This window comes from Dermacentor variabilis, chromosome 2 (assembly GCF_050947875.1).
Source record: "Dermacentor variabilis isolate Ectoservices chromosome 2, ASM5094787v1, whole genome shotgun sequence".
Lineage (NCBI taxonomy): Eukaryota > Metazoa > Arthropoda > Arachnida > Ixodida > Ixodidae > Dermacentor > Dermacentor variabilis.
The window spans coordinates 51,694,173-51,838,351 of NC_134569.1; the positions used below are offsets into that span (position 1 = coordinate 51,694,173).

At 44.3% G+C, this 144,179-nt stretch overlaps 1 protein-coding gene across 1 annotated transcript; it reads left to right on the plus strand.

Moving 5' to 3' along the window:
• The first annotated feature begins 15,665 nt into the window (after positions 1–15,665).
• Positions 15,666–75,314, plus strand: LOC142571834 (oxytocin receptor-like). The gene is made up of 2 exons (XM_075680477.1): positions 15,666–15,838; positions 70,596–75,314. Exon 2 carries the CDS (start codon positions 70,944–70,946, stop codon positions 72,147–72,149), a length of 1,206 nt encoding a protein of 401 aa, XP_075536592.1. The 5' UTR covers positions 15,666–15,838; positions 70,596–70,943; the 3' UTR covers positions 72,150–75,314.
• Positions 75,315–144,179: the final 68,865 nt, after the last annotated feature.

Genomic DNA, 144,179 nt, shown 5'->3' on the forward strand with positions numbered 1-144,179 from the left:
CACGACCAAAATACCTACTCTGAAAACCTCTTTAATGAAAGACTTGGTAATAGCGACCTTAGTCTGGCGCAAAATCAATAAACTCTTGAACAACGGCTCTCCTAGGAAAGATGAGCTTGAATTCAATATGGATAACACAATAATAGAGGGCAAAGAATTAGCGCATAGGTTTAATACATATTTTATAACACTAATCCCACCTAAATCTAATATACTGCATGATGCATGAAAACCATTCTTGGACACTTCAAACTCGCAAACGGCATTCCAAGAACCAACAACTCCCGAATAAATATACTCAACTTTCACATCCCTAAAAAACAGCAGAGCTCATGATATTGATGTAATAGAAATGAGGCCCATTAAATGTATGATTTACATCTTGTTACCAGTACTTTCATTTCTCCTTAACATTTGTTTATCCACGGGTACTTTCCCTGAAAGTATGCAATGCGCCAGAGTAACTGTAATATTTAAATCCGGTGACAGGAATAGTTTTTCAAATTACAGGCCGGTTTCTATATTAGCTGTCATTTCCAAAAGTTCAGAAAAAAATATAAGCAAACGAGTTTCATGTTTTTGTGCAAAACAGTGTTTACTATCTCCACAGAAGTTTGGTTTTCCTCGCTGTATGCCAACCGAACTAGCGTTATTAACTCAGAAGGAACTTATTCTTAACGGTTGCGAAAATAAACTTCCGACCCTGCGCATATATATTGATTTTTCTAATGCATTCGATAGAATAAATAATCAAATATTAGCCGTTAAACTTTAACATTATGGATTCCGTGGTGCTTCGCTGCACCTTTTAAACTCGTACTTAAAACATAGAAAGCAGTGCGTTGTAATAGATGGAAATAGTTCGTCGTTATCAGAAATAATGACTGGAGTTCTGCAGGAAAACATACTGGGGCCACTACTATTCAATATTTACGTAAATGAAATATTCAGGCTGAATAAAGGTGCCGATTCCGCCATGTATGCAGATTACACTGCCCTCCTTTTCCAGTCTACTAACGTCAACGAACTAACTTGCTTAGCGAATATTACATTACAAACCTTATTAGAATGGAGTAACATAAATTGCTTAGAAATTAATGCCTCCCAAACTAAGGCTCTTTTGTTTACACCTGCGCAATACCCAGCAAATCGTAACCTCAGTCTACAATTAGAATCAGAAAATGTAGAACTTGTACAGGAGGTCAAGACATTGTGTGTGATTTTTAATCAGGACATGAACTGGAAAACTTAAATCGATCATGTGGCAAAATGTCTGTGTGAATTTCGGCAAGTACTTCCACCCAAAGTAAAATTGTTACTTTATAATTGTATATTTCCCCCTCATATATACTAATGTAACCTTGTATGGGGATTCACATCAAAAACAACTTTAAGAAATTTCTTTTATTACAAAAGAAGGCCATTCGGCTGATTGCAAATGCTTCTTATGACGCGCGCACGGCCGAGCTGTTTGCCCCGCTGAACGTGTTTCCTCTACAACCGATTTTCTAGTTTAATCTTATTATGAAATATCAGCACAGTTTAAAATTCAACAACAAACTTTTCTTAGTGTTATGTAACCTCAGAAAACATCAGACATGCCAATAGAATATTCCGAACAGAGACCAATGGGTAATACCTTTCTCACGCACAAACCATGGATTAAATATACTAGAACACTGCATGCTTATTTACTTAAGGCACCGACATGGCCAAGGAATTGATTTGTACCACGTTACTAGGAAAGAGTTTAAGAGATTTCTTATTCTGAACATAAATTGATTACACCCAGTTTTACATCTCAAATGAGCACTTATTTAATTGTTATGGTTTGTTCAACCAATATTCCCATATGTTTGACCCTAGTACACCTAATATATGTTTATTAAATATTTCCTTAAACGTACGAATGTATTTGAGTTTAACGTTATAACGCTTTCCACTATGTACTCCTTTACTGTGTATGTGAAATAATTAAATCATGAATATGTCGTTTTGATGTAATGTCCCTTGTAGGAATGCATACCACTACATCTTTATATGCGTTGCTCACCTGTATTCATTACGTTCATTGTATACGTTGTATGATTTGCTTGTTATCCTCTACGCCATGACATGGGCAGGAGCCTCATCAAGCTACTTTGATGTAGCTTTTTGTTCCTGCCCAAACATTTCCCCCCTGTTTTTGTAAGAGAAACAAATATGAAACAAAGTTGATTGATTGACTGATGATTGATTTTATTTCAAGCTATGCGATCCTCTATTTTCAGCCGTGAACGTCGTAAACTTGCGCGGCGTTCCTTTGGCGACATGCTAGTGGTACGCCTGTTTCCTCGTGGCGCAGCATTTTTACTTAAATGATATTGCGCGACACTAAAGAACGACACGGACGTGAGAGAAGACGACACAGCAAGCGCAAGCGTATGGGGATATGGGGATTTGTATGGCGCTTGGTGTGTCGTCTTCTCTCACGTCCGTGTCGTTTTTTAGTGTCGCGCAATATCATTTAAGTAATGGATTACCAACTTGCCCGGAATGCTGCTCTCATTAAGCAGCATTTTTGTTTTCCTTTGCTTCTTATTCCGAGGCGTACTTACGTGGGCGAACACATTTCACAGCTGCCGCCGACGTAGTCGCTTTAGAGTCCATCGCAATAGCGACAAGGAGCAAGTGACGAAGGGCGAGTGACGCGTGGTAGGCAATACGCCCGGTTTATACACTCATCACGTGACAATCCCTCCTCCCCATTGGCTGCGCCGTCACGTGTCCAATGACGCACGCACTGGGGCACATCTGTAGTCAGCCAGAACCGTGAAGCTGCCGTTTCGTCGGGAAATCGTTCTCCCGTAGCTCCCCGCAGGCCCGGGGTTGATTCCCACCCTGACCGAAATGTACAAATTTTCATTTCAGAACCATTAGTATACGCGTGCTTTGTTTAAAGGAGCCTCCCTGAGAAATTTCACGTCGTTCCGAGCTTTTTGGCATGTCTTTTTACCCTTTGCGCCGTCAGCCATTTTTCGCACCATCGCTCGGTCACACCGCGGATGACGCTGGATTTTCGCGTAATGGGGCATATAATGCTTTCGCATTGGAAAGCGGCAGAGCCGAAATCAGAAAAGCATTGAGGAAAACTATCAAGGGAGGCGCAGTTATTTCGGTCGATGAAAATAACTGATGATTGATTGTCAAATACCTTTATTTTATTGTGGGAGGAATGTTTAGAACGAAGAATATGACTTTACGAGCCTTTTCAATGTCCGACAAGCTGTGGCGTGTACATGATTAAAATCTGGCACGTTTCTTTAGCAGCGTTCACATTTGGCAGCGTTCATATATAATGAAAGCTTCCGACAACAAGAAAGACTAGTTTACGATGACCCTTTCTGGTGCGTCAGTGTTTATCAAGGGCACATCCGGTTTAATTTATTTTGACAACGGCGTCAGTACGTTTAAATTGCCCAAAGGCAGCAGTTTTAGACGTCGACAGGCATGCAGCAGCCAAATTAAGACATGCTTTTCTTCATGTTTGCTTCTGGGCGTGTCACTGTGAGCCCTTTCGGTGAAAGTATGGGTTAGCCATGTCCTAAATAATGCACGATCTCAGACATGTAAGCAATATAGACGTCATCTCCAGTCAAAGTTAGTAGAACGCCTGCGATTTCAGCCGGGAACTCATATTGCTTTTATCGGCCATCCCCCATTTTATTGCCTTCTTGGCACTGTGCGCACACCAACAGAACAACACACACCTAACTGCTATTACAGGAGCCAATTTAAATCCTTCAGGAATAAATCAGTATCTCTTATGGGGAAGCGAAAAAAAACAATATTACTCCTCGATGGTACAGCAGGCCGACGGAAACATGCACAAAATATGGACTATTGTAAATGATTTAATCGGAAATCACTCAAATCAGTTTGTATTGCCCGAACTAGTCGATCAAGCTATCGTATACATGCTTTTTGATGACTACTTTTCTAACATAGGACCGTCATTAGCATGGAAGTTTCGTCCCGCTTATAACCCTTCCGTACCAATACAACCTGTTAGTGATAGCTTTGCGATGGATGATATAGAGTTGGTGGATATTATAACGGTAGTGAAAAACCTTTCTGTAATTTAGGTGGCGGGACTAGATGGACTTCCCTTCAGGTTAATGAAAAATAATGTGCATATATTAGGTATTCATCTGTTGCATATGTTCAATCACTCCTCGGAAGCGTGAAAATACCCTGACGCCCTCAAAGTAGCAAACATAGTACCAATTTTTAAGGAAGGAGATCTTTGTGCCCTCCGCTACTATAGACCAGTCCAAGCATATTTAATACTTTGTCTGAGAAAATAATTTGTACACGTATGCAGAAATTTTTGGGTAAACATAACATTATTTGTCCTAAGCAGCATGGGTTCCGTCTTCATAGATCCACATCATCTGCAGTCCTTGCACTAGCACAATTGATTAATACAGCACTGCGTGGCAATAAGATTGTTGTATTTTTAGAGTTGCAAAAAGCGTTTGATAAGGTTAAAACGTATATTATTGCATAAACTGTGTACTTACGAATTTAGGGGGACAATATCGGACCTGCTAAATAGTTATCTCTCGTAGCGGAAGCACAATATTGTAATTAATATCTTCATGTCAGCCTCACCTAGTGTTTCGATGGGCGTTCCACAAGACTACGTCCTTGGGCCCGTCTTCTTCTCCCTGTAAGTCAGGGATCTTCCGTCGGTGTTAACGTTCTCCGAAGTTTTATTATACGCGGATGATAGGGGCTTTATTTTTTGTTGGGGACACCATTGAAGAACTGCAGGGCAAAATAAATTAAGAACCCGGTCGTGTCACGAAATAGTTCACGCAGAATCAGCTGACACTTAACATTGACAAAGCTAGTTTTGTAGACTTCCATTCCAGGAGGAAAGAAACGAATTGTGACTCCCTATCTATATTTTTGAATAATGTCCGCTTGAACAGAGCATGCCGCTACAAATATCAAGGTGTTTGGTTTGAATCGGATATGCATTGGAAATATCAAATTGGTAAGGTATGTTCCACATTGGCGTATGGTTGTCAGGCATTGTTAAAAGCCCGTCAATGTTCTGACCCTCAAGTTTTACGGATACGTTAATTTGCTTTTGTACAGAGTCACCTTTATTATTGTTTAGAGTCTTGGGGCAGTACGTACAAAACCTATGTAGAACCTGTCGTCGGTCTTAAAAAACGGGCGCTGCGAATAGTTAATTTTCCTAAACATACTTATCCAAGTGAACCTCTGTTTCAATTGCTTCGTGTTCTGCCATTCAGTGAGGCGTATGAAGTAAAAGTTGCTCAGGTAGTTAATGCAATATTAGGTTTTAGCAATCCACTACCCATTACAATTTTTAATTTTCCGGCACGACATACGAGGGCAGCTACTAACAACTGCATTAATTTACCACCATTTCACAATGTATATAGACAGACTTGTGGAGTTCAACGGTGCTATAATATGGAACGCCCTTCCACTCTGTAAAGATTAGCCAAAACTTTGTATAATGCTTAAAAAACTTCTGTAATGAATGCTGACAGTATCCTTCTGTTTGTATCCCCCTGATGTCATGACATAGTATTTTGTTTATCCAATATTTTCCCTTTAAAAATGCTTTAATAACGTGTGCTTAAGTTGTCTCGTACAATAAGTACGCTGTTCTGCTTATGTCTATTTTGTTATTGGACCCCAAACTAGCCGTCAAGGCTATGGGTCCGAACAGTATTGTGTATTTTGTGTATGCAATGAAATAAATAAATAAATAAATAAATAAATAAATAAATAAATAAATAAATAAAATTTAGGGAACGTACTTTCAATGATCCCAAAGTGAAAATTTCAAACAATTGACAGCACGTGTAAAACCCAGGCATGTTCGCAGGGAAAGTTGCAGGCGCCGTATTCATCATAAACATCTATCAGGCTAGAATATTACCTTACAAACAATTCTATCGTAAGAGCTTTTTGTGAATACGGCTCCTATGATTTCGAACATTTTAATCCTTAATTGCACACTTTTCAGCCATAGTGGATGCGTGTTTTCAATATTAGAACCAGCGAAGAAGCTGAGACAGAGGAGGATGAAGCCACACAAAGAAAAGTTTCTTGAAACGACACAATAGTTGAAGACACAGGTACTCGAGTACAACAAAGAAAAATCAGGCCATCGATGGAAAATTTCACGAAATTATTTAGCACCAAGCCGTGACATTACGTACGAAATAAATAAGAACGCGAGCAGCATAAAAAAAAAAACAATGATTGAGTTCCGCTGATTAGCAGATTTTGCTACTTCCTCTGTAAACATGCGGTGTGTTCAATGAGGCTGGTTTGTTCATTTTCACAATAAAAACAGGGACAGCTCAACCCAGGGCAAGCGAGTAAACAGCACAGAACAGAGCGCTGTCAAATTCATTCGTGACTTTATGCAAACCCACATTTAACAAAATGAGTGTTGCTGGTCATTTTTGTTTAACTTTAACTCAGTCGAAAACACAGGAAAAACAAACTAGTAGCGGCAAGTTTATCTCCATCAAACTTTTTTCTTTGCGCCCTGGCAGAGCACAAGTTTCTAGCGTTTTCTTTTCATATTTTTTTCAAGTGGTTCATGGCGTTTAGTTACGTCGTTGTATCGTGTTTGCAGAAGAAAATTTAGATTGCTGTTGCTCAACTTTCTCGCCGCCTTCTCTGCGCAGGACCTGAGTTACGGTAGAGCGATTTTCGCGCAGGTAGCGATGAATCTGAAGAGATTTGTTCAACAGAAACTTTCTCCGCTGCTGAAGAGAGAAAAATAAAGAAAGACCGCCTGCGTAATTGCACGTTGCCCGTTAACTGGCAACGTGCATCTCGGCTGCCCAATTAAATTAGGACGTGCGGCCCGGCGCCATTCACCGAACAGCGGTCGATGCGAACCACTTGAAAGCCGGTGGCACCAGTTAGAGCGGAAGGTAGCAAAAGTTTGGTCGCCTTGCTGCAGTTGTGATCAACTTACCATGCACATTCAGAAGACGTTTCCTTTTTTGTTTGACAGGTAGTGATTGTTGATGATGGTTTGTAAGATTCTTAGGCCATTGTGTTCTTTTTTGTTGTTGTTTATTTCCCCTTGGCACGTGCATATTCCACTTTGACTTATTTTACGGCAGAGTGCGGATGGCCTGCGAAAATGGGGATCTATGCTACACTTCCGGACACGCGCATGCGCATGTGACGAATGTGTGGACACAATATATCTGTCATTGATGCGTGGGCGCTCTGCCAGTCGTATCTGTCGCACAGCACGTGCTGCGAGCATAACCGGCATTATGGCAAGCACTGTTCAACAGCAGTACCGCTATGACAGCTGGAAAAGGAGCTTGTGTTTGAGTTTTCGCGTAACAGAATTATATTTTCTCGTGTATTCGAACCACAGTCCGATGCCATCAGGTCTGTAGGTTGTGTGTAAATCGCACTTTAGGAATTTTTTGACACATGTTTCGTTGAGAAATTGAATTATTTCAATAAGGCACTTGAGCTTGGCGGATGGCCAATAAGAATGAGAATACATGCTGCACTTCCGCACAATTACGTGCGCGTGTGACGTACCCGCTTGTGGTGGTGGTGCTTAAGTAACGCCGTCTAACGTCAGTTTAGGTGGTAGTATTTGTCTAGCGTTCGCACCAGCTTCGCTGTACATACATTTCTACAGGGTGGAATGCAGGCAGATGTTTTTCCTTTCCCCCGCATGACTGCCGCTGCCGCGGATAGATGGATAGATGGATGGATGGATGCATGCTATGAGCGTCCCCTTTGGACCGGGCGGTAGGTTGCGCCACCAAGCCCGTCTTATTATATTGCCTAATGTCCTCCTTTATTAAAAAAGAAAATAAAAACGAAAAAATAGGAATATTTCCCATAACCAAACTTTCTGAACCCCTATTGGGAGCGTTCTTTTCGTACGCCTCCGTTATTCGTCGTTTGCTTACGTCTGTCAATGTTCCAGTCACCTCTTACTAATGCCTATGGCGGTCTTGTTTACTTTTTATTTTCCCCCTGCACTCACTGAACCAAATGACTTCAAGGAGGCAAGTGGTGCCTGAATCAGATATCTTCACATTCTAATAAAACATGCTCCGTCGTTTCCCTAGCTTTACCGCAGCAAACACATGCTTCTTCTTCCTTCTTATACCTCGCTTTACAAATGCGCGTTCTAAGGCCTCCTGATCTCGCTTCGAAACGTAATGAGTTTCCCTTTGAGTTATTGTTTCTTTCCTGATTTCGTTCTTTCCTCTTAAGTAGTTACTCATAGCAGGTTTATCTTACATTGCCGCCACGCATGAGATTACCTCGCCTGTATGATTTTCTGCTTGACGTTCTTTGTTGCCGTGTTGCTCACCATACAGATCGCATACTTGCTGGTAATCTTCCTAGTTATTTTCCTCCACTGAGAATTAATATTTTTCTTGTACAAATATCTGAAAGCTCTCCCAGCCCATTTAGTTTATGCCATATCCCTCAGTCGTTCTTCATAATCAACTTTAGTGTGAGATTTCCTCACTTCAAAACCTGTCCGGCCATTTGGTTGTCATCCTGCACAGCTTCATTTGTAGTGTTACCGTAAGCGCCCAATGCGAGGCGTCCCACTGACGTTTGGTTGCCATCGAGTTCTGATTGTATCCCTTATTTCAAGCAAACAATCGTATTTTCAAATGTAAGTCGGAACATCTTTCCACATAGCCCGAAGCACCTCGTATCTTCTGTATCCCCATAGCGCTCTGTGTTTCATTATGGGCGCAGTTACTCTTCCCCTTTGCTGTTATTGTTTTTTTTACTGTGTTTCGATATATTTATTGCATTCGTTTATTCATATACCACGGTATCCTTATTCTTTTACACGATGTATTTCCTGGTCCCGTATTGACACTGTCTGTTCAATGTTTTCATTAAATAACATAACACCTGATAACAACTGGAAGGATGGATGGATGGATGGATGGATGGATGGATGGATGGATGGATGGATGGATGGATGGATGGATGGATGGATGGATGGATGGATGGATGGATGGATGGATGGGTGGATGGATGGATGGATGGATGGATGGATGGATGTTACGAGCGTACCCTTTGTAATGAGGCGGTGAGTTGCGCCACCATGCTCTTGCTATTATACAGCCTAATGTCCTACCTAGGTTAAAGAAGAGAAAAAAAGAGAAAAACAAAGAAAGCGCTCGATGAATCCCTATAACCAAATTTTCTGACCCCCCATTTTGAACCGTGTTCTTGTACGTCTGCGTTTTTTTGTCGTTTCCATAGTTTTCTTCCACGAATCTTCCAATCGTCTCTTACTAATCTCTGTAGCGGACATGTTTACTTTCCTCCTGCTCTCGCCGAACCCAAGGGCTTAATGGTATCCCGTGGTGCCTAAATCGACCGCTGGGCAGATATTTTCACGTTCTAATAAAACATGCTCCATCGTTTCCCTAGCTTTACCGCAGCAATCACATGCTTCTCCTTCTTTCTTATATCTCGCTTTATAGGTCTGTGTTCTAAGGCATCCCGATCTCGCTTCGAAAAGTAATGAAGCTTCCCTTTGAATTATCATAAATTGTTTCTTTCCTGGTTTCGTGTTTTACTCTTATGTAGTTACTCATGGCAGGTTTCTTTTCCGTTGCGGCCACCCATGAAATTGTTTCAGCATCTCTGACTGTCCGTTTGACCTTCTTTTTTGCTGTGTTGCTCACACTACAGGCCGCATACTGGCTGGTAAACTTCTTAGTTCTTTTTCTCCACTGTGAATCAATGCTTTTCCTGTAATATACCTAGCCACTCTCCCAGCCCATTTACTTTCTTCCATATTCCTCAGTACTCCCTCATAATGAACTTTACTCTGAGCTTTACTCACTTCAAAACTTGTCCAGCCAATATCACCCTGCACAGCTTCATTTGTACTCGTCCCGTGAGCGCCCAATGCGAGGCGTACCACTGACCTTTGATTGACACCGAGTCCTGATTGTACTCATGATTTCAAGCAAACAACCGCTTTTCCAAATGTAAGTCTTTGTAAGTCGTTACACCTCTTCTCATACCCCGGAGCACCTCGTACCTATTGTATACCCATAGCGCTGTGTGCTTCATCACGGCTGCCATTTCGCTTCCCCTTTACTGTAATTTTTTTCTTTGTTTCCATACATCTATTGCCTTCGTTTATCCTTATACCAAGATATTTATGTTCTTTTACCCGAGGTATTTCCTGGCCCTGTGTTCGCACTGTCAACTGTTTTTATTGAATATCATAACACCTTATTCTCTAATGTTAAGTGTAAAACCTAAATTTTCGCCTTCCTGTCCACAGATATTAGCCAGATGTTGCAAATTACTTTGCTTGTTAGCTAGCAACACAATGTCGTCCACATTAAATAAACCTGGAAGCTGCTGCTCTACTACTGTACCTGCCTGTTTGTACGAAAAAGTAAACCCGATCCTTCTAGTGCCCTCTCCATCCTCACCATGTACATCATAAACAGCAGTGGGGATAAACGGCACCTGTGCCTCAGTCCCTTCTTGATATCAACTTTCTCCTCGCGTCTGATCCCTTTCCATTCAACGCAAACAATATTTTCTAGGTAAATCCCTCTCAAAGACTGTAGACAATCGTCATCTAAGCCCTCCCCTTCCAGAATATCCCACAAAATATTGCGGTCTACTTTGTCATAAGCTCCTGTAATGTCTAAAAACGCCACATATAATGGTCTGCTTTCTACTCTAGATATTTAAATACACTGAGTAAGAACAAATGAGTTATCATCCAAAGGCCTACCTATTCTGAAGCCATTCTGAAGTTCTCCCAAAATGCCATTATTTTCTGCCCATGCTTGCAGCTTTAGTTTGATTGCCTCTATCGCTAACCTGTATCTTACCGATGTAATGGTTAACGGTGTATACGAGGGAATTCTATTTTCTCCCCCCTTACCTTTACAAATTAAATTCATTCTACTTTGTCTTTTAAAGTTCTGATTTCACCAGAGCTGCCTTACTTGTTGGTCCTAGTTCATTATACAGCCTAACGGGAACCTCGTCTAGCCCTGTGGCTGTGCGCGTAGGAATTTTCTATTCAGCTTTCTTCCAGTTGAAATTTGTCAGCACCAGCTCCTTTTCCATCTGGTTCTCTTTCATGCTCTTTTTTTTCAACTACAACCTCGTCCTTGCCTTGGAAAGATTCAGATGTTATTTTTCGGATGTAATTTATTGCTGCTTCCCCTTCCAGTTTGTTTCCATCTTTGTTTGGTATATGTTGTTGCTCTGTTGCTGACTCCGTACCTAATAATTTTATGTGGTACAAAAATATACTAGGTGCGGCCTTGTTTTTCTCACGTATTTCTGACTACCAACGTTCACTGTCATCTTTTGTCCTTTCCTGCACCAGTATTTGAACCATAGGCTTTTTCTCCCGGTATGTTTCCCATTTATTGGCCACTTTATCCTGCGGTGACTGCGTCTTCTTTGGCTGCCTGTGCTCTCGAGATGCTTTCTGTCATTCGGCGATCGCTTCTCGCATCTGCCTGTTCCACTAGGTTTTCGGTTTCTTTTTTCCTATTCAACGAACAAGTTGTTTGTCTTTGCGCATACTTTTGTCGTTATTACACTTAGAAGCTCACTATATTCTCATTCTTCACTTGGCCATTTGCGAATTTCTTCCACGACTCTTGTGACTATACTTGTTATTTTTTCAGCATTCAAATTTGGACTGGCCATTTTTCACTCCTTGCTCTCTTTTCCAACTAAATATTCATGCACAGAGGCGAGTGCCATCTGGTGGTGATGCAAGGAACCCAGAGGCAGTGTCACACGCGTCCTCCGCTGTGATTGGTTGGCATATACGTCTAGAGAATAGCCACGCAGCAGCACACACGGTCCCCAAAACCCGGAGAACTTCGCAAAGAAAAAATATCAAAGCTAGAAACAAAGGAAGAGCCCGGAAAGACGCTGGGTCTCTTACTGCACGCACAAACAGCGACTTAATGACAATGACATTTTGCTGCCTATAACGATGCCTGAATATCAAATCCCGATCGAGGTGAAGTGTTCTGAAAGAGATGAAATGCACAACGGGCATATATGCGTACGTATTCTTAAATTCACGTTCAATAGAGCAAGGTGGTCGAAATTAGTAGAAAGGCCCCAGATTTAGGCGTTCTTATAGTCCGTAGTTCACTAAAACTTCTTTCTGGGTGAGTTGGTGCATACATGATTTGAAAATTATAACAGAGCTAACATATGCATCCACAAAGGAAGAAGGAAAGGACACAAGCACAGCGCTTGTGTCTCGTCCTTGTTCCTTTGTGGATGCATGTGTTAGCGCTGTTATAATGTTCAAATCAAGGCCGCAGCTCGTGTAGAGATTTTCTGTAGCTACCTAAAAGTACCACGAAGTTACAAATTTATTTTTCCAGTAGATGGTACTTCTTGTAACAACTAAATAAAAGAAAGATAGCAAAAAGATACACAGAGAGAGAGAGAGAGAGAAATGGACTGAGCGAACAGCAAGAATAGAGACGTGCTTCTATCTGCAGTATAAAACAATTCAATATACTATATGTTACAACTGTATACTGGAAATGTTAGGACAAACGTACGAAGTCCAACTTTGCAAGTGAAACACGGCTCATCCTCATCATCCTCATCATCCTCAGCTTATTTTTTCTTCACTGCATGACGAACAACTCTTGTTTTTATCTCTAATCAACCCTGTTTGAAGCTCAAACTACGTGACCTGAAAAAGATAAACCGGTAATAAAATGATCCGCAGGCGTAGTTTCTCCCGTGCCAAGTTATGATGTTTATGAAGCATTCTTGTACATGTAACCAAGGGCCTTTAGCTTGAGGACTATCCAAGGACCAGACGGAAATATTTGTAAACCTACAAACCACGGAGATTTGGTATATCTATAGAACGTTACTGCAGTGCTATATTAAAATCTGCGGCACTTGATAACGTCGCTTATCGGTAATACCCTCTGCCAGTAAGTCTGGCAGCGATGTTTTTTTATTAAAGTTTCAGTTTTACTTCATTCACAAAAACAAAATGTGCAAGATGCGCGTATGCAGACGAGGGTCTCAGAGTATAGATGTTGAAAACGGGACCCTTGCAAAGGCTTACGTTTATCAAGCGATTCTATAAGAAAGATGATCCCATGATCACCTATGGCCTGCTTTACTAAATCAGCAGAAGAAATTAGATGTGTTTTTCTTTGTTTGTTCGTTTTCCCATCAGAAACATTTCTTGAGGGTCAAATTCATATGCGTGTAAGGTTACGTTGTCCTCAAGTCATCGGGCTCACGTCCTGGTGTACTTGCAACAGCTTCCAGTGCGCACTTTTCTGCTTGCGTTTCCGCATCAGGCGCGGCTCATTCATGAATTGACGATCACGGCCCTCGTACGTAAATGCGACTGACTGGCAACGGGAAATTAAGGACGACACAGAAAGAAAGAAAGAAAGAAAGAAAGAAAGAAAGAAAGAAAGAAAGAAAGAAAGAAAGAGTTTGAGGTCCAAATGGCTGAATTTTGGCGCACCGCTCGAACGTTACTTCTTTTTTTTTGTCCATGTTTCAAATATCATTGTTCATGCCAACTGCAGTTTCTGTTTTCGCTTTGTGTTACGTTTTAGGCACTTCTAACAGAATCTGAGAGAGCTCCTCCAGGAATAACGTTGATTTGCAGTGTAATCATTGCTAAGTAGAGAGCCGAAATTCTAGTCGGGCTATTTCGGGCAACCGCTCTCTATCTTTTCTTTTTTTATTATTCCTCTATCACATTACCATGTGCCCTAAAGACGAAGGAACACCCGCTACGACGCGATTGTGCTTCTGTTTATTCTGTACTACCGCTGGTGCTGTTACACTCGGGCTCTCAAGTGCACCCTGTTTTTTTTCCAACGTGAGCATCCTCCAGGGAAACTGGAACTAAGCTTGCATTGATTCTGATGGTCTCGTGCCAGCAGACGTTTTGCGTTTACGGCGTCATTTTCTCGGCCAGCTGCGAAGAAAGATAAGGCCTTTAACTGTTTCGCCATCTCAATGTCATCATGCCATCGCCGTGATAACGCCTTTGTCTTTCCATCAAAGTGATTCCACCTTCGTCATTATATCGTCGTCACTGCACAGGGGTCACACAGTTGTCGTCATGCGGGCATGCTCATGGTTTACCTTTGTACGCGAATGCCATAACAAAGTGGGCCAACAGCGGAGTATGTCGCATATAGCCGAAACAACAAAAGTCTGAGAATGACCACTACAGAGGTTAAAGAAATTAAGTCACGTTATCATACGCCAAAGAGGGTGAACGAAAAAGCTTCCGCGCTCAAGATACATTCTTTAAATTTCTTGACATTCTCGTTCGAATGCCTTGTTACGTCTTATTGCTTGTTTTTTCACACCGAGGTTCGTGGGTTCGAGAGCCTGAATCGACGCTACCTTATTTAATTGCTATTAATTGACTTCTCCCTAAATAACACCATAGTTCGTAGGTCCGACTCCTACCGAAAATCGTGGGTTGGAGCGCCCTAATTAACTCTATGTTAATTCACAGTGCCTTAATTAACTTCACCTTAACACCAAACGTCGTGGGTTCGACTTCCACATAAGCTCGAAGCTTCGACTCCCACCGAAAGTCGTGGGTTTGAGTGCCTGAATAAATTCCATAATAATTAACTTTGCCTTCTTTTGGCACGAAGAGCAGCATCGGAGCCAGCCGTGTAAGAAGACGACGACCAACGCGCGAGCAGTGGCGAGAGCGCATGTTTGCGCGAGGCGAGCTCACGCTACTTTCTGTACAGCACGCCGCGTTTTTCACGCCATCGGGAGTGGGAGCCACTTAAGCTTTCACCTTAAAGAAAACATCGCTTCAGAAATACGGTGTGTCAGTACATTGCTCCAATACTAATTGCGTCAACATATATAGTCGTTGTGAGATAAGTTGTGCCACAATATTTTAATCAAACATTCCGTATAAATATAACGGCGAATTCCCACTGCGCATATTCTGACTTCATTCGGTGTTTTCTATGTACGACTGTAACTAGCAAAAAAATCAAGTCTCTGCATTCCCCTCATTCTTCACTCTCACGATCGCAGTACAGCACTGCCGTTATCGCCAGTGAGTGCTGAAGTCGTTTGTATAAACCTGTTATCAATAAGAAACATAGCAACGCTTTGACCGCAGTCTGGTGCGCAGGATGATGAGGCCAGCAATCCAAAACCATTCGTTCCGAAAGTGGCCTGTCGCCAGGGCTAGGCTAGCGCAGCCACGAACGATACTCTCAGTACGCTTAATCGAAACCAGACGAAGAACGTGTTGGCGCTCTTTGGCCGTCCGTAGCCCTTGAACCATAAATCTACAGATATCATTACCATCACAGATGGTGTGTTCACGGCTCCCCTCGCGGTCAGAGTCGTCGCACGCAGCTTTGTCTACGAGAGGAGGACGCGAGCGCTGAGCCGAGGGGATGAATGAAGCGGGGGAGTGCTTCCGTTTGTGAGAGAGCACGACGCCAGCAGCAGCTAGCTCCTGCGCACGCGCGGCGCCGTGGAGCCGAAGGGCGAGCGCGCGGTGCAAACTCCGCGCTCTCCGCAGGCTGTTGCCTACTCGCGGAGACCGCAGCAGTTGACACACCGCTGTCTGCGGGAGGGAGAAGCGCTCCGGACTCGGAAGCGACTTGGTGGTGCGGAAAAGTTAGTTAACCTGACTCGACTCGCTGGAGCGGCAACGGAAAAAAACATTGCGCGATGCCGCGCACGATTGCAACAGGCACAACTGGGACTCTCTTTGTTGCGGGTGAGTTAAAAAGTCTATATCGTCCACCTTATTTTCTGTCCAATGGAACAGTGGACCTGTGGTGCACATTGCTCGGAGGTCGGCGATGAATCGCCTTGACGATCGTTCTTTCAGTGCAGAAATTGTTGTCTGCGCCATGGAGTTACGCATCATTGCAGTGATCTTCTCTGAAAGCTTTACCGTAGGCACCCTTCCATGAAAGTCATATTCTACCTATGTATTACCACTCGAGCGTCTTCGCACCTTTTCATTATTAATTCGAATGCACTATATGCCCTATTGAGAGCAGATCCGTCCTAGTCGGCGTGACAGAAAGATAGTACTAAAGATGGTCGACGGCGTAAAGAGTGAAAACACGGCAAAAAATTCGGCAGAGACGCTTAAGACTACTTACGCGTGGGAATGCGCAATCATAATAGTTGCTTTGGCGCAATGTTTTTTCTCCACGCGTTCCTGGTCCGCCAAGCTCTTGCCTGCGTTCTAAATGGGCCTCGGCAAGGCCAAATCAAAGCGCGCCAAGCATATCAACGCGCTTGCTTGGCCGCGAGGAGTTTGTCAGTCGAAGGAACGCTCAGCGCCGTTCAATTGAGCATTAATGCTTTTTTTAATTTTACGCACTTGTGACGGGGCGCCCCTCGTCCCCATTCGTTGCGCAGTCACATCTGCAATGACGAACGCACTGGGCAAACCTTTAGTCATAGAGTTTCCTACAAAAATTACTAGAGGGAACTCTGGCGCTAGTGTCTATGGGAGCTGCAATGGGAGCGGTTGTCCCAGCATGGGAATTATGGGAAGTACATGGATTTGCCTAAACTTCGTCCTTTTGGCTTCAAACTGCTTTGTGACTTTCTAAACTCATCATTTTCAACAGTGTATTCCGTAATAAGCAATTAGATAACCATCATTAAAGTTGCCAGACGGCAGGATTCGAGCACAGGGACTCTAGCACAGAAGCCGGGTATTGAAACCATTAAGCCACGGACGCATGTATCGACAGGCGAATGAAACGTCCTTATGAATTTATCGCGGCCATGCCAGTGCCTTGAGACGCTCGGCGCGTTTAGATTTGGCCACCTGGACAAGCTCAATCGTTGCAATTAATAGCAATTGTACGCGTACCCGGCACCTTCTGCACTTCGAAGAATGTAGATTGCGCTGAAATATACGACAATAAGATTTATATAGCGTAATATACAAAGCCTTAAGAACGTCTGAATCCACAAGCACGAAGATCAGACAAATCCATGTACTTCCCATCATTCCCATGGTAGGACAACGGCTGCAGCGCCAGAGTTCACTCTAGTTTTTTTGTAGGAAACTCTATGCCTTTAGTCAACGAGAACCATGGAGCCACCGTGCTCTCGACAGACGTGCTCGTCTCGCCCCCTCGGAGTCCCGGGTTCAATTCCCGCCCAGACCAAAATTTACCATATTTTGTTTCCAAATCAATAATATACTTTGTTTTACAGGAACCTCCGTGAGAAACTTGACATCAATCCGAGCATTTCGTGAGGCGTTTTTTACTCTTCGCGCCGTCGGCCATTTTTGGCGCAATATTTCTGTACTATATTCTCGCGTTATGGAGCATATAACGCTTTCGCATTATAACGTATTCACAACTCCTAAGAAGTGCTTAGGTGGGCTCGGATTTTCTTTCATCTTTATCACTGATTGCCTGGTATGTGGGTAACTGCAGAACCAGCAGAACGTGCCGTTTGGTTACCGTAACTTTTTTAATAGACCATATGACCGCATTAGTAGTGCCAATTGAGACCATCGCCAACCACGTCCTACTTGCAAACCTATTTTTTGATTACTTTCATTGTTGCTGGAGGGCTCACCAGCCTCAGTTTTTTGAGGTGACCTAACCTGAACCCCCGAGTGCTGAGGGTCTCAGAAGCGTATAGATGCTCTCGGGCACGTCATCTTGTGAGCATGACCAACAAGAGACCGATGCGGACATGTCACGCAACTTGAAAGGCACAAAGAAAGCACTTCGTTCAGGACAGCCGACGGGATTGGGATCCTCTTTTTTATCAGTTTTGACGCCATGGCTCGAAGCACTCGGCCACGGTACCGACGCGATCTTAAATGCAAATGCGACTAATTTGCGGTGATCGTACGAATTCCAGTAAACTTAGCAAAAGCTTGTTTTAATGAAGAACATACGGTCAAAAAAAAAATATTTTACCCCTCTGTACTCTTCTTTTTTCGTTCGGAAAAGACGAGACACCCCCAAATTGCCTGCGATGTACCAAATGTGCAAAAATAAGATTTGAGCCGATCATTAGGAGAAACGATAGAGAAAAAAGAAAAGTGGTAGAGGGAGAACGAGGTAGTTAGAAGCTATCGCAACATGTCGCTTCGCGGTACGATCGAGCAGCCCGACTTTTTTGTTGTTGTTGTGTTCCTCTTAAGCTGCCTCTCTTTCCGCATGGAACAAGCCATGTTCCTAACTACTACAAGTTCGGACACATTTAGCGCCTTTTAACGTATACAGTAAGCTCGCCATTGCCTATCCAGTATACAGACAGACATGTGGTATGTTAGTGGGGCTATTGCATATGAGCTGGGCCTCGAGTTCCAGTAACGGCAGTAATCGTTTCACACAATCCCATGGAGCTCTTGAAACGGAGCAAAAACGCAGATTGGCTACACTTAATGCAGTAAAGTACCACAATTAAGCAAGCAGGGATGCAATTTTAAATGGCGAAAGACAGCTAAACAATGCTCGACGGGCTGGCTGGTAACGATCTAGTGGTGGTAATCGCATCCCATTAACAATGCCGTGAATGGCCGACATAATTCCAACCACGATTTGGGACTACAATAGAATCTAATTCTGCACGTACGAAAAGTTTATATCTGTTGAGGCAAACGAAAACGCAGCAAGACTAACTGGAATGCTTTATATCGGGCGCAGCAGAACGTGAGCAATCAAGCTTAGAAAAGCAGTCAAATGCAGAGTAACGAGACAGGTGTCGTTTAATTAGGGCGCGCCAATGAGAAGCGAAGAAGCATGGAATGAAAGCGACGCAGTTAGGCGGTTCTCTAAATATCTGCTTCCCTCTGCCTAGCGTCCGCGCTCGACAGAACACGACAGAAATACATTATTGCGGAGTCATGCGTTTGCCATTACACCAACCGTGTAAATCTGCGCCTACGTAACTTTACCCGAGCTAATTGCAGTAATCACGTTGGAACACACTTGGCAAAGAAGGGCCTAGTCTGCTTAGAAGTGTCGTCGTGCCAAGGGAATCACTCTACGAAAGACAGTGTCTCCTAATGGGGATGCAATGAAATCCAATAAGCGTCGGCGGCACGCAAGGAAATTAGCGCGCACCCCCGCCCCCCTTTATTTTTCTGCTTTTTTTCTATTTCTTTCTTTAATTTTGTTGGATCGGGCTCTCAAAGTGAGTTACCTTGGGGAGTGGGTAGACCGTCTCAGGTTCTATCGTAGGACGAGCTCTGTGAGCATGTGACGGTGTAGCACGAAACTCGTTAATGCGTCACCCGTGGCAAACAAGAGTGAATGAAAGAGAATAGTTAATGATGCTCCTTCATTTCTCGGCTTTCGTTTTGCAGTGAAGTCATGGCCACGAACCAGGCAGCTTCGTATGAGCTCGAAACAAAATAGAGAAAGAAAATTCAAGTGCGCGGAAAAGAAGACGGTAACTGAGACAAAGGGACGAAAAGTACATTGAATATTAGTGCCGAAATGATTTCAAAGAAGGGATTAAGGAGGCGAGGCAGATAGAGAGAGTTAGAGCGAGAGATAAGACGGCAAGATAGCAGAGATAATCAGGAGAATACGAAATAAAAAGCGCTTTTCGAACTACATATAAAGCTTCTCTTTACTGTCCATGGTTACTAGTCCACATATGCACAAAGGGGTGCTCGGAATTCTTAACGACACAGTACGCATTTAATTACGCCTTCCGCAGTCGTGCTTGCGGCAAGAAGAATTGCGACGGCGGCTTGGTTCCCGCGAATGTGAATCGCTGATGCGAAATGTAGTTTTCCCACCTTTAGCTAAAACGGAAGCAAGCCCAACCCAAACGGAGCGCCAAATTGGATTCTGTAGAAGAGCTGCCGCGTTGAGGGTACGCGATATTACAACTCATACGCGGAGTTCCAACGGCTGTATTGTTAGAATCTCCGAGGAGCGCCTTTTGAACTCTAAGGTATTGCGTTCCCGAGCAACCAGGCCTCCCGGTTTCCTTCGCATAGCTTCGTGCTGCAGTCATCTGGACGGTCTGTCTGCTGGAGAATTCTCTGTGAAAACTTATCGAGGCGGAGTTTGCTACATAACACGCCCTTTCGCAAATGGTTGGTTTTGGACTGCGCACTTTTTTCGTTCATTGTATGATTGTATGACCTGTAGTGGTGGCTCAGTGGTCATGGCGTGCTGCTGCTGAGCACAAGGTCCCGGGTTTGATTCGCGGAAGCGAGGACGACTTCTCATGCGGGGGGGGGGGGGGGGGGGGGGTTATTGCAAGAACACGAGTTCACCGCGCTTTTTGCTGCACGGCAAAGAACTCCAGGAGGTCAAAGCTGATGCTGAGCCCTTTAATGCGGCGGATCCTGTAGCGCGTGCATCGTTCTGGGATGTTGAAGCAAGCGTTGTGCCCCTTTCGGTGGCAGTTGCCAGCCCCCTCCTCGCTTACACTTTTAAGGTCAAGTATATACTTGACCTTAAACCTTGACCTTGACCTTATGCTAGTATTCGTGTTTAAATGTAATAATAATAATAATAATAATAATAATAATAATAATAATAATAATAATAATAATAATAATAATAATAATAATAATAATAATAATAATAATAATAATAATAATAATAATAATAATAATAATAATAATAATATTAATAATAATAATAATAATAATAACCCTACAAATGAACCGCAATAATTTACGGACAGATTCATACATAACTCGTGAGCCAAAGTTAAACAATCAATTATATTACTAAAATGAATATCTTCTAATAAGCTTTTTTTACTGCTTCTTGTAGAGCATGCGATTAAAATGGTAATTGGAGCTGTAAGAAGGAAGGATTACTTTCCACCTATTGTACTCTATTTTTATGACCAAACGGAACGAGTGACTGATGTCTGTGATAACGTAAGCGTGCCGTCCTACCAGGCGCTGGCGTAGGGCAAATGAGAATAACCAATTCACGCAGAAACTCCTCTGCTAGTATTCTAACTATGCGTAAGCACTGTGCCACTTGCTCATCTCCACGCTACCCGGTGTCATCAATGTTGTGCAACTTGATTCGACCAGGATAAACGCTTATCGGGCCGCATCGGTCGTTTGCTTAACACGTTCGATAGCAAACATGATAAGGCAGGCTTAATTAAAATATGGTTGATTATTGAATTCTAGCCCATAACCCTTGCTGTTAAGTATAAGCTAATTAGCCACATTTATTTAACATAAAATTAATTAAGCCACTCGAACCCTCGACCTCTGATGGGAGTCGAACCCAAGTCCTTTGGTGTTAATGAAGGTGAATAAAAGTTAATTTAGCGAAGCTGTTGCAAAATCACCACTACATGCACCACTACAAAACTGCGACCCAAATAGTCAACCGACGCTCTGTGAATGAGTGAAGCGCACTTTGCTACCCCTACAGAGTTATGTACAATAATGGCTGCCTTCTCTTGAGTCAATTAAGGTGAGAGCCGGTTGCGTTGTTCCCGTAGGGAACAATGCGACTTCTAATTCGCAGCCAGCTCGGACAGATTTTGATTAAGTTGCGATGAGGTGTGGCTTGAGGTTAAGAATTACCGCACTGAACGCCTATGCGCTATATCTTAACACGTGATTCGGCATGACTTTAGTATGCTGCAGCAATCGGCCAGCAGGTGTGCCCGAATGCGACCTTCGCAGAGAAAATTTAACAATAACTATGAATGGTTATAGAGAACGAATGTCTTCAATTGTGCGTTTTAAGTATGCTTTACAAATTGAGCAGTTTATTCGCATTCGTAATACTGGTAGTTAGCTAACGTATGATTATGCTTAGTTGCGAAATTTCGTCAGCCAGTTTATATGCAACGGCTCAACGAACTTTAATTCTCAGTCTGTCCTGATTAATTTCCTATGCGCCTTACCACAGTACAAGGTATCCAGCAGGTTTCGCACTGATTAAATTCCCAGACGTTTCCTCTCTTCTTCATCTTTTTTTTTTTTACGCTACTAAAGCGGGGTGGGGAATTCTATACGACAGGCAATTTAAAAAAGTCATCTTTCATAATTAAATCAGCCTTTCGGTATGGTGTCTAAGAATACCCTGAAGGCAGCTTTTGTAAAGACAAAAGTTTAAGCAGAGATAGTAAGTTTTCTGAAAACTAACGTTCCAGGTGCACCTGTGTACAAGAGAGCGGTTGCTATCATTTGGATGATCAGAGCAACTATGAACCCTAAGAATTATTATTAATGGCAAGCAGAAGCAAAGCATGACTGAAAATGATACATAATTTTTTTCCTTTCTTTTAAACGCAATAGTTGTAAGACCAGCATTCACAACACTGTCATTCATTCATTCATTCATTCATTTCTAAGCGCCTACGAACAGCATAGATACATTAATGATGCGCTGAACTGAATTTAAGATACCAAACTAAAAGTACAACTTCTTGCAGAAACTCAAATAAGGAATAAAAGAATCATGTAAAGTGCAAACACCTGTGCGGAAAATATTGGTATCAGAACGTATAACATACTGTTGTGTTAGGACACATGTTATGGGGCTAATATGTGTGAACTCGCAGATTAAAAAAAAAAGCGCTAGGGTTCCGGAAGCCTGATTGTCGCATGAAAAATGCAAGTGCCGACGTCAAGTTCTCGGATGAGACCTGACCATGCATAATTTTAAGTCAAAACACATGATCAGTATATTTTCATCATACCGCCAGTGAGACGTCAATGAACCTTTGCTAAACGTTCTAACAGTCAGAATAATATTTGCGCCCCAGGAAACAGCCATCAAACAGAATAACAAGACGACTATGTACACCCGTGAGCAAGAGTATATGGACCTCAGGGTCGCAGTAGAAACTAAATTTCTTCGTAATTACCATGCATAAACTGAAGCTGGCGAGTACATTGGAAAGTTCGCAACGCCAAGTTTGGACTGCACTCTTCAATTTCAAGTTGCATTCACAGGCAGAGGGAAAAAAATTGGCTGGGGCTTAGCCAAGGTTAAGGCTGGGTATCTCGAAGCGAAAAGGTTTGGGGATGCTTATGGTTTAGCTTGTGGTTATGCTGTATGATTTAGTCTATGGATATGCTTACGGTTTAACTTATGGATATGCTTTATGATTTAGCCTCTGGTTATGCTTACGGTTCAACTTATGGATATGCTTTGGTTAGCTTATGGTTATGCTATACGTGTGTCTTGTGTAGTTATGCAAATTGCTTATCAATGATATATACCATAAGTTATGCAGGATTATTAAACTTCTTTATTCATCATTGTTGGGCACATTGTCTTGCGATTTCTGTACAGCCATAAACACAACTCTCTGTATCGGTAGTATCCCTCTCTTCTCCTGCCACGTTGAATGCGCACGCCTATTCTCTGGCAGGCGGTTATATAGTCGGCCTCCGGGACAAACACGCGCTTGCGGCGAACGTCAAACGATGACGCATAGCGCGTGGCAGTGGCCACCTGCGCCAACTCCGAACACGCTCACGGAGCCAATTCCGACATACGCCGGCTCGCGCGAAGCGCGGTGTTGATTAGCGTAGTGAAGCTTTTCGCTTCAATAATCGGCTTTATCGTGTTATCCGTGGTCCGTGTACTTTTGCTGACGGTGGTACGTGTTAAATGTTCCTAGCAGTAGATAAGTTCGCGTAGCTCCAGGCAACTGAAGGAAAACTCAAGCTTTGCGCGAGCGAGATAGGAATGCAATAAAAGAGCACATTTACGACTCAGCACATCTTGTTGCCCTCGAGATCACAGCTAGTAATCTATAACATAAGTTCACTATATACGACCCGTGCTCCCTAAAATTTGTCGATTACCGAACAGGACGGCTAGATCGGTCACACAGCCTGTTCTTTTAGGCCGGCGAACCATTTAAATAATAAACATATTCCTGCACACTTAGCTTTCTTCTGAACGAAATAACAAACGTTTAGTCAAAATTTACACGAAGATTTCTGGCACACCGATGAGCAACATAATTTTCACGTCCCTTTGTTGCAGTACACTGCCAGGTTCACTTTCGATCGCCCCGGGAAAGTTTGACATCTTCAGCCTATGTGAGGAAGTGCGAACGTTGTAGACCATGCGAGAGGTTTGATAAATGTATTAACTAACAACTGTCCCAGAATTGAACCTTTAGGAACTCCAGATATCGATTCATAAAGCGCGGAACGCTTCCCACCAACTCGAATGTAATTCAACCGTGATGAAATGTAGTCCCTTAAATTTGGCGATAAATACGGGACAGAATTTTTTGCAGAAACACGCAATGTGGAACTAGATTGAAGGCCTCTGAAAGGTCAAAATACACGGCATCAAATCGCCTACGGCCTAGCGAAGGATACCCCAACCATATGCAGAAAACATACAAGTTTGGTTTCAACAGACTTGCCACGAACAATGCAATGCTGGCAGCTGCTTGCATTACAATAGACAAAAACTACAGTATTATTCAAACGTAACTATGTCGAAAACTTTACCGAAAGCGGACAAAAGTGAGACAGGACAATAATTTTTAGCGTAAGTCATGCTGACACCCTAAATATCTAAAAATCCGAAAGACCCTGAAAACCTGCACATATTTAGCATCTGTGTCTTACGTTAATTTAAAGTCAGCAAATACATTATATACGCTAAGTCTTGTGGGGGGTGCTCGGCTCGGACGCGTCTCGCTGATATGTTGCTTTCCCCGCATGGCTTTTCGCGTCTCCTGTAATTTGTCTTCTCCGCGTAGCTAAGGCTCGGCAGTGGTCTGTGTGGTTGCGGAATATCACGAAAGACGGCGCGAGTGTTGCGCTGCTATCGCCACCTAACGGATGCTAGGGCGTGAAAGGGCTCCTCCTGTTTGGCATGGGATCGGCCAGCCGCGTGGGCGCTTCGCGCGCTCCTCGGCCGTTCGCGGGACCGTCCTGCGAAAAGGCTTAGTAGCAGGACACCAGAATGGACGAACGCGATCGTTCGCCACCGCTCGCGTGACCGTACACGAGAACGATTAAGCGTAGGTGTCCAGCATGGGAGAGAACATATTCACTCGCTATCCAGTCGTGGTGGGTCGCGCTTCCTCGAGTTGGCACGCCCCCACAGGCATGTTCTATGGGTTGCGAGTCGGCTAGCTGGCACTGGTGTAGCAAAGGTGCAATAGAGGCCCTTGTGATTGCTTTCGCTACTGTGTCGTCGCTCCTTTGTCCCAAGAGCACCTGTGAGACCCCACAGTCTGTACCAACCAGTTGAAACTGAAATATGAGAGACGTGGTGCATTGCCCATCGCCAGTTTGAATTTATTTTAACATGGAACCCCTTAACACGGTCCGGAATCTTAATAGATGCGAATCCCTGCATTTTTAGAGCCACATAGTTTTTTTGACTATTGTTATAACTTGAATTATTATTTTGCTTTCTATTGGCATCCTTAAGTTTCATACGGACTTTATCTAAACCCCTTCACTTTAAATATGGCTTTGCTGCAAACTACACTTTTCAGCTTTTCGTCGTCACTTTCCAGGTCCTGTCGTGATGAATCAGGTGCCGCGTTCACGGAGTGCCTCTGACACAAACCGCCATCTCAGTTATTTGTTGAGTGTCTTATTCCATGCTTCAAAATAGCGTGGCACTCACGCCAACTGCAATATGCCGAGGAACGTATAAAGTCGTTCTCCGATGAAAAGTGATTTCGATACTTGCGCTCGCGATATAATGCCGATGTGGTTGAATTTCCATGGCACGCTATACGCGAAGCACGCTATTCAGAAAAGAAGATCTGTAATGTTGCCGAAATATTTCAGTATCGCCTGGACAACAAGAACAACAAATATGAATGGCTTGCGGGCCAAGTGCTGTCAAATGAATACTCGAACTTCAAATTCCTTCAAGACAGAGAAAAAAAAGCCACGCGAGTTACTACATCGTTCTTCTTAACCACCATAACCTAACCTACACAGAACAAAAGAGCCGGCGCGAACAAATTATTTCAAATTGTGTGAGGCCCTACGCAGCGCAGTTATTACGATTGCTTTGAAGAAGACGTGCAGCCAAACCAGGAGGTATGCGGGGTGCGCTTGCGAAATTTTTAAATTTTGGAAGTACAAAGCTAAAAGCAAGCTGCGAAATCAAATTCTTTGACACTCCGTGCCCCTCCTTACGAAAACGAGAAGGCAGAGAACGTACCATTAGTCCAATAATATACGTAGAGAAGCTTCGCACTTCCTACGGGTGTAGAAATGTGAGCGGTCGGAAAAGGCCAGGGTCACTCGCATTGCGACAATGGTCGTGGAATTTGCTCGAACGATCGGTGGGAAGTTTAATAATCGTCTCGCCGTTGCTACCGAATGGCTCTTGAGCGATAAGACATTTCGATTTCCAATTTCCAATACTTCGCAGTCGTCACCGTCGCGCGACCTAAACGAAGATAGCCGATTTAGTTAACGTTGACTCCTAAGGTACGTAATTCGTTGTATTCATTCGACATTCCAATAATATAATAGAAAGTCTAAAATTGTAAAGAATGTCTGTGTTCTTTGAGCAGAACGATTATACTGGCGGTCTCACTTTTTTTCTTCTCTTCCACATTCTCGTGCGTTTAAGACCTAAAATAACGTAAATAGCAAAGCGCTATTTTGTTCGCTTTCACTTCAACGCTTTTTAACTGAGCAGTCCTTTATTATGAGCGTCTTAAGAATTATTGTATATTGAACTCCATCGGAATTCTCCACTGGAGTGGTCGACAGCCCATTGGAAATGGCTACCGTTCGTTATGTAGGGAATCGTGAAATAGCTGTAAGAATTCATATGAGCCATCATCATTCTTCATTCCTACAAATTAATATTTTAGAAAAGCCGGCGATATACCCTATTTGCTGCCAAAATTGACAACATCAAAATCAGTTAATAAATAAATAAGTAAATAAATAAATAAATAAATAAATAAATAAATCCAGGCCAAGTAGCCGACTAGAACGGCCTCTAGTGAGCCCCTTTTCATAGATTTATTTTATGTGTATTCCTCTCAATTTCTACGCTTCTTTTTCTTTGCTCTATCCAATACGAATATTCTCAAGGCAGTCGACAACCTTGCGGTGAAAAGGCTCGTTTTCTTCAAATCCTCTTAGGTACGAAAAAAATGGGCTTGGTGAGTACTTGGAAAGGAGACATGTTTGACAAGGCTGTTAGTTGATTGCCGGCACTGTTGTCGCGAAAATATACAGGTGCCCTTCTCAAGCCAGAGGTCTGCTTTGATCTTGGCATGAGACGTTCCCCTGGCCCAGCCACCGCAAGCACTATAAGCACGTTCTTACGCGCAGGTTATCTCAGCACGTGCATGAATGATCATCAAATGAGAGTGTACCGGTGGCACTCTTACAAGATAAACGAAGGACGTAGTTGCGATTTGCCATAGGGTCATCAACACAAACTGAACGATCATCGCACGGTGTACGACCCCTGAAATGATGCCCAAACATAACCGTTAGTATTATACACTGTATTCATTTGTCACCTCTGTCAATGGTATTAAATATGAAATAAAAAACTAGGTATATGCTTTCGGCCACAGATCACCAAACACAATTTGAACGACGGGTAACTAACATATTTGGGTGTCCGGTCAGTCTGTCAATTATAATTGACTCCGCCTGAGAACGCTTGTAAGGTTGATTGCACTTAGCATGCATGGTTGCTTCCCTGCTTTGCCTCCTTTACTTCAGCCGTAATGCCGTATAGGCATTCGCTGATCATGTTCGTCAATGGAATTTCGCTCATAGGCCAAAGACGCGATGGGCGACCAAAACATTTCGGTGGAAAGGAGAGCTGCTGACGTTCCTGCAGCAGCAGCCGCTCACGAACGTAATGCGTACAGGTGCGTCATACAACAAAGGGCGCGTTCTCTGTTCTCGCTTCCAAGTCGTCGAGTGTTTCATTCGCACGATGGAGACACATGCGGGCTCGATGCGAAAATGGATACGAGCGGAGTTTTTCCGATGAACAGTTCTCAGGAAAACACGAGCTTGCGAATGGAGCTAATTATCGCCGCGAAAGCTACCAACTGAAGCTACGCGCCCCCCGAACAATAGGCAGAATCGCGTTCTCGATGAGCTCAGCAACCGTTCATATAAAAATAGGTACGAGGGATATCTTCAACAGACTAATTTATCACGCAGTTTTGGAAATTTAGCTCCAGTTTCCCGCATTCGAAGCAGTGGTGGTAGTATTGCGAAGCGCGGAGTTCCCATATATGGGCACTTGTGTGCCTCTGGGCCGGCTTGTGAGGAAGTGTAGACATTGGAGCGCACTGTTAAATGCTGTTAAGAGCAATCTATTGTTGCGATAACGACATTTTAGTAGCGTGGGTAGTGGTGGCTGATGTTCCTCCTGACGGGGCTAGCCTGGCGTTCTTGATCGATTGATCGGCATTTCAATCAATCAATCAATCAATCAATCAATCAATCAATCAATCAATCAATCAATCAATCAATCAATCAATCAATCAATCAATCAATCAATCAATCAATCAATCAATCAATCAATCAATGAAGGAATGAATGATTGAATGAATTTGTTCCCGTATATCTGAATAAGCAGACCAAAGAGCGGCGAATAAAAGCTGCCATTCGTCTGCTCGACGAGCCCGGATCCCCCATTACATCGGTTCGCAGCAGCATAAGGACGGTGATGCAGATCAGTACATAAAAAGAAAGCACCAAAATAACCAATATAATAACACAACGCTCAAGAATTGCTACGTAATCACACAACGGTGTCGAGCTTACAAAATTCGAGCGTTTGCAAGAATGCTTGACGCGCAGGTAAACAAATTGAAATTGACACATTCATAAAATTTCAAAAGATATGGCAACGGGTACTAGAGGGGTTGCATCGCTGAATATAAACGCGCATTTGGTACTTTCCACGCTTCTCCTATACTCGTCTGATAACACTGCTCTTTCCTTTTTCAGAAAAGAAAATGTTAACCTATTAACTTTTCTTTTAACTTTTAATTTAAATAGCACAATTAATTGATAGCAGTGCAGCTGGTGGATTCTAACAGTCGTTCCGCGGGAACATTTATTACACTTTTAGCATGGCTGTTTCTCTAGACGCTCGTGGACTCGGCGCCTCGGAGGGAGACAATCACCAGTTGTAGGACTCCTTTTCCAGTCCCTTTAAGCCCTTCACGAGACACTACGTATTTAAAATGACAACGGCACAAACAGCGGAACAAGAAAGAAAGACAGGCATAGCGCTGAGCCTGTCTCTCCATTTTGTACCGTTCTTTGCCCTGTTTTCGTTATAAATATCATGTACCAATTAGCCTAAGTGCAAACTTGCTTGGAGGACACTAAGTCTTGAAAGCTCGCTTACGCAAGACTCTTATTCGGTATAGGCTGTGAAGTAATGCCTGCCTGCGAGCACGATGAGATGAACAGTTCCTCATCGCCAATCATAAGGCATAATGCACGGAAACTTCGGAAGGCTTCACATCGAGCCCGCGTGGTAACTTCGACCCTTCTATATCGCGTTCGAACTACCGGTAGACATAAACACGGATTCGGTCATTTAAGAGTGGAAAATGTGGCGTTCCCGCAAATATTCGATTATTATTGCAGTAGAAAGAAATGTAAACCACATAAAAAATTATGGGGTTCTACATGCCATAACCACGATCTGATTAGGAGGCACGGTGTAGTGGGGGACTCCGGAAATTGGCACCACCTGGAGTTATTTAACGTGCACCTACATCTAAGTACACGGGCGTTTTCGCTTTTCGCCCCGTCGAAATGCGACCGCCGTGGCCGGAATTTCAATCCCGTGACCTCGTGTTTAGCAGCCCAACACCACAGCCGCTATAAGCAACCACGGCGAGTTGTAGACCACATATGCAGAATTCACCAAAGCGGCGCCAGACAACGGAGTGAAGTCTTCCTTATTCCTATCTTGGTCGACTAACGTGGCATTTCGCCTTCTGAGATTGCGCATCCGACAGACAGGATATAAAGGAGTGTGCACCCCCGCCCCCCAACCAGCCTGTACAAAGGCCCGCAGCACCTAAGAATAGCCAGCCGTATAGTATTGGCTTCCGCAGCGCCCTGCCTTTGTTCCCCGAGAGCGGATATGCAGGCGCCCGCCGAGTCAGAGATTGTCGTGTGTCCCCGAGTCTCCCGGCAGGGGATCATAGATCGCTGCATACGAGACCAAAGGTTCATTTCTCGCCATGCGGAGACGGCAATAGCTCTCGAAGGCTGCCGCGACCCTTTGCAGCGATGCACTTATCATGCAACCTCTCCAACGATGACGGAATACACAAGGCATTCGTCGAAAAAAAAAAAAAGTAAGAAGAAGAAAACACGTGTGAGACCTCACGAACGGAAAGAAAGCGGTGAAGGTGCTTTCAATGACACGTAGATCCTGTTTTCAAATTTCCTCAGATGTGTGGATATGTGAGCTGATGTTTGATAGCTTGTTTACTAAATGATGATAAAAAAGAAGAGATCAATCGGAGGCAGGTAATAACTGTAATTTTATAATCAAGTTATTGAAAACTCGTTTTTCTTTTTAAATCTTTGCTAGGCTGAATTCGCAGCAGCGCTGAAACCATAAATTACTCAAGAAGCTGATCGACTTAGCAGGAACCTCGACAACAGCCGCAGTTTCTAAATATTTGTCCAGATAAGGGATAGGGGGGGAGAGAGATGCTATTGAGAGAAAGGCAGGGAGGTTAACCAGAGTTAAAACCTCCGGTTGAAATATGCGTTGCCATTGCCGCTCAACGTAAGTATACATATGGGTTCGTTCCTCGTTTCCCTAGCAAGATTTGTTGAATTTCTTGAACAGAGAAAAAATATAACACGCTCCATAGTAGAAGTGGCTTCAGCATTGACATCCTTCGATTTCGAGATTGTAATATGTGGAGCAAAGTAACGAACTAAATAAGTGAGAGCCTGCTAATTAATCATTGTATGGACAATCATTGCACCAACTTTCCTGGTCACGATTACTATACATTGTGCTGTGCACATCATAAGTTATCTCTTCGTTTAAGGTTCTCCTCTCCTCTAATCCATAAAAGGAGACTCGTCGTTGAAACAACCGGGGCACTATAGATACTGCAAAGGTCGTCAATGTATAGCACTCTGATTTGGAAGGCATATAATACTGACTAATGAGAGCACGGATGTATCAAAATGTAACGGTTCGGCCATGCTAATAAGTGCATATTTACCAATACGGAGTTCAAGAAGATTACCCACGCGAACTGTTCTGTCGCGTAGAGAAAGATATTCATTTATTTCACAGGGGAAGCTCTAATGGGCTCATTCTAATAACCATTTCGGTTGACGATGTTGTCCGCTGCCGCCGCCACCGGTGCCTGTAGCAGCTGTTGTGAAGAATGAAAAAAAAAACCACTTCCCTCTGGGCTCGAACTCGGGCACTGTGCGCGGGAATCAGCTGTTCTACCATTGCGCCACGCCAACTTTTCCTTTTTTTTATTGCATGAAATTACGAGTAGTGTCATGCGAAAAAATGTTTTCCGTGCTAGCGTTATACACATTCTAGGGACATGGCAAAGAAAATCTTGACCAAATAGTGACGGATGCGGCTTTTGATACATAGGTTCAGGGAAGAGGTTATGTACAGGTGCTGTATTTAGCGACGTTCGATCAAGGCTAAACAAGTATTCTATAGATTGAATGTGGCTTTTAAAAATGAGATATTGTAGGTCAAGTTCTTTAAGAAAGTCCCATCACGGCAATTTTTGACTAAAGTTTGTCGTAACAAGTAGAAAGGGGAGGTGTGAAGCAAGATGTGTTCGATGAACCACAAGAAGGAGGGGATGACGGACGTCTTTAAGGTAAAATAATTGCATGACCAACCAATTGTCGCATATGCAGATGCATAAGACTGAGACCTCCCTTCTCAAGTGAAAAAAAAAGGTAGTTTTTTCTCATGGTTTCGCAAGAGGAATGTCAAATAAAACGTGCGAAAGGGAAAGAGACCGAAAGGGAGAGAGAGAGAGAGAGAAATGGAGACGAGCACAGACAAACCGCGTACGCTATGGAGTGGTAGGGGGCGGCGTTCTTAAAGTCTATCGTGAAGTCCCGTGGACCGCAGGAACCTTATTAACGCTAGTAAGGCCTTCAGCGCGGGTGTTCTTTGGAAGCACTGAGCTAAACCTTTTAGTACTGATAGTGGACGATTGTCCAATCGGTCCAGCACTCTGCACATCACTTCTCTCTGGGCACTATATCGCGGGCAGACACAGATAATGCGTGCGAGAGCCTAAATTTCTGAACACGGAGGCGAGAGCACTGCAAGATCTGCAGAAAATAAGAAAATAAAGAAGCTTAGAAGCAAGCAATAGGCCGCATGCTTTAGCCCTCGCCAAAATGGAGAGGTCACGTCACCTCCAGGTTGTCACCTTTCGACGGATAGGGGTTATCATGCACGTCGAATGAGGTCAAATATTACGAAATTATCGAACAGCACCCCAAGATATCGCAGCGGAGACTGATTACAATGAACATTCGAGAACACAGAGGGAGTTAGAGCTCACATGCCTAGACAAAACCACCTGCTTTTATCAAAATTTTCACTAGCTCCTGCAGTTTCACAGAAACTGAGGGTATAATGCTTATTGTCTAAGTAATACTGGGCTCATCGATGCAAAAGGAGGCAATATGATCTGCATAAGCTAGAACTTTCCATTTCCTCATCTGCATGCCTGCATCCTTTAATGCTTGGCTTACAAAGCACGCTTAAGCAAGGCGGTTACAAATATAGTAAAAAGCAAGGTGACAGCGGACAACCCTGATGGACGGATGACTGTAGCTGTATTTTATCCGAGAGGATATGGTTCCCAATTAACTTTATAGTGCACTGTGTATAACAAAGTGCTATACAATTGCATAACACATTCTCTAAGTGAAGATGTCGCAGTAGTCGGAAGAAAAAATTGCGCTGGACTTTATCAAAGGCTTTTGGGAAGTCAATCTGAAGAAGAGCTACTTGATCTGTGCTACCCTCTATGCACACAAGGACTGAACCTGTGACATGAATGTTTGTCTGCATAGAGCACCCTCGAATTCCGAATGTTTGATGGTCACCTACTATATTAGCAATAACTGTCTGCAACCTATTTTTAAGTACATTTGCAAATATTTTATAATCGACCTTACATAGATATCGGCCTATATCTGTTTACTCTCTTCATTACTTCATTATCAGGCTCCTTGTTATTGAAGTTATGTGGCCCTGATAGAAAGACGGGGGAAGCTCACTATGCTTATAGGCTTCTTTGTTAAGCTGCTCAAGAAAAGGACGCAGGAATTCCTGAAATTGTATATAAAAAATTCAGCACCAAGGGCATCAGGGTCAGACGTATCGTTTTTCTGCGGAGTTTAAACTTCATATTTAACTTATTCTCGAGGTATTGGCCCGTCAGTGCTGAGTAGATTATCTTCTTTAAGTGGTGGCAATGGAATAATAAATTGGTCAGTTTTTTTCTTTAGAGCGCAGCTCTTAATAGCCCGTTCCTGCGACGAGTGTCGGCGGTGTCGGCGGCTCCTGCGTAACCGAGCGAACGAGAGCCGAGCAGATTGAAATTTAACGCGCAGCGCAGCGGGAGATGAAACAAAGCCGACAGCGTAGAGAGAAGGAATAAAGCGCAGGAGGAGGGTACAGCGGGACCATGTGGCGAAAAGCGGAGGAAGAGTGGAGGGGAGACCGGGTTGCGCATGCCACGGTATCCGCAGCCGCGTGGACGATCTCATTTGCGCTTTCGAGGGGTGACCACGGTTACGAGAGGTGGGGAAGGCTACGTTCGTCCGTGGCGTCAGCTGCTGAGGTCAGTCCACGGTACGAGCGTGTGTGACGGGGATCACTGCTTCTGCAAGGGGCCATGGCAAGCGGCTACGACTAAGGCTCGATGTGACGCTCCCTTGGGTGTTGTCGCCGCTGACACAAGTGGCTCGACTTGCCCGCGACGAGCTCTCGTCGTTGATGGAACGAAAGCGTGAGAAGAAAAGCGTAGTGCTGTGCAAGATGGAATGTGCGATGACCATGGATACGATATGGCGCCAGAGTAGCATGTATCATCTGTTTGAAAACAAACCACTGCCTGAGGGGAGGCCTGTCTGCGGCGACTTCTGTGAATCGCAGCTACGCGTCACCCACGGGCTCTCTCGTGATCTCCCGATTAGCGAGACAGACGCTTCACATGTCGCTCCGTTTGGAACGTACTGCACGAGACAGATTGCCCGCATCAGCCAATATATCGCGAAATGAGAACACATATAGAGCTGCGCTCAACTTTCGCGTTAGGGAGTGCCGTTATCTTCGGTGATTTTTTTTTTACTCTCGTTTTGATCAATTCCCATTGAGTAAACAGTGAAAGCTGTCGACATTGCGTTATATCTACAAACCATTATCCCACGTTGTTACCAAATTTTCTTGTAAAAGTTGCGTGTTAAGTTCCCACAACTCCCAGTTTGGAGAAAATGTGCGAATTTTTCGGGGATCCCATGAAAGAGCTACCAAACAATGGTATGTGAGAAATACAGGCTTCATGGCGTAGTTGTGAATGTAAGACTAGATATTCATCGAAGCATACACACAATCATGTCAAGCTTGAGAGACGCCTTGGAAGTGCGTAGAAAGCACTCAAGAAGTAGGCAAGTAGGCTTCCACGTCTATTAGATTGCAGTCGTCCGTTAATTTCTGAAGCAAAGCAGCACCTACATCGTATCATCTCGTTAGGTATGAGTGATCTCTAGAATAACAGACACAGTTGAAGTCTCCCAACACTACAAAGAAAGAGAGAGATAGAGAAAACGGAAGGAAAGACTGGGAGGTTAGCCAGTGTAAGTGCCGTTTGGCTACCCTGTGCTGGGAAAAAGGATAAAGGCAATGAAAGGTCAAATCAAAAACAAGCACAAAAATAAAGTGAGAAAAATTCACACAATAACGCACTGCTACGCACTACAACTTTCGACGTCGGTCGCACAAGTCACAAGCCCTTAAGAACTCGAGCAAAGCTCTTAAGGCCTCGAATGCCGAAACCCGCCTGGACCAGTGTCCTAGAACTTCTATAAAGTGGCAATTGTCCAATGTTTCGAGTGCGGTCGCGAGCACTTTGCTTGCCACATAGTAACGGGGACAATCACAGAGGAGGTGCTTGATCATCTCCTCGCAGCCACAGTTGTAGCAAGCAGCTTGGTCAGCCATTCCAGTGCGGAAGGAATAGGCGTTCTTGAATGCCACGGCGAGCCACAGGCTGCACCCAACACTACCAAATCTCTGTCAGTGTCTAGGAGTGGAGCGACAGAGAGGAAACTAACCTTCCTGTCAGTTGCTCTTCAGGGAACATAGACGCAAACAAACCGCCAATTGCGGGAACGAAAAGAGAGGTCACGACACATAAAGCGGCCTTCTCCATCAACACGTAAAGACAATGAAGGGTGATTTAGCTGCTTTTTAACAAAAAGGCAAGAACTAAAGTCACATCAGCATACGCTAAAGAGGATGAAGGCGAAAGCCGGTGTGCTCAGGAGGCATTCATTACATTGACTTGCTATAGCTTATCCCCCCCACCCCCCTGAGAGGTCGTGGTTTTGACTGTCTTTGTTAACTCTACCTCAATTATCTGTGTCTTAATGTCACCCTAATGAACACCAAAGGTAGCGGGTTCGCCTCCCACTAGTGGTCGTGGGTTCAGGTGCCTTAATTTACTCTTAAGGAACCATGCCTTAATCAACTTGGCCTTAATTATCTCTAAAGGTAGTGGGTTTTACTCTCGGCCTTCAGGCTTTCTTAAAGGAAATTGATGGCCTAATTCGCCCTAATTAACACTGAATGTCAAGAGTTCAACTCCCGTCAAATGTTATGGGTTTTAATTAAATTCGCCTTAATTACCACCAGAGATAGTGGGTTTGACTGCCACCGAAAATTGGGGGTTCGACTCCCTGTGAATTTTGTTGCTATGAACTTTAGTGTAATAACGCTGAAGGGCGTAACGCCAGGCATCGTATTTTTCGTCCCTTGAGCCGTATAAGGCTTTCGCCATAAAAATATCTGACGGAAGCACCACACAGTTGGCTAGCGCACACCTCGTAATCTGGTTGAAAAGTTTACAGCGCAATCTTGTTATCGCTAGTCGACCAAATCTTGGTCTCTTGCACTGAACTGACATCCATTTCATGCTGCCTGAGTACGTGGAGTAACTGCTGCTCAGGTAGAGTGTCACTACACATAGGGGAAAGGTGAAGGCAGTAGTCATTTTCCTCACCTAAAGCCTTTGTTTTTCATCACTCTTGGCCACAGGCGAATCGCTGGTCTTGGTCCCTTTGAACTTCTTTGCAGCATTCTCCTGACTGTGCTGACAAAACCGCCGCAGCATATCATCACCAGGGAGGGAATTGTTGAGCACTAGAAGACACGTTTCCGCAGGACTTGCTAGCTGTTACGGAAACATGCCATATACATGCGTCCTAGCGCGCGAGGAGTCACGCGATTCGAGATGGGTGGCGCGCAGCGTCGATGCGTGCGCACTTTGTATTGCAGTTGCATATTATTGCACCAGGTGACATGCCATGAAGCAGTTGCATAGGTAACTGTACAAAATAGATAGAGAAGTTTCGAGGAAGAACAATAAGATTAAGAAGATCGATACAAAAATTCTACAATGAAAAAAAAAAAACGTTGTGCGTATCAAGCCTGCTAGGGGACTATTTCTGCCCCGTTTCAAAAAGGATGCCAGTAAATCGTCATAATCATAATCAGCAGGAGCATCGTATCGTGCCATTTGTCATGCGATGTGACAAGCCCGCCGCACAGAGTCGATACGTGCAAACTTTACATTGCAGTTGCGTAGCATTTTACTGGGTGTCATAACATGTTGATTAAATTAAATTCAATGATGTGGTTTTACATGCCAAACTACGATCTGATTATGAGGAACGCTGTAGTGAGAGACTCCGGAAGAGCTTCGCCCACCCGCGATTCTTTGACGTGCACCTAAATCTAAGTATACGGGTGTTTTAGGATTTCGTCCCCATCGAAATGCGGCTGCCGTGGCCGGGATCAGATACAGCGACCTCGTCCTTAGATTATAACAGGTAGAACTTGCATCACATAGTGCCACGTATCAAGGGATGTAACATGTGCGCCGCGTAGTCTCTATAGCTGTATTTATTATTCGGTACACGCTATGGCACCTTCTTGCGAGGTACGAACCGCTGCTGGATAAGTGAACCGCAGAGCAACGCGCGCGACTGCAACCAGGCAACGTTGGACTCAGCAGACCGCGGTGCAGAGCACAGCGCAAGCCGCGGCTCGCCGTCGACACCGTGCAGACACTTCAGTTTGTTCTCGTGAAAATCAAACTGGTTATGTCATCACAATCAATAAGCATCCGATACAAGATTTCTCACTTGACAATATCTACCGGTTTGGAGCTTGTTTCCCTCCGAGGTGCCGTTGATTATATTAACAACCAGCAGGCTAATCGGTGGGCGATATTCTGTGATTAGAAGGCGGCCTTGCAATGTCTTCTGTCATCTCTTCGTCGTGGGTCCTGTGAACAACTCGGTTCCGCGATACCTGAAATGCTCCATCATATTATCGCGAAAGGACACGACGTCGTGTTTCAGTGGCTGCCCGGCCATTGCGGTATCTCCGGCAACGACCTCGCTGACGAAGCTGCTAGGAAAGCACACGAAGGAGCAACCCTTGTTGCTGTACCTGCATCGTGGACTGGCGCAGCCCACCACTTAAATAAGCTAGCGCACCGTATGACACTGGAGAAGTGGCACACACCTGAATTCACTCAACATCGATTGCATTCCGTCGATCCATCTATGAAACTGCGGCTGTTACCAGGGCTTCCGCGTAATGAGGAAACAATGCTCTGCCCCTTACGCTTGGGCGTCACATTCACCAATGCATATACGTTTTTGATTGGAATGACTGATAGCGCCAACTGCAATGCCTGCGGTGTCGAGGAAACTATAGAACATCTACTGTGCTGTTGCCCATCTTTTTAAAATGAAAGACATGACCTTTTCACAGCTCTCAATCAGCTAGATAGAAAGCCGTTCACCTTGAACAAGATCTTGGGACCATGGCCTCGCATATCGCAGCTACAAAAGGCCACAAAAGCGCTGCTGCGATATTTGAAAGCTACCGGATTGAGTCAGCGTCTGTGATCCGGACTGAATGACTGAATGATATCCCCAGTGGACCTTCTCTTCTTCTTTTAATCTTTCCGTCCTCTTTCCCTTCCCCCAGTGTAGGGTAGCCAACAGGGCTCAGTCCTGGTTAACCTCCCTACCTTTAATTTATCTCTCTCTCTCTCTCGTGAAAACGACACAAGAAGTCCGCGAATACACTCTAATGCGTGCTGCTGAAAATGGAGCTCCTATGCAGCCGCTCCTGCAGCTTATGCTGTCACTGCGCTATGTGTGCCGCGCCGGCCTGTGAGTTTTCTGTTAAACAAGAAACCGTGCGCAAAAGTAAGGAAAGAGCACAAGGAAGTTGAAGACGCTCAAAATCTTAAGCTTCAAGTTTCACTTTTTAATGAACCGGAAACGAACGCCTTTCATAAAACCTGAAATCTGAAGCTGAAGATTTCCTGCAGTCTTCGTTTCATTTGTTCTGTCCTCTTACTTTTATACACAAATACGAAACAGCAAAAAATAAAGTTCTCGCCTGATCCCGCCTCGTAATCAAACATTGTCCCTCGAAAAAGATAGAGAGAGAGAGAGAGAGAGAAAAGAAATGTTCAATGTTCTTTCGTTTTCCATCACGATAATTTATAACCCATTCCCTTAATATTCGAAAAAGGAGGTGACAGAGTGAGTAGCATACGCGGTGTAAAGAAAGATAGAGAGAAGGGAGGAAGGAAATGCAGAAAGGTCAGTCAGACTAAGTTAAGTTTGCTACCCTAGACGTGGGAAGGGAGATATCGCACTTTCACAGGCACTGAGCTAGGTGCAGCATGTCTACAGCTGGGCGTTCAAGTAAGTTGCCTTCAGGTACTGAAGAAGTCCTCGAATGGTTTTCTGGGCTGATAAACTGTGAGGCCAGGCTCCCAAGACCTTTGCCTCTGTAAATGGCCTATCGTGCAGTCTATTCAAGGCATACTAGAGAGTCTGACGTTTACTAACGAAGTGGGAACATTGGCACAGAAGATAGCTGATCGTCTCTTCACACTTACACTTAGCACACATCGGTAAGTCTGCCATTCAAATACGATAGTTGTAGGAGTTAGTGAATGCTACTCCTACCCACAGCCGACACAGCAGAGCTACGTCATGTCGGGAAAGGTTTGCTGGTAACTTCACTTTCAGTGATGGGTTGAGGCTGTATAAACAACGGTTAAAGGTCTGCGGCTTAAGCCAGTAACTCAACGTGATGGTAAGCGCGAGATTGAAAAGCTCTCTTGCAGCGTCTACTCTTGATAAAGGTATAAGAAGTGTGGGTGCTCCAGCCTAGGCACGTCGGGCAACGTCATTGGCGAGGTGATTACTAACGGTGCCACAATGTCCCGGCAGCCACTGAATGATTATATCATGTCCTCGTGAATTCAGAAGCCCAATGAGAAATTTTGCTGATTTGGGACACCATCCGGTCGTAATTACGACGTCCTAAACCTCGCAAGCTCTTGAAGGCTGCTTTCGAATTACAAAATATTGCCCACTTGTTGGGCGGTTCTTTTTCAATGTATTCGACAGCAGCGCGAAGGGCGGCCAGTTCGGAACCTGTAGATATCGTTACGTGTGAAGTCTCAAACTTGATGACGACCGATCGAGACGGTATAACAATGGCGCCCGTCGAGTTTTCCGAGACGGAACCGTCCGTGTAAACATGGATTCGTTTAGCGTATGAACAATGCAAAAGTTCCAATGTGATCTGCTTGAGAGCCGAGGTGGTCAGGCTAGCTTCTTCACTATTCCTGGAACAGCAAGGTACACAGGAGGCTTTTTCAAGCACCACAGAGGGGATGGCGTTCTTGTTGCGGTTGAGTGCCTCAATGAAAAAAAATGCTGGTTAGCCGCAATCGATCTGGAAAACGGCGCCTTGGGTCTTTTCTCAGGCAAGCGAGCGAGATGGTGGTCAGGGACTCTGGATATATGGCGAACATGCACCCGGAGGGCGTCGATAGCTATATAGGTCGTTATTGGGTGGTCTGTCGCGGTGGTAATTGTAGCTGTGGTTGAATCATTTCGAGGTAGTCCCAGACATTTTCGAAGGGCTTGGCCTTGAATGCGCTCTAGGATACGGATGTTAGTTTTGTTAGCATTTGACAGCAGTGGTGTGGTATAACGCGAGTATCCTAGGAGAAGTGTCCTGTATAGTTTAAGTATAGATGCCACGGATGTGCCCAACGTTTTGCCGGCAAGAAACCTTAGTATCTGCGCAATAGAGGTAAGCCTCTTCTTCAAGTATGATGTGTGGGGGCTCCATGGAAGCTCTATGTTGATAATAATGCCTACAAATCGGTGAAGTTTTGCGTGTGAAATTGTTTGGTGGTCACCAGAACTGGGGTACCAGGTACCAGGCTTGTGGGTAAAAGTGACTAAGGCGCACTTCTCGGTCGAAACGCTGAGGCATTGAGCCGCAGGTAAGACGATCTCAGGGTCACTGCTTTTTGAAGCCGTGCACGTTTCGATAGTAGGGCTTTGACGAAGATGGGTCCTCCTATCGAAACATTGGCCAGCCTTTTTGAGAAACCTTATTCCTGTTTATAACCTTTAAAACAATTCCCTTAATCATGTGTTTCGTGAATCTCGTCATTTATGGATAGAAGATTGCATTACGCGATAGAGGGAAAAAAAATTATTCGCTGTCTACTAACGGCTTCACCCACCTAGCTGATCTTCTCATGATGAGTCTACGCTGTCTTACTATTTTCTCTAGTTCTTGGGACCTCACCGCCCTTTCCTTCGCTCTAATATAGCGTTGCGCCATGTATATGCCGTCGACGCCGAAGCATTGCACTATGATCTTCTTTGAAGGCTGCTATCTATTTCAGCATCTGCATAATAATGGATGGAATGATGCTACTGCAAACCCGATACTGGCGCCAAGTCCTATTGAGCAAATGCATCCGGCGCGGGGGCGACGACTATCGATCAGCGTCACTGGGTCGCTTGTTCGCCAACGACATCAGAGCCGGGTTCTGCTCGCGCTTAGATCGAAAACATCGTTGCGCAAAATGAGATTGCAAGTTTTCCTCGAAGCGGAATGAAGGAGCAGAGCCTCTTCTCCTGAAATTGGGTGTGGTCCACTATTTTCTTTTAGCCGCTCGCAAACCAATAATACCATATTTACTTAATTCTAAAGCGGGGCTTTTTTTTTCTCCGGAAAAATGTACTCCTTTATTGTTTGAGGAGTAGCAGGGGAAGTGCGCTAGCAACGGGTGGATCTAGCCTTGAAGATGCACGCCGGAAAGAGCTTCACCCGAGTTGTGGATGCGTCTGCGTGGTGACAAACCGTTCCTCACAGTATACAAAGGTAAAATGCCCTGACTCAACCAAGCTCGTCCCGTAAGCAATGAGGCTATCGACAGCATCAAACGATTGGCGACGTTTAGCGTTGCTCGCTAAATCGCACCACTCGTTGAATAGATCAGTATATTGAAAAAAAAAGAAGAGTCTAGGAAGAGGAGAGAGAGATTTCTTCCGAAAGTCCAGTATCAGTGTAGAAGAGAATGGCATCATACATGATTTCAGCTATTCCTTATCCGTCTGGTAAACAATACGTAACAATACATGTCGCTGATAGGCCGGCTAGAACAAAGGAGAAAACAAAGAAGACGATGTCGAAATACTGTGTGAAAAGTCTGAACTTACTAAGGGATTGTTCACAGAAAGTTCCAAACCGCACATTGTACGTCTCAACACAAGCAATTGGCGCAATAAGTAATGAAAGATCATAAAAAAAGTGAAATAAAAATAAAACTGTATCGCAGTAACTCGTGGTTTGCAAATATAGTTTACGTAAGTACACCATGCAACACAATGTATAAAAGGTTGCACCGCAAGTCGTAACAATATCAGGAAAATTTATCGGCAAGCCTTGTATCAGCATTAAACTGCAGCACAGGGGATATTTTCCTAAAATATAATTAATCTAATAACAAATGACATGTGCGTTAAACAGCAGTACAAAACGAAAGTACGATATTGAGACGCTATCGTCATTGGCAATAAGAATTCCCGTATTGTCATTCACACATCACTACGACTGTGACAACCACTTTAGTTTTGTGCCAGCTCCATAACTTCCTTTTTATACCACGATCTGCGGTGCGTTTAAGAAAAGTGGTGTCTCCAATGCCCCAAACAGAACCGAAGATGGGATGCTCTGGGCAGTAAAAAGTGACAGGGAAAGGGGGGGGGGGGGGGGGGCTCCGACAGCAACAAAAGCTGACACCAAAGATGATTCCTAGCGGCAGTCCCTTTTATGAAAGGCTAAATGACCTGAATCTTTAGCAGTGGAAGCTAAAGATTCAGGTCATTTAGCCTTTAATTCTAGGGATCGTGGCTGAAAAGCGTCCTGAATAAAACGGAAGTTGTGCGCAGGGAACCCAAAAACCCTACAAGGGAAATTCTTGAAGGAATAGAATTTGACAAATGGAAAGACAGGCGTATCAGCTGCCCATCGGTATCATTCTCTGACAAAGCGCGCCGCTGTCTTGGGCTTTGATTATTTCTAGAGTGGGAACCCTAAAAAATGTCACCTTTGTTTTTCGTTTTTACTCTAGCTCTTGTTCACGCCTCACTACGGTCACAGCACGTGCACTTCTCAAACGACGCTACAAAAACCGGGTCATTCAGCAACAAAGCAGCAGTTGCAGAGTGCGCCTGTGAATGTCCTTTTTCATGTGTGCGTGAACGTGTCAGTTCTAATTTTTCAGTGTAATAGCTCACAAACTAGCCCATGAGAATCTAAGCAGGCTGAAGGCAGTGCCGGCAGTAACGACGGTGACTGCGTGCGAGCGTCATGCGAAGAATACAGGCGAGCAACTGAAGGTGGTGTGCGGGAAGTATGTCGGAGTAAAAAAAGAAAGGAAAAATAAAGAACCTAGAAATGAGCACGGCGTCCGGAATAGTTAATAGAAGAACGTAGGAAAAATTAAAAAGATTTTACGGCCGTTTTGGCCAGGGTCCGGCCATAATGTCAGTAAAATACTGTTATTTTAACACAATAGCGTTAAGGGCCCCTTGTTGCAAAAAATCCAGCGTCGGACGTCGCTTGGGTAAAAAGAATTTCGAACCAAACTTTGAACCACACATACCCCGTCACTCTTCTACCACCAAAGTTGCTCACCCCTTGTGTTTCATTCTTTGCAAAGTTCTTCCTTGGAATTTTGAGAATTCCAACCCACAAACTAATGTAGCGAAAAAAAAAAAAATATATATATATATATATATATATATATATATATATATATATATATATATATATATATATATATATATATATATATATATATATTGCGAGTACGCTTGAGAAACTGTCACGTGTGAATGCCCCCTCTAGCACATTTTTTCCTTCCGAATGGGAACGCACTTCCTGTCTCCCTTTTATTAATTTTATCTTTCTTCTATCCTCTTAACAACCCTCATTTCACCCACCCACTGCAGGGTGAAAAACAGAAAACTGTCATGTGGCTCTCCCCTCTTTCTAACTCTTTTTCTCTGTCTACCGCAATGCTCTATTTTAACGCGATAACGTTAAGGAGCCCGTGCCGCAGAAAATCCGGCGTATAGGCACCGGCGTCCCGCGTCTGCGTTGGACGTCGCACAGGCAAAAAAAAAAAAAAAGATGTCAAACCTAACACTGCACCATGCATACCCAAACACTCTTCTGTACCATCAAAGTTGCTCATACCTTGTCTTTCATATTTTACAAACGTATTCCTCGGAATCTTGAGGACGGCAGCCTACACACCAATGTAATGAAAAAAAAAAAAAAAACACCGACAGCCCACGTCCTTTTGTTAGCTCTTCTCAGAATGAAATATTAGAAATGCGAAACAATAACTGGAGATCGAGCCACGCAAGTGGCCGGGTTTCTACCAGAAAGCTCGCCTTCATGCATAGTGTTCGCCACCATCGTTTCCCGGTAAACGTTACGGTTACATGAGCTGCAGTTGCCGGGAAGCATGAACGGCAGTAAGAGGTCTTTCAACCTTTTCAACGCTATCGCGTTCCACTCTTTAGGAGGAAGCTTTAGCTCTGGTGCTCCTACCTAAATACATGTAAAAGAAGAATTTGTTTTTCTCGGGAACTACTGAATCGAATTTGACGAGGTTTGTTGCATTCAAAACAAAAGCTTAAAATGTAGTGACTGTTAGTTTCGAGTTCTTGATCTAGATTGTCAACGTTTTAATTAAAATTGGCAAAAATCAAGTTTACAACTGCGTAACTCAGCAATGAAAAATGATATCACAATTATGTGATATGCATATAATAGTACATCTAAAGCGGACAAAACTGATATGTCACAAGTTCTTCTCGATCACTTTAGTGATATGGAAATCGAACTTTTGCAGAACCCTTGCACAATACGTAACGAATTCATGTAGTATATAAATTGACCCGTCGAATTTGTCCGCTTTGAGTGATCTAATAGATGCATCTTACAGAATCTCGATACCTGCTCTTGATACAGAGTTATTAATTTGTAAACTTAGTGCTTCTATATTTTTTTTTTAATTTCCGAATTTTTAAAAACTTTGTAACACCTAAATCGCAATTCCGCTACTAACGGTCACTAGAATTTCGCTTTCTCGCTCAAATGCATCAAATTTCATTAAAATTGGCCCAGTGGTTTTCTCAGAAAAGCGTTTCTGTGTTTTACGTGTATTTTAATAGGCCGCATCGGAGTTGGGCCCGAGCTAAAGCTTCCTCTCAAAGGTGAAGCTTAAGCGTCCTCCAAAATTTTTTGTTGTTGCTTATGTTGTTGGGGCTGTTTAACCTTATTTTTTGGTGGAGTCATCTTGCTTTTTCTTTCCAGCTCCCATCTTTCTTACATTCCATCTTTATGTGCCCGTTCTGGTGGCACTTGCCAGCCTGCTCAATCCCTCCTTTCCATTTCTTTCTCTTTGTATGCGTAAGTATGTTTTCACACCAAGCAAAAGTAACATTAATAATTAACACGTTACGGGCGAATTTCCTAAATGGTTCTGAGCTTTCAAGATATGAGAAGGGCCTCACACCCGATTTCGGTTAAATTCATCATTCGTCTCACATACTGTTGCTTCCATTGTGATTTCTGCAATGCAGTGTAAATTTTCCTTAACCAACTTTAACGACAACTGACGATTCCCTGCCTCTGCTCATCACGACGTCTCAACCTTGATTCCCGACCGTTAATTCTGTACGTTGCGACGGGGCGGACTGCAAGGCCACCAGTGCACCGAGATTTCACTCGCACAAAAAGGTCCCAGGGCGATAAAAAGAAATTCTACGACATGGCACAAGAACCTCGTACCAGCACATGTCCATCGAATCAGTAGCTTTAGCTTTTAGCCGCAACCGAACTTATTCCGGCGAGAAACAACAGGAAGGTGGCAAAACACGCAGTAACAAGGGTCAAGTAAGTCACCGTAAAAAGGCTGTCGAACAACGGCACCATTTTTAGTAGCCGTAATGGACAAATGTTTGCCGTGGGGCTGCGAGATTTCACACCACCGCGGGCAGCAATCAGGACGTAGCACAACTTTATGAACGTGTTATCTGCGAGTGCATGAAAGTGGGTGCCTCGCACAATGATCTCGATGCGCCCGCGGTAATATTACGCGCGGCGAAGCGATGCACTCTATCGGACGACAGCGGTGGCCGCGAGCCGAGTGGTATTGCCGAGAACATCTCGTTGGAAGAGCGGCACGTGGCCTTGCTCTTGTTTCTCTCGCCCTCTTCCTTTCTTTCTTTTCTATTTCACGCTACGCCAGCCTTGTCCGCCGCCTTGTAATACAAAGAATGTTTTGGAGCGACTAACGGCGCTTCGAAGATCTCCCGTCTCTTGAACCGAGCCATCGGACCATGTCATTAAAGCGGGACGACTGCAGTTTTCGTTGATCGTTGCGTTCTCGCTTACAAATCAAAGGAAATAAAATAAAACAGGGACACAGCTATCGCAGTATAGCTTCTTCGGTGGCATCGTACCCAATTCGGTACATTGCTTTTATTGCTTTTCACCATAACGTCAGCTGCAATTACATAAAGAGTACAACCATTATTTGAAATCCGAATCATGAGGAACAGAGTGAAAACGGTTTAAGCACATTGCTGCTGTAGTCATTTGTGAAAATTGCCACCAATTCGGCCTAGGCAGTTGTGTCGTCACAGACGACCAAAGGCAACCACCAAGTACATCTTGATTACTGTGGACTGACACAAAAATAAGGGATGCAACTCTAACAAGTCAATTTACCACGTGACGTTAGATCTTCATCTATGTCTCTTGACCAATAAAAAAGGTTTTTTACAGGAAGAAGCATTAGAAGACGGTTACTTTCGGTATTTACATGGAGATGCTGCGCCCAGCACCTAGCCGGGTAATAAGAACTGGCTTCAAGGGTTATTATGCCTCGAGCGGTCTTTAGGTGTGAGGACAGGGCAAGCATCGCGGCATATGGCGCCAAAGTAGAGCAAACCATATGTGCGCGCTTGTCTCTGATGATGAGAGGCCTACGCATAATAATGATCTTCACTCGTATCATCTCCTTGTGTGCTAGGCAAACTAATTCATACACAAATTTCTGTAATCTCTACACGAGAAAGATTTTATACTATAGGCCTGCGACGCGCGAGCACTTATGCCTTCATCGTGTTGTCGCCGTGTCATCGTAGACCCTTAATTTTACTCGTTAAAACAGCGCGAAACAACAGAAAATGCCCTTGAGATGACCTTGATATGCATTGCTAGTTTCTTTTGGGCCTTTTATGTCACGCGTATCCTAGCGGTCTACTTATTCTCCTGCGTCCAATAAAATATTTCTGTTGTAAGTGCTGCGTCCGTCTAGTCCTCTTGATAATCCTTGCTTGTATTTTCACTCTATTTTTACATGTATGAAATACCAACATGCCTAACGTGTTGCGTCGTTATATTCATTGCGTCATCGTCCCTCCGTCATCGGTGTTTCACGTAGCAACACTCGAGACCCCTATTTTATCGGTTTCCGGCAATTTTTTTTTTCAGACTCGTGCTTATCACTGTATGCGACCATTTATCCAGACAAAACATGAGACAGTTTGAACTATGACCTTGGCATAAACTTATCGAATTCAAGTTTAAGAGTGAAACGATATAATCGTGTATTTCTTTTTCTTTTCCGTAGACAAAACTTTGTTTTCTCGTCTTATTCCTAATGGCACTGCCTGTCACTAGTTGAAAGCGCCTTTTTTGTTTCTGTTTATTGAAATGAAAATAAAAGAAAGAGATGTGAGCACCCTATAATGGTAACGGCTCCTTCTTTTCACGTAGCATAAAGAACATTATACAAAAAAATATATGTAGTAAGAAGGTGAAGAGAAACCACGTCATACGGCCAGAAATCCACAGCACACTATCCTAACCACTCACGTACGCATAGATATAAAAGGTAAAGGCAAGTCGCACCACAATGAGCTTGTAAAAAACTCACAAACACTGACACGCGGCCGTGGTGTAGACTGCGATGAGCATACAAAGAGATGGGAATACACAAGATACAAAAAAGCACAGCACATAATATCCAGCGCTAATAATTACAAATAATAGAAGTAAGTTGTAGTTACATCATTTGACTACTCAGTTTTTGTTTATATCTACTTCTCGTTAAGAATGTCTGTGTCTTTGTAAAGTGTTCGAGTGCATTCAGTACTTTTCGCTGTGATATTTTCGATGTCTATGGGCCCAGAAATTTTGCGAGTGAGAAAAGTCGGTGAGGCTCAATGGAGTGTAGCCTTGTTCTAGCTGCCGTCTTTGCGTGGCGTATATGGGGAATTCGAGGAGCAGATGGTATATGTCCTCACCGTCATTGCCACAGGAGTGAGCCGGGGAAGAAGCCCGTTTTATGCGATGTAGGAAATGTTTGGCGCATACTGTCCTAAGACGCGGTCGGGGAATTAGTGTCTCGGTACTTTTCGAAATTTCTGCATCCAGCTGATATTTCAGTTCAACTAGTCGATTAATTACCAATTTGAAGGCACCCATTTCTTGAAAAAAGCGGCGTAGCTGTAAATCTCTCTGGCTTTTCACTGCTTCGCCTTCAGCGGGTATTTCTACGCTTCCTTTTCTTTCGTGCTGAACGAAGCAGACGCCGACATCGCATCCTTCATCCTTGGTCACTGCAGTGAAGTGAAAGCAAATAAAAAAAGAAAACGACGATAGTTGAAAGCGCAGTGCAAGTTGTAAGCCTCTTATTTTATCACAAACGGAACCCCCCACCAGGAGGCGACGCAAAACAATCACCCTACGAACCAAAGAAGGATTCAGAAAAGAAAATAAAGTCAATGGCTGAGATAAGCGCCTCGGTGACACGAAGCGCAAATTCGTAACTTCTCTCACAGATGTCTATGTTTTCGTTTCGTCCTCATATTTTCTGGGAGTCGGTGCTAATCGCATCAAGGGCATGTGGGATACCTTAATAACAGCAGTAACAGGTGGAGCGGAAGGCTCTGTCTGCACCTTTCGTTCTTATTGCGCTTGTAATTTTTTTTTTTTTGGGGGGGGGGGAGGTCGTCTAAAGCCTTTTCTCCCAATCCCGTCGTTCCCGTATCTGGCTCATGTGCAAAGAACAGCATGCGGGCCCAAAATGCTACGGCAGATCTCCCTGCCTTCCTCTATATTGCGCTCATTCTCTTCATCTTTCACTGTTGGGCGAATCAGCGAGCAGAACCGCTTCCACGTCGCCCGCGTTAAACAAGTGTACAATAAACGCTCCGAAATAAATCAAGGAAAGCACCCAAAGGAAGTGTTCGTTTATAGCAGCGTGGCTTCTGCCCGTACAATGACCAAAGGCTGCCTACATGGTAACTTGTTTACCTGCATCGAAGTCCTCCAGAACTAAATTACCTCAAAAGGGAACAGAAGAACAGCAAATAAAAAAAAGAAAACATCAATAAAGACAAAAAAGCATAATTTACAAGAGAAAAGTTTACTTCGCCAAGCATTTCATTTCGGCAGAAGGCGACGTTTTAGCTTTTCCGTAGGAAGGTTCTCGACCAGGGTTTTCTTTCCTCAGGAATCTCGTTGATCGATTCGCTAAGAGTTTGCTTGAAACTACAAAACGTGCGCCGTGTGCAAACACCCTAAAAGTGTTGCCCTTTTCTCCCAACCTTCATCTGTCGAAATGGGTAAATAGAGGTCTTTTGTTGACTTCCCTTGCGCTTATTGGCTGGGCAATTTCTTGATGAAAAGTTGACGAAACATGTGTCTTATTTGCGTACTTTGACGGCAACTGTGATGCCAGACGTATGCGTAGTATCCTGCCTACATTTTTTGTTGAGTGTTTGTTCTGTGCTGTAGCTATGGTATGCGGTGATCGTGACTGGCTATGACTGTGTTTGCGATCCCTGTCGCTCCACTTTATTCTCATCTTCCTACCTCCCTCTCCCCCATCCTATATAGTAGGCTAGCAAACCATATTTTCGATAATGGTCGATCTTCCTGCATTTCTTTTTTCCCTTGTCTCTCTATATCCTTCTATAAACTGCGTAAACTATAACCTGCATGTAGCGACACGCGTTCTCTTAAAAGTTGTTAAATGAAGGCTGTTTTTGTTGCGTTTCGCCATAACACGTCATCAGCGAACTAGCGCTGCTGGGCCTTATTCTCTTAGCCTGTCTCAACAGCAACACGTAGAGCGTGTGCAAAAAAACAATAACATAATAAATAAACTATGGAGTTTGACGTGCCAAAGTCACGATCTCATTATGAGGCAAGCCGTAGTGGAGGACTCCGGAAACTTCGACCACCTGGGGTTCTCTAACGTGCCCCTACATCTAAGTACACAGGTGTCTTCGCATTTCGCCCCAATTCAAATGCGGCCATCGTGACCAATATTCCATCCCGGGAGCTCGTGCTTAGCAGCCCAACACCATAGCCACTAAGCAACCACGGCGGGTGTAGAGCGTGTGCAGAACGAGGCATAATATTAGTACAGCAAGTAGAAACAGCTCCAAGCGTAGTATTAGTACAACAAAGGAGAAATATCTTTGACAAGTCCCTTCCCAAGATGTCACGCATGTTTAGAGAAAAAGAAAAGATAAATGTGCAAACCACTTGGGATTCTCGACAACTGTGCGTAGCTTTCTTTGGAGCTAGGACAGTGTGCTTGTGCGTTGATGCGCAAGTACTATAGTTTTGTCAACGCGGAAAAAAAGGACGGAAAAGTGCTCGGGCGAAAAGCAATCTTTTTCAACCAGTTTGACTTTGATGAAAGAGTATGTAGTTGAACGACTTTGGCGCTGCGCCCAAGCTGGCACTTGTCAGTGTTTCGCTCCGGCAACATGTCACCAGGGCTTCATATCGCGGATCGTCTCAACCATTTTCTGACAAGAATGAAAAAAAGATCAAGTATATTTAACAATTCCAGGTCTTCGACAACTAGAAATAACCCCCCTCCTCCCAACAAAGAAAGAGTGTGAGAGAGAAGAAAAGAAAGAAACCGTTCCTCGTGGAAGTGACAAGTCATTCACTGTTTTTATTACGCAGAAGCGCATAGCAGTCCATACTTTTTGCAACGTTATCTTACAACTTCCAATATATGAAAGTATCATGGCAGAGAGAAACGCCAATTTTAGCGCCCTCTTTTATTAACGCCGCTGTCTAGGATCTTTGGAGAAAAGTGCTTTTATAGCGGTATGCTAGCCGATAATCATTTTTGATAAACGTTGCCCGGCTCAGCTGATGCAGCCCTCCCGCAGTTTCGAGAGAATTATCTCATCAGACCGCAGCAGCCTGACACGTGTTACATGTGCTACCACCGCGACAAAACGGCAGCCTCAAAGTACCAGTTACCATTTCAACACGCCTACGCAAAGAAAAAGAAAGGGAAGAAGGAAAGAAAGGAGAAAATAAAAAAAGAATACAAGAAAATCATGTTGATTCAACGAACATCTTGGAAACTATACGAAGCGAAACTTTAAGGAAGCGCTGAAATAAACGCTCTACAACTAAAGCCGGCGGACGCACTTTTGTTTACTATCATCGTATGCGACCGATAATCTCACGCAATGTTTATCCGCCACAAACGTCACCACTCTAGCCTCATGCAATTTTATGATCTTGCATTACGCTACAGACAGGCTATTTAGTAATGGAAACACCAAATCGAACGACGTGGGCGTAGTGCGAAAAGTATACACGCGGCGATGCCACGAACACGAAGACCATGTGTGTTACATGTTCAGGGAAGAATAGCGACGACAGGTGCGTGCACTGAGAAGTAGGACATGTATTTTGCCACTTTTGAGAATTCTTCCCCTCAAATTCCTCGGTAAAAAATGGGCACACACACACACACAGTGACCAAATACCTAAAGACAAAAAAAGAAACAAAGTAAACCAAATATTCCGGTTGAATGCAATGCGCAATTTCATTAAGAGGTCGATGCGCCTTCGAAATATGTATGAGCCGACATCATATGTACAGGCTTTATCTAGGAATTAGTTTTTTTTGTTTAGGGGAAAATAGAGGGTGGCTTACTGACACTACTTTGTCCATTAGCATACAGGCGTTATATAAACCCGTTTGGTGGTGACCACTTCGGCGCACTTATAACCTTCGTATACGTATCCACACATGCATGCAGAAAAATACATATCAGCCCAACAGCAGCCAGCGGCCAGCAGTAGCAGCGGTCACACCAAAACCGGGAGTAATTGGCAAAGAAAGCTTTGCTTTAGAAGAGGGTTAATTCCATGAAAAGCTTGCAATTCGTGTGATGGTTCTTTCTGCACAACAGCAATGCTTCCCCAATGAAATGCGAAAATGTGTCTCCGCGGTGACGACATGATTCCAGAATGGAAGAGTGTACAGCAGAAAGAAGGAATTGGGAACCAGTTTGATTTCGGTATATGAGAAGGCCTAGATATCTTTCGACGAAGAGTCACAGCTGACGCATATTGAGCAGCAATTCGGTAGGACCCATCGAAACGCATATACAAGGCAGTTATCTAAAAGAAAATAAAAGATCCTAGCTCCCTCAAGGGGTGATATATTTTATGCGCGATCGTCGCTACTAGACAAGTTGTTGATTCTGCAATAACGGCCTGCTTGCCGCAGCGAGGACTGTCCGCGAATACGGTCGAAATGTCACAAAATAAACACGGCTGCTATTTTTCAAGTGACGAAAGTCCCTAAAAAGCAATGGTCCAAAGAAGAAAGCAGAGATCATAAACTGAAATGGAAATGCTAAAGAAATTGAAATCTCCGAACGACAAAAAGTAGAGGAGATCAGCTGAGACGATTATATACATAAATAACTATTTCTTAAGTCGCTCGGTCCATCATGAACAAAAAATTAAATAAAGTATAAAACTTTCACAGTATAAAAATTCACAGTATAAAACTTTACGTAAAAGGGCTTTTGTATAATCGATAAGAAACCATTATCCCTGAATGAAGACGACAGCGCTAAACTAAAGGTGAATAGATCAGGTAAGTTCTCACAGAAGATAGACGCAAAACGGGTTGACAGACACTTCGCTAGACGGCTTGTTGGTGATATTAAGTACAACTTTGCTAGACATTAATAATAATAATAATAATAATAATAATAATAATAATAATAATAATAATAATAACAATAATAATAATAATAATAATAATAATAATAATAATAATAATAATAATAATAATAATAATAATAACAGCAATAATAATTATCAGAGGTGTTTATTAAGGTGCCCAAGAGCAACCTCGAAGGTCTAGGTGCTGGCACACTCAGGAAAACAATGTAAAGCAAGAACAATGCAAGCTCACACACAGATACACACACGCGAATGCATAAAAAAAGAATAATAATTTCGCGATACAGATTTAACATGTGTACAGAAAACGATTACAAAGCAAAAGGGGACAAACAGGAAAAAGGATTACAGAATGACGGAACACACGACATATATGAGAGTTCTTGTTCAGTTATTGAAATTCCTCTGCAGCTCCTTTCAGGAAAATATTAAAATTAGGCATGGAGATATCCAGGCACTCTGAATAGGCGTTACACGCCGCCTTGACTCTAGATAGAGAGTTACAAAAATCTGAAGGCTGAAAGGCGCGCTGTTTCTTTGTGCCTTACTGCGGAATGTAAAAGTGCACATTAGGAAGCAAGTGCGAGCAGCGTATTTTTCCATGTGTTAATTAGTGAAGAAAAATAACATCCGATTTGTTGTGTCTGCAGGTGAGGGTAAGTAATGTGAGCATCAACCACCAAATTGTAACTATACTACCGCAGAAGCACAGCAAAGCAATAACCATAGTCACGAACGTGTGTAGCCCACCTAAAGAAAGGAGGGCCGATTTCGAGGCACTCGTTCGGTATGCCAAGTGTCACTCCAACCTCCAGGATCGACTACTGCTTCTTGAGGACCTCAATGCCACTCACACCGGCTGGGGTTACACCGAACAGACACCTCCAAAGGCCGGGAGCTTAAGCGAGGGGCCGATCAGAACGTCGTACAAAGCGGCTCTCGGCCTACCAAAGGGAACCTCTACTGATCACCTGATGGCCCTTGGGATTTAGAATAACTACGAGGAGCTGCGGGCAGCGGTGCTCATATCTCAACGGAAGAGGCTTAGTTTCACTTCCTCTGACAGAACACTACTCCAATAATAATAATAATAATAATAATAATAATAATAATAATAATAATAATAATAATAATAATAATAATAATAATAATAATAATAATAATAATAATAATAATAATAATAATATTTATTGACACACATCCACAAACAAAACAAAGAAACGGGCCTGTCTAAGTCTACGAGGACTTGTGCGACTAGGCCCGGCAGAGTCGGTACAGCGATGTGGTTATATATTTACATAAAAAGTGAAAAGGTAGACATATACATAATAACACGTTTTTTTTCAACTTTGAGAAAAATGTTTGGTAGTATTACCCGTTAACAGACAATGACATAGTAAATAAAGAGAAACACATCAACAATTTAAGTAAAGATCAGGACTAAATTTCAACGTTTCATCAATAATTTCTTCAACTGTTCTTTCGAAGTTGCCAAGAAGAATTCATCGGCCAATTCGTTAAATATTTTTGGGATGTATACACTTCTTCTCGCTTCACCATACTTAGTAGTGGAATAGGGTACCTTAAAACGTTTTTTATTTCTTAACAGACGAGGTGTATCGTATGCCTCTTTGAATTCATCGCTCCAATTATGCCGCATAATAACAGTTCTGGTAAATAAATCCTCCAATGTGCAAAATCCTAATTCCTGAAAAATATTATTGCCGTTAAGTGTAGTACCATAAGCCACATTTCTTAATATATTTTTTAGTAGTTTATGAATCCGATTTTTCCAGTGCTCTGTACAAAAGGCGAAGATCGTTATCCCATACCTCAGCACACTGTACGCTAGTGCATGCACTATCATTTTCTTGACTGGTAGAGGTACTAAACCTTTTATGTTGAAAAGTAAATATGCAACACTACGTAGTTTCCCACACAAAAACGCCATGTGATGTTGCCAAGACATGCCGCTGTTGAACGTTATACCCAGGTATTTGAATGTCTCCACATATTCTATAGCAGTACATTTACATGAAATAAAATGTTCATAATGCAGAAATATTGGCAAGTTCATTTTTTGAGTTTTTATTGGACTACGAAAGCACATGATTTTGCTTTTCTTAGCATTGATATAAACACAGTTTTCTTCAAACCATTGCATAGCCTTATGGACTGCATTTGTAGGGCGCTAATTGCTTCTTCATAATGCATATGAAGAGTGAGTAGAACTGTATCATCTGCATATTGGTACACAGTGGCTTTTGTAATTATCGTGGGAAAGTCGTTCATAAATAAATTGAATAAAAGAGGGGACAACACGGATCCCTGTGGAACACCAGCTGTAATATATTTTCTAGCGCTAAAAATTTCTTTACTGACCATGACCACCTGTGATCTATCCTGTAAATAATTGCAAATAATATCAAGAAAGGGTCCCCTAAAACCCAAACGAAACAACTTTTCCAATAAAATATCGTGATTTACAGTTTCGAACGCTTTTGCTAAATCTAAAAACAAAGCACAACTATACAGGTTCTTATCTAGAGCAGAATATAATTCATTTGTGAATTCTTCTAACAGTGTAATAGTACCTCGCTCAGCAACAAATCCAAACTGTCTTGGTGTTAGGAGTGAAAATTTCTTTAAGAAGGAAGTCATGCAATCAAACAGAAACTTTTCCAGTATTTGAGCGAGTATAGGCAAAACAGAAATAGGTCTATAGTTTTCAACTTCATCTTTTTTTCCTGCTTTATACAGTGGCTTAACAATCGCCGTTTTTAATGTCTCCGGAATTGATGCGGTGCTTATAAAACCATTAATCATAAAAAGCAGTATGTCTGCTAATGTATCAAAATTTCTTCTTAGTGTGGCCACAGCCAACCCATCTATACCCGGTTGTTTATTAGGTCGGAAACTAAAAATTATTCGCCTCAGATCTTCCTTCGACAACGTGGGCAAAAAAGCAGATGCTTGAACAGTATGTTTGAGTGAGCAAGTGTGTCTCTGCGACTGCGCAGTGTTAGAAAAACGCGTGAAAAAATTATTGAAATTATTTACAACTACATCTGGCTTCTCTGAAAAAGATTCCAAGAAATTCGCAGGTGCCGCAGTTCTGCCTCGGAGCGTATTTATTAAAGCCCAAGTTTTTGCAGAATTTTTGTGTGCTTGATTAAATCTGTCTACGAAATACCGCCGTTTTGCTAATCTCAAGAGAGCAACGACCCTATTCCTCGCAATCTTATATTCAGTTTTCAAATCTTGATTTTTCGGCGCACGCCTGCTCCTTTTCCACAACCAGTCTCTGTTGGAAATAGCTCTCATTATGTCGGCTGTGAACCAGGGGTAACTTTTCCTTTGTTTTTTAGTTATTGTGTACATACTAGAAAGCTCAAATTTTTTTAGTTGCTCACAAAATTTTTCATAAACTTTAGCATAATTACAATCCTTAATCATTTCCGCCCAGTCAAACTGTGCGATCAAATGATCAAATGTTCTCTTGTTTAAAATCTGCACTTTTAATTGATTACTGTCATGTTTTTCTTCTGATTTGTCCTTTACGGGCAGGGGTAAGAGTGCCTTAAGACGACATGCGACAAAATAGTGATCCGCTATCTTTTGCATTATGATACATGCCTCTAAAGAATAATTCGGTGCTCTTATTGCTATAAGGTCTAGACAGGAGGATACTAGTCTATTTTGTAAAAGTTCTTCTCTTGTAGGTTGATTTATAGTCACTTGTAAGCCATAGGTTGATAAGATGGAGAGGTAATCCGACACAGTAGTCGAACTGATGTTCAATATATTAATGTTTAGGTCACCCGCCAAACAAATCTGATCTGCTGCTTTGTGGCCTTCTAAAATTTCTTCAAGTTCACGCAAGAACCGTGTGACACTGTTATTAGGTGGCCGATAAATAGCTATCAACAATAATTCTGTGTTCGGAAGTGTAATTTTTACTGTCAAACTTTCGGCGTAGTTTAAAGAAATGTCTGTAACCACAGTGTCATATCTTATCTTAACAAACACTGCTGAACCCCCTCCTCGTCGTTTCTGTCGTGACATGAAATGGGCTTTGTAACCCTTTAAATTGTAAATGTTAGTGCAGTCCTCTGGTACATTTGTTTCCACTATTATAAATGCATCTACTACATCTGCGACTGATTCCGCTACCTGTCTAAATTCCTCCCAATATTTTTGTAGACTTCTGATATTAATACTAATTACTGTGAAACCGTGTTCACGGCTGGTAGCAAATATATCTTTGAACTCTTTGAAATTTGAGACAGAGGAAAAATTCGTTGCCATGTTGCTTATGAAATTTTAAGAATATCGGCTAGACTCTTAATTCGAATCAGCGGTGCATCTTCATTCTTCTTCACGAAAATACTTCCGCCCTTGACCCACGCAAATTTGTAGTTCTTTTCTTTTGCTGTAGTTCTAGCTCGCCAGAACAGATTTCGGTTCATTCTTGTCAGATTATCATTGATGAAAAGCCTCGGCAGTTGCCCAATTTGATGCAAGCGTCTTAGCTTGCCCCGCGCATCAAACCACGCATTCCTTGCGGTCACGGAAGAAAAACGTACTAGTACTGTTGGGTTCGCCTTATGTTTGTTTGGTTGCACCGCCTCGATATCAGAGCTACAGAAATCTGATAGCTCCAGTTTGCTGGCTATGTTCGATAAGACTTCTTTTAGGTTTTCCTCGTGTTTGACAGGTAGCCCTTCAATTTCCATATTTACTTTTCTGCCATACTGTTCGCTCTCATTTAGATCCTGCTGCAGCTGGTGTAGCTGTTCCACCTGTGTTTCCAGTTGCGTTTTCATGTCAGTAATTTGTGCTTCACGCGCAGCTTCCCGAAGAAAGCTGTGCTAACACCATGTCGTATTGTTTAGACAGAAAGGAGACTGTTTCTTCTAGGTCTTTCATTGTTATGCTCAAGTTTGTGAATTCTGCTTTCAGGAGGAGCAGAGAATCTACTTTTCCATGTAAAGTCAGCAAAGAGGTCAAAGTTTGCTTAATACCTGCCAGCTCTGACAGTAATGTGGCTTCTGAAGTGTCTTCTTCTGGTAGAGTCGTACTCGCAGATTGTGAGCCCGCCCCCCCTCGTTGCTTTACCGCGCGACACGTTTTGCACACCCATGATTCACGCTTACTTTGACTCTTCGCTGCGAAAGTATTTTGAGCTACACCTGAGCAATGTTGACCCAAATGATATGGGTTCCCGCACTCCGAACAAGTAATGAAACGACCATCATCGGGTAGTAGTTTGTTACAAGCAATACAATTGTCCATAATAACGCTCAACAAGATACACTCTGCAGTCGGCGGCCAACACCCTTAGTTAGATTCACAAGGTAAGTACAGTACCTGTATAATATTTGCATTAATGTCTGGTCGTTGAATCGCCGCCGACTGCAGAGCGTCCCGTGCTGCAGGCTGTTTAAGTAGGCGTTTCTTCCAGGGTTTCCAGAGGCTGGTGTGATTTTGCAAAAGCCTTCTGCGATGACGTTTGTGAAGTGGTGATGGCTTGAAAACCGGATGAAGGTCCAATCCAGCAGTAGAATGTTCTCGGATGATAACACGTGCGAGCCTGTAAAATATTTGCGTTAATGTCCGGTCGTTGAATCGCCGCCGACTGCTAATAATAATAATAATAATAATAATAATAATAATAATAATAATAATAATAATAATAATAATAATAATAATAATAATAATAATAATAATAATAATAATAATAATAATAATAATAATAATAATAATAATATTTATTGACACACATCCAAAAACAAAACAAAGAAACGGGCCTGTCTAAGTCTACGAGGACTTGTGCGACTATAATAATAATAAATGCGAAAATAACTACAGCAGAAGGTAGACGCAAGGGTAGTACGCGTCGCGTACAGAAACTTGAGTCGGCTTTTTGTAACCTTTCGTTTTGTTTGAACGTAAGCCTGACATCATAAATCACATTGCCATCCGCGATAAGCCACATGGTGTCGGTAATAGATAGTGCAATAACTTCGTACCAGCTGTTGTTAGTTAACGCGTGATACTCAATTTTCAACGCTTTTATGTAAGCTAGAGCAAAATATCCACCGAGATTTTTTAGACGTAGTAAAATGAGATCCCGTATATTTGCATGTTGTGACATAGGTTGTTCGGTCAGTGTTCCGAGAGACAAATGAGGAGTGAAGATTGCGTCAACTTGATGCGTCAGTTTCCAAATGTTGTGCTTGCGCCGTTTAGTTACGTGCAGAACGTCTCTTCAAGTGTGAACGCGTTTATTTAAGTTTAGTTATACGACTTTACGTAGTGGTTCACTGTGCGGGAACGGGCCTTCACTAACCCATTTCATTCTCTCTTGCAGGGTTTACCCCTTTCTTGGCTCTGTTTTCTCTATCTCAGTGCAGCGTAACAAACCGCGTGTTGTTTTGGTTAACCTCCGTCACAGCTATTCTTTCTCTTACGCATCTGCCAACGTTTGAGAATATTAATGCAACTACTAAAACTTTTTCCGCTTCCACTACTACTCAAGTCAATAAGAAATAGAAATACAGGACGTGTTTGGCACACCGTAGAAGCCTATTAACGAGATAGAGAGAGAGAGCTACTTCAATAAAGAAAGAAAGGCAGAGTGTTTAACCAGAAATGTAATTTGGTCTGATACCTTGCTCGGGAGGAAGAAAAAGAGGTCTGGCAAGAACAGAAGATAGACCAGTATAGGAGGACGGGAGCACACATCACAATTCGGGAGCGCACATCACTGTCACACTCTATCTCGCGGGCCCGCAGACCGAGGAAAGCGGGCACGCGCGCTGGCTGCCGGTAGTGCTGATGTCCGTTGTGATCACTGCCCTAATATGTTTGGTACTGACAGTGGCCGTCTGTCCAGTATCTCTAGCGCGGCACATAGGGTGTAATCTAAACGCGTGTATGTCGAAGCCTCGGGCAGAATGGACGGATTAGTCGGTGCTATCATTTCCACCGGAACCACGATGGGCCCGTATGCCCGTTGGCAAAGTACATTACGTGCCTCTTGTGTATACCGCTGGACGGTGGCGCCTCCTGGTCTTCGATACAGGCTGTTAACGAGATGGGCAGCGCATGGTCCGACGATGAAGCGCACACGTGGCTCCTGAAGAATGAATTGGAGTGCCACTTGGAGTACAGGCAGCTTATCAGATTACATTTTACCGTTACTAGGCTACGAAAAAAAGAAAAAGAAAGATCCGGGCAGCCGGAAATTGTGCGGCAGCTCTCCGACGAGGCACATAGCGTAATAAAAGAAAGGCTAAAGACGAGTTTAGTTGGGATCTTGGCCAACACGTATACCACTAAGAACTTGTTTGCGATACGGGATACACAGGTCTAATACTCAAAGCTTTTGACTGCCGGAAATAGATCACTGCGTGGGCGTATTTTTTATGGTGCTTCCGGTCTTGACAGGCCGGAAGAAATTAATTCCGGTCGGGAATCATTTTGCCATTGGAGGGTGCGCCCTCGCTAAAAAGTACACTGGCTATCACAATCAGCCGTCGCCTGCTCGTATGAGCGGCTACAATGTGCCTACATATCTACTCGTACGGGCTGTTGTTCTTTTCAATCGTGCGCTTGTTCTATAAAATAATGCGCACAGAATGATAGTGCTCTTGTGCACCTTAATATTCAGTTTTCATCGCACCCTACACTTTTTGAGACGAAAAGTAAATTTGTCAGTGAGAAGGACTTTTGGTTTGCTATCCCAAGTTCTCAGGCGAGTCATTCCCACGAATTCATTCTCAGCAGTTCTCATGAAGACAGTCAAACTTTTTGTTTATTCATTTGTGAAAATGAAGAGACACAGACTTCGTCAAGGCGCTCAAGATCGAACGACAATCGATTTGGGTACTCTCGCTGCCCGTAAATTTATGCGCGGCCGAAAGTTTAGCTTGACGGCCCAGACGGCGCCACCGAGCCCTGTCTACTTGAAGCGACTGCATTTGACCAGAGCTGCTGAACCAGCTGTGTCAAAGCCCTCAATCTTGTCGGCTCCGATGCGAAGCTACTAAATCTCCATAGTTTCCCGATGCACTCTGCTTGTCTAAAGGTTCCTATTGAATCTTGTCCTCACGTTATTCTTTTTCGTATTATAACTAAAGATAGCCGTCATGCCTGTTGCGCCAACCAAATATGACTAGGGTTATTGATATGCACAGGATGCTGCAATGAAGGAAACGCTTGATGTCGTTTATTAACTTTTCATGGAAGGAATATGGAAGAAGAAGAAGTGAAGGCCAACTGCTACGCGGGTGTTGGCTTGCGTATTTCCTTTCTTGGCCAATCCATCGGAGTGGATACGTGCGACTATTTGCAGAGCTCTAAATCAACATCTTCCATTAGCATGCCATGCACTGAGACGGTGAACAGCCCTCTCGCCTTTATTGGTAATTAAACAAATAGCCAAAATAAGTTTTGCAGAAATGATCTTATACTTGTTGTAGGTGTGCACTCGTAATCGCATATGCTATGGCAATATGAGTCAATTTGCGCATCAATTGAAGTGCGAGCGGTTTCGAGGGATTCGTCCACCGTGCATTGCCATTTACTCCCACTCCCACGAAACCACGCGACAAAGGAGCTCTGAAATTGTTTGGCGCTTTATAGCTGTAGGAGAGCCGTTTAATTCGCGCACGCTATAGGTTGATGCAGATGTATTTCTCTGTATCGCAACAAGGTTCACCGAGAAACCGTGGTTGCGGAGCTATTGGTTCGATAGGTTTTCCGATAAAGCTTGGTTGCAAGTTAGCGCTTGTGGTGTGAGTTCGTCTTTTTATGCTTTCGTAAGCAGCCTGCAGCTTCAAACCTTTTTCAGCACGAATGTATCCAATAGAGAAGGCGGCCAGCCAGCCTAAAGGCAGGGGGGGGGGGAATAGGGGGGAGGAACGTATTGTAAAGGAAATGTTTAGAAAACGTTGTTCTCTTTCACTTCATTTATTTATCACGTCTACGGCGCGTGCCAAAAATACTTGTACACTGAAAAAGGTACATGTTTGAGCTGGTTGGATACACAATTAAAAAGGTTAAACTAGTGGGAAATGCATTAGTCGGAAAGAAAGAATTGGATAACATGCACTCTTGTTGTCCATGTCTTTCTTTCCGTCTCGTAAGTTTCGAGCTAGTTAAAATTTTTGTTTAATATATTGTGGGATTACATGGGTGCCAAGCTTTTGTAACTTTCCTTTATGAATCACCCGTCGCTTCTTCGCGCGCTTCGCTTCATGGTTATACCACTGGGTCCTTTTCTTTACTTTATTGTTGTTATCATTACTGTAGGGGCCATCACGCTTGGCCTCGCCCGCGGCTTGTCTTTCTAAGCCGTGTTGAAAAACCATCCAGCGTCGCGTCTTTGCTCAGCTACGTGCCCAAAATATTTGTCTTCCACACTGGAATGTGACGCCCGTGACCTCGACCACACCAGTGATGCGATTACTTTTCCTGTCATTTTAAGCGTCGAAGAGTGTTTCTGGTCCCCATGCTTGTAACCCTATATGAGGTTGTTTATGTGTCACCTGTGTATGTGACTTGTGTTTTTATCTAGAAACGCGTTCGATTAGCTATACCTTTATTAGTCTTTGTTTCCTTTCCGGTGATTGTGGAACTTGTTCACCAGAGAATATAGACGCCACCAAACGCACGGTGAACGTTTCCGGAATTTGCTGCTTTGCGTCCGTGACAATGTCTGTAGTGTCTGAAAAGTCTCCTCAAGTTAGTGGTGGGAAACCAAAGCGAAATAGCAGTGGAGGTCCCGATTAAAATAGTAAGCATGTTCGTTGCTTAAACTCTTTTTCTGAACGTCGCCTTAGTTTTCTAGGTAAAATATTTAAGCCGACGACGAGTAAAGTTTGGTTTTTCAGCGCTGGAAAATTGGGTAAGTTATTACAATGGGGAATAAGATTAGAAGGACTTAGGCTACTGCCTAGTTATTGCGAAATTCTATTTGCGTGGAGCTCAGCAAGGATAAAATAAAATAGATAAAGACTGTTACTAAGCCACTGACTTAAAGGAAGAAAAATGTGCTCCAGTTTCTAAGCACATGCTGCTTTCATTGGTTCAGACTCCTTGCTCAGCCAACAAGACCGGGGTAACGACTGACGAGTTAAGGCGCTTTCACGGATATAATGAAAACGAAGAAGGTATTGCGAGAGCACGTACTATGCTTATCCATGAATGCTGCGCAGCTTTCACTTAGTAAAACATTAATTAATTCAAGGCTGAAGACCCGCTTTTAATGAAGATAGCTCAGTACTAACATGACAGTACTCTCCCATGCGTACGTGACGAAACAAAAACATGCAATATTAATTCTCTATGAACGAAGAGCGTTAAATCGAAGCTTTCTTTGCCTACTTTCCCAGGTTTGGCGTGATTACCTGTCTGCTGGATGCTGTGTCGTCCGTTGCGATCTAGGCGGATATATTTGTGGATAGATATATTTCCAAATGTTATATGTGCGCCGAACGAGAGCCCCATTGAACGAGCTGATGTGAGCCGTGTACGTTGACCAAGAACGCGCACATAGGTTCGGCATGAGAAAAAATAAAAACAATTCCTATATAAAACATAAACTTCGGCTCACAGGCATCTCTAAAGCGCACCAATCTGTTAATGAAAGGCTGAATTATGTTTCACGTATTGTATTCCTTCCTTTATTTTCTTTGAGTTAGCCACTCGGTATGCGCTATTGGGGGTGTGCCCGTTCTTGGCTACTCCTCCAGAATGAGCATTTCCTACGGCGACACAAGACGTATAGAAATCCTAAATGTTGCTTGATAAATGTACTTCTTCGTGCATGCACCTGTCATCACCATTCTCCACTCAGGAAACAGAGAGAGAGAGGAAAAGAGACAAACCGGGTGAAAAAGGCAAGGAGGTCACCTGGAAGAGATTCTGGTCTGCTACCCTGTACTGAGGGAAGGGCAAAGAGAAATGAAAGATGGAAGCAAAAGGGGACCGAGCGCTAAAACAACTGCACGAAAAGCAAAACAAATAAATAGCGGACGTGGGCAACGTCCATGAGATCTATAATCTCTCTAATAGGCCACTCGAACGCAATAACTTCCCTCAGCAAAGATCATCCATCACCTTCGTCTATGCGTAATCACTGCGTATACGTCTTTTTTTCCTTTTTTTAGATGGGGGGGGGAGGAGCAAGAGGGAGGACTTACCGCAAGGGATCCAGAATTAAAGACGCCTTAAATAAACGCTTCGAACTCGGTGTCGTGCAAGAACTGCAATAGTGTCTTCCCAAACTTGTTGTCCATCTCTCAACGGTCGTAGTTTTTAGGTAGGCCTGGCTTCAGTCCAGCCTCTCCTAAATTCTGATATCTGATCGCCCGCGTTCCAGGTCCCATCCAAAGCAGGCGTCGAGCATCCGACGTCATCACAGGTGACGAATACCTGGCGCCTGTTTTATGGACCCTCTAGCATCTGTGACCAATGGTGTGATGACATCACACTCTGCGGAGTTATGTGGAGTTTGCGTGACATTAAAGTTGTGATCTTAGAAATGGATGAATCTAAACATTTCGTGGGATTACACGTTGCGGGGCATAAATGCAAATGACATCATACGCATCGCCTCGTAAATTAACTGCTTAACTAAAGCTTCACTTCACGTATATTCCAACATGTACGTTGGATCTGCATTTTTTCTTAACGTCTTGGAGTTTCGTTTGTTCCATCAGTCCAAAATGTTTTGACTCATTAACGAAATTACAGGCCAAGGATATCATATGAATACTCGGACCTGAGTGCTCGTGACATGGGCTGTGTGTATTCTTGCAGAGCCCCTTTCGAGGCCCTCTTTTTTCTTGCTTTTTTTCGTATCTCCGTATTCTGTAAAAACTTATGTTATATACTTTTGCTTGTCTGCGCTTGTTAAACCCAGTGATGCCGGAAGCGCACTCGCACATCAAGAAAAATTAGAGCAACTTGTTCACCATCACTTCTCGCCATGGGAAGTATATTTGCAGAAAAGTATTGAAATGGCACCGCAGTAAAATGTTGTCGTATTTGCTTCTGTCAGGCCCACTGTTTCTTTTATGAATTATTATCGTTTGCGGGCCTTAGGCGAGGTAGGCTTATGGGTACTTACGGAATCCGTCGAACTGCGCTCAGACTTCTATGCAAATAAATGCAACTAGTGGTAGCCGGCTATGAACACGTTTACAGTTGCCAGCAAGTTTTTCGGACAAGGGCTAGTGCCATCTTGTAGTGGCTTGCGGGAATAAACCAGCGCACGAGTATGTACTAAGTGTCCTATTATAACGTTAACAGATGTTTTTTAGAAATCTCTGGTGGCATCCAGTACAAATCTGCGCATTGAGCTGGAATGCTTAAAGAAGTGTACATTACTTACCCTGGAAATCAATATATTTAATTGACTCATTAACAAATTTCACTAACTTTTCAACTAATGACGCTAGCGCACACATTGAAATACACGAATTGAATCCAGCGATTTCAATAGGCACATGCACATGATATGAATTCGTAAACTAGCAACGTTTTCGAGATAAGCGCACTAAAAATGCCTTAAAATGCACTGTTGGTCCACTTACTTTCTTTAACAAGACACATTTTTATGCATCGGAGCTCGAAAGTTACTATAACACCAATGTATTTTGTTGCAAACATTGGGGACGCATATCGCGAAGCTCGCATTATCCTCAGAATAGGTTCCAAGGAAAAATGACATTAAAGGTCACCGGCTGAATTTCGAAAATTGCAATATATATCTATTCGAAATAAACATACTGCAAATCACATTTACTTGGTCTGATTAGAGAGGGGAAATAACTTGAGGTTTGAAGCTTTTTAGACATTGATAGCGTATTTTGACCTAGTGAGGGACACACCAAAAAGAAGAAAAATAATTGACGTTGATACAGATAAAGCTCGACAACAGTGCAGCCAAAACTGATTTGTGTGATTCGGATGGTGCATGGTAACGGTGGTCGATTGACATTATTCACAGTAAACATGCAACATAAGTGTTTTAGCTTCACCTCTATAACGTCGTGCTGCTGCACCCATTCTTACAAGTCAGCCCCACAGGGTAGTTCATTAGTATGCAGGTAATTCATTAGTTAATCACGAATTCTAACAAGCTCTCCGTTTTCAAATCCCGGTAACTAAGGTTAAATTTACTGCATATGATAAAAAAACGCCACTTGCGAATAAATTAAAAATATGTCAGCAACTAAGCGCAGAACACATTCACGCTCCATCTAGTTAACCATCCATACACATGGTGAAATATTATGCTAAGCTTTACGGCATTAACAAACATACTGAAAGCAGGACCAGTATTCGCTTCAGCTTTTTAGTACATGCCGATGGTAACAACGAATACGGTTTCCCCTCCAAAAAGTGTGTCATGGATACATACCAGGGACAGCACAGTGGTTGGGTCCCGTTATTTCTACCATGTACGATTATGTAGGCTGATTTAACTACCAGCGGAACGGCGTAATTACTAGAACATATTTTTCGCTGTGCCATCTACCGAAATGCAGCTGCTGTGGCATAAATAGAACACGTTAGCTCATACTCCACACGAAAGGCTTTAGCTACTGCGCGACCCCAGCAGGCTTGCACACAGGAAAGAATTCAGCCTTGTTACATTGGTGCATGTAGTCTTGTTGAATGTAGCCTTGCAGTAGCATTCAATATTCCTACTAATTAAGAACGCCATCGGATGGTTTACAGTCTTGAAAACAAGAACGAGACCTCCTTCAATGAAGTGCTACAGCGACAGTTATTGTCTCCTTTTTTTTCTTACTGCCCCCCCCCCTTTTTTTTTGTTGTCGTTTTATTCACTTGTTCGGCGCTTTTCACTGCGACGGTGCAGTGCTACATGCCTGTAAGTAGTGATGGGCGCTAAGTGAATTATTATTGACGGACAATGACTGCATGTCGTGTGCTACCGTGCTTGTAGCTGTGAATATGTAGCAATTTCGTAGCGTTTCAACTACACTTTCTTCCTTTCTCTATCGGCAAATGGACAGCGTTTTTCACTTGAACAGTGCCGTAAATTTTAGCTCATAACTCGAGTACAGATGAAGACAATGAAGACAGAAACCGCTCTAGCAGGCGAGAAGGGTCTGCTTCCAGCCTCTCCCGTAACGCGCCACTTATCCCTGTACAGTCAACCACAAAAGTTTACAGACCACGGGATCTCAGAAGACGTTCTATTTCCGAGCAGCCTCTAACAGTAGTCAGTGAAACCGAACATGAGAATTTTGTTCACATATGCTGGTAGAGGCTGTAATTGCGAATACTACGCTGCGTTGTGAGGTTGCGCAGATATTCAGCTTTTTCTCAGATTTCGTGTTACGTAAAGTTTTGTGGCCGACTGCACATACAGTGGCGTTAGGAGAAAAGTAAACACCATTGCTTTATTTTTTATTTACATTTAAAGCGCGTACCTTTAACCTTGCTCCAGGCTTAAAATTTTGCACAGAAAAGCGCTTATGGTTAAAGAGTGAAATCTTCTGATGTGTCCGACCCACATTCACACGAGCGCCGGTACACACAATGCCGCTGTTAGTTAGCGCCACTGTGTAGAAACGGCCCCGGTACCATCCCTCCACAGTTATTCCTTCCGCACTTATCCTTCTTTCTGCATTTGCCCTGCGCTTAGCAGATACCTCCCTGCACCTCCCCCCCTTTCCCTTCTTTCGCGCGAACGCACATACCGCTCCCTAATGAGTCCGAGCTGGCGAGTACTGGAGCGGTGCTTAATAAATCAGTTCTTGCGAAAGCACTGAGGCTACGATAATGGAGTGCGGCTGCTAACGATCCTTCGTGGCTCTCCTTGTCGGATATTCCTCCCATTACTGGCCACTGCGGCGCATATAGAACCGAAGGATACCTACGAAGACCCCTACTCACTGAATTAGCCTTGTGCCCGCGTGAAAGTGTGCATTTGTTTGCGTGCGCTATAACGCGTACGTGCAAATATGCGCACGGTGTGGTGGGAAGAGGATTGAGCCGATTTTCTGCACTATGAGATAACTGAGTGACAGTGAATCTTGCTGAGGATAGCCTCATGTCTAAAACCTGCAAAGGAGTACTTCTTTGCAGTTTTTAGGCATAAGGATGTTCTTTCATTAGACCAGGACCACCTATGTTGTGTGTATACTCGCCTCGTTCAAATACGGCACTTATGCCGTTCGATTCATGTCACAGAAAGGTGGTCAAAACGGGTATTGCAGTGTCATGCTTGGGGCGATCTCTTACCAAGTCATGTCACCATATGGTCCGAGCTAGTTTCTCCTCACAGGTTAAACGTCTCCGTAATACAGGTTTCCCGCAGGCCCTACTCCGGGCCATAGCTGAGTCGCTGTTGAAGGCCATATGCCTTCAACATATGACCCAGCGGTTGAGTTAGGAAAAAAGAGAGAGAGGCGAAAGTTTGAGGCAATGCCATATGTCCATAAAGTTTCTCACGGGGTGAAGAGGGTGGCCGGAAAATTCGGTGTTGATATGATTTTTTTCAGCGCCCTGCAATTTGTCTCGATTATGCGCCCTTTGCAACGTTGATAAACCTAAGAGTAATAGATGTGCCACAAAACAGAAACGCACGTATGTACCATGCAGAACAGAAGTGATTTACCAGTTTCCGCTGACCTGCGGAATGTTCTATGTGGGGAAAACCAGAAGATGTATCAACAATCGTTTAATGGAGCACTCATTAAAAGATGGCAGCGGAAAGCGCCTGCCAATTCATCATAGGTCATGTGTTAAGAAGTGCAAGCCAATGTTTGATAAAACAGAGGTGTCAGGGCGTAAAGGACCAAAGGGCACGTGAAATCTTGGAAGCTTCTTTGATAGCAAGACATGGCCCAGATAGGTGCGTCAAGAACGGTCAGTGAATCTTTTCAAGGAAGATCTTGATTTTTTGGGGGTAGATAGCGGCTCGGCGAGGGAGTGTTCCATGGTCACGCGGTTGTGATCTGGCTTGGGCACGCGCATGGTTCGAAGAGGCAGCATTGTGTGATTTCCATAAACCTAAGTCTGTTCCATAAACCGTAAGTCTGGGTTCGTCATGTCTTCTTCTACACTCGGTGTCTCATCCCTAGCGCAGTTTCAGTTCACCAAAAGAGGTCATCTGTTCCGACAAGGTGCAAAATGGCTACCCAATGAAATCTGTGAAACACCAACTGAAACTTATGAAGAATCTGACGAGGAGGAGCCGCATCGGCTCCATATATTGGTTTACAAAGAAAAATTTTGTTCGAAAGAACAGTTAGCATTTCTGAAACTGCCAGATTTCCGCCGAAATTTGAATAATAGATTGAGCTGACAAAGGTCTTTTTCTTTTATTAAATGAATGCGAAAAGATTTATGTAGAAAGATTCGCTATAGAAGAAAGTGGCACAACAGTGTAGTTTGCCACAACCTGGACGACGGGGATTTCAAAATGCGGCGAAAATGATTTAGTCGAAACTTATTTAGGGTGATTTTATTATTGGATGGTTATGCTTTTCTATTTATCGTATAATCAGTGTCCACCTACTCAAATAATGCAACTATAGAATTAGAATTGTGCGATCTGCTAAAGGCGATTATCGAAAATCTTTGTGAGCGAAAAATATTGAACTCCTAACATAGTATATTGCAATGCTAAATTCATAGACCTCATATGCATCGTTCCTTTAGCCTGTTCTCGTTCGCATTATTTTTGTTAATCTGACGTCTCAATAGCGAAATTCTATCGGTTTATTAATGTTTATAATTTAGTTTAAAACTTTATACTTGCTTGATCCTTTGCCTCTCCACCGCAGTGGAGCATGTCTTGCTATGCGTCCAGAAATAGAGTGTCCATTCCACGCCATGCGCTTTTAATGACGACTTTTGAACGAAGGTCACTGACGTGGCAGAGTAAGTTCTTCAATTTGATTTAATATGAGTGAAGGCTTTCAAGATTGAAGCATAATGGAAGGAAATGCCGAGAGCACAACAACACACGCTTGTGTTTTGTTACCCTACACAATGCGAAGGACGTTGAGGGATGAGAAGAGATATATAGGGTACCGAGAACACTGGCAACGCATTCATCCGGAGGTGCCCATTGAGGCTACAGTCAGTCACTGAGTTCTGTCGACTTCAGGAACTTGCGACCCATGGAGGCTATGCTCCCGAAAGGGTTCACGGCCAAATAACCTTCCTGTTGTGGGTAAAGACATTGAATACAGGTGATAAACGAGGTGCAGAGTAAAAGGCGCTCGTTGTCGTTGCGGGGCCAGATACACACAAGCTATTCGACAGTCGCCTCACGCTCGCTCATGTAGCATGATTGGTTTTAACGTCACGGTCAAACACTAGGGCTACGAAAACACGGTTGTGTATAGGGTGGCGTGTCAATTTTTACAATCTTAGGTTTTTCAACATAAGCCCGAGGCACGGTGCACCATCCCATTTGTGTGCGCCATTCCTATGTCATAGAATAAGGATCCCACGGCTGAGAGTCAAACCTGCGACCTCGCGCTAAGGCACAGCAATTGTACCTATAGTCACTAGGATAATATAATCGCTATGCCTATAACCGCTGAGAACGTTATAGCCATTGAATGCTATAGCCACTGAGGTCGGTCACCGTTTTCTGTTACAACTGAATGCTTCCAAAGTGGGTGAAGTCCACATACACACCCCGCAAATTCAAACACATGCACACAAGTAGTAGAGTCACATTGATTTATTTTGCACCCCCCACCTCATACGAATAAAAACAATCTTGTCTTTTTTCAGACGGCAGTCGCTACAGCCAGGACCTCTCCATCACAATGACTACCATAAAGCCCAAGGATACCTGGATTTGTTGAGTATGACAAGAGATGCGATAGATCCCTGTGGCTTGAACATTTAGCCCGTGCGCAGCAAGAGTGCTGCCGAACAAAAGTGGAAGAACAGCTGGAAATACGCTGGTGTGAATTTTTTGGTGACATTCAAACAAAATTTAATTACTTCCATCACACGATCGGGAAACCGAAAGTTCCGATCGACTCAAGCTGCGTGCCCTTGGCCTGTTTCCTGGACAGCCTCAAGGGCGATGGGTAAAGAAGCAAACGCTGGCTCGAGAACGGCGTCAGTTCAAGCATGCCCTCTGACCTCGTGTTTATCTCCAGCGCGGAGAACGAGACGATGTCGCTGGGAGCCGTCTCCGTCGAAGACGTCGTGCTCGGTCCGCGATACGCCAGTACGCTTCGAATCAGCCTTATCGGCGTCATGCTGGTCCTGTCGCTCGTGGGTAACCTCTTGGTCTGCTACAGGCTCCTGACGTCACGGCGCCACCGGCTGCTCAAGGCGCAGGTGCTGTTCCTGAATCTTGCCCTGGCCGACCTACTCGTCACGCTGATCACCATGAACTCGCAGCTATTGTGGGAAATTATGGGCCGCGTGTGGATCGCCGGCGACGCCCCCTGCCGTGTGTTCAAGGTGCTGCAGACGTACGCGCTCGTCTCGTCCACGTACATGTTGGTAGGCATCGCTGTGGACCGCCATTTTGCCATCTGCAACCCTCTGGCTCCGGCGCCCAAGCCGCGCTCGGTGGCGGCGGCCTGCTGGCTGCTGTCTCTCGTTCCGTCCGTGCCTAACCTGTTCGTGTTTCGGCTCGTCGTGGTCCGGGACAAGTACTTCTGTGCCTCGTTCTTCTACATCTACCACGACTCGACTGCGGCCCGACAAGCCTACATGGCGTTTGTCTTCGCGTTCGTGTTCATTCTGCCGTTAGTGGCGCTTGTGGTGCTCTACACGAGCATCCTGCTGCGCATGTGGAAGATAGGCTCAGCTTCGTCCTCTCCGCGGCCGCCCGAAGCGCTGGTCGGCGGTGCGTTTGACGGCGGCTGCTGCGTTGTAGACGGCGCCAGAAGCACAATGCCGAAGGCGCGCCTGCGGACGCTCAAGATGGCTGTGGTGATATTCGTAGCGTTTCTGGTGACGAACCTTCCGTACATGGTGCAGGAGATGCTGCTGGCGTTCGCGGAAAACGTTCAGCTCGGGCCAAACTTGGTCGCGGTTTTCGGCGTGATATCGGCGTTGAACAGCGCCGTCAACCCTTACGTCTATCTGGCCTTCAACGGCGGTGCGGGAGTCACGTGGTGCGACGCTCACGTATGCGGTCTTTGGCGCCGTCTGACGTGCCCTTCGAAATCGAAGCGGACGGTCACGGTGACGTACCGTGGTCCGTGGTCGGCGGGGCAGTCTCGCCGTCGACGGCGACCTCTGACGGCAAAAGTGCCACCACCCGTTCCGGAAATGTGCGAGAGTTGCGAGAGACAGAGACAAATTGAGGAGAAACACTGAGCGAGGCATGTATAGTGCTCGAACGCGGGATTATCTCGCTTAATTGCAGCTGGCAAATTATGAGTGTCGCTTCCCTTTACGCGAAAAAGCAGCGCAATTAGCAATATGTACTTTGGTACGCTCGCTCTTAAGCGCCAAAACCAAAACTGCACTTACAGTTCACTATAGCTTGTTCGGTGAAAGAAAACTGCGTAATTCTTGATCAGTTCGGGGCGAAAATTGTATTCTTAGTTGCTGTAACTGAGCCAATCAATATGTGCCCAAGAAGTAGAATCAGAAATATAATTGCCAACACTAAGTATGACCGTTCTATTTTCAGAAGCCTGGTAAAGTTTTCTTTGATGGTAAAAACAGCTATGCCTTGAACTCGGCATTAACACAATGCTGCTCGGCAGAAGACAACGTCACAAATCTTAAACAAACTAGAAACACGCACAGGCCTTCCGCTAGAGATTTATTGCAATCTGTACGTTGCTTCGAGGGCCCAAAGCGCCTTACGCATGCAGTCAGTTGCAGCTAAGCCCTTGAGGCGAACCAGCTCCCAGTTTCGTCGTGCGTAATGGAAAACGCCAAGCCTTCTATATTCAACACGCAGGTTGCTAAAAAAAAAGAAATCAATGGTAGCTGGCGCTCTGTTATATGTAATAACCCGCGTCTTATGAAATAACGCTACCTCGACGTCGCAAAAAACAACATTGCGCTTCTCAATTTCCTCTTGGCCACATACGCACACACGCACACACACGCGCGCACACGCACACAAAAATAACTTTGGAAGTCATTACAAGCCGTCTTAGTACTGCAGTTATCTTGATCTATGGCTGCTATACCACGCTTTTACTCCTGATAACAGAGTGGTCGAAGTCTGTAGGACGTGAGTGTAGTTTGAAAGAGCACCGACGATAGGCCTGTTGCAAACTCGTGACGAAAACCTAGTGCCTGTCTTAAAGCCAGGGCCTTGATTGCCAAGGCACAAAACAGCAGTAAACTCTAAACAGTATTAAACCACTGTACCTATTTTGATAGCCTGTTTATGAGCACACCATAAAATGTAAATCACGGTGGAGTAGGACAACAAGTATAGCGCAGCTTGTATCCTAGGCGCATTAACAGCAGGATGAATTGTTGAGAACCTTCGTTTGGCACTCTTGGCCTCAGAGCCGCCAGAGCACCCTAATGTAGAACGTAGAATGTTGACTAGGTGTGCTGCATATATTCTTGTAAAAATCAATGTGTAATGAAATGTTGTATAAAGAACAGACTAACTACAACACAGGCACACGTCGTAGTTCACAGTTACGTTCGCGGCGTTAATCCTCAGACCTGTAAAAAATATTTTCGTGCCTGTATAACTCTGTCTCCTCCAATTGTAATTAAGACATAAAGAGCTAAGCTTCACTTAGGAACCTAAGAGAGAAAGAGAGAGAGAGAGAGAGAGAGAGAGAGACGTAAACGGCTGTGAAACAAAAATAAGAGTACCTAGAGCTGTTAGAATACTTCACGCTCTGAGCTCGAGTCGTTTAATTCTGCTTGGAATCGAACGACTCAATCCCTGCGAATAATTGTTGCAGGCGCCATGTAATTTGAACATTTACCATGGCCCATATCATATAGCACTATTTCTTCGAAAGATACCCATGCACTAAATGCACGAACAAGAACGACCTTCGTACACGGGTCTTACGGCTAAAACCCTTGCTAGAATGCACTTTGCATGAAGGTAACATGTCGCGTTGCGTGTAGTTTCGTACTACGTTTGAGTGTATTGCTTCCTGTTTTGTTCAGAATGTAGTATTCTGGAAACGGAACACTGGCGCCAGCTTGCTCGGTAACGGTGAAGCCGTATCAATGCAGCTACGCGAACTTCGCACACACACAAAAAAGAAGTATATAGTATATCTATAGTAGGAATGCTCTTTTACCTCAAATCAAATCAAATATGTTTTTCCTAAAAGTGGCTGTGGCTTCAATAAAAGAACTGAATCTTTTTTACATGACGATACACGGTAGTGCAGTGTACAAAAAGAACAAAATTAGAACGTGGTCATAATTACATTGACACACATCGATGTATATGGCCATGCAAGAAAAAAAAATGGAGATAAATACGGAGTACAGATATATTCAACCTGACCATAGCAAGATTACAGTGAAAAAAAAAGGAATGCATGAGCATCTTTACAAAATGTATCTCTTTACAGTGATTTTCCCATGAAAGTTACAGCAACGAAGCGTTTGCGTCTACTGCCACCATCATCATTTGGTAAACGGCCCTCATGGCAGACATCAACACCGACGAAAAGGTAATGTGAGATGACATCACCGCCAACCCTTCGTAAACATTTTCTCGAAAATCCCTCTCATGGAGATGTCGCGCAATTCAATCTATTCAAATCGATTACCTGATGACCCGGGTATTACTTGTCCGTAGGCTACTAAAAAATTGACTAATTAAATTTTTAATTATGTACTTCAAGACGCATGTTCACCTTACGAAATCTAAACTGAGAAGCATTAAAGTTGCTTGGAAGGAATTTGAAGACTTGCTCAGCATCCGAGATATCCGTTCTCAACCTCCGCTAATATATATACTGTCGTTCGAGTAGGCGTCGTCTCGAACTAATTGATGTACGCTTTTCGGAAACTCTTAACTAGGACATCAATGTATGCCGTTGCACACTTCCGATCCGTGCACGTGGAAAGTGGTGGTAGTTATGTAACTTCGGCTATGGAAGCATGACATCACTACCGCTCAGTTTTTATTTCTCAATTGCAACATGTGTCTTACGTAGATAATTATAAACAATATTAAATCACTTTACTTACCCAGCTGAATTTTACAATTTCTTATGCAGGTAGTTTCTAGCTCGTTCCGAAATGCATGTGTAGAGGCATAACAAGTTTCTCTGCCACAAGAGATCTTTCAAAAACATGGGTTTGATGTAAATTATGAAAAAAGAAACGAAACTGGTGGTACGTATAGCAATGTATTCTGTTGTGCGTGTAAATATGAAGTGTCACTTGTTCTCATATGGAGACTTTAGCTTTGTGATCTTTCGCCCATGTTCACACGGGAAAAATGATGCCTTGTTCATTATTTATTGTTACATGAGATTTGCGCGACACGGGCTTCTGTGTTTGGAAAAATAAATTTATTTAGTCATGCTTGCTGTCGCTACATTATCGTGAACCTCGAGCTTATATGCCTGGAAAGTGCGATTCTTTTTTATTGCCATTCTAACACCTACGCACCAGATCATGAAAAGTAAGTGTTGAAATTTGTTGTCTGCTGTTGAGAGCGAAAGTCGCCTGCCGGGTTTTCCATGTCTGTTATTCATATCAAATGGAAGCAAGATTAAAGCAGCTTCGATGAGAGATAACGTAAGCGCTGTACCAATGGCTACGGAGTCATAGCTCCGTTGGTCAGGTGACTGCGCACCTCGGAGTTTGGTAAGTAGCCTCGAACTTCTCCGAAAAAGTTAAATCCAACACCTCTGTGGCAAATGGCCGTTTCTGTATATAAAAACTGTTGTGATTTTCCACGTGGTCAGAAACGAACTAGGAACCGTGTATCAAACACATCATAATGGAGGTATACATCAACATAATAAAATAAAAGGAAGGACTGGAGTTAGGCAGAGATACGAATCAGAGACACCGTAGGTGGCACAATATTGTACGCAGTACATCTTGTACTATTTCGTTTTGTATCGTTTCGAGTAAACATTCAAGAACATGTGCGAGCGAATCTGCTTTCCAGAAGAAAAAAAAAAAGCCCTCCTTCAATGTATATCCTTGTCCACGTCGTCTTAACTTGAGGGTGGTGCTCCCCTGTGGTAAACAAATGAAGAGGCACTGATTTTTTCTTCTCTTTCCTATTGCGCCTTTCGCTTTTTATCCTTGCCTTCGTTTAAATCCTTTCATCTCGGTGCTGCTTTATGCCTCAGCTGCAAAGCTTGACATAAGGCATTTCTTAATATTTTCTGCTATAGCATCGCCAGAATCAGGCCCGATATAACAGTCTCGTGTGGCATCGATCGGAGTCAACATTCGCAGGTGCACGCACAGCAGTCTCTCCTCGAGCAAAAGATGGAAATGTCACGTTCTGTAGGTAGTGTTCCTCGGTGCTGAAATTGTTACAATATAATAACATGGCTGGAGGCTATACCTGCCGCCTCTTTCCCATCCTAGTTTTCACGTTGTGCCACTGACTTCAAGTTATTTCACCTCTGCGCTGGCTCATAGGTAAGACATAGAGAGTGGCGTCAGCCTATCATAACGACTACAGGCGTGAGCGCGCTCTCCAGCCGCAGTAATCATCGCTTCGGTAGCATCGGCAGAGCGGCTAAGAGGAAACACTTCTAACCGTTAGTCGTGGAACCGGAATTTGAATCCACTCCGTGCGTTGCATTTTTTTATGAATTTTCGCGTAAACATGCAACGCACTTCGAAACTTTTGCGACGGACACCGGCGGAAATGAAAACGACTATGAAAGTGAGCCAATAGCAGCTATCGCTGTAACAACAATAACAACAAAAAAAAGAGAGAAAGGTCAAATCAACGTCAGATCAGATCAAGTTGTGTAATGCGAAGCTTTAGAGAAGCGGGTAAATAACTGCTGTGCAAGCAAATCCGACGCGTAGAATTTCGTTAACATTGATATCAAGCAATGTGTGACATCCTACAAGCTTTGCTTATGCATTACACAACTTTCATCTGATACAATGTCTGTGTTTATGTGCTGCACCGCTCACAAAGCATGCCTTAATGCATATACAAGATCAGTCTGATGCACACTGTGCGGCGCCGACGTATCGATGGCACGACGATCAAGACCATGTAGGGGGTTTGAGAAGAATGATGATGACAGGCGCGCGCATAAAGAAGTACGACAGCTACCTAAATATGTTTGGGGATTCTATGCCATCGTGCCATGGTACCGCATAACCTTTCAAGAAAATTGGCCAATAATAGTAGCGTACTGTTTGGATCCCACCGATGGCATCGGTTGTTGGGAACTCGGCGCTGACGCCCGTGGTTGTACCTGGGTCGCAAGCCCCAAGGGTAGCGTTGGCCTGGCGGCCTGGGGTACAACTGGAAGCATCCGAAGGTCCCGGCAAAGCATGAGTCGACTGGTAACAACAAAACAACTTGTTTATTTTAACATCGCAAAGAGTTGGCGGTCAGGTTGACCGAAGTAGAGAGACGGGAGAGCACTTTACTCAACAGAAGAAATCGGAGCCCTCCTTTTGGCGTCCGGGGGCAGCTGTTTTTATACTCTCGCAGTTGAGGGCAAGAAGGAACCCCTCAATAGACGAGCACGTGATTGTACAATGGGCTAAGGTGACGCACACTGCCGCCGGTCGGGCACAAAGACTGGAAGGAGAGGGTGACCCCTGCTGTCGCACCGCCTGGTTCGGGCACAATGACTGGAAGGAGAGGGTGACCCCTGCTGTCGCATCGCCTGGTTCGGGCACAATGGCACATACACTCACACACGCACATGAAGACACGTGGCATCGGAACATGCCTGGAAACGCCTGGAAACGCCTGGCGGGGAGCGTTGCGGCGACGCCGAACGGGCCAAAATGTCTGCCGCCCCGCCGCAGTCGCGCCTGGAAAACCGCGTGTCGCAGGCGAAACGCAACAGTACCCAGCGGCGCAATAATTCACAACAGAATTAGGAATTCAATGAAGCTGTTCAAGATCTCCCGCTTTTGTCTTAAGAGGTCGGTGTACCTATGAGGCTACATTACATGTACAGGTTTTGAAGAGCAGTAGTTTTCTCCTCCTCCCCTTCATCACCCCCATCCCCCGCCCCGGGCAATTTCGTGTAAGTACAAGTTTCTAGACAAATAGGCCACTTATATAGCATTGAATGTTTACTGACGAAGCGTACAGTCAGTGAGTGTCCCTCTGTTCTAGGCAATCAAACAAACTTAATCATTCATGAAACAAACCGTGTACGTCGGCTCTTAGGCCTGTTTAATGTAATAATGAAATAGCGCATGATACAGAGTGACCTCTTCGATTTCTTCATATTTCTTATATTTACGTTGCCCCATTCATGGTCAACTGGGCATGTGCCACAACGAATTATCGCGTTTATATGACGCGGAATTTTGAGAGAAAATGTAATGCCAGTGAGAGCCACTTTCTTTTCGCTAAGCAAACAATAAATCGCGACCTATACATACAATGCCGGCCAATAAGTATTTAAAACACACAATCTTTATAATGGAACAGGCCATGATAATCAAAGGCATCCTTGAGCTTCTTAAAAGATCTGACATTTGGGCTTCCATATTCTTCGACCAGTAGTTACGTGCCCCCATTGTAAGCTAATCTCCCACATTGAGTATTTATATACCACCATGACACGAATGGTATAGAAAGCAGAAAAACTATGTGCGTAGATGTGTGTCGTACACCTTTCTTCACCACTATTCTCTCGACATGCATCATGCATCGCTTTCGCCATCGCGACATCGCCGCAACGACGTCGCAAAGTGCAAATTCGCTAGGTTTCATGGTTTATTTCGATGTAGCTAGTCTTCAGTGCATGTAGTGAATAAACATAAACATCGCGAGAGAGGGAAATTGTCACCTATGCGGTGCATAAACAAACATTGAATGACGTAACACGTTGCACAGGATGAAAAGGAATGCAATTGCACTAACCAAAGTTATCTGCATGGCATATATTTATTCATTTTACGTAGATTCCAACATCTGTGCTGAATCTGTGTTATTCTCTACGTCAACCACTCTGTTGGCTTACATTGATCTAATCCTGCGTTGATCGATCCTCATCTTCAGTGCCGTGGGATCATTATCATCGAGTGTATGCCTTTGTAGGTTCGATGCCATAAGAGAGATGCCATAATATAAAGAAAAAATTACCGACGATTACGTTACTTCCTAATGCGAAATTTGAGCGCAGCAAATAAGCTGTTTCACCTTTTGGATAGATTGAGGCAAAGAAATCGAGCAACACATGTATGCGCTATCACATAATTTTTTTTTTATTTTTCACACGTATTCCTTTAACAAAGACTCCACTAACAGTTCTTGACAGTCATGAAGGAAGCTTTGTGGTCGGAGAAATAGACTGATATATGTTCGACTTGGTACACCAATGCTTGATTCTCAAAGACGAGATCTATACAAGTGCCTCGCGAGGTTGTCACAGCCGTGGGGGAAGCAGAGGCTAAGCGCCGCCGCCGAGAAGACCCTGCCGTTCGCGCCGCCGAAGCGGAGGCTCATCGCCGCCGTCGAGAGCAACCAGCAGTAAGCGAGGCTGAAGCAGAAGCTCATCGCCGCCGCCGAGAAGACCCTGCAGTTCGCGCCGCCGAAGCGGAGGCTCATCGCCGCCGTCGAGAGCAACCAGCAGTAAGCGGAAGCGGAGGGGGGCGGCGTGTACACCCAGCGGCAAACGATGGGGGCAGAAGCGCGCGCAGCAAGCGGACAACATGATAAAGGGAGGAGGGAAGAGATAGCAGCGACTGACTGATGCCGCTGACGGCGATAGTGAGTCAACCCCAGCTATCCGCCACACAAGAACAGGGGGGGGGGGGACCTTTCCTCCTCTTTCTGCATGGCGGCGACGGTGTTCTATGCAGTCACGTTATCTTGACTCTCTAGCGGCGTCAGCGGCATCCAGCGGTATCAGTCGGTCGCTGCTAGCGCTGGGGGGATGAAAGGGGGGCGGAGCTGGTTACGAGGCCGACGCCGACGACGACGCCGACGACGACGCGAAACCCAGGAACGGACGCCAAAGAGCTGCGCTCTAAAAAAGGAATTGCTCGTGTTAGGTAATTACATGATTCGATTGCCTGCCGTGCGCAGTACGTCGTGATGTAAGCTTTACGAAATGATGGCCTGCCGTCATTTTGACAATTAAATACTTCGAAGCAGAGCTGCCAAGATATTTGCCACCATTTACTGTAGCACTTTAGAGCGTATATAAGCCGTGTAATCGGCGAGACTTACCAACTTACGCCAAATTTCAGGGTTGGGTCGGAGTGAGGCGAATGGCGTTTCGCTTTCGAGTTATCAGCAGTGGGAGAATAGGTCCGTGCCGCACACGTAAGCTCTATATTAAATTGAGACCTTTTTGAACATCCTCCCTCCCTGTTCCATCTTCCAGGATGAGCGAGCTAAAGCTGAGCCCTCGACGCCAAGATCAGCCGTTCCGAATGAACACAAATACAAGGGAACAGCAGCGGGCCCGGATCGCAAAATCCTATTCCTGTAGCTTACGTTCCACTACGCGGGCACGTCAGCAAACTGCTCGAACTCGGCCTCGCGCGCTCCGTCGTGGGACGCTCCTTTCGCGCACCACATGGAGGCCGGATTGGCGGTCACTTTCAACTCCATGATTGCACATATATATTTCCGCAGAAATCAAGGCTTGACTCGGTTTAATTGTGGCTTAACCGATTATACACACGTACCACAGGCTTGTGGAATTTTCAACCGCATGGGGAATGCTTCGGAATGTTCCGTATTTTAATATGCGAATATTTGCTATAAAACTTCTATCTTACGCTGTTCCACCATCCATGGCTGTGCAACTGCATTAATTTACAATGCGTAATAATTATATTTATTTGCTAGTTGTATCAATAATCTCTTAACGTCACTAATATGTTGTTTGGTTTGTTGCACATTTCTTCTAAAATACCTGTCCTTTTTTGTGTGCGTGTTGCCCTTTTTTCTTTTTTTTTCCTATTTGCAAACCGGCTTACCTTAATGCTCTATACAGGACTTGTAACATGTAGCTGTCTAGATAAAATAAAGTAAAACGAGATATTAGATTACTTGCATAATATGCTTGAGCAAAAGAAAAGTCAGCATAATGTTAAATAGCGCTCCGCTGCAGAAAAGATAGGAAGGAAACGGTAGTTGCAGGTGAACCGCTGTCAAGGAAGTAAAAAAGAGATAAGACCGACACCGCGTAAGGAAATGTGATCGCAAGATAGAAGCCCAGAAGCTTCCGTCGTTGGAAAACAATTAATAAAAAACAGACAGATTAATTTGAGACCGTTGGACAGCTTGCACGCTCGTCGCGATAGCAGCGGCTTAGCTTTTTCTTCCTTGTTGAAAAGCAGAGGGGCTTTCCGGAAATTGTATGGGATCTTACAGTTAAGCGCGTGATCCTCGACTTAGAAGTCAAGCCTCAAACGCTCCCTCTCGAGTTTTTGTGTCAGTGGTGCGGAAGGATGATTCATCCGTGTCTTCGTTCGCAGAAACGTTTGCTTCTACGAGCTTTATTTGTGGCACGGATGAAGCTTTATTGAACTCGGATGAAACAGCTGAAGAAGCGCGCGCTGCCCCCTCCCCCTCCCCACACACACACACGCACACGCACACGCACACGTGCACACGTTCCCGTACACACACACAATATACACACACATGCGCACGCACACGTACACAACATAAACATACAAATGCACACGTACAGACAACACATATACATGTACAAGCAAACACACACACACACACAAAACACAAACACACAAAATACACTCACATAACACCCAAACAGATGGAAACACAACACGCAAACACGTGTACACGCACAGAAAACGCACACAGATACAAAATACACACACTACGTACACGCGCACACACACAACACATACACAGGCACACTCAGACACAAAACACAAACACAGACATGCATACGCGCACACGTACAGGCAACACACACACAAAATACACGCACAACATACACACACATGCTCAGAATACATAAACCCACATGCACACTCACACATATGCATACGCACACACAACCCACACATGCACACGCACACACGCACACATACATGCACACGCACAGACAACACGCACACGTGCACACGCAACACACATCACAAAACACAAGCACGCGCGTACACAAACACACATTCACAAACACACATTCACACAACACACACACACACACAAAACAAACACATTTAAACAAATTAATTGGCAGAACGAGAGATAAAGTGCGAGGACCACGTAAGCTGCAAAATACTATAGTATAAGACCACCAGTTTAGAGTGCGTGAAGGAGAAAATTAACTTTATTAAAAAAGAATGGTCCGGCAGTTTTGGTTGTGGAGGCCTGAAGGAAGGACGTCCTTCATTGTCTTTACGTCAATGCTGTTCACTTCAGTATGCTGTCGGGCAAGAACAACAGAAACAGAATAAAGTTTAACGCCCTAAAGCAAGCGGCCCGCGTTAAGGACACCGTATTCAAGAGCTCTGGATAAATTTTTACTACCGGGTATCTTTTAGCGAGTACCTATGTCTAGGAATATCATGGCCTTGGCAGTCTGCGCCAACAATTCGTGCCCCCCAATACATGGGACAGGTGATCCTTTTTTGTTTAATGCACCAGATTTCTTGGCACATTGTGAAAAACTTTACTGGCCCTACAGCTATCAAAGATAACGAATATCCTTTCGAGTTATTGGTAGATAGTAAGCATATTTGCACCCTTAATGGCAGGTTGCTGCTCTGAGGGGGCAGTATTTTGCTGCCTCTGGCTCGAGGTGGCATTTATAAAGGACTAGCTCCTCCCGCTTTGGAATGGGAGAGGCGCCCATGTGTGACTCTTGTGGAATTATAGAAACGATTGAACACATTTCATGTCTGTGGGTCTAGTACAACGTCAAGCGTAAAGCTCTCCGGACAGCATTGAACAGGCTAGATTCTAGAGCATTTTCGGAAAGTAACCCCCGTATTCAATAATGCAACTTCAGTCGAAGCCCATGCTTGACTTGATTTAGATGACGCCTAGCGTTAACGTGCCCAAAGACGCTCACTGCATTTCCTTCGGCGCGTTCACGATAGGTGCCACTTAGATCAAGTCAAGCATGAGCTTCAAGTTGCATTTCTGAATACGGGGGTTAGATCCTTGGACCATTGCCGTACCCGTCGATGGCGCAGGAAGCCACGAAAGCGTTGTCGCAATACCTCAAGTCGACATGTTTGGTGACCATGTGTAGACTCGGTGTGAGCCTTCAAATATGCGCGAAACTGCTCTCTCTCTTTCTCTCTCTCTCCATGAATATATATATATATATATATATATATATATATATATATATATATATATATATATATATATATATATATATATATATATATATATATATACACACACCCCTTCTCCCATTGTCTAGCCGACCCGAACACCTTTCTGGTTAATCTCCTTGCCTTTTCTCTCTTCTATTTATTTCTGTATCTCTTTAAAAGTACTTTGTTTCGCCCATGTCTAAGACATTTACCTTTATAGGGTAAATCGAATCGGCCATGGGGACAAATGAAGTTTATTTATTTATTTTCGTACGACCTTTAGTAGCAAGCATACGTGACGATAACTGCAACAGACGATATGAAAAGTACCCGCAATAAAGTTTATTAGCTGTTGCTATCAAGCACACATGTCTCATATTTCAGTTTGCACCAGGTGGTCTGAATTATTAGTTTTCAACTGTGGCTTATTCCATCGCAGCTGTTGTGTGCGGTTTCTGTTCTGAACAACAATATTTTTATAGACTTAAGTTTAAGGTTGTTGGCCAAGGGATGAGCGAGCACCCTTGAAGGCGCGAAATTCTTACTGTGGACTCAAACTTACCGCAATGCACATTGCACATGTCATTTGCGCTCACGCACAACAACAACAAAAAGAAAAAAATCTTTCTTGTAAATACTGCGGGACTGAAAACGTTTATTGGTTACCAGCTCAGCGTGTAATGTACGAGAAGACACTTCATGCTTTCCTTAACAATATAAAATTACAGGAGAGCTTGGTACCATAATTGGCCCCGGTTATTCCTCTTCGCAGAGCAAGCGAAAATAAAAACACAAAATATGTGTTAAGTAATGCAGACAGTGAAACATCAGGAACATTTGCGAAGTTCTGCACGCAGAAAACTGTAGTAGGACACGAAGGGTCATGCACAATTCCGTAAACAAGTGAAAGTGAACAAAAGGTATCACAACATGCACATAAATTGGGTTTCCCATACTTGACGGCTGACGTATGTGCACATATGTACACAGCAAGACACACAACAACCTATAACAATGTCAGCTACACTCATATAACATACTGTTCAACGTCTGATATTTAAAAAAAATGTACTAGTGGGGTCAACCATAAGACAATCAGTAAGAACCACATATATTTTTTTCTTTGAAAAAATATTTTCAAAGCCACGAGTGCTTCTTACGTAGCTCTATTGTTGGCTATGGGCCAAGTCTTTTTATTCTCTTTCTTATTCAATGGGATCGGTGTATGTGATCGGTGATCGGCGGGTGTTGTATGTCTTTGTCAGCATGCCCAAAAGTGCACTGCAGACTGGGAACACATTGAATCCTGTGTAAAAGGTGTCGTGTAGATACTGTGCTAAGGTGCAGACGGTGCAAAAAGTTACAAGATTTCTATTGTCCCTCAACTTTTCGGCGCCATGGGAAATTAAATGATAGGGTCTATAAAGAATAACACTTAGCACTGTGGTTTTTGATCAAGCCAGGAGTTTGTGCTAAGACGGCAGGATATCACTTCCTTTGTTTGATTCTAAAGTGCACTGTGGCATAAAACGTTTGATGCATGCAGTTGATGTATACATGTATCGTTGGTTACATCCGATGAAACATAACAAGCGTGTATGGTGCGGCCCACAAGCAGGATACTGTTCTGAGGAACAGGCAGCTTTCGCTATAGGAAAGAGGGATATTTCTTGCATTTTAATTTTCGTGTGCGTGTTTCGCACCAGTGGCCGCTGCAGTGTTTGCAGGAATATTGCAGTGTCCTGGTATCTACTGATAAAATTTGATGCGATATCTTGCACTGGCTTTTCAGTGTTTCTAGATTGTAACATACACCAAGTGCGTATTGGGTGCTACACTTTTTTTTTCTATAACAGAGCACACTTAATATGCCGTTGAAACATCTTTAGACTCCAAAAGACTATTCTAATCGAAGAGTTCTAGTAAATGTGCTTGGACGATGAACTAGTACCTGCTATACGTAACGCTCTGCACACGCGATTTTAGCTTTTCTGCGAGACAGCGCTCTTACAGAGATGCGTTGTTCCTATATGCTGCGTGTGTCTACCTCTTGTGTGTATCATTTCGTGTATATATATATATATATATATATATATATATATATATATATATATATATATATATATATATATATATATATATATATATATATATATATATATATATATATATATATATATATATATATATATATATATATATATAGGATAAGAATTAACTGTATTTGTCCAACGGTTATTTATATATGGTTTTACGTGCCAGAACCACGCTCTGATTATGAGGCACACCATAGTCAGGGACTCCGGAAATCTGGACCACCTGGGGTTCTTTAAATTGCACCTAAATCTAAGTACACGGGTATTTTCGCATTTCGCCCCCACTGAATTCGTTACGCAACCCTTCCCAGTTTTCATTAAAGAGCATCTTAATTTCTTTCGCATAACAGATATCACTTTAAAGAGATATAATGGAATGTTTTACCTAGCTTCGTGAACCACCGTGCGGTAAACTTCGTACTGAAAAAAAAAAAGTCACCAGCGAAAAGAGAGGGCAGGTCTCCGCACGGTGAGACATCGAGGAAGCGAGGCGCTCAGAATGGCCGGTTCTTGGGCCAGAATATCGAACATAAACTTTATCGGCCTTGTGTTTCTGTTGTTGCAATAACGTGAAACTCTCACTTCTTATATTTATGGTTCTCAGCGGGCATCGCTGAATAAATGTGCCACCGTTCCGCGCACCTATAGCTTCTTGCAATAGCGCTTGTGTTCGCGATCATTTCTTGTTTTGTGCATCATTTTGCCTACATAAGATTCAATGTTAAACTACACGCATTGGAGACCAACGCTGCCTCCGTTTATCTTTTTTTCACGGGCAGTTCTGTATCTTTTATTCTCTGCTTTCCTGTGGCTTCGAGAAAAAGCACCAATGACAACGACCGCGTAGCGCTATAGCAAGAACACCGAACGAAAGCATAGCAGATACCTTAAGGCCCCGGAAGCATTTTTATTCCAGAACGTTCGAAAAAAAAAAAGATACGGAATCTTGTTTTCATATTTAGATTGTGGCCGTTAGTAGAACTTTACAGTGCTGCTTGCTCTCCTTTGCCGGAGCTATTCGAACGGGCAGGAAAATGAATAACACTAAAGAAAACAAGAACTTGTGCATCAAATGGCGCCTTGGCCTCTCCTTTCGCCAGAATGATATATATATATATATATATCTGTCTTTCCAGGACATACATTACGGTACCGCACCTCTTTTCCCTTTTGTTCAGAGCAAAGGTGAGGCGGGGGGGAGGGGGTGCGGTATGCTGACAAACGGCATACCCGCGAAGAGACGTGGGACTCGTTCCGGCTTGCCGGCACCGCCGGTATACCTCGGAGGTGCTCCCGGCAAGCGTCCGCGTAAATGAGGTCGGACACACTCTGTTTGTTGGACGTTGCAGCCCGTCGTTGGGGTTTCCGCCAGCCGTAATGGCTGTGACGCACCAATGCGGAACGCGCCTCCTAATGGGTCGACACGAGTGCGCGCGCCGGCGCGGCGTGGTTCCGCAACGCTGACATTTTGATCTCGCTGCTCTGCTGTGGTGAGGCCGCTTGCATTGCTCCGGTGCAGGCGGTAGAGTGAGGCTATCTCGACACGAGGCGACCATTTCGGGCGACGTCGCAGAGAAGAATCGACGACGTCGTCAGTAACATCCGGTTGTGTGTCTATCCGAAGTTTCATCACGCGGTAACGGTAACTGCGATAACGTTAAGCTAGGGAACATGCAGCGGTGCTAAACACGTTAACGAACGCAAGAAGACGAAGTTCCGAGTCCCTCGTTCTACTAAGCTTCCCTTATAGACCGAAAAAAAAATTAAAAGGAAGAGAACGCACGCTTAGAAAGCGATGGAGATATTGCTAGATTGTCTATGAAATCGACTGGTCTCTGCAATCGATCATAGGCGGGAAGGGCAGCGCCACATAGTCGCACTTCTAGTGCTTCCCTCCTTCTCCTTTCTTTGTTTGCTTCATTTTATTCTTTGATTCCCTTCCACGTCTGTTGGGTAGGAAACCAGATGCACGCTTGGTGTACCTCCATACCTAAAGTTTCCCTGTCCTTCCTTTAAAGCGAAGCTTCCTTTGCCTTCCCCCTCTTTCAGAAAGTAGGCATTTATTCCGGTGCCGTCGCGTTGGTCTGCGAACCGTGGTATCAAAAGAATGCTGAATAAAAATTTTGGACCTGAGATTTTTTACCCAAATGGAAGCTGGGGCGCCAAAAATGGCAAGCGCGGAACTATGTTAGAACTAGAATAATGTTTTCGTAAATTGGCGCACCTGGCGGTCGGGCCGTGGTACACGGGATGTGACATTAATCCTACCAGATACTGCTGCTGGGTGATCCGAGATAGCTCTGTGGGATCGAAGGGATCTGGGAAGCTACACTGCTGCGCTCCCTGCTTTCCCCTCGTCATCGCCCTGCTCGCTCATAGCCTGCACCTCAGACACAGCTAAGCACTACGGACGGCGGCGAACGATGCGCAATGTCTGGTTCCTTTGTGCTGGTGATCTTGTGTGTGATCCCGTGGCATACGACAATTCAAGACACGTGGGACAGCCGTGCTAACGAGCGTGTGCCGCACACTTCGCGTAGACCCAGCGCCTTGCATGTACACTCTGGAGGTTTCATGTAGACGTCAATAGGCGCAAAGCAAGCATCTTCGGACGACGTCGCCTTACTTCCCACGAACACTGTTAATAAAGGCATGCCTGCGCACGCGACAAACGCTTCGCGTCATCAAGTGGCGGGTCCGCTGACAGCGACCGATATATGTGGCAGGCAGGCAGAGTTCGCTGAACGCAGTCGGCTTACGGTGCTTGCGAGCCAAATCCACCTCGTCACAGAGCATGTTTTCTTTTTTTTTTTGCGGACTCGGTTATCGTTTCTGCACGTGGGTGACGCATAAATGAAGCCAAGTGGTTTTATCGACACGGTCGGTAAGAACAGCAAACCTCCAAACCAAGGGAGACGCCTCGATGTGCTGCGTGCCTGGGAGATTCTTTCGCACCGTCGCTTTCGATCTCGCCAGTGGTTATCGCAACCGGCGCAGTTTCAAGGTAACCTTATTCTATTAGTTATACTGTTCCGTGTCAGAAGCAGTTTCGATCGTAGCCAATTTTCGCGCCGTTGTGCGCGGCGATAGATGCGGAAGCCTCGGCCGGGTTGATCGGACCGGTGAGGAACAGGCAGGCCGAAGGCTATAAGACAGGCAACTTCACACGCATTCTGCGCCGTGTTTGCCTGTGGTCGTCCGATTGCTTCCGCCGTCGTAGGACAGTATCCAGGCAGTTTGTCGCTCGCTGGCACCCAATCCGACGCCGCATCTCGTAGTAACTTGTGGGAAATCGCTGGTGCGTGGCTGCTGGTACAAGTAGGACGCCGCACGTCGCGTTGTGTCCCCCGCACTGACGTTGCAGTCACAATCGCCCCTCTTGCTCTTAATTTCGTTAACACTTTGCATACTAACGTGCTCACAAGTACAACGGATTACACTTCAGCGCGACTTTTTTTTTTTCGTCTGCGCTCACCCCGGTGGCGTACTTCCTTCGCCTTTTAGTGTCCCCTTTGCCCGGTGCAGGATAGCAAATCAGGTATTTGGGTGAGCTCCCTACCTTTCCCTTTATTCCTCTTTCTCCCCATGCGTTTACACAGCACAGCACAAGGCGCGCGAACATCAGCCAAGCTGCGCCAAGCGCTGGCTTTCCGCGTCTGTATGCGGCTGCACTGCGGGTAGGCATGACGTCACGCCCGTCGGCTCACCTCCCCGCGCGGGCTTGCTTGAGGAGGGCGCGCGCTCGTGAAACTCTGAAAAAACAGCCATCTGTGTTTCGAGATTGTGGGTCGGAACATCAGCGTATTCTAAGTGCAATGCTGATGAGTTTTTTTCTTTCAATTTTTGTTCAGTATCTTTTTAAAGCGTTCGTATAAGTTTTTTTTTTTTTTTCACAGCCTACGCGCGCCGCGCCGAACCGCAGATGTGGAGCCGACGTCGGCCGAACACGCGTCCGCTTACCATTAAAGCTACTAACTTAACATTTATCAATTTAGAAAACTTCAGCACCTACTTGAAAACGTAGAGCGCCTACGGTGTGCATATTTATATGCAAAGCTTCAACAAGAATATTGCGCCGTTTGCTTCGAGAAATAATACAACAATTCACGAAGCTGCTCGAATGACCGCTTTAAAGGCTCCGACGGCAACGTTGATAATTTTCTACGATGAGGTATTCTTTTCTTCTTTTTTTTCTTTTTCTTTTCTTTTTTTACGCCACATTAACTCCGAAGTACACTTACCCTACGGGTCGCAAAGTGATTTCGGCTGCAATTATTGTTATATGTTATTTTATTCAAATGATGTAATATGAGACGTTAGCGCCCATAAGGGCACGTGCTATATACTCGCCTTTGCACGGCGAAGAAAAACATATGACAAAATGGGGCGGAAATGACGTAACACAATTAAACGGCATTAATACCATGAGTCCAGCTAGGAAGTCACCAAAAGATAGAAATGTACAGTTTCTTAAGAAAAAAGAAGTACTTAGAACTTTGTGAATATACGAGCACAAGCTCACAGTTTCGCTGAAGAGTGCATGAAACGCATGTACGCATACACGATGCATTACCTAACTGCTTAAGAACATATTGCTACGCGCTACTCGAATATGATGATGAGGCCGGCTCATGGATTTAGTGGGACGTACCCATAAACGCCCATTGCTGATCTGATGACGACGGTGTGCCTTGCTTGATGTTGGCTGACTTCCATGTTAGCCAGTGCTTCCTACCCTTGTAAGTACACCCTGCAAATAGTCTCCCAACTGTGCTTTCACATGACAATACTAGAACTTAAATTTACACGACGCATATGTCATCTGTGGCGGTGCGACTTCTCTATCATATGACGATAATATTTAATATAACCCAAGATATTGGTATTTTCCAAGAATGACCTTTAACCCTGCTTTCGGTCATGGGCTAAGTATTCTTTTTTCAGGGTGAATGGTGGTTGGTCTAATAGCATTAAGTATGTCCTTGGTATTAGTCTTCCTGATTGGTGTCTAGCCCACTCGAAAAGGAGGTGGCGCACATCTTCGTCGGCGCGGCCGAGAGGGCACCGCAGATGGAGCGTGCTTTTATCCTGCGCAAAAGGACTTCGCATACGCTCTACCAAGCCACAGGCGGCGCCGTAATGTCACACATCTTCTTTTATCGCTCGTATTTGACGGTATTGACAGACCTATACATAGGTGTGTCAATATTAACTCGGAACATTTACATTGCCGAATAAACCAGGTGTTTTTGCTGACACGATAAGACATCTGTCTCCGGAGGAGACGTAGTTATCTCCGATAAAGAAGGATATTTATTCTGTCTACGTTATTCTGTGCCCGTTGCTACGTCGACTGCAGGGTTTAAGAAATATTGCAGTACCCTGGTATCCACTGGAACGCTACAGTTTGATTAATTGTGCTTGCTTTTGCGTGCTCCTACTTCTCGGTTTTTTTCTTTTTTTTCTCCTCGCCTTCCCCCTTTCTTTCTAACTCCATTTTTCTTTTAACCCATGCGGTGTATGGAACTGAAGATTTGCTTCTGGCGAAGTACTCTGACTCACCACTCTCTTCCGCTGTCTTTCCTCAGCGCTTCATACAATAAATAGTGCACGCGACAAACACTTTTATGTTCTTTAGAGAAGCCAGAGTAGCTTGAGAATACCTAAAAATAACCCATTTTTGTACATTATCTATTGATCCTGTGAAGCGTAGCGAGGATCGAATGGCAGAACGTTTAGCGAGGGTCAAAGATGTCACTCGGGTTGACTTAGACGTTAGCTCTTACGTCAAATGTGGTGCGACAAATCTTGAAGCAGATGAATTATTATCGCACGATCCGTTTCCATACTAGTGAATGCATACTCTATACTCGGCCGGATAAAATGAAGGTCTAAATTTGGTGCAACGCAAGCTGCAGCGAATGTGGCGGATGAACGTTTCTCACATCCGTTATATCGTGCGTTTTATTAAGGTAGGTATTTCAAGAAGTATTTAGGAGAGTGCATGAATGTGCCTACTTGCTGGAGTGAAAAACATTTTTTTAGCTGCTCTAGGAAACCCTTCCCGTTAATTCCTGGCTAAATTTAAGGTGCTGCTTCGTGCCGTGTTCAATGAACTGCCAACTGTGTGCCCTGGCGAGACAATATATTACGGTTTTCTGTACTGTAGTCCTATATTTTTTGGAGACGTTCTCCATTGGGTACCCAAAAAGGACACAAACATCCCGCAATGCGCAATTAACTTTCACCAGAATAGAAATAAATAATGGTCGTCCTCCATGTGACCATATCACCAGACTGTCACGTCTACACACCCACACACACACACACACACATATATATATATATATATATATATATATATATATATATATATATATATATATATATACAGTCCTTGGAGATTGAGACTGTGTGATCGACATCCTGCAAGCCAGCGATCTACCACATCCCTTTTTGCTGATACTGCAAATTATGTAAGAAGTGTGCATGATGCACCGGAACTTATGCCGAACTGGATTCACTTGTTTGAAGCAGGTGTGTGTTCACCTCAGTTCTGATTGTGCGTAGCGGTGCTGTTTCTGTAGTATGAGATTCTCACTTTCATTTCCCGTGTCTTATAGCTACTGCACAGGTTTCTCTTCTTATACAGTATCTGTTGTAATAATAATAATAATAATATTTGGGGTTTTACGTGCCAAAACCACTTTCTGATTATGAGGCACGCCGTAGTGGAGGACTCCGGAAATTTTGACCACCTGGGGTTCTTTAACGTGCACCTAAATCTAAGCACACGGGTGTTTTCGCATTTCGCCCCCATCGAAATGCGGCCGCCGTGGCCGGGATTCGATCCCGCGACCTCGTGCTCAGCAGCCCAACACCATAGCCACTGAGCAACCACGGCGGGTTAGTATCTGTTGTAGTGAGAGCAACAGCGCATACTAAAACAACGCGGGTGCCATCCCATTACCATGATTTACGTTGAATTCCCGTATTACCAGATACTTGATTGCGCCCCATGAAGACGACGAATCTTTCGATATGTTTTTTGTTCATTCGACAACATAGTTTATGAAAAATTAGCAAGTTGTACCGCACTGCGGAGCTCACTGTTTCTTCAAAGTTCTGGTTCAGTGTAGTTTACTTAAAGCTTAATTAATTTTAGCTTTACTTTAGTTGCTGTGTCGCTGTAGCAAAAATAAAAAAATATAGCTATAATGCTCTACTTTAAATCGACAAGTCTTTGCGATCGTTTAGGGACGTGCACGCATTCCCGCGTACGCCGGTATTATGGTCTTTCTCACGTAATCTTTCTATCTTTTCGTCCCCATTTTCCCTGCCCCTTGTAAGGGGCAACAAACGGGACGCACGTCTAGTTAACTTCCTTGTCTCACCTCTCGTCTCTCTGTCACAGTTTACTCAAATGACTGTTCACTTGAAAGAGATGTATGACCAAATGGAGTTTCAACCTTTCTTCTACCTTACCTTGATCAGTCAGTCGCCTGTCATTGCCGACCTTTCAGACCTGTGCAATTGTGCTTGTACTTTTTCGCTAGTGTAAGTTGTACATGCAGTGTACGCCTTCGGGTGTTCGCCGCCGAGAGCATGAAGACCACGGGAGCGCCATCTTCGATCCGCCAACGTGGAACGCTCTCAAGTAACCGTGAGGCTGGTGTTCTCGTACGCAGGCCTGCATAGGAATATACTCGTACCAGAAATAAAACCAGTGTGTGTTTGGATCATCTGGAGGCTGCCTCGTTGCTCTTTTCCTCCGAGCAATATACGTGCTCGAAAGTAGATATTGTGCTTTCCAGGTCCTTTTAAGATCGCAGATTTACGAGTTATTGCGTAGCTTCCGCGCTGGCAAATTTTTATTGAGTTTTCTGCACGATGCAACCACTGACAATAATGGCGTCTGTGCATGTACTTCAGAGGACGCTGCGAAAATACTGCAGCGGATTAATGCGATGTTCCACGCGTCGCAAAGGACGACTGCTTAAAGAGATGGCTGCTGTCGCAGTAGAGGAGTTTGCAGCTGGAGCAATGGCTGCCGTTCGCATATTAACACACGCCGCAATTTTGGTCTGTTACACGGTGCAAATAATAACCTACTCATCTGGGCATTTCTAATGCATATGAAAAGTAATCCTTAGTCAGTTTTATTATGTTAGCATTCTTAGGGTACTTCTCGCACTTTCTGTGTATACATGTTTGCCTCTATTTAACAATTTTCCCACACAAAGCGATCACTGGGTATTCTATGGTCGAATGCGTTGCGCATAAGCTGCGCTGAGGGAACAGGGTTCGAGGTCAACCAACGGACCAACTTAGGCCAGTGACTATGTGGCAATGTGCACATACGGGCTGCTCTTCGACGTACCGCCTTCACTGCAGATCTGGGAATTGGTAGGTACCGCTGGTCGAAGAGTCTCTTTGACGCCGACTTAGAGCACTGGGTACATGACGCCCAGTCGGTGTTGCCCTTCAACGAGCCTTTTCGTTGCCAACTTGGGTAACTGGGTATGTGCCTGTAGATGCTTGACGCTCCTCAATGATCGTCTGTGAGGCCAACTTCGGTAACCAGGTAAGTGCCACTGGGAGTGTATCTAACTTGTCTCCGATGCTGAACGGAACCGATCCCACGTCTGAAGGGTTCCTCAAGGACAACTACCCGACGCGTTAGCAGGCTGCGCCACAAAAACACTGGTTATAAGCCGCTTTTCAATAAAAGGCTTTCACGCCAACGCTTTCGTGAGCTGCGTGATGAATACACTGGGTATGTGCCCCTCTTCTGTGAACTTCTCGCCAACTTGGGTCAGTGAGTATGTGCGGCCGAGTGTGCGGCAAGTGAGGGGAACAATTCTCCGGCTTTCGCAGGATCCGGCGCCCCACGCTTCTCGTATCGGAGGACACGTGCAGATTTCGTGGCAGTGCCATTAGATGGCGCTGCGTGTCCAAAAAAGAAGTGTGAGAGAGGAGCCCAGTTGCCGCATGACAAGTTTCTCAGCGTCCTCACGCACCAGTGCGCCATGGATTAGCGAGGCCATGCGCAGGCTTCTTGGCGGAGGTGCTAGATGACACCGAGTGTCCTTAGGGGAGCGCAAAAAAGGAATCCCGATGCAGCCCACGCCTCATACATAACTCGTTTGGACGGTGGCATTAAGCTCTGTCACTATAATTATTTAATGCCAAACGCATTACCCGCGACATTCATCGTGGGATGTGTTGCGAAGAGTTTTAACGCGAGAGCGTTAAGGGCTCCATGGCACAGAAAATCCGGCGTCGGCGTCCCGCGTCGGCATCGAACCACCCATACCCAGGCCTTCCATGTGGCGCAAGGAAGTTACTGAACTAATTGAATTTTTCAAGCTAAAACAGGTAGAAAAATGGTAAGGTGCGACGTACACACAACCTTCAGACGTGATAGCATCGGATTGTAATTTGAATATACGAGAAAACATAATTCTGTTTCTCGAAAACTAAAAAAAAAACCCTTCCAGCGTTTCTATCATTGACAGACCAGCCAAGGCCTCCGCCATTTGCGCGTGCTACTGCTCGAATATAATTAAAGCCACGGAGCGGTGCGCCTGGTTCCTTGCAACACCTCCAGATGGCAGTCGCCCGCGCCTCATCGCGGCCCATGCAAGAGGCCGCGTGTCTACCAGAAAGCCCGCCTTCGTGCATAGCGTTGACCGCCAGTATTTCCTGCTAAACATTACGATTACATATACTCCAGATGCCGGGAAGCATGAGAAGCAGTCAGGAACCTTTGAATGCTGTCGTATTCCACTCTTAAAAACGAAGCTTAAGCACCCTCCATTTTTTTCTGAATGGCTATAGGAAAATAAAAGAGATGGCATGTTAGGACGCCAGAACGCAGGTACCGTGGTGGGGGAGTAGGTGAGGTTAGCCTGGCATGTATGGCTGGCAAGTGTACCACCTGAGCATCGCAAAGATTGTTAACAATGGTGTGCCAAAGAGCATTAGGTAACTCGGTGTTTTGAAGCAGGGAAATCAACAGTTGTAGAACTATTTTCCTGCTTTATCCGGGTCAATGAAGAAGCACTACATCTTAATAGATCAAGTGTGAAAAATATCTTGCTTCTATGGGCGGCGATCAAAGTGGTCAGCACTAGGGAATGAAACAACATCGTTTTTTTCTATCCAAAGTTGAATCAGGTACACAGTAAGACATTTATTGTGTACGGCAGCTAAGTTACTGCACTGCATTTTCCGGCACTCTCTACGCCTTTCTAGAGCTCTCGCTGTTCTTGACAGGCGCGTCGGAGCCATCGAGCCGTCATTGAATGGTTCTTCAACTCGCCTTCTGTAATATTTTACTACGACAAACAAAATGAAGTGCTCAATCAGTCAGTTACGAAGGCTAACACACGCTGACGTGGCAGAGGGCTCTCAGACGATGAGACAATCAACATGTCACCGCCAATCATCCCCGTCCCGTCCTGCATAGACTGAACGTATATAACCCTAAGCTTACTCTCGGATTGCAAAGACTACGTTTTCAATGCGCTTAACTCATATCCACCGACGTCACGCCACAACTTACGGATTCCCAAGCTCTCACAAAGCCTTCCTTCATATGAATCAAAAGAACGAAAAAGAGCGACATTATCCAAGCAGTGACAGCGTCTTCTGTATTTTTAGAACTTTTTTTTTCTTCTAGTCCATCGCTCTGTGCTAAAATGGCTGTCTGTGTGTCCTTCAACAGATAGAATAAGTCTGAAGTGCGGATGCCGCAAAGCGGTGGATTTATACGAAATTCAAGATAGAACGCGGAGACTTGCAAACTTGGATACCCTTAATGGGCGTGCACTCAACTATACGCCCTCCACCCTCCCCCCCCCCCCCCCTCCCCAAAGAAAATGAAAGAGAACTCTTTACACAAGCATTATGGGATGTCAGAATTGGACGATCAACGAACATAAAAGAACTCGGGACCCAAGAAATACGCTTATGACATAGGCGGAATGTTTGTCGTGAATTTCCCAGAGCCATTACAAAGTCATGGTGCTCTCCTGAGGAGAAAATAAAGCAACCGTATATGCCATATATTTCCTGCGGCACTACCACGATGGACGCTGAATATATGATATGAAAACGTGCATTGGGATTTTGGCCCTCTAGCGAAAGCTTTTCATAATACAATGGATCGACGAGCGCGTTTGTCTCTGAAGACTACTTCATCACCCATTGCGACATTTAATATAATTATAAACTGCATCATCTACAAAGAAAAAGAAACTTTTATATAAAGCAGTTACTCCAGTTGTGAGGAAGGTTTTAGAAAAGTGCCCATCTTAGACAGCAAACGGCGTCTTCTTCTGAGATTGCCCTCATCTGGCTTTGCGTTCTTTCCGGCGCATTAGATTAAAAAAAGAAGTTGTCACTCAAATCATTTTGAGTAAGGGGAGCGGTTACATGAGCGCCTTTGCAAAACTCTCCAGTTTCGTGTATAGCATCACTTTTGTATAGGGAAATAGCGTTGCGACTCCTGCCGAAGGGGGCATGGGCCTCTGAGATTTCCCTCGTGAAGCAACCAAAAAGGTTTTGAGCAACGCACCGCTTCGAGAGATTGCGGAGGCAACGTGGCATCTTCCTATGGGGACTTGTGTGCGGCATTTCGAGCTTCATGTGAGAGAGGCGTGATAAGAGACCGAGCAAAGAGGTTAACCAGGCTAAGCTCGGTTGGCGACACTGCACTGGGGAGGGGAAAGAGGAATGAAAGATAAGAAAGAGGAGAGAAAGAAAGTTAACAGTATGCACGTGAACACGCATGCACAAGCTCGCATCCTTCATTCTGCCACAGGAGACCGTATTTATGTTCGCAGGCCTGATGGAACGAAGCAGCGCTTTCGCATAATTTTACAATGGAATGCTTGCAAGGCGAGTTTCAAGATTAACTGCACGCCAGAGTGCTTGCCTCCCACGTGATGGACCCTCGCCATTTTCCGAGCGAGATGCGATCATTATATATTATTCAATAGCGTTCTTTGTATACCCAAACCAACCTTTCTGAATCTAGCTTGGTTCTCCAAGCTCGAGGCTGAAGCAGTGTAAACCAACGTAATATGAACTTTGAAACAAAGTAGTTCCCTAACGTAGCCGGCCCTTTATCAAGATCACCGATCTGCACGGTAAGCTCAATAAATTACATAAAAAAACATACGTAGAGCTCTGGTAACACAACGTAAGAGAAGAGGTACTGTCACCAAGAGACGGATTCGAACCTACAAACTCAGGCTATTATGCGACCGCTCTACTACTTCACAACCGCGAATCAATAACCGAAAAATCAAATAATATAGTAGTTGCACTGAAATCTTACTTTTATTGTTTACGAAACACTTTTAAATGAATTACTGTCAATGTTCCACCACAATATAAGAAATCCCGCTTTTCAAGATGTATAGTGACCGTAAGTTTAATTTGTCACGTACTCGCTACAGACATGTAAACTTTCAAACTGGGGAGGTATTTGTCGTACGTTCACTATCCCATATTCGCTTTCATAGTGACAGTGATTCATTTATGGACTCATACACGCAACTAAATGTCGATCTAGTCACAATGAACACATCAAAATTTACAAATCGCACCTTAATGCATCGTAACGCTTAAATGCTATTGTATTCTCATATTAGTCAACAGAAATGGCTTTGAAACAACTTATTAGTAGAAAAATAGCCACGCGCAGATTCAGCGTGTTTCTAAAGGCTTCAAAATAGCGCTTTTCTTAGCACATTCGTTCGAAAAACGGCAAGCATTCCCTGAAATACGGGAGCTAACAAACAATATTATACCCTTGTACTGTATCTTGTCTATTAGTAATAATACCTCAGTAATTAATTAATTATTTACTAATTATTAATTAATTAATTAATTAATTAATTAATTAATTAATTAATTAATTAATTCAACTATGCCTACAGATCTTACGCCAACCTAAGCATTTCGCCTCCTATAGTACGAGGATTTCTGCAGGTAATACAAATAAAGAATAATAATCAATTAATTAATTAATTACTCAATTTGAACAGCAGTTCCTTACTCAGCCCTTCCTCAAGAGTTTGCAGATGACAAGACAGTTCCGGTTGTCTTGTGCATATGGACAAGAAATGAAAGCGGCATACAAATATTATTTAAATCGAAGGCGTTAAGCATCGCTGCTCCAATGAGACAATTAATTTCTTGACCAGTCACAATATTGAGAATCTGCACTTTAAATTTAGAAAACTGTATCAGTAAAGGTAAGAGGTCTAGTGCGCTCCTAGCTAGTGGAATTAGCAGTCAGTTTACTGTTTCATAAGAACTGTGTATTGAATTAAATTATAGTAGCACTAGATCTCTATAGCGGTGCACAAGAGGTCTCGTTCCTTTTTGTTTGATATCAGTGGCATAAGTGACGCACCCCTCAGCAGTGATGTTGCTGGTATTAGAGAAGAATTGAATGCGTTTTCTGTTTCCCAGGGATTAAGATAGCTTGAGGTAGTACTTTAAGTACATTTGTGCCAGTGATTGGGAAATATAGCAGCATACCATGCTGCCAAACTGGTTTCCACGTGTTCCCTGCCCCTAGAGCAATGTTTCTTTCTTCTATATCTTCATATACATGGCGGAGCACGAAAATGGTGAACCGTACAATGCTGCTACCTATTTGCTTTCTCACAAAATTCTGAAGATATTGCACCGACTACTGAAAATTACATGATTAGCTATTATAGAGATGCCGACAAAAATATTGGATCTATCTATCTAATGTGCAATCTCTTCTTAGAAGAACAAGCATGCAATACCTCATAAATACATTGTTAGGCAGATACTCCCGAGAACCTATTTTTTTTCCTTCAATTATCAACGTTCGCAAACTCATACACAATTGGAGCCTTGAAAAGGTTACATTCTGAACACCGCGAACATTAAATTCTTTTTCTCCACGTTAAATAAATATAGAAAACACGTTGGTTTAAGAAAATATTCTTTCTGTTTTTACCGTGGTAGTATACTTCTTCGGGTTGTCCGCTCATTGCACATTACTAGTTTGGTCTCTTACGGTAATATCTATAAGAAGATCTTGACTTCCTTTGACTCTTTTTGCTCCAAACTTAGCTATTATTCGCGGAAATCAGGAAACTGATGATGCTTTTCAATGAAGCTTGACCACTTGCCAATGCTTTCAAACAACAAGATGACAGTGCAATCTATTGCGTCTAGTACTATCTGAGGCAATAGGTGAAGTAAGTCTGATAGATCAGTTGACGAACGCAAACTGAAATTTAATATTTATAGATTATCAGAAGCAACTCCGAAAACACGGCAACAACGTTACCGGTGGCGTCATCTGTCGTTAGAACATAGAGGAATAAAAAGAACATTTTTCCGTAGTCTCAGAGGCCGCGTTTGTGCACACCTCTTTCTTCTTGCGGTTGACAGGTGGCGTCAGCTTAGCAGGTTGAAATGTGAATCGAAGTATCGGATATTGTACTGTATGCATACTATTATATCTTTCTGAGAGGCTTGCCGCAGCGCAGGAGCCTGTTCTGGCTGGTTTTATTTAGTTAAATAAAATTAATGAGCACAACAGCCTTTTTCGCTCTATTGTACGCAGGGTGCCACATTTCCCACCTAACGCTTCAAAGTACTGGCAAAGTTTCTTGGCAGAGCTTCGTGTCTCGTGATGAAACGGTTCTAGTCAGTAGCATCATATTGTCTCAGTTATTCTCGTAAGAATGCGCAAACCGTATATATTTGTAAACACGTCATAACACAGAAGTCCCTTCAGAGAGGCATTTATTTTATTGTAATCAGTGTTATGGCATAATTACTCATCATATATAGTCCAAGATGTTTAAACGAAACTTTGGGGGATGTCACCGTGGGTAACTTAAGAAACGAAAAGGTTGCCCTCACCAAGCGTGGAATCCATGCTCAAAAAGGTAAAGCACAATAATTAAATACATGAAGATATGTATGTTTGCAAAAGATTGCAAGTGAACTTACGGTAACTCGCGTCTCACTCACACACCATAGCGAGTGAACAAGGGTAGAAAAAAAGTAATGAAAACGCATTGTGATGGCGACTTCAAGTTGCAGTCATGCAAAATAACAACAAAAATAATGACTACTAAGATATTTCCTTAATGTAGCGCTCAAGTAACAAATGGTAAAAACTAACGCATGGGCTTTGCCCTAGCCCACGTACAGCAACTATAGTGTACATCTCGCTCCTCTCTTGTCCAAAAGTTTATTTTGTACTTTTGCATTGCCCGAACTACAGAAGCCTATCTTTTCGTTTTCCTACGTATGCAAAACAACAAAACCACAACAGCAGCAACAACAACACGGTATATATTCTGAAACTATTTCAGTGCGTTATTGTTCAGTATGCCTGTAAAGCGTGCACCACCTTTATAGCAGCCTTTGTGCGGAGAAACCAAATTTCGAAAGCTAAAATGCTGGAGAATTGACAATTGCATACGTGTAATTGCTTACTTCTTCACAATCGGATCGCTTTTATTAAATATAAGGTTCATTGTTTTTCTACTATCAACTTCGCTGGTTCTTCTGATGCTTGACTGGCGTTTGTTCGAAGAGCCCTTACGTCCGGGGACTCTGCGGAGCCCATCGTTCATATAACAGGTAATGCATGTTCCCGGGGTTCCCCACGTACGAGTTTGAACGCACATTTTTACGGGAGTATATGTCGTGTGCTTGCTTATATGATCAACCTGATGGCGTTAGCGCTGGCTTTGTGTCTTAACATTTCCCTTTTGTTGTGGGACTTTCGTGAAAAGATTATCTACATATGTGTTTTACATAATGCACAGGGCCGGGGATCACGTAGGCAAAAATATTGAAAAAATAAAAACTTTTGCATTGCGGGAACTACAGAAGCCTATCTTTTCCTTTTGATACGTGTATAAACAACAACAACAGCAACAACGACAAGGTATGGATGGATGGAAACAACTTTATTCTGAATCCGGCAAATTTGATGACCCGGGCTCAGGTCTCCCATGAGGGGACTTCGAGGCCTTGCCTCGTCGCCGCCTCTCGGGCTTGCTGGACAGCCCACTCTTGTGTCTTGAGGTTGGAGCTGCGCAGAGCGGCGGCCCACTTCGACGCAAGAGCCTCCGGAGCTACTGCCATTGTAGCTGATGTAACCCGACACTCCCACAACATGTGTGACAACGTCGCTCTAGTGTCCTGACATAATTTGCAAAGAGCATTCGGGTATTGCGCGGGGAAAATGTGCTGCAATCGCACCGGACTGGGGAATGTTTGTGTTTGCAAATGTCGCCAGATGACTGCCTGGCGACGTTTCAGCATGGGGTGAGGTGGGGGCAGCAACCGCCTGCCTAGCTGGTAGTGCTTGGTGATGTCATTATACCTGACCAGGCGTTCTCGCGTGCTTTGAGCCAGCAGTTCCGAACTCGAAGAGGCGGTCCCCGATTCTGCGCGGCGGGTCAGTTCTCGCGCAGAGCGGTGTGCTACCTCGTTCAAGTTAATGAGGCCCTCATCGGTGGGGGTGGCGACGTGCGCTGGAAACCATATGATGGCGGTGTTATCGAAGTGCTGTCGACCAGCTTTCCTTAGAATCTGGAGAGCTTCGGAGGAAATGCGCCCCCGCGCGTAGTTGCGAACTGCGGATTGTGAGTCGCTAAACACTGTATATATTCTGAAACTATTTCAGTACGTTATTGTTAGCATGCCTGTAAAGCGTGCACCACCGTTACAAGAGTCTTTGCGGGGAGAAACCAAGTTTTCGAAGATAAAATGACGGAGACACTTATGTGACACGTTCTATTACACTTATGCGTCCCAGCTGTGCTGTGGAATTCAAGCTAGAAGATTCCATTATTACGCGCACACAGTTTGACATACTAAAGTGTGCCTACGGACGCACATGAACGCTTCTATACGGCACCTTGGCCACACGCCAACGCACATGTTTTGCATGTGCTGCAATACAGCGCTGTCTCTGCGCATTTGGAAACAGTGAAGGAAGGCTTCGAATAAACAGCAAATGAAAAACACTGATTATTTAGTACGTGCGTTTAATCATCATTCAAACTTGGAAGTCATTGCCGCAAATGAATCTGCGGCTTGGCGTTCCTTAATTTCGTTTACTGATCCTCAGGACGTATTTAAATAAATAAATAAATAAATAAATAAATAAATAAATAAATAAATAAATAAATAAATAAATAAATAAATAAAAAGCCCACCTGTGCAGTCGTATTAGAAGAAACGGGGACTATATTTCATTGGTTTCACATGGTTTCCGGCATAGGTATGAATCATCGTCCACCCTAAAGGGACACTTAAGACAAGCGTGCAATGAGCTTAGACTCATAAAATATTATTTAAAGACTTTATTTGAGTTTGACCTAATTCCGTGGTAAATGGTTGATTCTTACAAAAGAAATTAAAGGTCCGCGTTTCTTTTTTTTTTCCGCGTTAGAAACCAAGTGCCACTGCGTCATCAGAGGGACGTCGTAGATTTCCAAGCATTCTTTTCTCGCACGTGAGTGGTTGCGGCTCAAGGAAAGCTCTTGAAACTTGCTAAGTTGAGTCTTTGGTTCTTCTGAAACGCAGCGTAGTTCATAAAAAATTAAATAGGCCCTCAAGACGCCCTCAAGATCCACGACTTCACGGCTCGCTAGTGCGGGAAGTTCAAGCCAGTGCCGCTTCTGCCTTTCGTGTTTGCGTGTTTTCTGGCTGTCTAAGCCTCACCTAAAAGGTAAGAGTCATTGTATTTTTGTGCTTTTTTTACAAGGGCGCTCCTCTTTAGTGTCCCTTTAAGGTGACAGGCATAAGTGCGGACATCGCTTGGCGATGCGCCACGACACTGTTACATAAGCGGCCTCCACGCCGCATGCAGCCTTCAGGGACATTCGCTATACACGCTTGTGCCCAGGGGCCCCTTGGGTATATGTCGAATATTTGCGCTACATTAAACTGGTTCGTGTGCGGGAAACCCGGGCGCTGTTGCACTCACTAACGGGTGCACAGGCAAATAGGACTACCCTCTCCTGTTGACTAATCGCCATGACCATATTGCAGATTAAAGGCCTGATGATCGCAGCAAATGCGCACACAACGAAGAATACATCTCTAAAATTAGTCTTTCACCACTAATAGCGGATAAGTGGCCGTTCGGATCGTAAAGACGTGCTGAAGTGAGTCCCCGACTAAGGAACATAAGATCGCCTCTTTCTCCAAATATACGGGGGTGTTAGCTGAATAGAGCTGTCTCTCTCAAAGCGATATGCCCATCGAAGAACGGGCTACACTGGGGTCTCTTTCGTGGAAGAGCAGTAAGGCGTGAAACAGTCAATTTCTACAAGATGAGCGCACTTTCACGAGGACCGCGTAATAGCTTACGCCCCCGAAGCTTAAAACGAAAGCGACGTTTTCAGAGCGCTTTGCCATTGACGCATGTCCTATTGAACTTGCCGACAAAGTGGTTGTTATAATGTGCGCCGAAACGATTTTTTTTCCACCACAGATGCAACGCCATTTAGGTTATAAGATGTAAGTTGCTCTGTTGGCAGTTTTCCTGGGTTGTTTGACAGTAATAGTGATTACTTCTGCCACTCTACAGTTCAGTTTAACATATTTTTGTTATTTTTAGGTTGTGAATGCTGTTGGTGATGGTACAATGAAGAAGGTAGAGGAAACGCCTAATGAGGTCGGCGAATAAAAAAAAAATATCTCGGGTGTTACGTGCCGAAACCACGATCTGATTATGAGGCATGCCGTAGTGAAGGACTCCTGAATAATTTTTGCCAACTGAAATTCTTTAACGTGCATCCAAGGCACGGTACACGGGTGTTTTTGCATTTTGCTCCTATCTAAAAGCGGCCGCCGCGGCCGGGATTTGATCACGTGACCTTGGGATTCGCAGCTCAACGCCATAGCCGCTAGACCATCACGGTGGGAAATGAGGTCAGTAACTATGTGAATAAACTATTTCTATGATCACTGATAAAAATATAAAAATAATTTGCGAATGGCTTGACTAGAAATTAACTGGCAATAAAAAGTACAAATGATCTGCGGTCATAAGCTGTGTGCGTATACATCTGCTATTGTGACACGCTCAAAGAAATTAAATTGATGAAGCGAAAAAAAAAATCTAAGTCCAGTTGTAAGTCGTCCGTATAAGCGCGAACTCTAAATGCGTGTTTTATGGATTGTGAAGCAGGCCATTACATGAACAAACTCGAAAGCAGGTATTTTCTTCTGGGAGTATCACATAAATATTTAAAAGCGCACTTGCTTAATGTGAACTTTAGTCGAAAACGTTACCAAATTAAAGACCTCCGACCAGTTTGAAAGGATTCACATCAGATTTGGCTGCTGATACTTGAAAGGAGCTAATTTAAGTAAGTAAAACTTCCCAGCGTTGTTCTAGGACTCTTGACACGCCCCTGTAAGATAATTACACATATATTCTGTGCCGTTAAACAGAAGTACGTTTGAGCGGAACGATGGACAATCCATCTGGAAAATTATGCAACAAATTTCGCACTATGTCTCCCTAAAGCATCTCTGTTTTTATGTCGTACCTTTATCATGATGTCCAAGTTAACATAGATTTATACTTGCTTCGCCTTTGCTTTCTTTTTCTTTTGCTTTCGTGAATGGCGTTCGGGTCCTTAGGATAGCCGACCCTAAAAAGGAGTAACTTACCCATTTTTCTTCCCTTAATATTAAACAGTAACAAATAATAACATTTTCTCCAATACCAGTGTTAAGCGGAGCTGGAATCGGGAATTGCTTCATACCTCGCCGATACGAAGTACGGATCGGGATGCCCACGCCATGAACATATGAAAAACCCAAAGGGGATATCGGTAAAGAAAATAAATAAACGGCGCAAATACCTCCGATCGAACGGATTGCGAATAAGTGCTCACAGGCTGTCGATAAATCTGCGTTAGGTGCTTGGCCAACGTCTTAGGAATGCCGATTGATCGCAAAGCCGGCCGTCAGCGTCTGTTTGTCGGCGATAAGAGACCACCGAAATAGATTTTTTTTTTCTAACTTCGTTTTCTAGCCGACTATATGCGCTGCCCCTTTGCAGCCGAGGCTGTGGTGCTTCCTCATGTGCTCTCCAGTGGCGGCTAGTATAGAAAGGGACGAGAAAACTGCCCTACACATATGGCGCAACGGCTGTACCTCTCACTTTGTACTGCTATAAACGTTCGCTTTCATATGAACGCCACATCTGAGTTGTGCCGAGGCATTTTTTATCTATTATGTTTCATTTCTTAAACCTACCAGAGGCAGCTAAAGCCGGATATCCCGCAGCTTCTTCAGCTTCGCGGCTACGATATTGCGATGCTGGACACGAGGTTATGGATTTGACCCCGGTCACGGTGGCCACGTTTCGATAGGAGCGGAATGCAAGAACCCTCCCGTGCTCCACTTTTAGTGCGCGCTGAAGCACGCCAGCTGGTATAATTTAGACCGGAGTGTGCCACTGTGGCTTGCCTCAAACTGAAAGCGCCAGAATTTAACATTTACTTTAAGTTCAATTCACACAACGGGCGGAATACTTATTCACTCTGCAGATGCGTGAAGGGTGGTTAAGCTGCAAAGAAGTCGCATCGCTGTAGTTACTTGCACCAGTGAGCTGCGTGTGTCGGTGGCACTGAACAATCTCACGCTTGTCTGCGGAATTCGACCCCTCGTGTGTGGCCATCCTTAGCGAATGCATGTTTGCTTCAGCGATTCAAAGCGAATTTGTTAAGGCCTTCTTCTGCAAGGCGAATTCTTCTTCGTTTTGCGTCGCCACTCCATGAACCAAGGCGAAGTAGCTCGCTTATCAGTTTTGTGTGTCTGTGCGAAGGCGAGCAAAGCAGGTCAAGATTGAATAAAACGTAACACGGTAGGACTCTGACGTCTGCTATGCTGGACGTGGCTTATCAGTGAGGCACTCCCGAAGCGTCACGATTTCAGATAGGCTGGCGCGAGATGACCATAGCAACTAACTAACTAACTAACTAACTAACTAACTAACTAACTAACTAACTAACTAACTAACTAACTAACTAACTAACTAACTAACTAACTAACTAACTAACTAACTAACTAACTAACTAACTAACTAACTAACTAACTAACTAACTAACTAACTAACTAACTAACTAACAACCTAACTAAATAAATAACTTACTTTCAAAAGTAAAAAAAAACAAAGATAACGAAACGTTTTCACAGTGAAATGCAGCAATATTGCTCCCATGGTGTTGGGCTGCTGAGCACGAGGTCGCGGGATCGAATCCCGGCCACGGCGGCCGCATTTCGATGGGGGCGAAATGCGAAAACACCCGTGTGCTTAGATTTAGGTGCACGTTAAAGAACCCCAGGTGGTCAAAATTTCCGGAGTCCTCCACTACGGCGTGCCTCATAATCAGAAAGTGGTTTTGGCACGTAAAACCCCAAATATTATATTATTATTATATTAATATTGCTCCCATGTGCCATCAAAAGGGTACGTAGTGATGAAAGCTTTTGTTTCTGCTCTAGGAGTGTTCCGCATGGGCTACGTGATGCTTCATTCAAGGACACTGCCACCTCAAATTATGGGGTTTTACGTGCCAAAACCACTTTCTGATTATGAGGCACGCCGTAATGGAGGACTCTGGAAATGTTGACCACCTGGGGTTCTTTAACGTGCACCTAAATCTAAGTACACGGGTGTTTTCTCATTTCGCCCCCATCGAAATGCGGCCGCCGTGGCCGGAATTCGATCCCGCGACCTCGTGCACAGCAGCCCAACACCACAGCCACTGAGCAACCACGGTGGGTGACACTGACACTTCTATAGCTGCATCTGTCGGAATGTAAGCTTATTGGAGGCTCTCTTTCATGAGCTAACTAAATCACACTGTCGTCCTATTAGTTACTAAAATGACCTAGAGTAACCTTGAAGTAACTTGTATATGCCATTTCATTGGCTCTGCGTTTCCGAACAGCGCAGTGCTCTTCGTCACAAACACAGCGCTCTCTTTGCGGTGAGGAATGGGGACCACGTCTTGTACTTTTTTGTTAAAAGCATAAGCATCACCCGAATAGCTGAAAGTTCGGCAGCCGTCGGCGTAGTAAATCGGGGCGCCTTCAACTTCATGAAGTTAAATTTTGCCGAGAACACCATGGATTCAGCAGACCTGGTAAGGGTATTGAAGAAAATGCGTTGCTCAAGCTCTTCAAGAGGCAACAAGCCATAGACGTTTTGGTGCCGTTTCCAGATTCAATAAGGTGTGGATGCGCGGCTGGAAAGAATGCAGGCAACAAGCGGAGAGGCAAACAGACGAGACGAGCGCAGCCAATAGTTGGTAGTAGACAGGTCGCTAAGGCACGTGAGCTGTACATGGAGCCTCACGTTGAAATGGTGCTGGTACGTGTTACGATGCGATCACAGTAACTATATGCGTCTGCTGCTGGCGTTCAATCTGGTTAAGAACAAGTACAAATTATAATTTCATCGAATTACAACGAGCCGTTTCATTGAATAGCCCAATAACAGGGTTTGCGGCACCCCTTGTATGCCAACGACATTTCTCTAGGATGGAGCAGCTGGACCCTATAAGTTTCACTCCGTTGGTGACACAGAATTCAGGAATTCTACAGCACAAAACAGACGCGAACAAACAGAACTGATACGACTGCCATCGAGAGCCAACTTAATTTTAGTAACTCGGAACCTTTATGTTTAGTATACGTTGAAGGGTGCGATGGGGGGGGGGGGGGATTGCGGTGAGCGTACTCATTGAAGAAACAAACAAAACATCGTGCATGCGAAGTGCGTGCCAGCTAAAAGACGTGCGCGGAGAATCGGCCAAGAAAATCGGTTCCTTGTCAAGAAGGTACACAGTCCGCATGCTGATATTAGCTTCGCTCTTTCGCTTTATTTAATAGGCCTCTATTAGCGCTCTCAGAGTTTTTATTATTTTCTTTGCTGATAAATTATGCCTAATTGAGTTTCGGATAATACCCGTATTCCTTGTAATCTGGAACCGCAGGGCTTCTTTCTCAAGAGTAAATTCATGCTGGCATGCTTGGTCGTTCAGGGATTGACCAGTTTGACTGATGTACTCTTTCTAACGACTAGGCAGGATGTGAGTGCGAATGAGATCAAGGAGGTTTGAAACCTGCTTCAATGTGATACGCCACTCCTGGCGCACGCCCTGTAAATTTGCTTTCATGTTTCATAGCGTATGCTTTGTTTTCATTGTTGCGGCTCATCTTCGCCCAAATTGCTGACACTTTGCGGTATAATTGTAACGCTCATGATGAATGGACTATTTCCTTAATGATGTTCACCAATGTATACTACTTGATTGATTGGATTGACTGAAAACGCCAGATGCGGTGTCTGTGGTGGTGAAGAAACTGTAGAATACTGGTACGTGATTGGAGATCATTGTTCGAAACGCGCGTTCGGTTTGCTTTCAGTTTGGCCTCACGCGATTGGCCTAGACCGCACCCAGTCGTCAGCCGCGCTAGTGGTGTTTTCGTATGCAAGCCTCGCGCATAGCTTCCACATATGAGCGTTAACATACATACAGTGCTGAAATGGAGCACGTTGGGATAAAGTTTGAGCAACCGAAGCCACCCTCCTGACTACAATCTGTGGATCTGTGCACCGTAATTCCTTGTTAGATTCCACTGGACATAACCAGCTATAGATGTACATATTAACTTGCATGCACCACTCGTTTTCGGCCACCCCCCAGCGCAAACTTAGGAATTAAAGAAAAGGCCAGAACTAAGAACGTCATTCTTTTTGCATGCTAAGAAAAGTATTCATTTGATGGAGTGCGTCAGCGCCGAGTACACTAATCCATTCTTCACCTACCGGCAATAGCCACTACTTCGCAGCCAGGTACAAATCGCCATTTTCTGCAGTAAGTACAGAGCTCTTGAGAGCTCCATGCTAACATGTATCTCTAAATCTGAAGATCTCAAATCGCTTGGTAATGGTGTAAACTAGAATAGCAAATTGATGGGTCACTTGGTGCGAGATTTATACAAAGGCGAGCGCTAAAGTGGCACGGAAATACAGCAGAGAATTAACAGGAAATATGCTCAATTGAAGGTGAGGCAAAAGACAAACTGGAAAAGGAGAACGTGCGGGCTGGTCGCATTAGCGCACATGCATACAGATATATCACTGTGCCGTCGAAAGATCTGATCGATACATAGTTATTGCTCCTGAACAGTGGCTGAAGATGCAGCGCGCTTTTCTCTATGCGACGCAGAAGTTTACAGATTGCTCTTGACAAAACATTGCACGTACATCGAACCTAATGAATTGCTACTAAGCGCTCATGTATGCGTATATATAGGACACAAGTCTAAATCATACGTGTGATTGTACTTTTTTCTTTGTCTTTTGTACAGTTGTATGAAGACCTATTTATAAAACTATAGATACTCACATTCCTGTAGCTTCTTTGTCGATAAGGGTTGGCACCAAAAAGTCCCGAAAAGTTTACGAACCATTGCCTGACGAGGTTGATACACACCTCATTGCTGCCTTGTCTATCCGTATTAGGCAGCGGACGATAAGTTAACCTAGCCGGGACGCTAGACCGAACAGGCTGCTGTATTGAAGCAACAAATGTCATAAACACACAAAGCTTACGCTCACTTTAGTGACTCTAATGACTGTGGTATGCAATTATGACAATTTGTGACCAGGGTCGAAAGTTCACAAGGCAGGTTTGGCGGCTTTATTGACGCTTATTCACTACTCCGTCTATCTGTCGCAAGAAATCCTTAATTGAATACGGAAGACCCAACGCACACAACTCTAAACGTAACATGTAGAGCACAATTCCTCGATCATGAAAACGCTGTGAATACATGTTAGTCGCGCATTATGCATCTGTAACGGATCATCAGTCACATAGAGCATAGTCACCACTCTATTACGGAGAGTCTCACGAAATTTCCAAACCTAAAAAAAGAAAAAGAAAAAGTGGCACATTGTATGTGAATGTCACCAGCGGCCCATGTTCCACAGGCACATTCACTTATCAAGAATATTTTTTCTTCTAGGTTTACTTATCTAATTTGTTGCCTTCAGTTGCAGTAATTTTTAAATTCCTGTCTCAGTGAGTATGTTTCATTTGGAAACTTTGCAGAGCTGATTAAGCAACACGTACTGAGTTGTCTTCATGAAATTACACGTCACTTGGTACTTACATATGTAGCTTTCTTTCTTTCTTTCTTTCTTTCTTTCTTTCTTTCTTTCTTTCTTTCTTTCTTTCTTTCTTTCTTTTTCTATTTCTCCCTTCCTTTCTATCTCTCTCTCTTTCTTTCTTTCGTTTTTATCTTGATGTCCTTCTTTTCTTATGGTAGATTAGCAGGGAGTGAAAAATCCTTGACTATCGAATTCCCAAGCCTGAATGGAGAAGAAAGTCCTGCACCAAACCATATGCATCATATAGGTTACTAGACTTTGGAAATCCGAGTCCTAAGGCTATATTAAAGGACAGGAAAAGAAAATATTGAAGTAAAAAAATAAGAGAATTTCTAAAATGCACGTGCTATCATGCCTCTGCCTTTCTGTTCACCATCGTTGCCTCTTTCCTCCCTATATTCCCTCAGTTTTTCTCGTCGTCTGAATATTTCTCTTTCCAATTTCTTCCTTCAAACCTGACTCTACATTCTGAATTTCTTTTTTTTCTCAGTTTCGTTCTTCATATTGTGTTGTAAGCTTCCTTCCTTCGATCCTCGCTTCCAGTTTGTGTGTTTATCGATTCCAGTTCGAGTCATATTCATTCTTTCTTTTAGCTATTTCTTACCTACTATTCTCTTCCCTGATTCCTTGGTTGCTGTTGTGACATCCAGCCCTTTAAAAAAGAACCGAGAATAAATATTTGCGCCAGAATTTGAGCAAACTATATTTTCTTAATGCTAGAGGCACTGTGACCAAGCCAACGACGTAGCTTTCTGTCAACATCAGCGAATCTGAGTGACAACTGCGCTGTGTTCCAAAAGTCTTTTTATTTGCTCTATCTTTCTCGTGGATTTCTTCACTGCGCTCTTCAATCCAACAGAACCTCGCTCAAGAAGCTGCACCGCTGCTATTTTCTCCAGCCCTGTGTAGCGTTTCAAAGTAAAAAAAATAAATAAATGATAGCGAAACTTGTTTCTCGTGTTGCGAAGATGATGGCACCAGAAGGTGTCATCGCCTTCTACTGATGACAGCTTCACCGAAATGTGAGCAGGCATGCCAGCACGCTGCTGCTCCTGGGTCCTTGAAGTTACCTAACTGTTAATCAACTTTAAAACTAATAGTTTAAAAGATAAATAATAAGTTTCTGTAAATTAGCAACTACTTACCCCTTATGACCCGTCACCCAGTGGCCGCCATGACTTACGTACGGCATGTCTCTAAAGGAACTGTCCTTTTATTTCAGAACGGCTATTTTTATGTAATGCTAAAGGTCTTCATAAAAACGTCCAATATAAAGGCAAACGAGCTTTTGCATTAAGGTCCCGTCGAAATGCGGCGGCTGTTGCTAGGTATACGATCTGAGGTCGATAGTCCACAGCGGAGCGCCATGCCCACTTAGCCACCACTGTGGGTCGTTAGGCATTTGGTGTGTTGTTAGCAGGTCTTTCTTTTTCGTTTTTTTTCTTTGCAGGATCACAAAACACTGTTTACAGAGTGCCCCGTGATCCCGTTATCCGATGCGTGGAATTCTTCAAACGAGACTTCACGGCATACTTCACAAAGGAGGCGCCTATATTTTGGGTTTCCGCGCACGTACGCCTCAGAGACTGGACTGATATCGTGGACGACAGCGCGCGACGGGTTAATAACGGCTGGCTCTGTACCAAGTGCGGTCAGCGTGGCGAAACTTCGAAAAGTGAGCTTGGGCGCTGTCGTCCGCTAGGGCCTTGCCTTGTGTTTTCATTGGCATTACCATTTAAAGGGCCTTGATCCTGGTTCTTCGCACGGCGTGAGCCGAAAGAGAATCGAGTTTTAGCGTCTGCCCAAAGGGAACTTGCGCAAAGCTTGTTGCTCAACGTTTGAAACCCCCGAAGGACAGTGTGCACGCTCGAACAGGAGAAAAAGTAAAAATACACGAGGTTGAAGCAGTGCTGTACCTCGTCCAGTCGTTTTCCGGTAGAACCGGTACAACCGTTACCACGCTGTTGAGATGGTTACTTTTGCAAAACCACACATGTTCACATTCTTATATGGGGAGATGCGATGCTCGCTGCAAAAAACCAGAAAAATGCGCGTGGGTTTCGATGTATTGGGGACATCTCGCTACTGCCGACAGCGGCATTAATGTTATTAAAACTTGCAGGGACAACAGTTGAGCTTGGACAGGCACGATGAAAATATGCTCTAACATGACAGCTGGCACCGCTTCTGTTTGTCCGTGTAACTTTTACTCCGTCTGACCTAAATTTGATCTCACGTTAAATATAGGACTAACGTTAGCAATAGTTATCACGAATTGCCGTAATCCATGGTATATCACTATTAGGGCGAAGAGCACGCGTTCCCTATATAAACGCGAGAATGCCAACTTTTTTAATGATTGGTTTGTTTAAAGTGTTTAATTGCTGTCACATGGGACCAAACCTATGTAAGGGCCGCAGTATTGCTCTAGATACTAGATGCCACTATTAGATGGCTCTTGCCATCTAGTAGTGGCACGCGGATGTACTCAGCGTGCGCAGATTTGCCGATGCGCGCACGTGGAATTAGGCACTGAACGCGATTGCTTCTCCGTTGGAAATGAATTTTCTTTTTCAAATTTTTGGGCTGCCAAATTTGGGGTGCGGCCGTTACACGGGTGTGGTCTTTAGACGAGTCTATACGGTAAGTTTTGAAACTCCGCTCCAGATTGCTAAATCACGTGTAGAAAAGAACAGAGAGAGATATTAATTAACTGAGTAATGCGGTTTAATGGCGCAACGGCCAGTTCTGGCCAAAGAGCCAAAGAGAGACAGATAGGGAAGGAAACGCTGGGGGTTTAATCATACTTTCAAGTTTGTTGCACAATACGTTACAAGTTGGATGAGGGAGTGAAAGAGATAAAGACCGGAGTTTATCTCAATTGCACGCACTCGAGTCTGCTGCCTTCACGTACTGTATAAGATTCATGATTATACCGCACTTAGTGTTACACTGACGATTAAGTGAAGGACAGGACGCGGACGTACTTAGCGCGAACTACCAACTGTTTAATACTGTAAAAGAACGCGCTTATATACAAGGAGATATGGCTCGCAGGACCTTTGTTTTGGTGAGAGGCCGGTAGTCCAGCCTGCTGAAGGCACGCTCGAGAGTATGGCATAGTTCGTTAAAGCAGGTTTACACTGGAAGATGACGTGGTGAATAGTCTCTTCAAATCTGTACCTGACGCACATTGATGAGCCAGCCATTCTAGTGCGGTAGCTCTGGGAGTTATTGGAGGCTACTCCAATCCACATCCGGCACAAGGACACATGGCTGGCGAACCAGTGACTTGAAAAGCAGGAACAAAGCTCCGTGCATGTGCCTTATGAATTGCTTAGCCTCCACTGAGACATGAATTGTCGGCACACACGGAACTCTCGAAAGATAAGTGCAGTCGTTCTTCCGTATTTGACTGCTGCCGGGTCGGAGAACTAGCAGACGCTGTCTAGTCTTGCAAAGTAGGATGCACTTTGAGCCGGCATGACCGCCATGATCGCCACCGCTATAAATGGCGTGCAAGCAGAAAGGTGCACGTGCGCACAAGGTTCATAATTCCTGGAAAGTTCGAAGTTCGTTCAGAAACGCAAGTGTACTAGATGCCCTCAAGTGGATAATACGTTCTGTGCCCTATCAGTTGTAGCATTGGTTTCTTTCTCTCTCGCAGCGTATGTATATATATGTGTGTGTGTGTGTGTGTTTGTGATTGTGTGTGGACGTGTATGTGCCTGTGACGCCGTGTCAACCCTGAAATATTCAAATAAAGTTATTTTTGATTGTGTAATAGTTTATTATTTCACTTCTCCAACACTCACGTGGGCTTACTATAATTATGGTGTAAGGATGGCTGGCCGACTATTAGACTATTTACGCTACATTTGTTACCTAGAAAAATGTGATTGAGGGAATATGAGATGCAGACATTCTTTTATAAACTGGGATCTATATTTTTATCTGCTTTCATATTTTTTTGTCTAAAGTACATAAATAGATGCGTAGAATAGAGGCGGGCCGAAGTGGAGACTCTGAGCGACGGCATGGGGAAGGTGAGTGGTGGCGAGATGAACGGTAGGCGGGGGGGGGGGGAGGCAAATCGTCTGTGTATGGGGGAGACAGTGAACGATCCGAAGAAATTGGGTATGCCATCCGCTGGTAAGTCACAGGTAGACGGGTATCGGAGCATTCTTGAGTAGGAGCGTAGGCACGCCTCGCGTGCTGTTGGTGCTGTCGGCAGAAGCGGAAATTGGTACCTGCAGCAATAACAAAGAGGATGGGTAGGACGCCAAGCAGGGTAGGATGGTGGAGCACGGACTTGCGCCGATACTGTGTGTGTGCAGATGGTGGGTCCCCATAAGTGGCAGTAAGTGGAGACATCGCGGCGATGTCAGCGTATGTTGTTGCTGTAGGAGCGCCGGTAGGGTCAGAAGGCATAGCATGGGAGAAGGCGCGAGCTCTTCTTTAATGATTGCGCGCAAGCCGGATGCATTAGCAGAGGTGACGGTGTCAGCAGCACCGGAAGAACATTGCGTGTGGAGTTCCTCACTTATCATGGTACTGATCAAAGTGTGCAGGTCCGTAGCCTCAGCGAGACGACCCTAATACGTACCTGTGTGAACGCGAAGTGATTGCAGTTCCTCAAGGCGCTAGCACATGGCGATAACATCTGACACGGTGGTAGGGTTCAGTGTAGACAGATCATTAAAGCCAATAGTGTTGATTCCCATAATGATGTGACGAATGTGGTCACTTTCTGACATAGTGGAGTTTAAACACCTGCCAAGAGGACATTTTCAATGTAGAACGCGTACAACTCTCCGGAAAAAAGAACACGCTGGTCGAGCTTATTTTTCACTGTTTCAGTGCGAATAGCAGGAATGTCAAAAATAGCTCGAAAATTTTGGGTGAAAGGGCTCCACTCAGCGATGTCAAGCTCATGGTTAACAACCAAGCTGTAGCGACGTCGAGGAGGTTAAAAGGGACGTTGCAGAGTTTGTGAGTTGTCCCACTTACTGCAGTCGCTGACTTGATCGCACTTCTCAAACCAGTGTTCAGGTCTTCACAGCGTAAGGCGGCGAGCATTTGGAGTTCACGCCGTTGATTGTCCAGACGGGAGAAGACTGCGAAGAGACGGTGGCCTGAGTTGCACAGGGCCGGCCTTGACTGGAGACTGCAGGAAACGATGGGGTGATGCGACGACCTGAGCAAAGCTCCAGGGACAAGCGGTGAGAGGACTTGGGGAACGAGGAGCGACCTCCACTACTTCTGAGGAACTTGTTTATGATGACGATGATGATGATGATGATGATGATGCCCTTGATGAGTTTGGCGCATATTGACTCACGGCGATTGGCCAAGAGTCGGGCAGATTTTGCTTATTTGTTCAGGTAGTGAACTTAAATATCTATAATTTTGTTGCCTAAATTGAAGCGAGGAAAATTCAAAATGGTTCAGTAGACTCATTATTCTCGAAGATCCCTCGCCACGAAAACAAAGAAGTCGCGGCTTGTGGTGATAACTATATGTACACGTGAGGAAGATGAGATGCGAATATTGTGCTTACGATATGAATAACGCCGGTCGTAATGATTGACTCCAGATTGATTCAGAAAATGTGTTGTGGAAATTGTGGAAATATTGTACAAAGTTAAATCTAAGTACGGAAGCCACATTTTTATTCCACCCCATCTGGAATGCAGCTATTGCAGTAAGGAATCCCAAGTGCCACCTTGGGGTGCGCAGCATAACGTCATTGCCATGAGCCACGTGGTGAGCTAGATGTTCTTCCTTTGGCTTGGAACCCTTGGATTAGATTAAGAGTTCCCATAAAAATACCACTTTAACCGCAGATCGTTTTTCTTGGGTGTCCTTCATACTCTATCAACATCGCACGCACTTAGAAAAATGCGAAAGAAAGCATGTAATTGAATGAACAAAGTATTCAAGCATAGCTTTAGGAAACATGTGCCGTTTGAATCTAAACGTAATTTGATGTCCTGTGCATCGATTAGGATGTGACGCGACGTATCTGAAACGTAAACTATGTCACGTTAGCTGTCAAATTTAGGACGCATATGTTTTCGGAGCTCGAGAGCACAAACTATAAGTTCCAATAGAAAAAGAAGTTGGAAAATTTCACATAATCTATTTACTGCCTAGGCTGTTTTAAATATTTTTGAGGATGCTGGAGAGGCTTTTTAAACAAACAAGAAGTTCCAACTTTACCATGTGGAAATTCTGGCGCGATCTTCTTTGACTTCTCCCCGCCTGCTTCTTGGTATTGTCTCGACCGACAACGTCGTGACCATTGCTCTTTATATTGGACATTTCGTTCAGCGACAAACACAATCCTTCCCTCACAAACATTAGCTTCAACCTCGGGACATCGTGGCGTCGATGTCTCCCAACGGGCACTGGTATTTGCATTTCGGCGTAGCTTGTGAATGCTGTAGTTCGCGATAACAACATCGCGACCTGTGCCGTGCATAAACATATAAGCATTGCATGAGACTACATGTTGCATGGGATGGCAATAAAGATAATTATGTACATTGTATTTAGTTGTTTAACACCTAATTATTAGCCTCACAAAAGCTTCGCCTCTCATAAATTACAACCTGTGCCTTGGCTCTCCATAACTTTCAACTTCATAACCTTCATGATCAGGAATCTTGGCGCAAGTATTAGATAACGTATGCTGCCGTTTCTTCACACGTTAAATACGCATAAATGCATTTGCTTCAATTACCCTGTACCTAACTGTACCGTGTTCCTAACTACCGTGAAGCCTAACTGAAGCGGTTCACATATGGGGATGCCACTGCGCTGTATGACGGTTTTTTATAAACGTGATAGCTACACACGATCTGAAAATAACCTAAGAAATAATGTAATAACGAAACGCGTACCCACACGTAGCTCTGTTTCATCCTCTTTTGCTTTTGTTTCCTTTTTCCAATGGAGTGGAATATAACAACAGTACCTCCGAAACCGCTGAGAGATCGTAAGAAACAGAAGACAAGACATTCGGAATAAGAAAAAAAAACGAAAAAAAAAGAAGCATGAGCCAGCTGTCGCATTTTTGTTTTGCCCGATCAGACCTGCGCTGTTTATATGGCTGTGTGGCTGCATTAGTCTTATTGAGCAAGACAATTTGAAAGGAACGTTCGTCCTTTTCTAAATGATTACATCCACTCTCATTCTTGCCCTGCTTCGCACCATGCGTTCCGTCAGTGACAAGCTAGTCGAGCCGCATGTCTGCTTGAGTCACTGTTCAGAAGACCAAATACTTCTTTCCTCCCAAGCAAAAAGGAAGTGTATAGCGTGTACCCATTCGTGAAAGAAACTGGCCAAAAGCCACTTACCTCAGACACAATCTGTCATAGTTTGCAGAAGAGTGTCATAGTTTGCAGTCATCCGTTCGAGTAAGTGCGTAGTTGCGCGCCTCCCGGGAGGGGCAACGCACGGAAATGCAAAGCTGGGCTGGCCACATAATCGAGTTAGCCCTCGCGCAATGCTGACAACAGGTGTCGCACCCACGGGGCTTGTGTTTTGCCACGAGCTGGCAGGCAGAGCTCGAACTAAGAGTTTCTTTTTCCACTGAAATGAGAAACAGAAAATGCAGGCAGGTGCTGTCAAGGTGTTGGGACGCGTCTGCACGCATTTCATGAATATTCAGCACACGGCATAGAGAGCAGAGGTGTGTTTCGACTGAGTGCGCGCGTACCGCGTTCAGACGCGTCTGGAATTCGCAGGATTGGATGTCGTCGTCGTTTGTGTATGTGGTAATCTATTTCTGTGGTACGCGCGGTAGTGTGCTTGCTGACAAGAAAGAGCTTCTGCATGCCACCACTTTGAAACGTGCTATACGTTTATTCATAGCCACTCTCGCTTTAAAATGGAATGAGGGTCTCTCAGTTGAGCACCCGTCGGCTTTTCAGGGCAGTAAAAACTTTGCCAGCTCGCAACGATGGGCAACTTTCGCAGAGCTTCATGCTGTCGTCTGTTGAAGGTAGTGGCTCGTCCGTTCTCAGCACGCAAAGTACGAGGCTGGCAATCTACGCAGCGTCCCGTTTCGTGTTAGGCTGCTTCTTAAACATGGATCTGCTGGTCACTCGCAGTTGGCGTCAAAAGTGTGGGCGTTGCGGATGTACCGCGCAAAGAAGTCGAGTTTCAGCGAAACAATACGACAATACGTTTGGTCGCGTACGCTATCCCAAGTAACAAATCATAAATCCATGCTGCGTACATGGATAAGCTTTACTGGGTGCCAAATTTTAGGAAGTATACAGCATGGTGGCCGTGGTGGTGGTGGTGAATTGTAGCAACAGGCGGGTTTAGCCTGGTGATCAAGGCCGGCAATTGCTCGGCCCGAGCGTCTCTCACAATACCGCTGAAATGTTTCACCATATATCAATCAAACCAGTCTCTCTTAAGAATCCGATGAGGAGACGTGAAGTTCCTTTGCGGGCTATAACTGATCCCTCGGGAAATATAAGGTGTTGCAGGCGCGCATGTGGAAGGTCCTTGTTTTGCATATTCTTCAGGAGAGTGTCTCTTTCATCTTGGAATTGCTGGCAGGACCACAAAAAGTGCTCAATGTCTCCTGTCTCGTTGCATGCCGTACAGTTCGGACAATTGATTCGCCCCGTTTCAAATAACCAGGCCGGTGTATTAGCAGATCCTGTCCTTATTCGATATAGAAGTGAGGCTTCCTCTCGGTGCAGTCTCTTGGTTACGCACGGCATATGCGGTGGAACCCAAAGCGACGCAAAGTGATTTCGAATGTCAGATTTTTGCACTTGATTACTCTTTGGAGCCTTGATTTTGGGAGGATGATAGAGCGCTGGGTATGCAAGCGGATCAGCTTTTTCGTTTCCTGAGATACCAATGTGGGAGGGAATCCTCTGAAACTTTACTGTGAAGCCTTTGTTGTTGAGTTCTTTCACGATGGCCAGGGATTTGCGTGGGAACTTGAGGGATGGCAAACCACGGTATACTTGTTGTAATGCCGCCTTTGAGTCCGTAAGGGCAAACACATTCTGCGGAGGCAAAGTCTTTAGTTTGCGCAGAGCAGAAGCTATTGCTACGCCTTCCACAACCATCGACGAGGCTATACAGTCCAGACGGCCAGACCACGTATATCTTAGAGATTGAATATAGAATGCAGTTGCGCAGCGGTCTTCGTCTGCCTTGACAGAGCCATCTGTGTATACTTGTAGGTGATTTGCGTAAGTCGTGTTCAGGTGTTCCAGGACTAATGACTTGGCTTCTGCAGATGGAATGCAGCTCTTTGATTGCAATCGGGGTACACTTAAGTTGCATGTGATGTCCTCGAATGTCCAGGGTGGCTCTATCCTTTCCCTCTGTCTCGAGCAGCGCAATCCTAATACGCGAAACATGTTCAATGCTGCATAAAAATGTAAGCGTGGCCCGTTACCTATACGTCGTAAGAGGGCTCTACCAGGCATACACTCACTCAATCGTAGTAGCTGGATCATGAGAGTCTGGGAAGCCCGAAGTCGTAGAGGGCGTGACTCAGCTTCGTAGAGCACTTTCTTGTTTGATGCTGGCTGAGGGACTGCAAGGCAAAGTCGGATACCTTTTCTGTGGATGGCTTCTAAGCGCTCGTATTGGCTGTCTGAAGGTGACATCAGATGTTGCTGATACAGGATCCGACTGGTAACCAACGCTGTATGTAGCCGTAGCATGGACGTCGGGTGGTTGCCCCAGCGTATTCCAGCGACTCGCTTGAGCACATGTAGCCTGGGTGACGATGACGCCACAACGTGGTAAACACTGCGGCGCCAGAGTAGCCTGTGGTCCAAGGTAACGCCCAGAAATCGGACGTTGGTGACTTGTCGAATATGGTATCCGTTAAAATTCAGCGTCAAGCGTGTAGATTTTCTTTTCACTCCAGGAAATAGTACGAATGATGATTTCTCTGCTGATAGTGATAATCCAATCGTTTCCAAGTGGCCCTGAATGGCTTTTACTGCTCCCAAGGCTGTTCGTGCGAGGCGGCGGTGCTGGTAGCCGGAGACCCATATGGAGATATCATCGGCATATATAGATATGTTCACTGGTGTTCGATGGTTTAGTACTCTTGGGAGGCTACTTATGGCAATGTTAAATAATAAGGGAGGTAAAAAAATGCCCTGCGGCACGCCGCGAAATATACGTATTTCATCGCTCTAAGTATCGCCAAGACGAACTCTGATGCGACGATCATTGAGGAACGTATGTATGAAGTGCAAGAGATGACCCGTGATGCCTATTACTTGTAACTGGCTGATGATGGCTCTTTGAGACACGTAGTCGTAAGCCTTAGAAACATCCATGAAAACAGCAAGTGTCGACAGGCCACCCGCAATGTAATGTTCTATGTGGCTTAGCAGGTCCAGCACATTGTCTTGAGCGCTTAGACGCTGCCGAAACCCAGTCATGCACGATGGTAGTTTTCGACCCTGCTCGACATACCAAGTCAGTCTTGTGCACGCCATCTTCTCCATTAGCTTCGCTGCACAGGAGGTCAGACATACCGGCCTGTATGAGTCCAGAGCTGCAGGATTCTATCCAGGCTTCAGAACCGGTACCACCCATGCAACCTTCCATAAATGTGGGATAGCCCCACTGGCCCACACTTGGTTAAAAAATGCCAGCAAATCACGTCGTCTTTTAACCGGTTAGGTTAGTCAGCATCTGATCACTGATAAGGTCAGGTCCCACCGCACAGCGACGTCGGAGGCTGCTCATAGCTAGTTCCAACTCTCTGAGTGTGAAAGGAGCATCCATTAGAGACGACGATAGCGGCGGAGTCGGGTTGGTTGTGCCGGCTGACCTGCCGGAAGAGTATATTTCAGCGAAGGCATTCGCAAGACAAGCGAGTGTCTTGCCTAACTTCAATGCTAGGGCTTCAAATGGCTTGTTTGGTCGAAAGTTTCCAGCAAGGTTGTTAACAACCCGCCATATCCTTGGAACTCGCGTGAAGACCGATAGGCTTGCACAAAATGATACCCATTCATCTCTTCTTAGTTTCCTTGTATAACGTCGAATCACTGCGTTAATCCTGTTATATATAGTCTTCATTGGTGGGTCACCCTTCGTCCTCATCAGTCACATCATCATACAGCATTTTTTCCCGATACCATGCCTTTGTAGAGTTCACGTCGACTGTACGTCCTGTTGTTTTCTTTAATTACGAAACTTTCTTGATGCCACGGTGTCCACTATGTAAGCAGTAACAGCCCCAAAACTAAGAACACGAAGAGCGGAAACCGTTTTCAATGGTTGCTAGCAGGGATATCGAATGATGACCACCATCACAGAACCGGACACCATATATTTATTGTGCGTTTCCCATTGCTGTGAAAGCTGCGACGTCCGGTACCCTGCGTAGGAGTGCTATTCCTATATACTTCGAGCGCAATCCGAGACAAAAGCAGCAGCAAAAGCTATGTGGCCAGGAAGCCTTAGTACCAGTACGCGCCTATCAACTTTATTCTATCAACCTTTTGCTGTATTCTGCTCCTTCAGAAGCCGACTTCGCGGATAGTCCGAAAGCGCGCTATCGCTGCAATTATCTTTATTGCGGTAGCAATTATATGGACACTCCAGGGGCATTTCTGCCGCCGCATTGCCGTCGCCGTCGCCGTGAGGTTCCGTATGAGCGAAAGCGTTTGAGGGTGAGCCGGCGAACGCGGTTCAATATCGCGGACGCGAGCGAGGGACGCGGGCCGGATGCGTGCCCTCTCCTGTGGCACACGATGCAGTGGGGTGAGGCGAGGGAGGAGGGGCTTTCTTCTCCGGCGGCTGCTGTGGTGTGCCCGCCGCCTCGTACAGAGTGGAGACAATCGCCGCGTCTACTACGGCGTTGGCCACGCGAATCGCGGACACTGTAGCAGACGCTTTGGCGGACGCCGTAGGGACGTGTTACCGACGCTCGTGTGTCTTGAAAGTGTCAAGCGTCTTTACTTTCTTTAGATTACTATCATCATCACCTTGAAAGTGATCTGCGACGTGGCTAAAATGAGCACCCGCGTGGGCCTAATCTCAGAGCGATCTGCGAGGTTTGCAGAGTGCGCGTAGTGCCGGTAGCTTCGTATGCGCTGTGCTTTCGACGTTTCGTTCGCGCTGAAGCTAGGCATGCATGAAAGTCAATTCGATTGCTGGTGTCGCGATTCCTCGCTCCAGAATTTTCACAACGAGTTTGCGCGCTCATCGAGCGAGATGTGTTCATGCTTGGCTGTGCGCGCGTGACACCGTGCTGGTTAATTTAGTTAAAACACTCAGTCTCTGTGTGTCTGTTTCTTTCTACCTCCTCGCTGAGTCATGCCTACACATTATATCATTGTTAGTTTAGTAAGTAAGCGAATTTTTACAAATTTATACGGCTGATAAAGCTACCATCCCTATTTCGTAGAGTTATCTACTAATTTGCTATCGGAATCGGTGCTTCGCCTTTAGGGCGGCATTGCGATTTTTTTTTATTCTGTGGGCTCAAACCTGAGCAGCCACCAAGCACTGGCTGTCTTCGAAACACCAAGATTATGTTGCAGCTGAATGCATTGAGCTTCAGAGGCCTTTGTGATAGGCTTCCAGGATTGCTTTTTGATACTTCTACTGCAAGAAGCAAATTAGGCTTCGTGCGTCAACTTCGCGAGGATAATGTGAACGATTTCTCTGAAGGATATCGTAGCACCGATTAACAGGAAATCAAATAACCTTGCCGCTGCCTACATAACGCGTGACAGGCGCTTTGTTTGATCACATATTTAGGGCTCCATAATTGAACAAAAATTCTGGTTAGCTTGGTGCGTCCTATATTCTGTAATCGGTATCCGCTCTTTCTGACACCTGAATTAAGCCTCGGTGGATAGGCGTCTTAGAGCACTGAAGTTAGCCTTATACATTTCTTTCTTACTGGCTTATCGGTAAGACGGAGCTTATGCCGAAAACAGAAAGTAGTGGCGGATTCATTGTAGTACTCTTGCAGGCCACACAATAGGAAAATTCTAGCTGAAGAAACAATTTCTATCACTACAGTTTGATACTTCGCGAAGAGAAAATGTCAAAACATGCGGATTTTATAGTTGGCGCATTGCAAAGAGAACTACTATAAGCCGGAATAAAACGAAGGTCAAGAAGCCTTTGCCATTTATGACTGAATTTCAGAGCAAGGCATAGTGTCGAAACCGCAGTGTAGATAGCTGAGCACCGGCACAAATGAGCAGTATAGCAACGTAGGACTAACTTTACTGCAGCACCACCAGGGCGCTTAAAGCACCAATACAGCCCCAATCACTACAGCAACACTCAGCACTATGCATCACCAATCAGAGCGATGTACACGCAGTGCTCTAAAAATTTATTTTACGCCTCCAAATGTCCGAAATGTGTATCGTGAACGAAGAACATTTACTGTTTAGTGTTTTAGTGTTCTAGTGTTTTAGTGTTAGAGTAGACAAGTGGAACATTTCATCGAAATAAATATAGCAAACAGCTATTCTCAGGCATCACAAAAACTGCATTTTCATGCGATTTTCTTCATCTGTTTAATATTACATTTACTGCGAGTTTTTCCTAGTGCATTTCGACTTACTTTCGAACGTTCAATTAGCATATCATCTGTATTGTGAAGGCTCCTTTGTATTATTTACTTGGTCTGATGTAACAGTGCTTATTGTTACCTAGAATGTTAATTACCTGTGTCTGTGCTATCTGTAGTTCGCTTTACTTGCTTTTACGTAATTTCTTATTGATTCCAACTACCATGGAGCTAGGGATCCGAACGCATTGTTCCCATATTTTGCTTTTTACTCTGTTCTGTACGCAAGAAATAAATTTCAAACTTCAACATAAGAACACAAAGAATAGAAGCTGTAACTATATATGCTCAGTAGCGTAAACTAACACGAATTGCTGACGGAATGAAACATTTATCCTACACAAGTCTACATGTATTAAATAATACAGACCTGGAACAGAAAAGGAGGTTGAAGATTGCTAGGCAAATTTGACAGCGTTGCAACAAAGGACAAAGTTGTCTGAGCCAGTCAAAAGATCTGGTCTTTTCGTCAGGCGGGCAGTACAGATCCTGCTTTTAGGAAACGTGTCATTATGCGTTGCACTCTTTCTTTATTTTATTGTCTCCTGGTCCAGGAAGTTCGATTCACCTTCTTTGAATTGTCATCTGCTTTGGTCAGGGCCAATTTGAGACATCCCCCAAGGGTCCCTAACTTTAGGCCGGCTGTCTGTTCTCCTTCAGTGTGTATATTACTATCGTAGCTGGAAATTACTTTGTTCTTCAGCTCAAGTCAGCAACCATTCATTTACCGACGCATGGGACGACGAGACCTGCTGACGGCTGCTACCAGCGGGAGGTAATTATTCTTTTTTTGCCTACGGCAACGAGGTCCAATGCTCAATTAAAGTGCCTCGTAGGCACGTGTCCACCCCTTCGGGAGCCTCGTTTGCGATCGAGTCAGGAAGTGTGTCTTAAAGTCAGGATGTGTGATATCCTCACCGTCCACTCACCATCATTAAGCGAGGGGTCTTCGTTTATTTATTTATTTATTTATTAACAGTAGCCTCAGATTAAGTATACATTATAGAGGGGAGAAGCTACATAAAGGAGGTTAAAATGAGATTATACAGAAAAGGCACATTCTAAGTAACAATAAAAAATTATGCTAGCTCGGTAATTACACATCATGATAAACAAAAAAATATAATAGTGTTGGTTCACCATAGAAATTTGGTGATACACTTTTCAACACACAAGTTAGGGATGATGGATCGATATGTACATAGTTATGTTGCAAATATCGTGTTTATAAATAAAAAAGTCACATGATATATTAACCACAAGTTTCATGATTTAGACGAAGTTAACTAAGGCATCCCTAAATTGAACAGGATTACTTATAATAACAATAGATGCCGGCAGGCTGTTCCATTTGTTGCATGTTTTTGGTAAAAATGATTACGAATGTGTCAGTGTGTCAGAGCGAGGCACATGTACATTATGCCTATGAACTCTATTTCAATTATTATGATTAGTATGATTAATCCATGCCGACCGACGCACTGCGTTCCGGTAGAAAATCTTTGAAATAAGCATAGGCGTGATTGTTTCCTGCGGGTTGACAACGAACGTAGGTTCAGTGTAGTCTTCATTTGTGTCACGCTTGCCGTACGATGATACTGAGTATAAAACAAGCGGAGCGATTCTGAACGCTTTCGAGGCAGTTAAATGAAATGGCATGATGTGGGTCCCATACTTAGGATGCCTATTCCAACTGTGGATGAACATATGTCGTGCATAACAATTGTTTGAGTGATAATGGCGCGAGCGAGAAGCTTATGCAATGACATCCAAGTGTGCGATTGGCTTTGCTCGTTATAAAGTCGATATGGTACTTCCAGGATAAGTTAAAAGTTATATAGACGCCGAGATATTTGTAGTTTCTTACGCTCTGTAAAGGAATGTTGTCAAATAAATAGGTAGAACAAGCTTCATTAGCCCGGTATATTCGCATCGATTTACGATTCTAGACGTTAAGTTGCGTATGCCATTTTTAGTCCAGGTGTGCATTGCGTTTAAATCGTCCTGAAGAGAGGAAATATTAGCGTCATTAGTAATTTTGCAACATCTTACGCAGTCACATGCAAAAAGACAAATTTTAGACGAAATGTTATGAGGTAAATCATTAACGTAGATCAAAAATAACAGTGGCCCAAACACAGGCCCTTGTGTAACGCCAGATTTGACGGGTGTTAGAGCGGAATTAACTTCGATAGCGTTTAAAAATTGCATGCGGCGTGTTAGAGATGCTTTCATCCAATTAAGTACTTTAGTGTCAATGTTTAGTGGCCTGAGTTTAGATAGCAGTAATGCGTGCTGTACCTTGTCAAATGCTTTAGCGAAATAAAAAAAAACTACAGTCCGTAAGAAATCCTGCGTCCAAGTTTGAATGCAAGCCGTTAGTAAAGCAAAGAAGCTGGGTATCACAGCAGAATGTTTTACGAAAACCGCGTTGGCTAGATGTAAAGAAATTGTTAGAGTCAACATGATTGATTACCTGAGAATAAATTACATGCTCAATTATCTTACAGGGCACTGAAGTCAAAGTAATGGGCTTATAATTAGAAGAGTTATGCGAATCACCAGATTCATGAATTGGAATAATCTTAGCCATCTTCCAATCTAGCGGCAATGTGTCATTGTGAAGCGTTTGAGAAAAAAATAATTCTAAAATTATAGCGCAATACTCACTAGTACTGTGTAAAAACTTAACGGTTATTCCATCAGCACCACGTGAAGATTTTAATTCTAATTTAGTTATAATTGATTTAATACCGTCGCTACTAAATGCTGTGGGATCCATCGCGGGTACTTTAAGGTCGTATTTCGGGACGAGTAACATGTGAAGACGGTGACAAGGCCAGCAGGAACTTGTCATTTAGCACATCAGCACATGCGTGGTCCGCGATTGCGTTCCCAGTTGGTAAAATTAGAGTGATCTTTGTAGTGCTAGCTCCTTTATTAGAACCTAGAATAATAGAACAGAATAGAATAGAATAATAGAATAATGCCTTATTGTTAGTTTTCAGTAGCTTGGGAAGGGTAACGTTGTAGTAGGAAAACTTCGTAGACCTTAAGTTAAAAAAGTACGAGGCGGCAGCGGATTTGAATGAGAACCAATGTTCAGGATTTAGAGACAGTTTAGCGATACGAAATAGGCGTTTCTTTCTGTTACTTATTCTGTTAAGGTGTCTGCTATACCATGATGCGTTACTATTTGAATATACACGTGGGACCGGAATATATCGATTTATTAGACGAGGAACCTTTTCATTAAAGAGGCGCCAATTTGTCCCGACAGAGCGACCGAGATGGCCGAATAGAAACGTGTCAAGAAATGAAGCAAGTTGATTGTTTTGTGCAGAGAATTTAGCCTTTCTATAATATTTTGTTTGTTTAAATCGCCTACGTTTCAGCGGTAGCGATATCGGGATTATAAAATATAATGTATCATGGTCGCTAAGGCTAGGTAAGTCCGTTATTGGAGATATAAAAGCAAATGATGATGTCAGCACGAGATCAATTAATGATGACTTAGTGACTGCTACGCGTGTTAGAAGTAGTGTACTAGTGTAAAGTCAAAACAAATAGCGATGAACCTATTAGCCTCACTGGATGATGGGTGAGAGAAGGGACATGTTCTCGACCAGTTTATGTTAGGAAAGTTAAAGTCGCCTATACGAATTATCTTGCCGTTAATTGATTTCGACAGACATGCAGGTGTTCCCAAAATGAACTATTCAAGGGTGGCAGGTAGTAGACGCCCAAGATAACCTTTTTAAATCAATCGTTAAACAACACCAGACGGACTCAATTTCAGTGATTATCGGTATATTATAGCACTCAATGTTGTTACTAACAGCAAGCAACACACCGCCCCCAATTCTGTCAGTGCGGCCATTAAGATATACGTATTTTTTGTGACCACGAAACAATTCTTCGTTTGTTATTTTGTTACCAAGTTTCACTGATCGCTATTATGTCAGCAGCAGTCTCATCAGTCAGAGAAGAAAATTCATTCCTTTTATTAGATTTACTGGGAATATTAGAGAATACAACGGAGATTACATGTTTCGAGGAAGTGGAAGCATCTCCCCTCGCGTTTCACTATCGCCAGTTCTGTAAGACAGGACCAGAGCGAAGGACTCGAGACTCGAAATATCTGTTATGTGGCTTTATTTCGTAGACAACATCATTACCTAGGTCGTAGCCATAACGCTTTTCTCCCACGAATAGTCTTTTGGAACGAAGCCTGTAGGGTGGTGTGTTTGTTCATTTGCCAAATTCCGTTAATTTCTTATATTTCGCGTTGCCTCACAGAAATCTTCGATCAGAGTCAGGCTGCTCCCGTTTAGAAGAGAACGCTTGAGAGAACTTGTTACTTGGTTTTATCAGATGAAGACTTAAGATGAAGCTTTAGCTCGGGTGCTCCTATATAAATACATGTAAAAGGAGAATTCGTTTTTCTCGGCAACCACTGCACCAAATTTGGCGAGGGCTGTTGCAAAGAAAAGCTTCAAATGTAGTGACTGTTGGTTTCAAATTTGCGATTAAGTCGTCAATTTACTTACTGAAAATAGGCAAAGATCGCAAACTTTCATAAAACAAAACTATCAAGTTTACAACTCCGTGACCCAGAAATGGAAAATTGTATCACAATTCTGTCAATTGCATCTCATAGTACATCTAAAGCGTAGACAATTGATATGTTACATATGAATCTAAAAGGATTTAATGGTGTGTGAATACAGCTTTGCAGTACCCTTGTACACAACGTAACACATTCACGTAATGTATAAATTGGCATATTGAATTTGTCCGCTTTGAATGATTTAATGGATGCTTTTACACAACTGCGATATCTATTCTTGACGGACAGCTATTAATTTGTAAACTTCGGGCTTCTATCTTTTTCGAACATTCGAATTTTTGAAAATTCTTTCGATAAAATTCAGGCGATAAATCGAAATTCAGCTCCAACTGTCACAAGAATTTAGCTTTCTCTCTCAAATGCAACAAATGTCATTAAAATCGGTCCTGAGGTTATCTCAGAAAAGTGTTCTTGCCTTTGACACGTACTTGAACTATAGGCCGCGTTGGAGTTGGGCGCGAGCCAAAGCTTCCTCTTAACTATTATCGGCAGCTATTTTTGTGGAGTGAAGCGACCGAACCTATGTGCGCGCGCTATGTGGTCACATGTTAAACAGAGTTTTAAAGTGTTATTCATTAAATCTAGGGGCTTGCTCCTCTGACTGCATTGAATTTTCTGTTGGGGTATCCGGTACACCGAAAAAAAAACAACCCCAGGTTGTCCCAACGTGAGCAATCTTCCGCGTCATCAAGTCGCGCACGGAGCGTGTTCGTGTCAGTTACTACACCTTCAATCTTCTCGCGCAATTAGCCCACATCCTGTTTACAATAATCATAGACGGCCCTCTAGCGTTCTACGTGCTTCAGTCTCTCACCGATGTCGGATATGGCATCTGAAACGGTTTTTTGCTATTGTTTCAGCTCATGGATTGTCTCCGACATAGAATCTGGTACAGATTCCCTTCAAATAGATCTTTCATTTAAGTCCCTCACGGTTTTGAGTACTTGAGCAAGTACTTCGTCCTTCGATGGGCCAGGATTGCTTTCCACATCACTGCACAGGGAAGAAACAAGGAACAGAATGGGTCACTCAAGGCTTTTGGGCACGGAAGCACGATAATCAAGCGATTTCCAGATTTGAAGCAAGGAAGCGGCACTTCGGAAATGTGACTAATCTGCAGCGTGAAAAATGACAAGTGTGAGCCTGTCATCCTTTCGGTGCCTCAGTGCCCTCTGATTGTCCAGAGCGTATTCTTGGTTTTAAGCATCCCGCTGCTGGCACTGTCGATGTTGTCGCGGTTGCGCAGTGGTGAACCGAAGATACGAACGGGGTGTCGTTCCAGATGTAGATTTGGTGACGGCTTTGATTGGGGCAAAGTGTGGCAGGAACAGGTTCAGCGAATTCGCTGACCACAGAAGGTTGGACGATAGGCTCGCCACGCGAATCCAGTGGAACAGCGCACCGGAAACCAGGAATGAAGGCAGCGAGCAACTTCAGCGTGAAAAAAAGACAAGTCTGAGCCTGTCATCCTGTGGGTGCTTCCATGCCCTCAATCCAAGGCTGAAACTTCGTGGAACATGCGGATTTTCTCCAACTGCTCTCTCCAGCAGCTGGATTCTACATTGAAGCTTCAGATTCCATATAGCTTCTTCCACCGTGATGCAACTTTTCTTTGACACCTCAGGTTATGGGTGGCCTTTACGAAAGCCTACGCATTCCTTATTGGAATGACCAAGATACCAATCTGCGACTTATGAAGCCTTGAAGAGACAATCCAGTACGTGCTGTGTTCTCGCAATCTATACGACATCAAACACGACAAAACCGACTAGACAACAGACCATTTTCAGAGACTAAGAAAGATTCTAGGAACATGGCCCCACGCGTCACAGGCTTACAAAGCGACGCGCGCATTTCTACGATTCATGAAATAGACTAGCGTCAGTGACCAACTATAGGCGCAAAGTGATGGACAATCGGACGTGTTCACACTAAGAGTACCTTGTTTCCTCCCTGTCCTATATTTCTTTTCATCCCTTAAACTCCTTCCCCGTTCAGGGTAGCAAACCGGACGTGCGTCTGGTTGACCGCCCTACCTTTCCTTCCTTCTGCTTCTCTTCCTCCTCCTCCTCCTCCTCCTCCTCCTCCTCCTCCTCCTCCTCCTCTACCATCATTAAAGAAGCGCTAAGAAATTACCCTGCGATATTCCTGAAAACTAGTGTACAGAACTCGACCCCAGTAACAAAGGAATCTGTAGGCGAAATGCACACTTCGCATTCTGATCACTTTTCTGTTATAAAGTGGGTTTCTCTGGAAAGACTGACGCAGACAGACGTTGGCGATGCTATTTGTCCCTGTTCTAGAGAAAGATCTCTTTCTTAACAATGTTTTACCAACACTACCAACAAAAGGTTCTCCTAATGAATGTGACCCACACGCGCACACACGCTCATCCAATTATTTGGACCGGCAGAATATAACGACTCGTTGCTCCGACTCTATTCCATGTTTTTCTTATTTCACCCTTCACGAACGGCTGTTCCTGGTGATAACGTGGGCGGAGTGAGGCTCGGACGACTGACGAAGCTCAAGAAGAAATAGCGTTGAAGTCGAATCGTTAGATTATATGGGCCTTCAGTTTCCGGGTAGGCAGCTGCTGTGGTCCAAAGAAAACACAAAAAGTACTCTGTTACTACGCGCTTGAGCACAGCAATATTAGTGCCTTCAAGCAAGTGTCTGCTATACGCACATTAAAGATATGAGAAAACTGTAAACGAAAACTGCTTTCAAGTAAGCAGCACCAACCGCCTTCACCACTCGCCTCCTTTTCAGTACCACCCAACTTCAGGAGTCATGAACAGCGAACATTATAGCATTAATACATGAGAACAGTAAACATTACAGCATGAACAATGAACATTATATTTGGCAATTGGCCAGTAAACTCTCTTGTACTATCTCATGGCATCAGTGCTGCCAAAGTAGAGACCCTGCATTTGCACTGAACGAACCTTACTTCTTGCACTGTGCGTGGCATTTTCTTGAATGCCAAATCGATTCTAGGTGACTCGTGAAGTGGTGATTGCATCTAGTGGAGAGGCGAGTCTTAAGATGAGATCGGCACGCACCGCACCGATGGACATTCACGTTCAATGTGCATTCGGATTGAAGACTCCTACGATGATGCGCAGCGTAGAGCCGAAGGCAGAGTCCTGCACACCAACGCTGCCGCTTCCATTTGAGAGAGATTTGGCGCCACACATGCGTCATGTAGTGAATCACCCGCCAAATAGATCCCAACCACGAGCGCAGCGTCGAAGATATTTGCCACTGTAGAATGTTGCAACGGCGGTGCAATGAAACGGTCACGCTGTGGTTAGCGTGCTCGGTTACGGAGCGGTAACTGTGGCGGAGGAGCAAGAGGATCGAATACTCACCGTGGCTATTTTTTCTTTTTAATTTAGATGAAGAGGACGTAACTTGTGTGCCATTTTTCTACAACGGCTTTTCTGCCATGGCTACCTAATGACGGCGGGGTCGCACAGCTATCCAATCGATGATCTCGCATTAAAAAAGAACGTGTTGTTGTACATTGTTTTTGTTGCATGCTTATAATTTCCGGTGGTTGAAATGAATCCGCAGATCTCCAGTGCGGTTTCTCTGAAAGTGTAATCAGTGTTTCAGGACGCGAAACCTGACCAATGATTCAACCATTAAAAAAAAAGAAAGGCTTTAGACTCCGAATGACATAAGTTCAAGCGTGAAAAATGAGCGAAGCGTGGATTGTCGCTCGGTGTGGTCAAAATTTTTCTTGGGTTGAAATCATTCTTGCCTTTAATACGATGAGCAAGACTAGACCAAGACAAAAGCGTGAGCCAACGTTTCGACAAGCGGACTTGTCTTTTTCAAGGCGACATGTCTTTCCTTCAGAATAGTACATATAGGTAGAGTTCTTCTAAAGGGGAGAGAGGGTAAACCGGGTGGGCGAGGCAACAATCGAGGATGTGTTAGCGACGAGGGTGTAGAACTAAAAAAAAAAGGTGTGATATTCAACGTCGGTGGAGGAATGGGAGGTAGCCCCGTGTGTCAGCCAGCCATGTGTTTTTTTCACTGAAGGCGCCTGGACGACGGGGGGGGGGGAGGGGGATTATCTCCTCTGCTGGAGGTTAGTGAGCTACCGTGTCTCTGAAAGAGAGAATAAAAGAAGCAGCAGGAAATGGCGCTCGTGGAAAAAGAAATTATCGAAAGAAAATAAATATATAAATAAGAAAATCCAGTTATTCATTTGTTATTGCTAAACGTTGCTAATTGTTATCCAGTTGCTCGCCAGGAGGAGGCAAGATGGAGAAACGCTGTAGTATAAAGCTGAAGCCAGCCACGCGGAACAACTGCCAATAGATGCTGCGCCGTTGAGTGTATAATTATCGCCCATCGCGTTTTACATAATCATAGGCGTGGCAATGTCAAAGTGAGGATGAAGAAGCCGATCAGCCGGCTTATTAAAACTAACGTGGGGAAAATGATGAACCAGGGAAAAGTGCTTGCATGCACGACTTGCGCTACTTTGGTAGATCCGCTTTCATTCATTCACCTGTAGTTGTAGCACAGTAGCAGAAGGAATTAGTATGGTGACTGACTACTAACATTACGGCGCATTTCTTTACAGTTTACTTAGCGTCAACGTCACTCTTGCTGTCATCCCCAACCAAATATAAGAGAATAAAGCAACATAAGAAAATGGTCAATATTAGGTACTCGTGTCTTTAGACAAAACTGAAGTCTCTTTTTTTTTCTTTCGGCATGTGAAAGCTTTATATAAGGGAGGCTGTGTTAGATGGCTTCAAGTAAAGCTTGATTTGTTCCTTAGCGTGCGCATGGGCAAGCTTGTATTGAGCCCTCGTATGAAGGCGAAGGCTCAATACGTGAGAGTACAAGTGCTCCATTGAGCCCACAACCTTACAATCAGTGAAAGAATGATTACCTAATGTGCCACTTCAGTGGTTGCTATAGTAGCAGCATTTATTGGCTTATTTCTATAGTTTATTGCTGATGGAAGGAAATCGAAGAGGCAGTAGGATATGAGATTTCTGCATGCGTCTTTCTGACATGGTCCATTCGAACGACCGAGCCAGAAAAGCGCACTGTTCAAGCTTGGTGAGGTTTACGTAATGCCGTTACCCACCGGTAACACAAACGCTCGCGTGACCCAGAAGCAACACGAACGGGCTTTCAGCAGAAGTGTTCATGTTAGTTGAATACGCCGACAGGCGGGTTTTTTGAATAAAGCGTGGTCCTATGTGTGTGTTTATACAGACCGAGAAGATCAAATTTTCTACTTGAAGAGGCCGCTATTTGGGGAGCTTTGTTCAATCTAAAGCGGCGAGCTAGGCTTATTTTCACGCACAGTGAACGCGCGAGGAATCCGGCCATGAAATTACTTCCGAGCTGCCTGCGGGCGATCATCAAACTCGAATGCTGAAGAGTCTACGGTGATCCAACAATCATATTCGCATAAGTAAACAGTCTAATGGTTCGGTGTTGAAAAATTTCTGCAGAAACCATTGACGACGATCGTCAATTAAAGACGAAAGCCGAACGCTTACGGAGCTATTCGCTTTATCAAAGGAATGGTGCGCTTTGCGATATACAAGGTGTCCCAACTATCATGCACCAAGATTTTAACATATGCAACTGCCACATAGCTAGACAGAACCAAGGTAATATTGTTTGACGTCGCTTGGAGATTATCAGATTATTTTTTGAATTCCGCCTGTTTCCATAATTAGTCTTAATTAATTATTCGACTTCTCAAATATTATAACTAGATGAAAAGTGTCAACGAGAAAATTGTGGAGAAACATGAAGAACACCCGGTATAGCTTTCTGTTCTGTAAAAGCGCTTTTCTGAGCATGGAAGAAACCCGCGAATACACGCAAATTGCGCCGAGCGGCCAGTCGCGCTCAAGGAACTTTGGCACTCGAGGCACTCAACCCTTGTGACGCTGGGTTGATTCCGCTCAGCATCAGGGAAATGTAGGGGATCTTTTTCGTCATCATAGAGAGGCGAATTCCCAGTGGCAAATACGCAGCTACTCACGCTGGCGTCAACGACGTTCATTGAAGAGCGGCGCACACCTCCTGGCACATACATAGTGATCCAAGTCGGCGTCAAACAGCTTCTTCGGACAGCGGTACCTACAGAGATTCTGAACTACAGCGACGCACGTCGGCGTGAAAAAGGTTTGTTCAAAACCGGCTCATATTTAATTAATTAATTAATTAATTTATTTATTTATTTATTTATGTATTTATTAGAATGCTCTCAGGGCCCAAAGGAATTGTGGAAAGGAGTGAGAGAAAAATGGCAAGGAGTGCCGCTAACAAAAGGAAAAGAAAATACACGGCCTCTTATAAAGCGATCTTGAACTCATGGTCATTAGTTATGCTGGCGATTGTAGAGGGAAGGTGGTTCCATGCGACGCTTGTTCTAGGAACAAAACAGTCATTACACAATATTGTGCTACAAGATGGTAGAACCATCTTGAAGTGACGATCGGTCCTTGAAGATATATACTGAGGCGGATAAAACAGGGCGCCCTTCAAATCGTTGTCACGATAAGATATTTTGTGAAAACGGTTCAGGCGAGATGACTTTCGACGCAACGAAAGGTAAAAAAAAATTGGGTTTTCTCCAGAGATGTGACACTGGAATGACGTGGATAATTCGACAAGATGGAACGTGATGCGTGATTCTGAATGGCTTCAAGAGCTTGAATGAGTGTAGTCTGAGTAGAATCCCATGTGGCGCATGCGTACTCTAATTTCGGACGTACCAAGGTATCGTAAAGTGTTCACTTCAGGGGCGATGGGGCATAAAAAAGTTTCGACACAGATAATCAAACAACCGATTCATGTTGTTAGTTACATATTCGATATGCGTACTCAACGAAAGATTAGAAGAAATGCGAACGCCAAGGGATTTATAACCGTGAACCCATGCTGATGGAATATTATTGAGGGAGTAAGTATGGCGGACAATAAATAGTGGTGTGGCGAGAAACTTGCATGCTTTTACAGTTAGTTGTATAAAGTGTCATGAGCCATTTGCTGCACCATTAAAATACCCTATGAGTGCGTTGCAGATTGAGATAATTGGCACGGTTAGTAATTTTCTGGTAATCTACACAGTCAACTGCAAACAGTGGGACAATTGAGTAAGAAAGGCAAGTAGGAGGATCATTTATATATATCAAGAAAAGCAGAGGGCCCAAAACGGACCCTTGCGCGACTCCAGATGCTACGGCAGAATTAGGTGAACGAAAGTCATTGACTGTCACATACTGACTGCGGTTAGAGAAAAATTCCTTAATCCATACAAGTACATTGGGGTCTAGATAAGTTGATTAAACTTGAAGATAGGTACAGATTGCGTTTGGCGGAGTCAAATGGTTCAGCGAAATCTAAATATATGCAATCAGTATCAAAGTGATGATCTGCGTTAACAAACAAGTTGTTGGTAAAGCGTAGCAACTGCGTTTCGAACGAAACTGCTTTGCGGAATCCATGCTGATAAATACTGAACGAGGAATTGGAGTCAAGGAATTCAATTAGGTGCGAGTATATTATATGTTTTGGGATTCTGAAATGAACGGATGTTAATGATATGGGACTGTAATTGTTAGGGGAATGTACATTAATAGATCTATGCACTGGGAAGACCTTCCCTATCTTTCAATCAGAGGGCAGTGTAGACATTTGTAATGATTGTTCAAAAAGCTTTGCCAATATTGTCACGGAGATTCGCGAGTACAGGGAGAAGAGACGAAACCGTATATTACAATATTTACAGGCTGCTGCTACCGCAGAATGGCTGACAGCGTCTCACACGCCATGTCCCGTCTTCTTTCTCTTGGCGGAGCGTTAGCGGTCCTCTTAAAGGCATCCTCAAACGCGACGCCTCGTAGCGTCATTTCCGGCAGACTGAGCGCCGTCACGGTGCCTTCTAATATCAGTCAGCACTACTAGTGAAGTAGGGTTTTAGTCGCGACACATGGACATCAGTAGCAGACGCAAAAGAAGAAGGCGGGCGATGTGGGAGCGGAGTGATGAGGTAGTCAATGTCGTTGAGCTTGCGGAGAACTTTGTGGGGTCCGGTAAAGCGAGCGAGGAGCTTTTCGCACAGGCATTCGTGCAGGCATTGGCATTGTACCAGAGATTCGGGAGGGTACTCGACTTCGCGATATCGGTTTTCATAGCGCTCTTTTTGGTAGGCCTGCCATCCGCATAGCCTATAGTGTGAGCAACCTGGCGAGCTATTCTGGTTCGAGAGATGACGTCCTGAGCACATGCGGTAGGTACGCTGGGATCAGCAGGAAGGAGCGTCTCGAAGGGCAACACAGGGTGGGGGCCGTTCAGGAGAAAAAACGGTGAATAGCCCATGGTGTAATGCCGGGAACAGTTGTAGACGAAAGTAATAAAGAGTGGGGTGGCATCCCAATAACGGTGATTAGTAGAGGCGCACGTAGACAGCATATCTGCGAGAGTCGGGTGAAGCGCTCGGTAAGATCGTTGTTCTGTGGATGGTAGACTGTCGTAGGGCGATGTTCAATAGAGCAGCTACGAAGAATTTCGTCAATGATGTTTCTTTAGGAAACAGCGGCCACGATCCGTAAGAAGCTGGTGCGGGGCCCCGTCTGAAAGAATCACTTCATTGGGCAGAAAGTTTGCAATGTCTGTAGCGCAGACATTGCAAACTTTCTGCCCTATGACGTGATTCTTTCAGACGGGGCCCCGCACCAGCTTCTTACGGATCGTGGCCGCTGTTTCCTAAAGAAACATAATTGACGAAATTCTTCGTAGCTGCTCTATTGAACATGGCGCGCGTGATGACATATCTGGTCGTATAGTCAGTTGCGACAGCAATCTATTTGTTGCCGGATAAGGACGTAGGGAATGGTCTGAGAAACTCAGGGCCGGTGCGAAAGAACGGCTCTGATATAATGTCGACAGGGTGAAGGAGGCCAGCCTGTGGAAGAGCAGGACGTTTGAGCCATTGACAGCGCTTGCAGGCAGCAACGGATCGGCGCACAGAACGATACAAACCAGGCCAAAAGAACCGCTGTCGCACGTAATCGTAGACGCGTGAGGCGCGAAGGTGTCTCGCAGTTAGAGCATAGTGTAGATGTTGAAGAATGGTGGTACACAGGTGTGAAGGAAGAACCAGTAAAAATTCCGGCCTGTCATGTTTCATGTTGCGATGGTATAGAACTTCGTTGCGTAGGACACACTGACGTACAGAAAGGTCGAAACGTGCGGAAGAGAGTTGCTGAATGGTGAGCTTTAGGGATTTATGCAGACGCTGTTCGGTAACGATGTCGCGTAAATCAGATACGGCGAGCACACAGGAATCATTTTCACGGACAGTGAGTCTAGCACGGTCCACCGGATGGCGCGAAAGACAATCGGCATAGCGATGTAGCCTTCCATATTCATAAATTACCTCAAATGTATATTCATGTAGTCTGAGAGCCCAGCGACCAAGGCGAACAGTTGGGTCCTTGAGCGATGACAGCCAACAAAGAGCGTGGCGGTCGGTAATAACCGAGAAAGCGTGGCCGTACAAATATGGGCGAAGTTTCGCAACAGCCCAAATCAATGCCAGGCACTCGCGTTCTGTGATCGAATAGTTCCGTTCAAAGGTGCGGAGGAGGCGGCTGGCGTATGCAGTAACACGTGTTTGGTCGTGCAGGTGCTCAGCGAGGACGGTGCGGATTCTATGCCCACTAGCGTCTGTGCGAACATCAATAGTCGTGGCTTGGTCGAAGTTAGTCAATATAGGCGGAGAAGTGAGCAAGTTGGTTAGCGCCGACAATGCAGCCACTTGTTTAGTGGTCAGGCTATGATGGTGAAATTGCGTATAAAACGGCGGAAGCATGAACATAATCCCACAAAACTCCAAACATCGTTAGTAGACAAAGGCAACGGGAACTTCTTGACAGCGCTAATCTTGTCAAAGTCAGGTTGGACACCTGTAGCACTTCCAAGATGAAAAAGCGCGATGATTTGTTGCCTGCCGAAATTACTTTTTAGAATTTAGCTTGAGTCCCGCCCGACGAAAGACAGCTAGAATGGCTGCCAAATGAGTAAGGTGACTTTCAAGCGTTGGGGGCAACACAATGACATCGCTAGGTAGCAGAGGCAGATGTACCATTTGTAACCCCGAAGGAGAGAGTCCATCATGCGCTCGAAGGTTGCGGGGGCGTTGCACAGTCCAAATGGCATAACTTTGAACTTAAAGAGGCCGTCCGGTGCGATAAAGGCAGTTTTTTCTCTGTTCAAATCCTCAACAGAAATCTGCCAGTAATCCGAGCGCAGGCCTATGGATGAGAAGTGGGGTGTCATAAGAGGCGCCTGTGGCGTCTTGTCCATAGCGCATCGTTCATCGCTATATAAGCGCTGTGAGCTGGGCACTCCGTGTTCTCCGTGTTTATTAACATTCACGCGCGAATAAATCGTTACGTTGATCGTCATTTTGGCTCTGCGTCGTCGCTCACGGCTACAACACACTGGCCACGAAGATGGGATTAGAAATCGGTCGGGCTGCAAGGAACACTAGCAGCGGTTCCGGAGTGTGCTGCGTGGAAACTGGCAGGATTGCGACGAATGGAAAGTTCGATCAGTTCATAAAGGACGGCAACGAAGATATCGAGTTCTACGTGGAGAGGTTGAACGACTTCCTGAAAGCCTCCAACCTGAACGATGACCTGAAGGTGCCAGTGTTAATAAAGGCAATAGGAAAGAAAACCTACAAAACTCTAAAAACATTCCTGGAACCGGAAAAGCCCGAAAAGAAACACACAGTTGCTGCAAATCCTGCAAGAGAAATACGAACCAATATCCTATGTAAATGCCGAGCGGTGAAGGCGAAATGGTGGCGGCTTTCACGCTAGAGCTGAAGCGGTTGTCGGCATCCTGCGACTTGGGGGCGTTTCTGGACGAAGCTCTTCACCATCGTTTCGTGGCGGGGCTTTGGGATAAACACTGAAGCAGAGTTGCTGAAGAAGAGCAAGTTGACGTTTAAAAATACTTAGGATATCACAAGGTGTATCGAGTTGGCGCGCAAGGAAAGCCAGGATTTTCAGGATAGCGCGGGCAAGGAATCGTTAGCGCTCTTCCCCGCAAGCGAGACACCCACCGCTCTGGAGAGAAGAAACTGTTACGGCCCCCGCTGGAGAAAGGGTGACGGAATCATTGTACTGTTTCCGACGCGGTACAGAGCATGAAGCGTCTACGTGCAAATTTCGCAAATATCGTTGTCGGTTATGTAAACGTGTTGGACACTTAGCGAGGACGTGCAAAAGTACAGACTCCGCTAACGCGATAGTTGAGGACAGTGACGCGGGTGAACTTGTGCTGCACAATATCTATTCATGTAAGGGGCGCATGGGACTTTACGAAATTTGTCTGAAGCTAGACCAGAAAAGTGTTCGCATGCAGACTGACTTGGGGGCGTCTGTATCAATTGTACCAGAGCCACTGCACAAGAAATACTGGCCCAACCTACCCGAAGAGCCATGCAATCTGAAGCTAAAAACTTGCGGAGCCACTCTGCTGCTGGTAACGGGAAATCTAACCGTTTCGGTAGAGCACAACGGTCAGCGCAAGCAGCTTCCGTTAATTGTCGTAAACACAAACGAGAACGCCAACATTGTGCTGCTGGAACGGGACTGGCTGGTGGCACATTAGATTCGTCTAGCGTGCACGGGCTCTGTTTGGATAAAGTGGTGTCGTTGCTTGAAAAGTATGCTAAGCTTTTTGAACCTACCTTGGGCCTAATCAAGAACAGCGCGATTAAATTAGTGCTTAAAGAGGGTATTACGAAGGTCTTTTGTAAAACGCGATGGGTGCCATTTGCGGTTAGCGAAGCAGTGTCTTCGGAATCGCGGAGTATCGTGAAGAGAGGAGTGTTAGTAACTGTTCAGCAGAGTAAATGGGCGGCGCCACTTGTTGTCGCACCTAAACCGGACAACCAGGCCAGGGTGTGTGCTGATTTTAAAGTGACGCTAAATCGAGGTCATAGAACGGTTCATCACCCCTTTGCTGTCATGGAGGATTTGTTTGTTATAAGAACGGTTGGGTGCAAATGTATTACTGTGCTTGACCTGTCTACCAGATATCAACAGATGGAATTGCATCCGCGGGCACAGTCGCTAGTCGCGATCAACGCACACTTAGGGTTGTTCAAGTACACGCGCTTACCCTATGGCACTACTAGTGCACCTTCGACTTTTCAGGCACTCGTGGATGACATGTTGAAAAGGCTGGATTGGGTAGCCTGCTATCTGGACGACGTGCTCATAACAGAAGCTCATGTGCTCATGACAACGCAACGCGCTTATTCAGGATACTCCGTACATTGGAAAGCCGTTTTTTGCGCAGCATCTAGGCAGACATAGCAATGATGCATTAGAAGTGCCAGCACGTGGAGATACAGTGCCCGCGCTATATTGCGTATCTGCCGATCATGGTAAAGCACTTTCGCGTACGTTGTCTCCTACTGCGCAGTAAACGTACGTTTTTTTTATTCAGTTTATTCTGGCGAAAGAGTACGGCTTCCCGGCTACGTTTGCAAATTCTGTTAGTTTTTTCCTTGAGTGTCACGTAACTCTGCGCTGACATACCAGACCTCTTGAGCTATATTTCTGCGCCCAGATAGCATCCCTGACTTTAGACGACGAAAACTTGATGATAATTGGTAGAGTCTCTTTATCGGAGTAGGATCTTAACCTGCGCGCTCGAGAAACTTCTGAGTCCGAAATTTGTATTTTGAGGTGACGAGACAAAACACTTTGAATGATGCCTTCTGACCGAGCCGATGTCTTAGTCGGGCAGTCCGGTATTTCAAAGAATAGGTTATCTAGTCTGGATATGTCGTCAACATCGTCCAGTCGAGAACTGAGTGCCTTGCTTTCCATTCCGACAGCTTCGGTGATTCGACGTGGTGCAGCATAGAGAACTGGAGAACCGTCGAACGATTCGACAAAAGGTTCAATCGCGGATAATCTTACTGTTAGCGCCGGTTTGTACTAAAGCGTCCTGTTTTGTCTATAGGACATCAAGAGATTATATGACTTCAACTTGATGGTGGTCATCTCTTTCAGAAAGTTTAATGATAACATATGTACGGGCATCGCCACATACTCAGTGACCCAAGCTGGTCTGACGGTTGATTTCAAACCCTATTCCGTCAGCACAGCAGCCCGATGAGCTGTCCGTTCGATCACGGACTACCCAGTGACCCAAGTATAGGCTGGAAAACGGTTAGATTGCAACAAACAAACATAGATAGATAGATAGATAGATAGATAGATAGATAGATAGATAGATAGATAGATAGATAGATAGATAGATAGATAGATAGATAGATAGATAGATAGATAGATAGATAGATAGATAGATAGATAGATAGATAGCCCCTGGAAAGTCTGTGAAGTACCCTAAAAATGCTAACGCATTAACGGGGTTAGCGGGCATTAACGCATGATTCGTATCACCTAATGCCAGTAGATTACACTATTTGTCAGGTGATGTATTGAAAGTGGATAACACAAACGATACACGAAAATCTCAGTAGAAGAAACACGGCGATGGAAAGAGGATTGGTAAACGCGCCTGTTCGACGAAGGTTTAGAAGCAGCTAGTGATTCAGCGTGTTCACATGAAGTTGTGTTGCGAACCAACGACGCACGACATTGATGACAACTGCACACTGATGTAGTATTGCATCCGCTCTTCCCCAAAGAAGACCCCCCCCCATAGAATGATTTGTCATCGCAGAAGCGGCACACAACTTACTGCGCTCTGTATTGATTGCATTCACTCGACCCTTTTATGCGACTGCGTCTGTTGCCTAGAGAAGATCGGTCAAAAGCCTGGGATGAATGTCGTGTTCACAGCCCCCTATAAACAGTCTCAGCTGTTCTTCCTGGTTAATGGTCACGGGAAAGGGAAGGTAAACAAGCTGGAATGCAAAAAAAGATACACGCCAAGCACTTTTTTACGTACGCTTATGGGATGGTGTACAGAATCCCGCTGAGTTGTGGAAGAGTTTACATGAGCCAGACGGGTCGGTGTCTAAGTGTCAGAATCAGGAAGCAACCTGCAGCGTGTTTGAAGGTTGTAGCGGGTGGTGCGCACTTTTCTGCGCGCTGTAAAGAAAGTGGGTGTAATTCGTTGTTTAGTAGTACGGTTGTTTTTAGCAGGTCGACAGACAGACTGGCAAGGGAAATCACGGAAGTTGGGCATACTTTCCTGCACTCAGCCACGTGAGTTAGTGTTCTCTCGTTAACGTTCACGGATAAATAGGCTTCTTGAACTGCTACATTTACGGTCATTAGACGCACCCTCATATGAAGGTCTTTATCGTTAGCCCAGCTGACCCTGTATGAGTATACCTTGTGATGTGTTTCACTTCACATGCGCGAATCACTGGTTTCGTGAACAAATTTCCAATAAACATCAGTAGTAAGTCGGCATCTGCCCTGTCAAATCTTTCTTCCCCCCTGCAGTTAAAACCGCTCATACATTTACGATATGCTACACCAACTGGCACAGTAGACTTTCATGAATTGAACAAGAAATTGAAGCATATTAGACACCATGAAGTGTGAGCGAGTGAGTGCGAACTTTATTTAGGTTCTGAGGAGAAGGAATTAAATCCATCCGGTGGCACCACCAAGGTCGGGGCCGGTAGACAGAGTCCTTCGGCGACGGCCCGGGCCCTCTGGACAGCCTTGAGCTGAGCGATGAGCTCTGTGCTTCTGAGCGCTAAGTCCCAGGAGGACTGGTCAGGAAAGTCCGTGCCCGCGTTGGCAGGGCACAGCCAGAGCACGTGTTCGATGTTGTATTCGTGGCCGCAGTGTGGGCATTCAGTAGAAAGGTCTGGATTGATCCTGCTTAGTGTCGTTGATATGATGTATGTTCTAGTCTGCAACTGTCTGTAAGTGACAGCTTGTGCTTTTTTGAGCTTTGGGTGAGGCGGAGGAAAAATTCTACGTCCTAACCTATGATTTGAAGTGATTTCGTGGTATGACACGAGCGGGTCTTTGCTGTTTAGGTCCGGCCCTCCAGGCTAGGTCGAAGCGAGGGGGCGGACCGCATCAGTTGGTGTGCCCACTCGTTCGAACGACAGTCAGGACGTCCGTAAATGTTGCCCATGTGGGCCAGGAACCATGCGATGTACGTGTTGAAACATGTGGCTGTAATATCCCGTTTTAGGGAGATTTTGTTGACAAGCGCAGCTGCTTTCCAAGAGACGAGGACCGCCGAGAAGGTTCTTCTCGGTGGTATGACTGGCTCTTCTTTAGTCCGAGTAAATGCTGGAGGCTCCGTTGCAGCTTCGAAGGACCACCACGATCGTTGTTTCTTCTGCTTCATGAGTGAAGTT

Bases quoted from the DNA above. Each gene is read 5' to 3' on its own strand.
- LOC142571834 (XM_075680477.1), top strand. From the start codon at position 70,944: ATGCCCTCTGACCTCGTGTTTATCTCCAGCGCGGAGAACGAGACGATG.